The 116,205-nt window shown below is 41.0% G+C and overlaps 4 protein-coding genes across 7 annotated transcripts; 2 read left to right on the plus strand and 2 right to left on the minus strand.

Annotated features, from left to right (window-relative positions):
• Positions 1 to 604: 604 nt before the first annotated feature.
• ACBD5 (acyl-CoA binding domain containing 5) lies at positions 605 to 33,803 on the plus strand. 3 transcript variants are annotated; one of them, XM_074157667.1, is made up of 14 exons: positions 620 to 686; positions 904 to 1,079; positions 2,310 to 2,430; positions 3,969 to 4,041; positions 7,819 to 7,930; positions 8,061 to 8,093; positions 19,984 to 20,121; positions 20,895 to 21,095; positions 21,786 to 21,892; positions 24,434 to 24,710; positions 26,037 to 26,236; positions 27,800 to 27,850; positions 28,146 to 28,255; positions 31,798 to 33,803. In XM_074157667.1, exons 2-14 carry the CDS (start codon positions 1,004 to 1,006, stop codon positions 31,808 to 31,810), a joined length of 1,512 nt encoding a protein of 503 aa, XP_074013768.1. In that variant the 5' UTR covers positions 620 to 686; positions 904 to 1,003; the 3' UTR covers positions 31,811 to 33,803. The 3 variants fall into 3 exon arrangements, with proteins under 3 accessions (XP_074013770.1, XP_074013768.1, XP_074013769.1); XM_074157669.1 differs by lacking the exon at positions 8,061 to 8,093 and having other exon boundaries at positions 605 to 686; XM_074157668.1 differs by lacking the exon at positions 8,061 to 8,093 and having other exon boundaries at positions 31,734 to 32,026.
• A 4,007-nt stretch (positions 33,804 to 37,810) lies between these two features.
• MASTL (microtubule associated serine/threonine kinase like) lies at positions 37,811 to 55,381 on the minus strand. Of its 2 annotated transcripts, XM_074157351.1 has the most exons (13): positions 55,181 to 55,309; positions 52,985 to 53,122; positions 51,436 to 51,575; positions 50,555 to 50,643; positions 48,967 to 49,073; positions 48,519 to 48,651; positions 47,781 to 47,953; positions 45,385 to 46,632; positions 43,777 to 43,915; positions 42,362 to 42,376; positions 40,661 to 40,774; positions 40,469 to 40,570; positions 37,811 to 37,968 (listed from the first exon to the last, which is right to left on the minus strand). In XM_074157351.1, the coding sequence occupies exons 2-13, from the start codon at positions 53,117 to 53,119 to the stop codon at positions 37,811 to 37,813; spliced, it is 2,553 nt and encodes an 850-aa protein (XP_074013452.1). In that variant the 5' UTR covers positions 53,120 to 53,122; positions 55,181 to 55,309. The 2 variants fall into 2 exon arrangements, with proteins under 2 accessions (XP_074013452.1, XP_074013451.1); XM_074157350.1 differs by lacking the exon at positions 42,362 to 42,376 and having other exon boundaries at positions 55,181 to 55,381.
• Positions 55,382 to 60,365: 4,984 nt separating this feature from the next.
• On the plus strand, positions 60,366 to 84,058 carry YME1L1 (YME1 like 1 ATPase). The gene is made up of 19 exons (XM_074156971.1): positions 60,366 to 60,584; positions 63,351 to 63,482; positions 65,282 to 65,444; positions 67,521 to 67,619; positions 69,528 to 69,637; positions 70,810 to 70,960; positions 71,052 to 71,159; positions 71,967 to 72,049; positions 72,905 to 72,995; positions 74,965 to 75,117; positions 76,465 to 76,597; positions 77,091 to 77,153; positions 77,660 to 77,772; positions 78,148 to 78,303; positions 79,001 to 79,152; positions 80,003 to 80,129; positions 80,229 to 80,302; positions 80,939 to 81,025; positions 82,111 to 84,058. The coding sequence occupies exons 1-19, from the start codon at positions 60,555 to 60,557 to the stop codon at positions 82,252 to 82,254; spliced, it is 2,169 nt and encodes a 722-aa protein (XP_074013072.1). The 5' UTR covers positions 60,366 to 60,554; the 3' UTR covers positions 82,255 to 84,058.
• Positions 84,059 to 88,764: 4,706 nt separating this feature from the next.
• On the minus strand, positions 88,765 to 93,478 carry LOC141471206 (patched domain-containing protein 3-like). The gene is made up of 4 exons (XM_074157627.1): positions 92,774 to 93,478; positions 92,409 to 92,530; positions 90,756 to 90,901; positions 88,765 to 90,365 (listed from the first exon to the last, which is right to left on the minus strand). Exons 1-4 carry the CDS (start codon positions 93,476 to 93,478, stop codon positions 88,765 to 88,767), a joined length of 2,574 nt encoding a protein of 857 aa, XP_074013728.1.
• Positions 93,479 to 116,205: the final 22,727 nt, after the last annotated feature.

The raw sequence follows: 116,205 nt of genomic DNA on the forward strand, positions 1-116,205 counted from the left end.
AATTTAGGTGAATGAGCTTCGGTGTGGGTAGGGGGACGGCAGCGAGGAGGAGAGGAAGCAGCAAAGCAGGTGGGTGGCCGGGGGGGGGGGGGGGGGGGGGGAGAAATCTCCTGGGGATAACCGAGGCCCATAAGACGGGTGGAATGTGGCATGTTTTAAAACGTTCATTACCACGTAATCGTAGGTGTACAAGCAGGGAAGAGAAAGGGTAGGATGAGGAGGGGAGCAGAAAAAAAGACCCAAGGGGGGAAAAAACCTGACAAACATAAAGCAGGTAAGCGTGTCCTCACTCCGCGCAGAGAGGCTCCCCGGGATCTGCACCTCAGCGGCTGCTCGGGCCCCAGGGCGGAACCTGCCACCACCCGGAGCAGCTCTAGGAGGCCCCCGGGACCAGGCCGGACCAGGCCTTCTCCTCGGCCTCAGCCTTGCCTCCGGGGCCGACCGGCCGCCTCCGCCCTTCGCTGCCAGGGGCTGGCGGGGGGTCAGCGGCCCACGGCGGCGGCGGGAGGAAGGGAAGGCGCTGAGGGGGGCGGGCGGCGGGGGACAGCGGTGGACAGCGGTGCGGCGCCCGGACTACATTTCCCGGCGTGCCCCTGGCGGCCTCGGGGCGGTGCCAGGGGAGGGGAAGGGCAGGGCAGGGCGCCGCGGTGGGAGACATAACATGGGGGCCTGAAGCTGGGGCGAAGGTAGGGGCGGGCTGTGGGGTGGGTTGGGGGGGGTGTTTCGGGTCGTGCTCGGTTTGCGGGGCGAGGTGCAGGGCGGGCCGTGCCCGGCCCTGCTGGAGGGCAAGGGCCCGGAGATCGGGGCGGGGGCCGGGCGCGGCTGGGGCCGGGCACCCCGCCCCGCCGCTGCCGGGGGGTGGCTGCCTGTGGCCCGGCGCCTCTCAGCCCCTCTCCCGCGCAGTCGGCTGCAGGCGCCGCGCCGAGGGAAGCTGAGCTGAGACCGCCCCGCCGGACGCGGCCCGGCAGCCGAGCAGCAGGCGGTGAGGGGACGGGACGGGGACATGGCGGAGACCGGCTCCGTGCACGCCACCAGGTTCGAGGCAGCCGTGAAGGTGATCCAGAGCCTGCCCAAAAATGGTGAGTGCGGCCTGGGGAGGGGGCGAGGGGGGAAGCTCGGTGGCATCGGCGCGGGGCCTGGCCGGTACCTGCGGCCCGTCGGTGGCTCGGGCCGGGGCAGAAGGGCCGCCCGCTCTCAGCCGCCCCGGGCCGGCGCCCGTCAGCAGCCGGCGGCTGGAGAACCGCTTGAAAACCTCGGTTGTCTTGGTGCTGCCGTCCGCTTCTCCTTGAAGACACGGTGGTTCGGGGGCTTCCGGGATTCCTCAGCCCGGCGCCGGGAGGAGGGGTCCGGCCGGCTCCCCCCGGCCCGCGGCTCCCTGCAGGGAAGGGCCTCGGCCGCCCCGCAGTCCCGGAGCTGGTGTGACGGCTGCGGGGCTGTTACCGTGAGTTCCCTCTGCTGAAACAGCTAATGAAAAAGCAAAAAAAAACCCAAAAACCAAAACAAAAAACCACAAAAAAAAACCCAACCCAGAATGTATCTTTTTGGTAAAAGTAATGAAAGCAAGAAAGTTGGTTATTAACGTACATCGTTATTTCTGGTGTAAGTAAAACTGGGTTTGTTGAGGGACTAAGATAAAGGTCACTGCCAATTCTTCCTAATAACTAGAATCGAACCTCGAACTGTTTGATTTGACAGGTTGGTTATGAGTCTTCCCTGCCAGCTGTTACAGTTTTGTAAACATTTCCTACCTCTGTAAAAGTGTGTTCCACAAGGAAGAAGAGAAAAGAAAAACAGGAGAAACAGTGAAACTGCTATTGAAAGTACTGTCAAATACCCAAAGTAAACAAAAACACTGCTGAAGGGCTGTGTTTTGGGTTTGTTGTGTTTGTTTTGGGGTTGTTTTTTTTGTGTGTAATTCTGGACTCTTTCAATAAGTTACTGTTTGTAACAGTAAAGTGACTTCCAGGATATTTTGTTTACTAGGAGCTAAAGCTGTCCCTTTAAACTGAGTGAAAGGACACTCACTTTGTTACTTATTATTTTTTTTTTTTTTTAATTCAAATTGTGGATTCTGACCTTAGTAGTTGCAAAGGTTATAGTCCCTTTAAACTCCATCTAAAGTAAATATTGTCAGTGGTGCTGGTTCATGGTAGATGAAGTGAAAATGTTCTCCATTGACTTAAATTGTACTGCTGTGAATCGGGCTGTAACAAACTGCAGGCTATTTTCTCACAGAAGTACTAAGCTTGTAAAATACTCATTAATATTCTCAATTATAATTTAATTGTATTTTAAAATGCTTTCACTAGGTTCATTCCAGCCAACGAATGAAATGATGCTCAAGTTCTATAGCTTTTATAAGCAAGCAACCCAAGGACCCTGTAACATTCCACGACCTGGATTTTGGGATCCAATTGGTAGATATAAATGGTAACTTTTAATGACTTGTTGGTTTGGGTTTTTTTGTTTGCTTGTTTGTTTTTTTTATGCTTGGAGGGAAGATGTTTAGAAGAGTGGCACTCGCAGAAAGAGTTTAGTGAGTTTAGTTCTCTTTTTTAAAATGAACATTCATAGCCTTTGATGCTTGAATTTGTTTTCAGTCTTGTGTTCCACCTTTCTATCTCAGATAATCTGTAACTTCTCAGAGTTGCGGGTGAAAACATTCCCTTGGGTTTTGCAGGTGGGCAGGTTTTTCTTGGGCAAGCACCATCATGGTATCTCTGCAGTGTTTATCCATGTTATACGATGAAATTGTAGGTGCTTTGCAGAATGAGTGATGTGGATGAGTGTCTGGAATTCTTCCATATCAAGTTTTCAGGTATGATGTGAGCCTGAAGTAAGTAAGCACTCACTGACAGCCGTTGATACAGCTTCAAGCTCTTGGAGAGAGGTCTGGTTTATGTGTCTTTCTGGTTTGTCTGCTCAGTGGCAGAACTTCCCACTGTCTGTATTTTCCTTGTGCTGGGAAGATTTCTGATTCACCAAATTGCTAAGATCTGTTTGAGAAACCATGTGAAATGCTTTGCTTAATATATTTTAATAATGTCTTGTCCTGAAGAACAAGTATTATTTCTGTCTTTTTGGTCATGGCCTTCTTGGGATCTGTGAAATTATTCCTTTGACTTTTTTTTTTTTTTTTTTTTTTTTTCCCTTCCTCCCCAGTCTCCCCAAGTCAGGGTGAAGGCAGTATCTTTGCAGAGGACTAGGGCAGTAAGCTTCCACCCACCTGGCTGGTTGTAGCTGAAACGTGAGCCACCAGCCTTGGGGTTTTGCTGTAAGTGGGACAAATACTCTGGCAAGGGACAGGGTCGAATCAAGTGCAAGACTGTGTAAGGAAATTTTTTATTACACTCTGTGCTCTGACAGATTCCTTGTGCAATGCTGAGAAATTTCATTGGACTTTTCTGTCTTGCGGAGTTGGAGTGGGGGAGATTTTTTTTAGGTCAGAAGTGGCTGCTGTAGGAGCTGGGGATGACGACTGAACTATTGGCCTACCAGACTGATATGTCTTTCCCCAGTTGCTAAACTTGAAAAGGACAGATTTTTCTTGTAGCCTGTTCTAACTTGCTGAAAACTGTTTGTAAGTGCTGGCTGAAGTGCCAGTGCCTGCTCTTTTTCTGCAGCGGAGGGTCATTAAAAAAATCAGCCTAATCAAAAGGGAAATGTGTGTGTCTCATATCTGGGCTTGTTAACAACTTACCAGGTACAAGATCATAGCTGGTCAGTGAGGAACTCTTCAGGCCTCAGGCTATCCAGTTCATTGCTTCTTTGTTGATGTACCACTATGTGATTATCCTAGCAAATTATATATTTGGACTTAAAAATGTTGTGAACAGTTGTTGCATTTTATTTGTATCGGAGAAACTTTGGTCATTACATAACTGACCTACTTAAGGCCAGGCTGAAAAAAATCAAGTAGGCCTTGAAGATACTGAAAACATATGAATGTATGTGACTTTCTTTCCTAGGGATGCTTGGAGTGCCTTGGGAGACATGTCCAAAGAAGAAGCTATGATAGCCTATGTTGAAGAAATGAAGAAGGTAAGTTTACTAATGAGTGGAGGGTATCTTCTAGAACAACTGTTCCAGAAATAAATTAAGGAACCTGAGGAGGTTCTTGCTGACTACTGCTGTTAAAGCTCCAAAGGAGTTATTCCATATGTGAACTGTTAGTTTTCAGTACTATGCCATTTGGCCCGTGGGGAGAAGGAAATTGTGTAGTTTCTTACAAAGCTATAGAATTTGAATTGTTTTAAGAGAAACATGGGGGCTCTAGCTGATATGAAGCTTAAATGACAGAGCTAAAGAGAGCAAAGTATTGAAATCATGGTAAAGGGGGCAGTGGGGAAAACAGTGGAACTTAACAGCAAGAGAAAAGCTGACTTACTTCAAACTGCCTCAGTTCTCAGAGTTCAGAGAGGTAAGTGATCCTTATCTTGGAAAGGGGAAAAACCCAACTTCCCAGAAGGGCTTCAGGAGCAAGAGTCTCACTCTCATGATGAGAGACATGAGTATAATCAAATATATAAACTTAATTATCTTTGATTTTTCAAGAAGAACTCAGCAACCTGAATTTTCTATACTTGTCATTAAAATATTCCTTGTACATTACAGTTGCAGTCAAACAGTTAGAATTGAGTCATTTGATCTGTCTTTTTTTGGAATAGATGTGTAACTTGTAAACAATCATAGTTGCTGCAATTCCTACTTAATACAGTATTAACTAAAGTAAGCATTCAAAATTAAAGTTTCTTGTCTTTTATTAACTAAGCCTTTTCACTGCAGTCTTTTCACTGAAGCCTTCCTAGGTGGCCTTTCCTTTTAAAAGATTATTTATTGTCAATCCAGATAAAAGTATAATTGTAATCTATAATAAGGTTAGCATCAAGGAGGAGAAAATATAAGTTTACTCCAAATACACTCGCTTTTTTCCTAGGTCACTATCTTGACATTGAACTCTTAACAAGTTTAATGATTGGTACAACAAAAACTTTTACTAGGCAAGGAGCTGGAGTCTGACTACTGTTCTTTTTCCTATCTGCAATTTTGGTAATTTAGTTTCTGCTGGTATTGCTGTAGCTGCTTTAAAATGAAAAATAAACAACTCCAGAAGCCACAGGAGGCCAAATATTCATTTGGTCAAAAATCCCACTAAATTTTAAAATTCTTTTTGAGTGCATACCACAAAATTTAGCGCTTCATCTCAAGTCTCAGATTCAAAATGTGTTAATACTTCAGTAGTACTTTATTTTTTTTTTCAATGCAGTAATTGGTTTGGTCAGGACACTAAAACTAAGTGAAACTGCAATGTTTGTTCTAAAAAAACTCTAGTAAGTCTCCTGTGAGGAAGTCTAATTACTTGACCCTAATGAAGCAAAATGTTCGGCCTCTGTACAGATTATATGTATGGATTGTAGAGCAAAAGACTTTCCTCTTTCAGCTTTGAAACTGGGGAGTCTGTTTACCCTGCTTTGGTGCTGTTTCAGTTCTCACATTTGGAATACCACCTTCAGCTTTTCCAACCCAATTGAGTCTACTTGAAATGTCAATTGGAAGTGCATTTCAAATGGCTCCACTGGGTTGTTCTATCAGCACATACTGAGCTAATCCTTGTGGTGTTACTGTGGGCATTCTGCTGTTGCTGCATAGGTGTCCATGACTAAGGGGAAAAAGAAACCCACTTGTATATTGATACCACAGGACTGTGTTTAAGGGTGTTTAAGACTGCCATATTCCCACCCCTGCCCTTGGGGCATGTCCCTAGCATTTGCTTATTATGTTTGGGCTGTGCATGCATCAAATGACCCTATCACAGGATACTTTTACTGTGAACTTGTTTGGTGGTTTTTTCCCTTTGTGTGGAAGCCTTGAAAATCACGGCTGTTGAGGAACGTGTCTGGATGAGGATTTGAGGTGCTGGTGGGAGATGACCAAAGGTGTTTTAGCTAAGATGAATCTGAGCTCGGGTGCATTTTGTAAAGGTTAATTTATCTTCCAAGTAGCCTTTCTGAATTGTTATGTTGCAATACTGTTTAAACTATTTTATTTGCACTTCAGATGTATTGTGTTCTTATGTATTAGAAATAAGTGATATTCTTAGCATAAAGAGTTGTTAACACTACGTGGTGTTTCTAATTTAAGATTAGAGTCTTCATGTATGAATTGTCTGATAGCCGAAATAAAAAAGGTAATTCAGGATACATAGTAACTTACTTTGCACTTCCAAACTTTAAGACTGCATATTGTGCCTTGTGTATAAGTAAGCATTTGATTTTGTTTGTGGAAGTATTTGCTCTTTCTTGCTCACCTGAAAGCTAGTTAGAAAAAAAACTAGTTAGAAAACTCTTCCTTTAACAGAAACTGCAGTAAGATTGTAAGAATTGCTTCAAGTTGCAGAGAGTACGTTGAGGTCTGTTTAGAACAGGGGAAGAGCAGTTATGTGCAGACATCATACAAATGGACGTATGAAACACTTTCCAGTGTAGACTATAGAAGTAAATACATAGCTAATGCAAGTGTTATTCTGGAATAGGATTCTTGCTTCTCTCAATGCTATGGAAGTTAAAAAACAAAAAAGAAAAAAAAGACACAACTGTCCTGTTTCTGGTTCATATCCAGCTCCGTATCTGAGCACTGAGCATTGCTCTCTAACAAATGAATTATATACACTAATACATCAGAGAAGTGGCAATGAAACTGCAGTTTGATAGGATTGTTGTCTCTTGGTATCCTTGATTGGTTTGTAAGTGTTGTAAGCTGTCTGGAGCTCCTGCTTTGTGAAGTAATGCTGTAGCTTTTGTTTCTACTGCGTAGTGACATGTTTGGGGCTTTTTTAGCAGCATGTTCTGTGGCAACTTGTACCTCCCATCTGTTGCTTTCTTGGCGGTCTTCTGGCAGAGGAGGTGTACTGTAGCTATTAGTTTGCTTCTACCTGAATCTTTTCCTATAGCTATTGCCTCCTTTAAAAAAATAATAATAAATAAATAAAGGATGAAAGAGGAACAAAACCATCAACAAAAAGCTTGACTGAAAGGACTTAAACTAGAACGGGACAATAATATTGTGTGCTTTTAAAGTAATATTCAATTATTGAAGTTCTTCTGTTCAATCTATTTTAGGCTTAAGATTTTGCATTCCTATCAGATGATCAAGAGTATTGGTTTTGTAACTTAAAATGAAGACATTTTTATCAGTGGAAGAGCTCTAAATGACTTCAAGACCAGAATTTGGTTCTAGTTTGCTCTGCAAAGTATGTCTTTGCACTGTCCCAGTTTTGCTGTATTCTGTCCACTTTGTGCTTGGGTTTAGACGGACCCAGTAGGGCACTCCTGATCTGTTCCTTACATTCCATTGAAGATGACAGGGTTTGACAAATATACACAGAATCCTCTAAGAAAAAAAGTCTTTCAGTTTCATTTTCTCTGTGGGAAGACTTGTCTATAAAATAAATTGCATCAGATAACAGCAGCCTGTTGAACTTTGAGTTGGTTTAGTTTGAAATTGCTGAAATAATGGAATCCAAGTCTATTAATACTGTACTGAGGCGGTCCTTTAGTGGTGGCAAATGCATTAGCTCTCCCATCTTCTCTTCACCTAAAAAAAAGTTAACACAGCTAGTTAAGAAACTTGTGTGGTACATGAAGTTTGCTGTTTTCATTTAATTAAAAAAAAAAAAAGGCAACAAAGCAGAATAACGTGTGAAGTGACTTAGTGAAATGTTACTGGGTTTTACAATGACCAGCAACTTCTAATCATTTGAAATGAATGAATTGTTGAAATGCTGTTTCATAAGATGCTTCATATTTTGGACTTGTGCAGATTCTTGAGAGTATGCCAATGACGGACAAAGTTGAAGAATTACTACAAGTAATAGGCCCGTTCTATGAAATAGTAGAAGATAAAAAGAACAGAGGATCTGACCTAACTTCAGGTTCGGACAAATAACTTACTTTATACTACTAATAATCACAACTCTAGAGGCTTTGGGGGCTTGTCGTCTGTAAATGATTTTTAAAGCTAAATGTTGCATCTTTCTGTTCATTTTCTTTACCGTATGGCAGTTCGAATGGAGAAAGTCTCTAAGTATTTGGAAGGTAGGAATAATAAATTATGTGTAAGTCCATCTTTTCCATTTTGTTGGTGCTGTAGTTACTTCCACTTCTGGGCTTGCCACCTCATTAGTCTGGATTTTGGGGTTTTTTTGCTTTTGAGGTACAAAACAAAGTTAGGCCCAGGACGCTGCATGTTTAGTCCTTGTCTACAGGCTTTTTGAGCTGGTTAAGGAAGCCTCTTCCTGAAAAAAGGAGAATATTTGAAACAAACAACTCTCCCAACCAGACCTAGTTTCTGCCGTTCTGTTAATAAAAGGAACAACTATTTGAAATGCATACTGCTACATCCTGGTAGCAGTATGCTGCCAAACTGCATGCAGAGCTGGTAGTCCAGCTCTGTCACCTGGTCTAAAATAAAATTTAAAAAAAAAATTCTATGGGTTTTTAATTGTGGTTTCTCTAAATCATATGGAATGTAAGATGGGTTTGTGAAACTTCCAAATTCAGTTTTCTGAGGCTCAAGTTTATCACAGGAATATCTATTTAAATATTTTAAATCTCTGGCAAGTGGCAAACCTAGTGGTGTCATAGCTGCATAAAAATCAATGTGGTGATTTTGATTTAGCAATACCATTGTGAGAATGTTTTGATAATAACAGTTATTATGTTACAGGTAACGTGTTACAACATTAGGTTGTAATATAAAGCTTACAGTTGTTTAAATCTGACTTAAAATTACAGTTAAGTTTTGCCCTATTGCATTTCAATTTTTGAAACCATTTAAAAAAAGTAAGCCATTGCACAAATTAATTGGTTTAATGTGTTTAAGAAATAGAAGTCAGCTGTATAAGTTGCCTTTTGTGTGTGGCTCCCTCTGCCGCCCCCTTCTCCTCCCCCTCCCCATCCTTAAAGGATCATAGTTTTGATTTTGGTTTTTGTTTCAACTGTCAGAGAAATAGTTTTTCATTCCTTTTGAGGAAAGGTAATGGTAGAAGTTTTTAAATGGCCATTTTGAAAGCTGCATGACTTTTTTTCTTGACTAAAACAGTGTATGCTTCATATCTGGGATTAATGAGCTTGCCTGGCAGCTGGATTGAAGGGCAAGATTGTAAGAGTATCAGTAGATTCAGGTCAGTGATCTGTGTAATACAGATTTACTTGGACTTGGTGTCTATGGCACAGTGCCAAAAGCCACTTCTTAAAGTAAGTGACTTATCTAGGCAAACAGAGAATCATGGAAGTTAAACTGTACCTATTTCAATAATGAATTTAGGGTATTTGTTTTAAAGAGGCAGCTTAAACATAAGGCAGTAAATAAAACAGAATATCAGATTTCAGCTTTATGTTGTTCTGTCAGTGTTGCAATAAATCTGGTGATATGTTGTCATTTGTGTGGTTTAAAGCTGCAACATCTAATTATGCCACAATGGATTAAGACATAATTTTCGCCAAGTCTATTGTATGTTACAACTTTACCATTGCATTTAAGACTTTGAAACCCTTTCTTCAGTTCTCTTACCACTTCTCCAATTAAAAGTGAAGCTGGAAATAGTTATTATTGTTTACAGTACAGGTCTCAAAATATTTCACAGAAGTATGGAAGCATGAGTACCTTTGGTTTTCTAGATACATGCTAATGAATAGAACCAGTCTGCCCAAGTCTGTGTTTGAGATGGTGTAGACACTGGTGACAATACTGTCAAAAATTGATATGTGGTTATGTTTTGATTGCATTAGTTCCTCCAGTCCTATTTCTTCCCTTGCCCCCAAGTCCCTACTCTGTAGTTTCTGTTGCAGAAGTTGTTTTTTCATGGGCAGGCAATTGGTATGTTCTGGAAACTGGGACCCTTCTCTTGAGTCTCTTACTTCATGCTGTACTCCCCTCATCTCACCCATTCCATATTGAATTTGCCTTCCATCAGATTTTAATCTGTATGAAAATAACTATCTAGTTGTGTAAGAGTTGCATGCCAGTTCTTCAAAATCAACAGTATTCTTGAATTAGTCAAAGAGATTGTCTGGACTTTTGGTGTACATCAGCTATGGCTGGTGTATTGTCTCTAGCAGATTGACCTCAACAGAAAAGTGTAACCTTTTAAAATGGAATTTCTACTCCTTGCGGTTTCATTGAAAATGTTAAATACAAACAATTGAAATACCGTCTTCCTGAATCAATAGAGCTTGTTCAGTCAGAAGTCTTTCTGACAGGTATGAAGTACTTCTTGATAGAGAAAATTGATGGGTTATTTTCGGGTACATAAAATGCTAGACATCAAAGAAGAAAGTGGGCTCTTGGCTGTGATAGTGCTGCAGAACAGGTAACTGTGGCAGTATTACAGAAGGACCTTTCTGTTTACAGCTGCTGGAAGAGTAGAGGGAGGACTTTTGGGTAGGGTGGAGGTGCCTTAGAAGAGCAACCTTTTAACTTTTTCCACTTGTTAATAAATATGCAAGAAATCTGATGTCCAAGCCAACACTACAAAAACCAAAAAAGCTTCAAAATTCTATTGCTCAGTGAATTTTACATTTTCAGAATGGGCATTCAAGCTTTCTTGTTATGTTATACCTGAAGAAAGCAAAGGTGGGCTAGAATTGGCACCCTACTGATTTGATTCTGGGTGAACTCATCCTTCTGAATGTTTCCTTGAGGATGCTTGTGGATGTCGTCTTCTTTTCGAATGTGAGTAAATCCAAAGAGGGGAAAGAAAATTCTTACCGGACAGGCCCACACTAAGTTATCTCAACAACTAAGCAAAGTATCTGGAAATTATTCACAAGTTCTTCAGTAGAATTTTCCTGTGTGTTCCTTCTGCTTTGTGACAAGGCATTTAATATGTTTTAAAATCCTACTAAATAAAGGTGGCCCTTTGCCTTTATGCTGAGCAGCAGCACTCTTTGTGTGGACTAAATGTTGCCTCCAGTAGTGACAAGCTAGGCATTGTAGAGGCTATGGAAAGCTTCAGTATTGTAATACTCCTAAATTTTGTCATCCTAATGGGTGTTTCTCTCCTGAAAACCTTGCTCCCAGCTGTATTGCAGTTGTACCAGGTGAAGCCCTATCGAAGCAAGGTGACTCATGTTGCTGTGCATGCTGGCTTTGGGCAGCGCTGATTGCAGTGCAGCATGTCGGCTCTAGGAGCCCACACAGGGCACCGCCTCAGTAGCAGCTTGTGTGAATGGCAGAAGCTGGCCTGGCTCACAGGCAGATACAGCTATTTAACAGTGTCTTCCTGCATTGGATATGGGAGATAAGTTTAAAAGACAATATCAGTATGAGAAGATCAGGTTTGAGACCTGTTAAGGAACCTGAAGGTGCATAAGTCCATGGGACCTGATGAAATCCACCCAGTGTTTCTGAGGGAGCTGGCGGACGAAGTTGCTAAGCCACTTTCCATCATATTTGAGAAATCGTGGCAATCTGGCAAAGTTCCTGCTGACTGGAAAAAGGGGAACATAACCCCAGTATTCAAAAAAGGAAAAAAGAAAGACCCAGGCAACTATAGGCCAGTCAGCCTCACCTCTGTGCCTGGCAAGATCATGGAGCAGATCCTTCTGGAATCTCTGCTAAGGCACATGGAAAATAAGGAGGTGATTGGAGACAGCCAGCATAGCTTCACCAAGGGCAAATCATGCCTGACAAATTTGGTGGCCTTTTATAATACTGCCACAGGCTTGGTGGACAAGGGCAGAGCAACAGACGTCATCTACCTGGGCTTATGCAAAGCATTTGACACTGTCCCGCACGACATCCTGGTCTCAAAATTGGAAAGTCATGAGTCCGATGGATGGACCACTCGGTGGATAAGGAACTGGCTGGGTGGCCACACTCAAAGGGTTATGGTCAATGATTCAATGTCCAATTGGCAGCCAGTGACAAGTGGAGTTCCTCAGGGGTCGGTACTGGGACCATTGCTGTTCAACATCTTTGTCGGAGACATGGACAGTGGGATAGAGTGCACCCTCAGCAAGTTTGCCGACAACACCAAGCTCGGTGGTGCGGTCGACACGCTGGAGGGAAGGGATGCCATCCAGAGGGACCTGGACAGGCTTGATAGATGGGCTCATGCAAATCGCATGAAGTTCAGCCAGGCCAAGTGCAGGGTCCTGCAGCTGGGACGTGGCAATCCCAGGCACAAATACAGGTTGGGTGGAGAATGGCTGGAGAGCAGCCCTGAGAAGAGGGACTTGGGGGTGTTGGTGGATGAGAAGCTCAACATGAGCCGCCAATGTGTGCTGGCAGCCCAGAAAGCCAACCGCATCCTGGGCTGCATCAAGAGAAGTGTGGTCAGCAGGTCGTGGGAGGTGATTCTACCCCTCTGCGCTTGTGAGACCCCACCTGGAATACTGTGTCCAGCTTTGGAGTCCTCAACACAGGAAGGACATGGACCTCTTGGAACGGGTCCAGCGAAGGGCCATGAAAATGATCAGAGGGATGGAGCACTTCCCCTATGAAGACAGGCTGAGGGAGCTGGGGTTGTCCAGCCCGGAGAAGAGAAGGCTCCGGGGAGACCTCATAGCAGCCTTCCAATATCTGAGGGGAGCCTACAGGAGAGCCGGAGAGGGGCTCTTTGTCAGGAAGGGTAGTGACAGGACAAGGGGTAATGGTTTTAAATTGGAAGAGGGGAGATTTAGATTAGATCTTAGGAGAAAATTCTTTACAGTGAGGGTGGTGAAGCACTGGAACAGGTTGCCCAGGCAAGTTGTGGATGCTTCGTCCCTGGAAGTGTTCAAGACGAGGCTGGATGGGGCTTTGAGCAACCTGCTCTAGTGGGAGGTGTCCCTGCCCATGGCAGGGGGGTTGGAACTCGATGATCTTTAAGGTCCCTTTCAACTCTAACCATTCTATGATTCTATGAATGTTCACTGAGGTCTGTGTGCTTTTAGAACAAGCAAATACATGTAAACTTTTCTATTTCAAAGGCAGTAGTTAGGACAGGACATAGGTAAGCTTGGAGTGGATTGCATTTAAAAGAAAAACAAAACCAACCAGTGAGTCTGTTCTTAATTATTACTTTCCTGGTAGAAACATTTATCGTTGCCCTTAAAATGTAGTATATTTTCTAACTGTGCTTCTGTAGATTGCGTATGATTAGCTTCTCTTTTCAAATAGTTTTATTTTCTCAAAGAGCTTATGTTACTTTCAGCACTTTTGCTTTGTAATGGAGCATTTGGTGGCACGCTCTTTCTGCTTGTGTGTGGGCCTTTTCTGTGAAATACCCTCTGTTTCCTTGATAAGCTCACTTTTTTCATTTTGGTTTCAAATGTACTTGCTAAACTCATTTCCTTCCTTCCTAGGATTTTTAAGGAATTCAATGGCTGTGAATTTTCATAATTTATTTTGTAAGAAGAGGGAAAAGAGCTAAAATCCCTATTATTCTGGATGATGTGCTTTAGTAGGTTATGTTGAATGGGTGGCAGCACCACAGCTAGGAGGTGCATTAAGGCAGAGCACACATGGGGAAGAGGAGCTGGTGGGTGGGTGAGAGAAGTTTTGAAAATTCCATCCTTTAAATGTTTTCTCCTCTTCTAGTTTCCAAGGATAAGCTAATAGCCATAATCAAGGTTACAGATTATATTCAGGGAGGTTAGTGTGAAACTTGCTATACAAAGATTTTTGTTAGTATCTCAGTAGTTTAACAGCTTACCTTCAGAAGCATCTAGAATGTTCTCTGCAGCATTTGCTGCAGGATGGGATTGTTATAGGATTAAGGGCTGGGCCAGCAAGTGCCAAAGTCAGTGGAGAGTCTCAATGAGATGTGGATCAGTGTCTCAACAAGCTGTGGCTTGTTCTGTTGCAATATATACCTGCTTCAGGCTTTCCAGTTCCAATCTGAGCCTACTTTGTGAATCCATTTCAAACGGATGGTTTTATGCCAGTGCTGTCTAGCAATCTTGGAAATTAGGGCAGAGCGTCAGTATAGCTCAAGCCTGAGGATCTCAACAGCTCCTCTGTCATATAGAGTGGCAGAGAGTATATCACCACAGGGTGAGCAGCAGAGTATCAAAATGTGAAAATAAAAAAAAAATAAAAAATTGTTTCTTTCAAAGTGAGAGAGCTAAGAGGAGCTTTCTTCCATGAAAAGAAAAGCCTGTCTGTATTCCATTTCATGCTGGATTGAGTCAACAGTAAGTGTTTGTGCATAACTGGTTGCGCAACCTGGATATTGTTCTTCCAGCCAGTCATCAGTTCCCTGCAAAAGGGAAAATAAGGTGTCAAAAGCTCTTCAGATTTTGAGAATCTAGCAGATGTACCTGCTTGCTATAAAGTGTTGGTGTCTTATATTTTAGAGGGCTCACTTGTAGTTAAGATCTTGTGATGAAAGAACTGAAATCCAGATTTCTCTCAGATCTCTTCTACAAAGTAGTAGTAGTAGACAGAGGTATGGGAGTCTGGGGAAGAACAGATGTTGGTAGTTGTACCTTGATTGCTCTCAGAAAAGTGCCTAGTGGGTATGGGCTGGTGTTTCATGTATCATAACTGTTATAGCAAAAATAAATACTTTAATCATAGTCTCTAAGATGTATGGAGAAGCCATCTGTGTTGTCTGTGAGGCTGTGTTTAATATGGGCATTGTAAAAGGCTGTTCAACTGGTAGGTTTGGAGTAGGTGGCAGGAGAATATGATCTTAATGTTATTTCCTGGTTGTTTTTTTCTTGTACAGGGCAAAACAATTTTTTGATTCGGGCTACAATATTATAGACCAGAGTTTCTGGACTACAGATGACTCAGCAATATGGTGTTCTGTTGCTTTCAAGCATAATTCAGTTTTCTTTATGGGGTTCTGAGTTTACTATGTTCATGTCTTGTATTTTCTGGGACAAATCTCAAGACTCTAATGCTCCTTTCTACTTGCCACACAAAATAAAAGTTCTAAATGTTGATTATCTCTTCCACACAGAAGAGACCTTAGCAAGTCCTGCTCATTCTCCCAGAGGGAAGTAGTACCAGACACGGGGACATCCTGGATCCTGGAATGACCTTACTGTTCTTGCAAGTTACTATAAATATCTAAGAAGCAGCTATTCTTCATGTTCATTTTCACACATGATCATTGGCTAAGGTGTTGACAGTAAGTTGGCAAAGCCTGGATCCATTGGTCTCACAGCACACACACCATGTAACTGAGCTGCGTGTGCTTGGCCCTGTACTCTGGATGTCCAGTGTCCTTCATGGAACTACCTGCCAGTGCCAGGAATGCCCATGGGGCAGCTGCTGTTCTCCCTGGGCTGCTCTCTGTCAGGAAATCCCAGGCAGGTTGTTGCTACTGGCAGAAAGCTGAGGGGTGACAGGGAAGGGGGAAATGTACCCAAGTCAACCCAAAAACTTGGTAACCTTATTTATATGGAAAGTATTTTGAAAGTTCAAGGAACAGGTGCTGATGATATGGATGGAGATGAGAAGCTCCATAGATATTGAAAAGTGTAAAGGTCCAGGATGACTAATCCTAAATAACATACTTGCAAGTTAATATAATGTCTGAGAAGATGCTGTTGTTTATGTTCTTATCCACAAACTATTGTTTTGATGTTTATAAATGGTAAATAAAGACATAAATATTGTTGATTAATGTTGTATGAAATACAGTGTTATCTCTTCAAGAATAACAGCTTGAAAAGCGCATAAGCAGAGAGAGGAATGCTGACAAAACAAGGCTGTAGTCTTTTGGAGTACATTAAAAGAAAAATAAAAAGGAGGACAGTCTTTTTCTGCTATAGTAAAGTTTAGGAAGACTAAACAACAAAAAAGGAAAACTGTATAGAGGAAGATCTGGCTGCCACAATCTGTGTGCTTGTTCTTAGGGAATACATTTTTCAGAGAACTTAATGCACTTAAAATTAAAAGTGATGAAACAGTGGTGAAATAAGGAATTTTATATTTTGTCTCTATTTTTGACAGACCTTTCTAAAAATCTCTTTTTATTTGTGATGGCAGTTCATTTGAGTATTGTAGAACAGATGTTGCAGAGCAGCCTGGGCCCCTGGAAATTTTCTTTGTAGTGTGCTATATTAAAAGGAATGGAAGGAAATGAGGGTTATAGAAACCCTTGCTCTTCTAGCTGAAGAGCTTATTGCTCCCAGATGCTTGCATCTATCCCTCCTTTCTCACTGCAATTGCTCCTTGCAATTCACTAATTCCTTGCAGTATTGGGTACATCAGTTTCAAAAAGGAGTTGGAGATTTGTGTAACTAAGCGTGTTGGAAACGGCAGGATGTGGTTGCATAAGCTTGGAATTGAAGCAGGGAGCCTACTTGGGTCCATAACAAGCATGAAACATCAGGTAGTGAGGGCAAGAAAAGAATTCTAGTTATCTGATTATCAAAACAATTTTGTACAGCATAAAGGTCTGAGACATAATAAAAATTTTGACAAAGCTTGAGTCTACTTGCATGTAGGAGTGCAAAGAGATCTCTATATAAGGTGATATAAGTGTAAGTCATGGAAATAATCTTTCAGTGGCTAAGATTTTGCTGCTATTGAGCAGATAGTAAAGTTACGGTATTTTACAGAAGCACATAATTTTTATTAAATGATGAGGGCCTACACAGCTAGTTAAATGTTTTATGATGTTTCACCTGCTGCTGTAGGCTGTCTCCTGATCACTGGTATTTGTGAAGAATGAAAGAGGCTGTAAGACTTCGTTGAGGATGCTGTGTTGTGCTGAGCCAACCATCACTACAGCTCCAGCAGTGCTTTTTAATTTTGTATAAGAATTATGTGCCTGTTCAGAAAACCAAAAATACAAGGCATTTGGGAAAAACACGCAAGGCTAGCTTTTCTTTGTAAAATGACCCTTGAGTAGGGGCAGATCCACAGAGGTATTTAAGTTCCTAACTCCCGCCTGGGTAACCAATTTCCTTGAAATATGTGGGGAGTTAGAAATCAAATACTTATTTTTGAGAAACTTGGCCCCATTATACAGGTCACTGAGAAGGATTGTAGTGCTGCCTTTAACGAAATATACTTAGAATTGCTCTTAGGAAATCTCTTAATAGAGCTGACACAAGAAAACACATCTAGTGAGAGCTTGTAGAGGGCTGCGTGTCTGTTCTTCACATCCTTTCCATCTTGCCATTTTCTTTTGTTAAATCTTTCTTCCCTCTGTTTGCGTGTTGTTACTGTTAAACAGCTCTCACTATATAACATTAAAACAAACAAACAAAAAAAAAACCCACCAAAAACAATCCAGGTTTTTACAGAATATAACTCCTTGTATGGCTACAGAGCAGTACAGCTTTGATTGAGAAAACTCTGTCACAAATCTCACAGTTCGGTGTTGTAGGCAGTGAGATGAAAATAATAAACCAAGAGGGATTCTATAGTATCTAAACCAGGGCAACAGAAAAAACTGCTACCATTTTGCCTGCAGCTGAAGTGGGTAAACAGAAAGAATAAAGGGGTGGGTGAAGCAATTAAGTTTTTAAAAGCTTGCTCGACTTGTCTCATTGGTATTAGAAGATGCATTCCTCAGGGAGTAGCCATTAACCTGCCACCAGGGACTGTAGAAGTCACTACCAGTTGGCTTTTTAACTCTATCACCCCCAGTATTAGTCATCATCACTGGATTCTTAGCAGACACTCAGAGTAACAAGCAGGATGGCAGCAAACTGGTTGTACCATGTAGTAAAAGCAATTGGGGATGGGCCTGAGGAGGATAGCAGTTTTAGGGTTCTGAGGAGAGGTACACAATTAAACATAGGATTTAAAGTGGCCAAAACTCTGTACAGTGCTGTGTTCTTCAGTCTGCATCAAAGCGGTGCCTCTGTATGGTCTTTAGGAGTGCTGTTGCTAAGAGTGACTTTGTGGAAGAAATACAATCCTGATGGATTTCAGTTTTTCAGGTGTTTCCCATGGCATGGTACCATAAATCTGCTACCCTTGATACTTTCTCTCAGTTCCACCTCTTTAAGTGTATACAATGTATCGCTTAGAAGTTTCCCCAAATTAGTACTCTTCTTACTGAAATTAAGTGAAGAGAGAACGTGCTTGAATGTTCCAAGACCTTCCCTTCAAAAAGAAAATAAGTAAATCTTGAGAGGGAAAAAAAGCTTATAGTCTAGCTGGAGCTTTTTCCAATATCCTTGGTAAGGTGAGGAGGTTTACAGTTTGAATTTGCCTGCCCCCACAGCTAAATGTTCCTCCTAGTCTTGTCTTTCCTGTTTACTCCCACGACTGGGTAGGACACATGGATGATTGTGCCCCCGCTCCCTTTTTGTTTCGAAGGGAAGGGTGATGCCTGCCTCACCGTGCCAAGGGAGCTGTGTCTGTGCTTAATGCTCACGCTGTGAGGACTCAACTGCTGCCTAATCCTCCTCACACTGCTGCTTCTCAGAAAAACATCTTGAGAATTGGGTTTCCCAGTAAATGAAACGTGCTTATGAGAAATAAACTCTGAATATGCTGGAATTTTTCTTTTGTGAAACAAATTTTCTTGCAAATAAGGAGTGTTATTCAGTGAGGAGAAAATGAGCATGTGATTGTTTATATTCTTGTAGTCTACAAGACAGAAAATAGCTTTTCCAGTTGTCTTTTTACAATGGATAAGCATATTTTATTTTAATCTTCAGATAAAAGTTAAAATTAAATCAATCCAAAACAGTGATGCAGGGTGCTCACAGAAACCTGACCTTGTAGTAAAACTAAGGTGGGTAGGATATTTAACATATTCATTATTTCTATACAAGAAGTTAAGTTATTTTGCCTTTTTTTTTTTTAAGCACTATGGATAAACTTTGAAACTAGAGGAATGTGGGAAGGCTCTTCATTGCCAGATTAAAACAGAAACCCCTTAGCTCTAAATTACCATGCAGCAAAGAAAGTAGTGGAGCTGGTTTGTCAGCTCCAGTTAATTGGATATTATTTTGATGATTAATGTTAAGCCTAAATGTAAGAATTAATCTTTCAAGGTTCTGACAAGGGAACATAGAAATTATGCAAATGGAATACTGTGGTGACAACAGTCAGAATTCAGCCTTGGAGTTAACATGTAAACTGTGCCATTGTCTCACAGAAACTGTCCCCCCTTTTTACCTGAATCACTCTGTCCTAACGGTGGAGGCTTAAATGATCATCAGGATGTATTTAACTATATATTTTTTACAGTAGGTGATAGAACTGTCCCTTAAATTCTCCATATTTTCTAAGAATCTTTACCTTTCAATTCTTTGTACAGTTAGAGTAAATTGTGATCCTTGGAGTGATCAAATATGTGGAAAACAAGGATTTATTGTTTTATCTATTTCAAGATATGGGGGTTTTTTTCAGTATTTATGTAATTAGACATGCAAACAAATGCTCAGTGTATTTATTTCATCATCTTTTTCACTGCAATCAGAGAATTTATGCCCATATGCGCTTTGCTAGATAAAGACCTGTGTAAACTTGAGTCTTCTTACCGCATTTTGCATCTGCCTAAGTTGCTGCAGAAGATACATGGGATATCGTATTTACAATATATTCAGAATCCTGTTGCTCACATAATTGAATAGAATGTTCTGAAATTTGCCTTTGAATTGAGAGCAGTTTTGAAGCATTTCGGCCAAAAGGGGAACTTCTATAAAAATGCTGACTTCTGGGTTTAAAAGAATGTGGCCACATCAGTTTAAGATAAAAGGTTACTGCAGCTATACCATAAATATGGGTAACAGCCTTGGTCTGACGCTGGGTAGTGAAAGTGGCCTGCTGTCTCTTTCCAGTAGCTTTCTCAAAATCACAGAATCTCCTCACCAGCAGTCAGGCACCCTGTGGTGAGCCACAACAGAGAAACATTAAACCAATTAAGGAAGAGCTTACAGAAATAAAACTGGCGTTATTTTGTACATCTTCTAATGTGGAGATACTTTCCTAGAACTGTGCCTAATAGTTTGAGGGGGGGACGGTTGTATGTTTGTTTCTTTTAAAATACATCTGTTTTTCCTCTTTGAATTTTTTTAGACCTTAGTAATGTCATGAATTCCACTCCAAATATAAAGGCTGTGAATGGAAAAGCTGAAAGTAGTGACAGCGGAGCAGAATCAGAAGAAGAAGGGCTTCGTGAAGAGGAGGAAAAAGAACTGCAGCTAAATGGAAAGGGTACGTTTTCCCCCACTTGCACCATTGTCTCTTCCAAAGTTATTCTTGACCACCTAAGTGACAGAAAATCTCAAAGGATGATGAATGCTGTACTTCTTCAGGAAAATTAGATGCAAATACATGTGGATATGCTTGTTAAAAATGGCAGTTTCTCAACCTGGGTTATCAGATTTAGAACTACTACAAATCTGTGAGCTATGCCACACAATTTCTGACTGGGCTAGAAAGTTCTGTCAGTAGGTTAGCTAAAAGTCTATACCCTGTATTGTTTTGGGGTTTTGTTGCCAGTGCTGTTTGTAAGAGCTGTGAATGGCTATGGGGGCTGTAACAGTAGAATTGAAAATCACTTTTTTTCTCTTCAGAGAAAATAAAACAGAACTTTCAGTGAGATTCGTTTAGGGGTTCCGTAAAGAGTTTTGAGAAATACCAGCTTCAAGTGAAAACAAAATGAAATTAGATATTTAGAATTCTATACAGGTTTTTTCCTCCAAGGACTTTATGATAATTATTTAATTTATCAGAGAGACCTACTTTGGATTTGCTTACTTATGTTTTAAATATCATCTGTTCTTTATGGAAATTACATTTTATATATACACTTTTTACAAGAACAGAACAATCCCTGCAAATGTGAATCCAGGAGCATTTATATATTTTGTTCTGCAGACGCATTATACGTATAGTCCATTAGAAAGTTAGCTACTTGAAGAAATGTGTTTTGAGCTATTAGGTGCGTAGCTTTCTATTTTCAAAGTTTTCTTGTTCTTTTACAGACTATAAGAATGTGAAACCGGAATCAGCAGCTGCTAAGGATTTGGAAGGTATTGTTGCTAATGGCTGTTACACGGACGGCCTTACCCCGGATATGCAGAATGGCATCCAGACCAAATCTGCCCTGAATGGCTTGAACCCAGAGGACGAAGTAAAGAAAACAGAGCCCAGCATAGAAACAGCTAATAACAATGCTCACCAAGGTATTGTCCTTGCAAGACCATGTTTTCATTTGCACGTTTTTCATGGAAAATATTTCTTTTCTTGAAAGCTTAATCCTGGGATTCAGAGACTAGCAACGGTGTCTTTCAGTTGTAGAAACCCGAAGAAAGAATACTCAAAAATTCCAGTTTAAAGTAAGGCTTTCTTTTAGGATCTTCTACAGAAAGAGAGATGAATTCAGAGTCAGAGAAGCCCAAAACCACAGAAAAACAATTGTTTTCTTTTAAAATCATTATACTACCTATGCAAATACTATTTGCCTTTGAAAGTTAATTCATAGTGAAGTGAAAACTGCTAATATCTTGTCATTCTCAAAGGCTGAATATATTATAGATACCAGTTTGTTGAAACTGATGTCTAAATATATAATTTTAAAACTAATAGATAACTTTGAGCTTTGAAAGGAGAGTGGAATGAACAAGGTAAAATCAAAATTAACAACTTCTAATGCAGAAATGTCAATATAACGCATGGTTATCTCATTAGTAAAAGTTTTATATAATTCCTATATTAATATAACCTCTTTATTCAGAATCTAACTTTAGGATGACAATTGTAGATAAAAGGGGCATGAGTTGAGGCTCACCTAGACATTTTAACTCATTGCTTTACCCTTTGCCGGGATTGGCTCACATTTAAAAAACCTGTGTGCGTGTCTCCTTTCCGTACAGGTGCAAATGAAGAGAATACTGAGGAGTTATCAGCAACTCAGCACTTAACCAGTGATTCAGACAGTGAAGTTTATTGTGACTCTATGGAGCAACTTGGACTAGAAGAGGTAGAGGCTTAGTATTCCTTGGTGTATTTTGAAACTGGTAGGCTTATTTTTAAGTAGGTTCCTATCTGTCAGGTGAACCTGGACATGCAGAGGTGAATGGAGTAACTCATGCGTACCTTTCTCCTGTTTGGACTACTGGTTTTTGTTCTTCTTGTTGTCAGTCTTTCACAACTTGGTTACTAGTGATCTAGAAGCCTTGAAATTTTTGCCTCCAGAGAATTTATGTGAAGGGAAGGTATCAACAACAACATTGCAAAGAAACAGCTGTCAAAAACAACGGTACAAAGAAACTAAAGGCTGTGTCCACAAATGAATTTAGGGTCTCTCTCTCGTGTAGGGACCAGAATCCAGCTATCTCTAAGAAGCTTCTGAGACACCTCTAAGAGGGTGTCTTTGTAGCAATGAGCTTTTTGTGTGCTCTTTTTCTGGCTTGATGAATCCTGCTTATGTTTCTTAAAAAAAAATTCAGAGTAAGCCTTGGCAGGTGGCCTGTAGGCCAGTGCCTGAAAGTGGCTTAGGTCTAAAAAAGTGGGAGATGACAATGAATTCTGGCTTCTTTTGTACTCTGTTCAGCTGTAATGTACATCTCTGACTTTCATATAAAAGGTGGGCACTAACTGTGCCGGCTTAGTTTTGACTGAATTTGTACTCCTGCTCATTGTATTAACTGTAGTCTTAGTTTACTTACCAGCTTGGACCTCCTTCAGAGATCCAGTTAGGTGTGGACTTTGTAGATTGTGCTCAAACACCTAGTTTCCTGATTCCAGGGAAGAATATATGAATGATGCATGGGATCAGAAAGACTAGTAAGCACTCTAATATTGCACCATTCTCTTGACTAGTTGTTTCTTGAAGATCCTAGAGAATTCCTTTTAGCAAATCAAAATTTTACCCAGTAATGAAGTGTGTTGGGAAAGGTGATTTGGTAGAAGTGCTGCAAGCTCTCTTATCTACGTGATTTCCCAATCATCTTGTGTATTGTTCAAGCTTGTTTGAGATTGTTTAATTGAAGTGGGTGGATAAGTTATCAGAATTTCCCAACCTGCATGAGAAAAGTTCTAGTTTTGAACAAAATAACAAATGTTCAGGTATATGTAAATACATATACAAGTAGAACTACAGATGGATCAATTAAAACTAGAAGAGGTTCGTTTAAAGAATTAAATACAGCTTTTTATTGGGAAAGATGTAACAGACACTGTCTTCAGTTCTGATGATACGGGTTTATGAACTGGTATATGACGAACAGCGTTTTGGCAGCAGTTTCCATTTCTTTAACCGCTCCTTTTGGTTATTTTGGCTTTTTCGTGGAGTTATTTTTCAGCTACCTGAGGTCCCCAGTCGGCTTCAGCATACACTTGTGCAAGTGTTTGTCCTTGCACTGAAAAAAGGGTTGCTTGAACCATCTTAAGGCAGTCCTGTTGCAGGACACCTAATTGTGACCTGATCAATACGTATGTCGTCCGTTTTTATTATCTTCCTACAGCACCACCAATTTTGAGTGAGAGGTTGATAGAATACTATGCCTTTATTTTGTTTGGTGAGAGGTACAGGGTGCAGCCAAGCTGTTTGGAACAGGTTGATAATAAACAATGTGATCTCTTTGCCATGAGCGTAAATGCTGCCTACTCAAGGGTGCTACTGGCACCTGACTTTTGACAGCATGGCTCTCGAATCCAAGTTAGGATACCACTTCGCTGTCTAGGAAGCAAAGCCAATTTTACAAGGGAAAAGTGAACATTTTCAGATCTTAATGTTCTATTTTAGAGATTACTGAGTATTACTGTATGTTGGAAATGCCTAAAGTAATTCCAAGTGGTATTGCAGTTTTGAGAATATTTGCGTCAAATGCATTTTCAATTTGAAAAGGACATTTAGACAATAGTATGCACATTCTACATGAAAACAGGGGCCTACAGGAGACATGGGAAGGGACTCTTTATCAGGGGGTGTAATGATAGGACGAGGGGTAATGGTTTTAAGTTGAAAGTGGGGAGATTTGACAGGCTGAGAGAGCTGGGGTTGTCCAGCCTGGAGAAGAGAAGGCTCCGGGGAGACCTCATAGCAGCCTTCCAATATCTGAGGGGAGCCTACAGGAGAGCCGGAGAGGGACTCTTTGTCAGGAAGGGTAGTGACAGGACAAGGGGTAATGGTTTTAAATTGGAAGAGGGGAGATTTAGATTAGATCTTAGGAGGAAATTCTTTACTGTGAGGGTGGTGAAGCACTGGAACAGGTTTGCCCAGAGAAGCTGTGGATGCCCCATCCCTGGAAGTGTTTAAGGCCAGGCTGGATGGGGCTTTGAGCAACCTGCTCTAGTGGGAGGTGTCCCTGCCCATGGCAGGGGGGTTGGAACTCGATGATCTTTTAAGGTCCCTTCCAACTCTAACCGTTCTATGATTCTATGGTTCCTGTTAAAAGAAAAGTCTTAATTCTGGGCAAACTATTTTCTTAAAGTGAAAGTAGAGATGATGCTTCTTCCTTTTTATTGGTTAACTGTCACATTTTACAGAATTTAATTACTTGCTAATGTTAATTTGTAGCCCTTGGAGATCATCACATCAGCTAAAGGATCTTTAAAGCATTCATCCCATTTCTTGGATGTAGATCACAGTCTTCTGTTAGAAAATACGGATTTTCCAAGGAACACTTGCATGACTTATAGGAATCTCCAACCTGGAAATACAGTAGAGGGAGCAGCTCAAGAGCAAGGCGAAGTCAAGTGTGGAGGAGAAGATGGCAAAGCCAGTAACGGAGGCCCTCACAAGGAGAAGAAAAGTGGAGAAAAAGCAGATTTCTACAATGTCAGAAGAGGGAGAGGTACTGTGCATGCTGCTTTTGTTTTCCCCACTCTCCTGACTGCCATAAGTTACTGGTGCCCGAGAAGCACTTGTCAACATTGTCCAGTAAGATAGTCATGCCATATAGCGCTTCTGTCCTTCACAATAAAAACAGATAATAAAATTATAGTTACAGTGGATAGCAATCAGTTTTGTCTTCAGAGTATTTATTTCATTAATAATAAGTATTACAAAAGGATTTTCTTGTGCTATGGAGGTCTTGTATAAGTGTATTGGCTTCTTCTGTTTTGGCTTACCTTAAATTCCAGCTGCTGTTTATGGCACGAGTCCTTTTAGAAATGTAATCTTCAAAACCTGTCTATGCATGAGAAGAGTGTATTTACGAGTTATTTGTTTTTAAATGCATGTGCATTTATACCTCTGTGGTGTCTTATTTGAAACCATGGAGCGTCTTGGGAAGGTATCGGTGACGTATTGTTTTCTATATAATTGGAGTATTAGCCACACCTTGGAGTGATTCTGACACTACCTATTATGATTCTTAATCACACGTTAGTCCAGATGTTCAATTTATGTTGGACCTCTGCTCTTTTTAATTCCATAATACTTCTAATACTGTCACCTAGGAGCAGCACTATATTCCGGTGGTATGATCTGTAATGTCAAGGATAAAGTTTATTTTTCTTGTACTAAAAAAAGTATCAGAAAGTACTTATTTACATATAGCATGCCTTTTTATATGGCACCTAGATGTGATCAGATGCAAAAATTAAAAAGAAAATCCAAATATAACATTTATGTCAAAAACTATTATGAAGAACATAGTATAGTTTAACCATCTCCCCTTCTCTTCTTGTTTTACTTATGTTTGCTGCTTGCAGGTGGGAACATGATAGGCTGGCTGTAGACAGTTTAAAAGAATAGTATAGATTTCAAACATTATCTTTTCTTATCACTCTATTCCAGTGTTCTTTGTTTTCCAGCTGGAGACTGCACCGAACTTAAAACACACTTACCCTTGGTAATAAGGCAGATCTTACTTTCTTTTTGCTAGGGCAGCCTTTACTGCTGAACTTGACTGGATGTGAATTAATGATTTTTTGCTAAATGTTTATGCAGTTCTAGGACCTTGAATGATATTGTCACACTGAGGCTGTAGGGAAACAAACATCTCAAATGATGTTGCGGTGACCTCTCAGTGCTTTTCAACTGCCTGAATATAACCTGTGACGAGGAGTGAAACAGTTCGGGAGGGAGAGAAGTGAACAGCTAAAATCAATCATTTTCAGTAGAGTTGGTGGCCCATTCTGTGTTTTATGTATCTATTTTTTCTTCCTCAACATAGGGCATAGACTTCAGCCTCTGGGAGATGGTTCTCAAGGTGGACAGATGGGTAGTGGAGGGGACGGAGAGCGCTGGGGATCAGACAGAGGACCCAGGGGTAGCCTCAATGAACAGATTGCGGTAGTGCTGATGCGGTTGCAAGAAGACATGCAGAACGTCCTTCAGAGGTTGCATATGCTGGAGGCGGTTACAGCATCACAGGTATTATTCATTGAAGTTACCTGATTACTCCTTAAAAATTTCCTTGGATATTTATATGCTTCTGAGATTAAAAAATCAGACAATATTTTCTTAAACTGTAAAGACATTTCAGTTATATTCTGTAGTTTATTCCAACTTAAAATTTCTTATTGGTACGTACACTCAGGAACACAACTCAGGACTCTTGTACATGTGAGCCAAAACATGCATTTTTGACCTAGAAATTAACCATATGTTATTTTACTGATTTGTGATCAGATTAATTTTAGCCATCGTTACGGATACACATTACATGGTCGCTATACAGAGATTCCATAGTTAATGTTAGTAATACACGGTCCCGGATGATTTCTTCATCAGTAGGTCTCAAAGGATTTTCAAAGGAAGTTAGAAATTATCTTAATCTTCCAGATTGGTAAAAGTTTGCAGGCAGAACTTCCCATTCCATTTTTCAGTTAGCAGAAGACTGATTCTTCATAGCATTCTTTCCCCATTAAGTAAGCCAGCTCTCTTGGATTTTCACATCACGTATACAAGAAAGGCAAAAGAAGTCGTAAGCAAGTGTAGATATTTATTGATGTAGTGTTTCTTTTTCCTTCTGTTTCAATAGAAATACCATATATTTGGGAGAATAGAATATGCTGTGAATATGGTTGAACCTAAAAATGTTTGGTTTTGTTTGTGTTGCTGATGTATTTTGATCTACCTGAGAATGAGAACTGTACAAGTAGTATCCTACGGGATGCACGTACTCCAAATCTAAGGCAGCCAGGGAAAAGGATTTATTAAAACCATGATTTCACTCCATCACAGCTACTCAAGAATCTGATGTTTGGGTACAGATTGATTTTCTTTTTTTGCCTGAGCAATATATGAAGAAATAATAAAAGATTCTTCCCCAGCAGTTCATGCTGTGCTTGCTACCCTCACCTGAAGAGAAACAGAAATTTCTGTTTCACACGTACATAAATTAAGAAGGACCTAGAAAACTGACTGCTTTGTTCTTGTGGAAGCACAACAGTGTATGGGAATAGTCTTGAAAAGTTTCTGGTACTTCTCATTTTCTGGATTGCCTGAAAGGCTTGGAACAGAGTATTCTCTTTACTTTATGCTGTTAGACATGCCTGTAGCTATAGCTCAGGGCAGCATAAAACAGGGCTTTTTGCCTTTGTATAGACTACTGTCATGTAATCATGCAAATTAAGCTGCTGGGATTTCTACTCTGTGTTGCAACTGCTGGGACTGGAGCAGAGTTGAGTAAGTTCTTTGATAAGCTGGGCAGTGAGGCCTCGTAAAGAGATCCAGTAAGTAATACTGATTAATTTTTTAACACGGAGATGTGATAAAAATGCTATAAAGAGTAATGGAAACATGAGAGGCAAGTTGAAAACTAAGTGGTGAAAGGGGGTTGCGTGGGGATGATTCTGTTCCTTGAATTTCATATATACAGATCGCAAAGCCTTCACAAGATGGAAAAACTCCATATTCTTATTTCGTGAAGTAGAAAAATTTTAATTGCAGTTCCCTTTTTTTGTACTCACCAGCTTTTGTTTGTATTTAAAGGCAAAATCTGCAACACTACAGTCAAATTATCAGCCTGCCTCCTCTGACAAGGTAAAATATTTTTCTTTTCTATTTGTAAAAAGCAGTGTGAATAGTGAAAGCAAATGAGATGAATATTTTATATCTAGCTCTTAGTATGTGCTTTTCATGTCACCTCTCACTTGACTAGGAGATAAAAAATAATTTGTCTGAAGAAGTTATTTGATAGATTAATCTTTTTTTTTTTGTTTTACCAGTATTTTCTACTTTGATACTGTAGCATTTGAAGCGATTGAGAAGTACACGTGGTATTCTATATGTGCACACAGATTGCTGACTAGATTTTGTTTTGGTTTGTTTTCCTTAGAAACCGTCATGGTGGCCCTTCGAAATTTCTCCTGGTGTTTTAGCGTTTGCTATTGTATGGCCATTTATTGCCCAGTGGTTGGTACATGTGTATCTTCAAAGAAAGCGAAGGTAAAGACATGCATTCAATAGGGTGTATGTACTGCATTTCATCTGTTTAAAGCAATAGGTAGTACATCTTGTTATTTAGACAGGAGGTAAAATACTGCCTTCATGCATAAGAAGAATCCAAGGCTACGCTCTTGATAAGGCTTTGACAGTGTATCTGAAACATCAGGTCATTATCAAGGAGCTTGATAATAATTGCTTTGGTAAATCCTGTTTCCTTGAGTTCTTTGTTTCAAGGCCTCTTGCTCAATGTTCCATTGTATGTATCAGTGCCTCAGGGCTCTGAAGATACCAGGCTAAATCGGATCCTACAGCAGAGCCCTTGGTATGGTTATGATGGGAAGGTGCGAGTTTCAGTCCCAAGAACTCAAGCCAAATGTGCAACAAGAAATTCTGGAAGCTAAGAAGTGCTTTCCGTTAGCTGGGAATTCTAGGAAGAGACATATAGTTTTCTTTGCCTTGAAAGTTTGTCAGCATAACAAAGTATCGATTAATTTGACTTTATATGTGGTATGCTTTGTATGTGGCATTTTAAGTTAAACCCATGAAATCTGTTGCAGGATAAATAATTTCAGTTGAGCATACACAAGTGGGTGAGGCTGGATAGCTTGGAAGTGTCTCCACAGAATTCTTTGACCCTCTTGCTCTCAATATCCTCTTGAGCCGTTTTCACCGCTTCCAGACTCCCTAGTCCCCTTATGCCTTGAGAAAATTTTTTCCCATCAAATCCTTTGAAGAGTCCCATCTGTCACCTGTTTCTTATTTAATGTTTACTAGCACCTTACTGTGATATTTTTGTAATGTCTACCTTGACTTCCTTCAGCTGAAGGACAGTTGTACTCTCATTTTACCCTTTTTCAACCCTCTAAGCATCAGAAGATCAAGTGAATGTTCTCTAGTTGCTATCTACTTCAGCCTCACACTTGACTTTGTTACCTTAGTATGCTCTTAAGTTTTTTGCTCTCTTGTCAAGTCTGCAGAGGGTTTGCATGCGTGTAGATCTTTCTAGAATTAGCTTGAATTGTTCTAGCTTTTTAATGTTTGACAGTTTTCATGGTGTAGTTATCTCTCATACAGTAAATCACAGAAACACAGTGGTTGAGGTTGGAAGGCACCTCTGGAGACCATCTGGTCCAAGCCCCCAGCTCAGGCAGGGACACCTAGAGCTGTTTGCCCAGGACTGTGTCCAGATGGCTTTTGAGTATCTCCAAGGAGAACCTCTCTGGGCAACCTGTGCCAATGTTAATCTCTCCTTATAGGAGAGATGCTCCAGTCCCTTAATCATCTTCATGGCCCTTTGTTGGACTGTCTCTAGTATGTCCATGTCTCTCTTGTACCCAGAACTGGACACAGCACTCCAGTTGTGGCCTCTCCAGTGCTGAGAAGGGAAGGATCACCTCCCTCAACCTGCTGGGAGGGATAACACAGCCCCCAATACCATTGGCCTTCTTTGCTGCAAGGGCATGTTGCTGGATTATGTTCAACTTGGTGTCCACCAGGACCCCCAGGTCCTTTTCTGCCAAACTGCTTCCCAGCTGGGCAGGCCCCAGCATGTACTGGTGTCTGGGGTTGTTCCTCCCGAGGTGCTGGTCTTGGCACTTCCCCTTGTTGTGCTTCATGAGTTCCTGTCAGACAATTTTTCCATCCTGTTGAGATCCCTCCGGATGGCAGCACCACCCTCTGGCATATCGACCGCTCCTCCCAGCTTTGTGTAATCTGCAAACTTGCACAGGATGTACTCTGCCCCATCATCTGGATTATTAATAAAGATTCGTTAAACAGGGCTGGACCCAGTACTGGCCGCTGGCATGCACTGCTAACTACTGGCCTCCAACCTGACTCCTGTCGCTGATCAGCCCACCCCTGGTGCTGTAAGCAGTGCCGTGCCCACAAGAGCTTCCAGCCTGCAGGGACCTGCCCTCTCGGAGCTGTCGTTACTGTCGTTAGCAGCACTGGTGTTACGTGCAGGGTCTGATGAAACCAGAGGTTTCACTGCTGAAGCTTGTAGGCAGTTACACACGTTTTCTGCACTAGTAAATGGAGATTTCCATTTCATCAGCAAGGACAAGGTTTTTTAATATCAATACTTTTTTTTTTTAGTATCTTATGTGAAGCTCCTATGAAGTTTAGTGTTGTTTAGCCAATAGCTCTTGAATGGCCATGTTCTCTCTCTCTGAAGAGTGTGCCGTTCTTGTCAACCTTTTTTGATCATCTGTTCTGACCTCCGTAGCACCCTCAGTCAATTCACAGGTTCAGTAAGAAAGCAGTTTTTAGAAAAGCACCCTGTCCAGCATTTTTTATAATATGTTGTTCTAATGATACAGAGCTTTAAATGAGTAAACAAATGGTACATTGTTTTTATTTTGGATTTGTCTAGCTTCAGTTTTTCATCCATTGGATTTTCCTAGATCTTTATCTACTTGACAAAGGGCCCGTGATGTGTTTTCCATGGGGACTTCATTGCTATCACCAGGTCATCTCTTAATCTCTTGCTTAAATAAAACAGATGGAGCAACTGGAATCTCATTTTAAAGTTGTTTTCCAATCTTGGGATGGTTCTGGTGGCTCTTTCGTGAATCCTCCACAGTTTATCAACGTTCTTTTTCAGTTCTGGACACCAGGATTTGTCTCCTAACGGTAATACCAGTGTCTTTGTGAGACACAGAGATAGCAAAGCCCTTGATAGTCCTTGTTTTGTTTACTCATTCACGGATTGTATTCAGATGAGATGAGAACAGAAACAACTAAAGATATTTCTGTGCTCTTCAGCTTTCCTCTTTGTTTCTAAAATCTACCCTGTAGCAGAAACCAGGGGCCTGTGCTACTGCGTGAGGTTTTCTCATCCCGAAGCTGTGGAGCCATGAGTCCTGAACTCATTTGCACAGTGGAGCAAATCCCATGGAACTGGTGGAGAGAAAGCCTTCTGTGGCCCACAGCCTTGTGTTCAGCTCATGTCACTGGGAAGGGGTAGCTCGGCTCACTGGCTGGCGTAGGTCGTCTTCTGAGCCTCTTAACCTCTCTCGTTCTGTTATAGGCAACTTAATGTTGAAAATCTGGGTACTCATATTGGAGCCTTCACTTGAAAATGTGAATCCTAAGAGCTCTAAAACCAAATCACAGATAGAAATGTATTTTTAATAATTGAGAGCTGTTTACATTCAGCTCACGATTTTAGAACATTCTGATTGCGCGTTTTCTGGAGTCATTGGAAAACCAGCTCGTTAGTGTTGATCTGCTGAGCCAGCAAACCCTGACTGACGCGGTCAGGGACCGCTCTGAGGAACTTCATCTGCAGTTCAGAATTCTTAGTGATATTTCGTACTGCTCGGTGCGAGTTGTGCCAGCTCTGTAAACTTGCAGCTTGTTTTGTAAGTTAAGTGGGCAAGTTTCCAGGTGTCTTGAAGCAGCGTTGTATTTTAATGCATTGGGAATCATTCACATCACACATCACTTTAAGTGATTTTTTTTTTTTTTTATTTAGAGGAATGAAAAATCATCTCACACGTGAAGGTAAGTTAAACTAATTTATTTGGTTCCTCTTCTAGAAAACTGAATTGAGAAGTCATGACTTTGCTTAAAGACTGCTAGAAGATGGCCCTGGAAAGCGATGGAATTCTGAATTCTCATAGAATCTCAGGATCTGGGATGACGTTCTTTCTGTTATAGTAATATTTTGTACTGCCTTTGAGCTCAACATTTAAGGACTAATGTTATTGAAACTTGAATGATTCACGGCTCCTAGGTTACAAATAAAATAAATTTACTAATTCCATCCTCAAACCCATATGAACATTAATTATTTTGGAATGTGCTTGCGGATGGGCCTTCAGTAATTACTGGTCTTGCTGATGTCAAACGATGAAGAGAATATCATCTTTGTAAAAGAGTAAGTGAAAATATGTAAAACTGTCACTTTAATAGAGAAAAAATTTTAGTCACAACATCCCTGCCTGTTTTTTCATGGGGTTACATATTCTCAGATGAAAGCACTAATAAACTATGAATTTAATACATTGTAAGCTGTTGGAAAAATGCAATATAGCTCTGAGGAATTCAACTGGTTAGTTTTGCTGCTAAACCAGCGTGGGGCAAATTTCCATGTAAATTGGTCAGAAAAGAAGTTGAATCTTTCATTTATCCTTTACGGTCGTAAAGGAGATTTGGGAATTGATAGATGTCTGTGAGTTAGAGCCATTAATAGCAGAGGGACTGTCAAATACAGGTTTGGAAACCACGTGCGGTACAAAGGATCCATCTAAGGAGGCTGCACCTTATGTTTTTAACTTGGATAATTGTATTCTTGTCAGCAACAGCTTGTTTTCACTGAAAAACATAGTTTAGGCACAAGGTGCTTTAGAATGAGCTGAAAGCAGCTCTGTAACTCTCTCTAAGATTTTAAAAAGCTCAGTGCACTGTAAGTTTTTTGTTGTCAGTTTATGTCAAATTAAAATAAGATTTAATCTAGCCCTAGTCTATTGTGGACTTTGCCCAACTCACATTAGGAACAATATCCATTCTGGTATTTCTTTCTCTCTTATCCTTCTACTTCCTTTCAAAACAAAACTTTTCAGCTAATCTTGGTGCTGATTCTTTTTTTGTTTTTCACGGAGTATTTATTAACCAACATACAGACGGAGTTACAACCTGTGAAGTTTGCTTGATTAAAGCATGCTTTACACTTAGTTTTAAAATGAATTAATATATAAATTGTCTAAATCTCTGGAAAATGGAAATGCACTAACATTAGATTTGACAGAAAACTAAAACATTCATTTGCTATGAAGAGTTACATCATAACATAACCCGTGTTTAAGAGCTGAATCTTCAGAAATGTCACCACGCTATAGATGTGCTTTCATTCTCCACCTGGACTACATATTACAAATAATTCTTGAGGAAAGTTATTTTTTTGTCCTTCCTGAAAATCTTTTATAGTTTGGAAAACATTTTTCATACAAGCTATACTGTATAAAAATGTAATCACAGAATTTAATGTTTGTTTTACCAGAGCAATTTTAATCTTGTATTTAGTTAAGTACAGCGGTTTTTTTAAGTTACTTTTCTCCCTCTTCTGATTTTCTTATTGTAAAGCCGAATTAAAAAATAAAATGATCAGAACCTCTTTGAAGACTGCTCTAACACTCGGAGGGTGAGCTTTGGCATGAGATGTACTGAAAACTAAGGTTTGAGCAAAGCTTGTGCTGGAAGGGAAGTTCTGCTGTGACCTGAAGCCGTTGTGCCTGTAGCTTGAAGGTCCCAGAGTGATTTACTTCTTATCATAAAATGATAGAAATGATTATACAGGAAGGACACTCGAGCTTGAAGGTCACTTTAAAAAAACCACCTCCCGAAGCAGCACGTCTTCCGACAGGATGAAGCACCCTGGAGTGCCTGCTCCCCAGTTCATAACCGTGTCACATGTAGGTGTCTCGCTTTTGGAGATGGTACAGACAGGCTTAAAGGTACTTAACTGTTAACTTCCCGCTGAAATAAATGTAGGCATGTGCCATCCTTGTTATTTATTCATGTTTCAATAAATCAATCCCTTTATATTTTGTAGTTTAACTTTCTTAACATTTCATAAATGCTGTACATTGGATGCTTTGGCTGTACGGAGGAGCCAGCTGGTTACATTATGAAGCAGCAGCCTCAAGCGTAAAGTTGTAATACACACCACCACTTTTATAACCTGCAACTCAGAACTGGGGGTATCTCAAACTCACCATAATTTGGGCACTTTTCTGGTTAGCTGGTATTCCATCTTAAAGGTAAGGGCAAATGATTAATTTTTATAACTTGCCCAATAGAAAGATACAGAGCTTTAACTTGGAGAAGGCAGCATAAGCAGCTCATTAGTGCTCAGAACCAGGATCTGCTGTTCTGGCTGGTGCTCTCCTCGGGAGGGCTGGCAGCCACAACACTTCTGCGTAGCACCAGAGACATCTAGACCCAGCTCAGAATTGCACTTCTGAAACACATGTCCATAGGTGTTCTCTGGCTGAAACCAGATAGAAGATGTTCTGCCTACTAATGGGTGTTCAGCAGGGGAACCAGAACAGAGCCAGGTACAAGTGTGCATAGGGGGCAGCTGTTCCAGGCTCAGGGCCCTGTCTCCTCCTCTGGTCCTGGGGCAGCACAGTAGGTGCTGGTGGAGATGGAGCCCCTGTCTTTGACTCTTTCTAGTTACCACAGAAGAGCGGACTCCCAGCAGGGGTTAGAGACCACCTAAGGACTCTTTGCTCTCCTGCCACTAAATACACTAGTGTAGCTTGGGACAAGGATTGCAGGAAGGTGTAACAAGTTCTGAAGTGAAGGGCATTAGGTATTTCCCTAATCATTGTCTTTGCAGGGGTAGGGGAAACAGTCAGTGTTTCTTTGTGTAAAAATCCTCCTCCCACCCCCCCAGCAGGGTCAAAAGTAGAGGCCAGTTTAAAGACAATAAATGAAGAAGCAAGAGCAGGGTTACAGTATTTTATATACTTACACAGAAGTGTGCAAAGTTTTTTTTTTTTTTTTTGAGAACATAGTGGAGAGCTAAACAATACATTTTACTGTCAGAGTAACCCCAGGTGAAACCTGATCGTGCTGAAACTGGAACTCAGTAGCTCAGGAACACCCGGCAGCATTCCGGTGTTGGGCAGTGCACAGTGGAGCCTAACGACAAGCGAGGGGTAGTAAGAGCTGTCCACGACTGCTGTTTCTCTATAAGCAAGTGTGGCAGTTACTGACCTCTAACTGGACAGAAGTGTGCTAAAAACTGTAATAAACTGTCTCCCAAGGTAACCTGGGAGCTACAGAGTTTTTATGTAGGTTACGCACATAAAGAAAGCTTAGGCTTTCAAGAAACACCATGCAACAGCTCAAGTGCTTGCCTAGTGGTATTGCACAGCTTCTAAGGACCAAAAACTTTTGCAGCTTACACAAATATTTGTAATTGATTACTAATAAGATGACACTTTAAATCTCTTTCAGCTACTACACTATAGCTTTTTGTATGTTTCCCTGTAGCATTTCAAGTCTAGCAATAAGCGGAGCAAAATCATTGGGATTAAGAGTTGACAAGAAATTCCATGTTGAAGAAAAAACCCACCACAACCCCCCAACAATCATCTTGTTAAATTCAACTCTGCATTATCTATGATCAGGAAAAATGCAAGACACTGAAGAGAAGAGGGTATTGCAAGTCTTCAGTGTTAACTGTGCAGAACGTAACAGTTCTAGACAGCAGGGTAGTGATAACTGTTTACATTATACATTGCGATTTGTCATTTGGCCTATTTATTGTTCTGTAGAATTTATGGTTTGGTATTGCATTATAGAACTATAGTAGAAAGAACCATAATTTTCTTTAAGGTTTTTATAAGAAAGTACAAGGTTTTTATGAGACACTAAGTTAACAAGATTCTTTACACCTAATATTTTGGTGCACTATCATCTCTAGCTCTATATCCACTAGCATTCAATAACCCAAAAGACTTTTAAGCATTTCTGTAGTTCATTGTGATTGGTCAAGAAAAAGTTTAGATAGAAGCTTGCTTGACCATTGCAGCTGATTAAGACTTATTTCAAGGGGTCTGAGGTGATCTTTACAATGTCGTATCACCGTAACTCATTTTTTCTGCCTTGAAGGGAATGTGGGGACAGGTTGTAACCATTTGTAAAGTACTGAAGACAAAGAGCTGTTGTGGTGTTCAGTTTACATTATTTCCTAACACGTTTTTAGAGGATTTTCCTCAGCATGAAACTCGGATTCATCCTTGTAGGACTAGTTTCTTAAGCCAGATTACTAGAAATGGAAGAATAAGTTGTATAAAATACCAGCAATTACTTAAATTAAGGTATTCCTTCTCCTCCCCATTTTATACGTTCTAACTATATACAAGAAAAATGCTTAAGAACTTCTTATCATATTCAGAGAATGTTTTCTGTGGATACTGTTTCAGTAATGTATCACATTTGATTGCTTACATCTTTTTCACACAACCTTCATTTCAGTAAGATTCAGTAATTTAGTGAATTCTGTAGCAAAGGGAGTGAGCATCACCGTATGTTTTGCAACTTGCCAAGATTCTGTTTCAGTACATTGGAGTTATCACACCTAGAGCTAGGATTTGTCACTCTGAGCTGTTAAGAATTAGCTTTCTTTTGGTCCTTCTAGGAAAACTTCCATTTTCTCCACCATTCCCGTTCCTTTCCCAGCTACCTGAGGGGACAGCAGGAAGCCCAGCAGACACTGCACGCTCTGAATTCCATCAATAAATCTTGTTTTCCAGGAAGCAAGCCAATGAAGGGACAACTCGCTCCCCCTGCAAGAAGGGTCAAGTTCATGAGACTCTAAAGTCACTAGCAAAATGCTTGACTTCTGGCACGTAGCCACTGGCTGCCACCACCATCTAGCACAAGTGATCTTTATCTAGCAAGTACAAACCTAAAAATTTTCAGTAAGTCACCTGAGAAAGATACCTACGCAAGAAAAATATTAATTACCTACAAATAAACCTCTCAAACCGAGCAGATGCAACTTGTGTTGCATTTGAAAAGAGATTTAAATATACTTCCCCCTAATTAGGATTCATAATACTGAATATATACTTGTAACTTAAGTTCTAGTAAAATCTAAGATCTGGTTGTGAGTTTACAGAACAACAGTCTGTTAATTTGCAATGCACTATATTCTTTAATATACAGCAGCTTCAGTATGAATAATACTTCACTTGTTAGATAATACTCAGGTGATTTTTTTGTTTTCTATTGTCTGACATGAGAGAACACAATCACACATACTCAGCATTTTCTATTTAAAACAAGTAATTGCTAAAATGTACGCTGTACAGTCCATCTGCCTATAGCGTAAGTGGTCACAATGCAACAATTTAAACAGAGTTGCCCCAAGTACCCTTTCCCTGCCCCTTTTGTCTAGGGAAGGGTAATAACCAGTGGAACTACTGTCATCTCACATGCCACATCCAGCCGAGTCACCTTTGCACAGCACTGTCTCTTTTAACCCTTTTTGGGATAAGATAAACAGAAGTAACATGTTCCAATGCTGCATTAACATTTCAGTTTTCCACCTTGAATAAAACCATCAGTTTTGCCCAGTGGATATATATTCAAACTGGTCAGAAAGGACTACTCCCAGACAAGACTGCCATTACACTGAACCACCAACAGGTAACTTCTAATTAGATACTAGTAGTGTGCAATTATGTCCTTTCCCTATTATGTTTAACTGGGAAATAACTTCACACATCCTAACTGGAGTTACTCATTGCTGTTAAAAAAAGCCCCATCGCTGCCAAGTGGCTCCAAGAAACACAGCGCTCCAGCCTCTTAGTTAAGGTGCAGTAAGTGAGATAAAAAGTAGCATGGAGGCACTTAACACCAGTCGAGTTTCATACAGTAGTTTCACTTTAGAATAAAGGATACAATAATAAAAACAGACCGATAACTTAAAACACACTCTAAATATGGCAAGGAAACTTAGTTAAGACCAAACTAGTGTTATAGAGCCACCTGTTAAGTGTGCACAGACATGGAAAAAGTTCACTTATCTTGATGCTATAAGCTAAATCCAGACACAGTCAGGTGCTGAGCATTATTCCTTGCTTCAAAGTAAGAGGTATCAGTTTCATCATCCGGCTGAGGTATAAACGGCATGGTTTGGTTCTGTAGATTATCCCAGTCCACACCATGAAAGAGTGGGTGATGTTTCAGTTCTGAAACAGAAGTTCATATAAGCATTATAAACTCCCTTTTGTCCAGGCCCCACAGTCACTTTGTTCCCTTGATGCACAGCTGTCAGTAGATTCGCTTTATTTTGCTATTTGTTTTGGAAACTCACAAAAGTGCAAATTGCAATTGGGTTTTGATTACCCCCAGCCTCAGTGGGATCAAACTATTGTCATGCCAACTCACTGTCTTCCCCAGCTGAGGAACCTATTCTACACAGCAGAGTGGGTCAGAGGTGCCCTAGGGGCATTTTTCATGCCAGGGCACCACAGAAATTTTAAGCATCACTTCAAAGTCTAATTTTGCCAAAGTTCTGTGCCGAGTAGACACGCAGGAGTCGCTCCAACCCTCCTCCATTCCAGGCCACCTGTCTTTTGCCAGCCCATGGAGCAGCCCTCCTCTGCTTCCTACAGTCCCCTCTGGCCTACCACCAGACACAGAAGTCTAAACACCCTCATGGTGAAGTTGCCGCAGACCACCAGATTTCTCTTTCCCAGCCTGAAGGTGGGATAATGAACCAAGCTGCAAGACTTTCTGATTCAAGAACTGCCCTGCCTTGTCTGCTGTCACCAGTAGGTGACTTCCTGGCACACAGGATCTCATGTGTCTTTTTCATAACCTGGAAACACCACTCCCTGAAGAAAGTGCTTTTGAAACTTTGATTCAACCCAAGAAAGCACCTTTTCAGCTGAGTGGGATAAAAAAACCCACATTGTTATTATCTGTACTGTAAAAATAATTCAAAAATAGAAAAAAAAAAAAAGGACAAGTAAAAAAAAAAAAAATCACATTTAGAAGGAGGTGGAAGTTCAGCCAGAACAAACACTCACTACAAGTTTTTAATTCTAACACATACCACAGGCTTTTTTTAGCTGATAAACAAGTGTTAATGTCTTACTGTCTATTTCCACATTTCCTGATCAAATAATATAACACAATACTAAAGCTTATTTTAGACAAAAGGCAGTAAATCGGAGAATTGATCTTCTAAAAGCGTCAGCAATCATACACGTAGCAGGACATTGCACAGATCCACTGCCTCAGAACTGTATGTAGTTCTGCTCTTAAAGTGCTCACGTACTGAAAGCTGTCTGCAGCAGAGAAGCTGAGCAGACTGCACTGTCTTTGCCAAAGAAGTATTAAAGTGTACCACAGCTGGCAGTCAGCTTCTGCCCACCTCTCTGAAGAGGCGGGGGGTAAAAAACAAACCCAAAAACTTTAGATACCAGCGTTCTCCGCCACATGCTGCTTTAAAGCTTTTCTTCTCTGGAAAGACTGAACTTGTAGAAGCACAGCACTACAACATGACATAACTGGGATTTCTCAGTAAGTCAGGCTTCACACCGGACGAATAGAGAGAGAGAGGCAGAGCATGCGTGTTGGGGAGAGGGGGAGAAGATGATAGACCATGATGGAAACTCAATTACAATGAGGAAAACTTGATGGTTGTCCTGAAAGCTACTCATCCAACTTCACTTCAGCAGCCTATAGTTTGGCTAAAGAGATCAGATACAGTTAAAGGTCCTGACAAAGAGCTTCCAAGAGCTTCAGACTGGAAGAAACCTTTCTGTCATCTAGTTTAAATTCCTCTGCACGACAGGCAATTAGATTTCCCCCTAATATCCAGGAATAAAGACAATGATTTGTGTCTAACTAAAACATCTTCAAATTAAGACATTAGATGCTTTTTGGGAGACATTAAAGAGCTACAGAATTCCCCACTGACATCATGATCTTCATTTATAACTGTTTTCCCTCACTCATTGGATTTGGCCTGGTTTTAGCTTCTAGCCTTTGGTCTCTTTACAAGTAAGAATTTCCAAAATAATTTCCTTTACACTAGAAATCTATTGACTTCTTGGGCAGTTCTCATAAGATTTCTTCATCTTTTTCCAAAACATCTCACTCTAAGCTTCCTTCGTGTTATCAATTTATTATTTTTTTTTTTATAAGTTATAGTCACAATAGCAAATGTTTAAGTCCTTCTACCAGGGGCAACAAATTATATAGACTTTGTATAGTACATACTATCTAACTGTGTTCCCCTATACATGCAGTAAAGACAGGCTGATTCTTAAGAAAAAGCTCCTTTGAAATAACTTTTGTAGGAGCCCAAACCATAGGCTTTTAATCAAGGTTCCTAAAAATCACTTAGGTCAGAAAACCTCAAATACCTGTTACTGAGTTAGATGAGTGGACTTTGGTATGTCAGATGTCAAACGCTAAACACCCATAGCAAAACTACATTAAAGCAAAACAAAAGTTCAATTAAAAAACCCAAAAACATTCTAGCCCCAAAAATTTCCCAATTCAAAAGGGCAAAACCCACAAGAAATACAGAAAATACCACACCTTGTTAAGCGTGCAGGCACTATACATGGAACCTAAATAGACATTAAAGTTTTAGTCTAAGTTTCAGGAGGAGGACATGACCACTTTGAAATTTTTAAGTAGTTACAAAGAACATAAGATAATTTCAATACTAACCCTTCAGTCCAGCTCTCTTAGTACTGTCAATTGTCAGAAGAATATCTATGGCATTTTGGGCATTATCAGACAGCTTTTCTTCACCCTCAGGCCAAGGAATATCTACAGACAAGGACACAGATGAGTCAGTAACTCAAACTAGAAAACAAGTGTTGGAAATACATACTTTCCCTGATTACTGAAGCAGATTACCTCTTTTCAAAATATTCTGGAAGACTTGTGCTGGTGTTTCATCATTAAAAGGTGGAATTCCAGTTAGAAACTCAAACAGACAAACTCCAAGGGCCCACCAGTCTACAGCAGAACCTGATAAGAGAAATCCAGGTCATTACACTAACAAAGGTTTAATGATATTTGCGAAGATTTGAAGATTAGCCATGGCAGAAGCTGAAGAGTGTTTAAATCCTGCAAAATTTCTTGGAAGTGAAGGAAGACAAAGTAAGTTGTACTTAATAATCAAGCAGGAGATTAAAAATATATGAAAGGGCTTTTTAAATCCAGTCTGCTCCTCAATTCATTATAGATAGGACTGGGGTATAAAAGCAAGGGGACTCTTAAGAACAATCTGCTTATCAACTCCCATCACAGAGAATCCAGGAGCCAACTTCTCCAAGAGATTGTTTTGTGATAAGAAACAGTTAACAACTGCTCTAGAGCCTAGATGAATGGTCCATGTTATAACATTCATGTTGTATCTTTCTCTTGATTCTTTGAGAAAACTCCAAGAATTCAAACTTGGAGTCTGAACTTAGTTTTCATTTGTCTAAATTTAGATCAAAATATTGAAAGACAGCTTGCAGAGATGAACCGGCACACAAGAAGCTGGAATTACTTTCCATTACACTAAAAGTTGATTAGGGCAATGTGTAGTTACTAGCTATCTCTCCTTTGCTATTAAGTAATTTGGTTTTCCATGTTCCAGGGTCTTTTTGTTTTGGTGGTGTTTTTTTTTTTTCCAAACTCATCTTATTAACCCACTTAAACAAGCAGGCAAAGCAATCCCAGACACCACTGCATGCATTCTAAGCTTTCTGCATCTTTAAGCCATGCCCACTCCACTGTATAAAGAACAGACACCACACTTGCTGGAAAAAAAGAATTTCAAAAGAGAGTAAGTGTAATTTTCCTTGGCTTTTTTGGCATATAAAAAAAATTAAGACACCCCCAAGTTAAGAAAACAGATGTTTTCAGCTATTTCAAAAGGACTATTGACTGAGTTCAGAAGTGCTGAATACTGAAATGTTTAACTAGTAATCTAATGAACTTTTAGCAACTTTTAACAGCAGTAAGAGTGCCCCACCAAGCTAAGCATATCATAGCAGTGAGATCACATCCACTGTTGTTAGAGGTACTTGGATGTTCAGCTAAAATATTCCCAGCTTCAGCCAAAGTCTAATAAGATCACAGCTCTGAAGAATGTAGTAACACAAGCAGCAATCTTCAGTTTCAGCAGAAACTTTTCACACCCAAAAGTTTAACTACAGATTAGATTAACTCCCACCATATCCCTGCTAAATCATGCCTATCGCTATTTGAAGCAAGAAACAGAAATATCAGGTCTTGAGCATCTGAGCCTTCTTCACCCATACACAGAATAGTTCAGACTGACCACATGAAGTGAAAGGAAGCAATAATAAAAAGTATCTCTGGTTTATTTCCCATCACACAATTTCTTTAAGAATGCTGACTTTATTCCTGAAGTATAGGCTTATGCGTGCAAATTTCAACTACCTAGTCACAGTGATACTGTGTGGAGTGCATATTGGACATATCTTTCTATATAGAAGCATTGTTCACCCTAACAATTTTCTTGGAAATTGTGATCTAGTTATACTTTGACTGGTTACAGTTATGCTGAACACTCCATTTCTGCACAGTATACAGCAAACTCACCAGAGATCAGAGTCCCTGCATATAAAAAGACAATGAAGCAAGAACATTACAATTATTGCAAAAAGCCATAACAAATACAAACATCAAATATTAAGTATGATTCTCTGATGGTACAAGAATGCAAATTTTTCTTGAGGTAGTAACTCAACAATAAAGAAAGATGGCAATGTTAAAGCTAAGTTACAAACTATTTTTTATTTGTTTCTAACATGTTATCGTTTAGGATTACAGCTACTTTTACAAGCAAGTTAACAACAACAGAAATAATCAGTGAGGGAAAGTTTTGGGTTCCAAAGCCAGAAAACCCTGGCTTCACTGAAGGTAATGGAGATTTAACATTTCCTGACATAAATCCTAGGCTCTTCGCAAGTTATCACTGAAGTCCTGAAAACACTCAATAATTGCATGGAAGTCACTTTGCAACCAAGTTTCACATTGTCTAAATAGCATTGATTACATTTCCAAACTATTATCCATTTTTAATGCCTGCCAAATAACCAGGATTCCTAAATGGAAGCACAAAACAACAACCACATATGTTTAGTAATTTTAGTTACGGTTAAATTATTAAATTTCTTAATGCAGTTTTAGTTAATGTATATTGGCTGCACACAGCAGAATTTTACTGTTCCACAGATTAGTAATCACTATTTCTCAATTAAGATCTCATATAATTTTTCTAAGACTATTAGCTATACAAAATAAAATATACTTTTGAGATGGAAATAAAACATAATTACAAATACAACAAATACATCAGGGATACGTTGCACTTCTTTCTTGTTAGTGGTTCTTGCAAGTTAGCAGGAAAATATTTCAAATGTTTTGTTGATCTCAGTGGCACTCAGGATTTGAGCCAAAGAAATTCAGGCACTTCCAAGTTGTGCTATCGTATTTTCTTACAGCATTTTGCAGAAAGAGTATTTGATGGCTACTACTGTCCACTTAAGGTTTCTGGCAGGATCTTCCACTTAAGTGTTTGATGAGGTCAGTCAACTCAAGAGCTAATTATAATGCAACTTCATGAATTTGTCTGGATGCACATAACACTTTAATATAAACAAACATGGAATACATTCTAAGAATGATTGGAGGCTTAATCCTTTCATACTAAATTTCACTAGTTTCATATATCTCCCCTCTCTTCTGCCTCCCTCAAAATCTTTAAGGACACTCAGGATGACCAAGTTGTAATTCCTAAGGCACACACAAGTCTTGGTCTGCCTAAGCACAGCTTCCAAAGTATTAGATTAGCAGCAGGCAAGACCATGCTAGACAGTCAAAACCTCTGGTCACGGGGGAAAAAAAAAAAGTAAATGGAAGGAGCAGCTTAGAAGTGTAGATATGTAGATATTTAGAAGTGTAAATATGTCACCTTTCAAGTATTTACAAACTCCATGGTTGGTTTGTCTTACCATGAGGCTTTGTCAAAAGCAGCTCAGGTGCCAGGTAGTCTGGGGTTCCTAGGATGCGTTCACCTTCTACTGGGGCAGCTCCTCTTCTCACACTCTTTGGAGTCCTATACGGTGTGCCAGCATCTCCCTGATGAGGCGTCTTAAGAGATGCAACAAGGATTTCAGATGTCAAACAAAACCAGCAGAGAAACTCCTATCTCCGGTTTTAGTAATGGGTGTAACAGTAGATACTGAAGTTTAAGTCAAGAACATGTCACAAAATGCACATTCCCTTAAAAAGTATGTGTGAAACATGCTTCCATTTCTTTATATCAATCATATTGAAATGTAAACAGTTAATCTATGCCTACTCTTTAAGACACTTTTCCCGAAGTTCCTCCTCTAGTGTCAGATCCACAAGTAATGTCTCCAAAAAAACCAACCCAACCAATCTTAAAACTCCTTTCAAATCGGAAGATAACCTACTAAACAGAATGTCAAAATAGCCTTCAATTTTAGCACTGAGTTCTTAATATTAACGAGTGAATAAGTACGCATGTATGTCAGATACCTGTAAAATAAAAAGGAGAATCCTGAATTTTCTCACGTATTGCATACCAGATGTACTAAAAATATATTAAATGAGCCCTTTATTATTTAACCTGTATCCTATGGGTTGCATAATGTCTGCAGATAAAGTTCTGCTCAGGTTAAATTTAGTGACAGCTACACAAACCTTCTGAAAGTAATTTGGGACATTATTTGAAGATACAATATGCAGGCTTGCAAAGAGATCAATAAATTCTCATAGCCAATAGGCTGACTGCAATGAAAGATTTTCTGTTATGACCTGGACATACTACTACATTATCTTGCAGACACTCTCATTCTTTATTTTGCAATATACCCTTAATTCCCATATATCTTGTATAATTTGTTTCCAACTTCACCTTCAGTGCAGCAGAGATCAACTCACTATCACTATGCCATAAAGGCTATAGAATCCACTATTAAAATAGAACAGGTAATCGGGTCGCAATGATGAGACTTTAAAAAATCACAAAAGTATACAAGAAAGGTATACTCCTGTTCAAATCTAAGTTACAAAAACATATAATGCCATCAGTCATTTATTTCTCAGGAGATGAAGTGCATACTACTCTGACTCCATTTCAGCTGAATACAAGCTAAGTTTCATAGCCAATTAAAGTTTTATGCAGATGAAGCAGAAGCTAGCAGTTCAAAGACATCAGAAAAAAGGCTTTCCCCCCCAAAAAACCAACATTTTTAAAATGCCTCCCTTTTGGTACACCAAATTATTCAACACACTGCCAGTTCCATCAGAAAGCATTAAATCTAAAACTAGAGCCTAAGTAGGATGAACCAGTTCACTGTAAGAGCCAAGGACTTCCCAGGGAGGTGGTCAGACAATGCATGTTGAGCCAGAGGCAAACCAGTGGACGTTCAGCTATTGTTAAGCTCTTACAGAAATTATAATTTTGGCCACACAAGTGCAATAAGAGAAAGCCTGTCAACAAAAGTCACTTTGACAGGTTACCTCAAGCTACTTCAGTTTTCCCTAAATTAACAACTGAAATCATTTCAGATCACTAATGTCTCCTTACATACCTGATAGACCCTATAAGGTCTTCCTTTCTGTAATGGAGTAATAGCTGTTGGGTAAGAGCCACTACAAGCAGGTGAAAGATCCATTATATCTAAGGAAGCCATGCTACATGGCTCAGATACATTGGATATATTAATTGGACTATTATAACTCCGAAAAACAACAGCATTTTTTTTAAAGAGATTCAGCGCTTCCATCATCTTTTCTGAAGGAGAAGATACTGTGTCAAGATAAGTTTCTTTCACATGTTTTTGGTCATTATCCTTTTCAGGATGTAATGGCGTGTTGTCCTGGGCAGTGTGTGCTTCCCCTCCATTTTGTGAGGCATCTCGGGACTCTGGTGATGTCATAAACATGCCTTCTGGTTTTGGCTCCTCAAAGGAGAGGTCTTTAACACTTTTGTCCAAATCCAAAAGCTGCTTTTCTAAATGGCTTTCTGTACCAGACATCTCAGGAAACGATAAGTCAGAATCTGCACTGAGGATTCCTAAAGGTTTTTCATCATCAGTGCCTAGAAAACTTGAGTTCATATACTCCTTTTTATCATCCTTTTCATAGTCTACATCCAGATAACACATAAGATTTTTGGCTATAATGGGAGTAAGTGATTTTTCTACTGTTTGCTGGTTACCAATAGAACTCTTAACTTCTTCCTTGCTTTTACAGGTGTCACCTAGGCATCCATCATCACAAAGCATTAAAGATTGAATTTCTGTTGTCAAACCTGTCCTTTTGTTTGCTGGAAACTCTGAGATCTGACAGCCACGTTTATATTCAGCGTTGGTTTTTTTAACATAGTTAAGTTCCTGACAAGGACTAGTGTCAACTAATTCAAAGCTTCTTTTTACACCTGGCTTTTCAAAAATTTCCTCCTCTTTGATAGGCCTGACAGGTTCATTCTGCCTTGAAGGTGAGTGTTGTTGATTGGAGGCTTCTGCTGTTTCATTAATCATGTCTCTTTTATTTGTGAAGAGTTTTTCTTCCCAAATCTTATTTTCCGAAAGACATTTTCTGACTAAACCTTTCACATCCAATGTGGTCACAGGAGTATCTGTTATATCAGGATGTTCACTTCCCAACTTCTGCCTACTGCCAGAATCATTGCTGCTGATGGGAGAAATGGCAGACTCCAGTTCTTTTCTCTTTAAAACTTCAATACCTTTGCTATTCAGCAATTCTACGTTCGAAAGGAGAGCTGACCCACTGTTACTTGGTTTGCCTGTGGTAGAACATAGTTCCTCTTCACTTTGCTGCAAATGAGCACATTAAGTTTTGAGTATCAAGAAAAATAGGATTACAGCATTATAGAAATGTGTCCTTTAAAATACCTTGTTTCTACTTCCATAAAAAACCCCACAAATTGGCAAGCATTACTTATTCTTTATAACCACTAGTAGTGATAAACCTGACATAATACATTAAAAAAATCAAAACTAAATTAGGGATAATTTGACTTTAAGAACATAAAATAAGCTTGCTAGAATACAATAGGAAATGCAGTATTTTAAAATCCTTAAGGAAGAAGAAATACAGCAATTAAAGTTGTATTTGTGATTTTATGTTAAGAAGTTAAGCTACAACAGTTCTCAGTTTCCAAGAAACCCCAAACCAAAGAACCTCATCATAGTACCCTGTGGCATATTATACTTCAGAGATACCAAAAGGAAAATCTAATATTGCTACTACCTTGGTAACACAATACAAAAACCAAGACGTTGGGAAATGGACAGATAAAGAATTATAAGTTATTTTAAACATAAGGCTTTGTGTGAGATCCAAATAGGAATTGTGGCAATGCAGTATTTTCTTTTAGGTCTGTATTTGTACAGAATTTCATTAACGGTTTAAAACAGGAGAAAGTATTTTGTATCAGCTATAATTACTGGTATGAGGTTAGTTTATACAAAACCCTTCAGAAACATAAACCTTAAACATTTGCAATTTTTATTAGCTAGTAGAGGTTTGAAGGGTATTTTGTTTATTATTTCCCCTCAAGTTCTGCCTTTTAAAGAAATTCTTTTGTCTGTATGTTGAGCTAATAAAACAATAGGGACAAAGTCAGCTTCCGAAAAGCCAGCGTTCCCAGCATTGCCCACCTGGTGAAGAATAGGGCTAAATCAGTGCTATTCAGTACAGGCCTTCTCTTTCACTCCTGTGCTGCAGGCTAAATGCATTTGCTTTTCCTGCTATGTTGCACAGGACCACTATTTGTTTGAAGAAAAAACAATACCAGTTTGAACCTCCTCAGCAAGGATTACAAACCCAGCTCCCTCTCCTGTAGGAAGGCATCTCTATCCCATCCAAGGACTGGGGGAAATAAGTAGAGGAGATCTGCAACAGTGCATATACGAGTACAAGCCAATTTTAGTTTACAGCAGGAAGATGAAACAGTCCTGACCTCTACATCTTTCTCCCACCTGGGGCTGCTGCAGCATTCTGATTCCATACTGGACAAGTATGTGTTCAACTGACTACTGGCACTGGAGGTACCAAACCTTTTTCTTGACTGAAGTACGGTAGGAGTTAAATTTCTCACTGGCATCACAGGAGTTAACTGAGAAGTATCAAGATCTTGAGAGGAAAAAAAAGTGTTGATACATATAGGCAACATACATCAACCAGCTTCACATTGTCAAGTTTTCACATCGAAGGAAGTTATGGAAAGCTATACATGACATCATAATTTCTCGTCATCTTTTCTATATAGTCAATTGACTCATTTTTTTAACTAGGGAATTTAAAGAACTTAAAAGCAATATGAACATTAGCACCATAATAACCTTCTTTCTCATTTCAGGTTAGAAATAAGAAAGCAGCAAGATAAGACAATTTAAATGAAAGCACACATAAGATAATTTTCAATGGATATATGCCAAAAACTGACACTATTTCTGTAAAGCCTTAAAGGGTGATCTTGAAATCAGCCATTGTGCACTTTGAAAAAAAAATAAATTAAAAGATGACATAAGTAGCATAGGTGAAAAAGTGTCAGACCTTAAGTACTAGAGGAATGGTAGACATCAAGACACTGGTGAAATCACACCTTTTATCAAGTGTGTCCAAGCTACTACATAAAATTAAAAGACCTCAGCCTTACAGCCATGGTATTACTTAGTACAAGCTTTGGTATACTCACATGTTTTAAATAATTTAGCTGAAAGAGGGGTATTTTCCTTTTGGACCATAGGTAAAGGAGAAGCCATTCCATGCAGACTGTCAGATGATTGACTTGAATTGCGCTCTGGCATTTTCATTCCAACAGGAGTATACTACCGAGCAGGAAGAAGCATAGTTAGAAGTTAGAGACTGAACAAAGCATCCAGGATTGAGAGCATGACTTCACACATTCTTTATTATGTTTACATTGGACCTTAGCCATGCCCGTTTACCAAGTTTCTTGAAGCACAACTGATAGTCAGCCATTTGAAATATAGTCCAAGGTAATCACTTCAGAACTTGAAGGTACTGGAAACATACAAGTCATTCTACCAGTTGGTAGCAATGATAGCCTTATAAACTCCCCATTTAAGATAGTAAGTAAACTGAAATAATGAAGTACTTCAAAGACAGCAAAAATTACTTACAAAGCCCAGTGAACTAATGAGGGACAACAATTGTCCTGGAGTACGTGAGTAGTCTTGTTTTGGCTTTGCCATTGATGGTGTAGTAAGGATATCTATCATATTTATCTCTACAAACAGACAAAAAAAATGAAGCAGGTCAGGTTTTCCTTTTGCTATTCAAATAAGCAAGATTACAGGCTTAAGTAAACTTAAATAACACTTAAGTTTATCAAGAGGGAAAAAAATATTATTTAGTCACATACTGAACAAATATACAAAAGAAGCTACCAAATCCAAGTGAAGACATACCTATACATTCTTATTCAACACAAGCTGTTTCTTCCTGGACATCCATCATAAAATTTCAGTTTATAAATACAGAAACTAAGAGTCCAATTTCTTTTCCAACACACTATGTTGGAAGCGTTACATTTTCTAACTTGATACCAGCTTTAATTTTTAGGTAGCAATTCCAGCCTATGGCCTGTGAGCGAAGATGTTAAGTTTGATTCAAAACCTACTTTTTCTCCCAAAGACATCTCAAAAAAAAAAAAAGCTACAGACAAATTTTTCATAGCTGAAAATTTAACCTTAGATGCCATCTTTTGCTCACTAGATGTAAGCAGGCTTATAGCTTACATATGTTCAACTACACACAATAATCTGTCTCACTGGAACCTACCAATTAAAGCAGTATATTATAGAAAATACAGTATACTTTGGATTTTCTTCTATACTCTTAAAACCATGAATCAGAAACTCCATAGACAGCTCTGATTTTATAAATTCCTTTAACTATATAAAAAGGAAGTACCCACCAGCAGCTGTCTCAAAAAACTAAACTGATGCTGTGCAGCATTATTTTGGCTGCTACAGTTAAAGGGTTGGAGGCACAAACTAGTTCAGGAACTGACTATTCACCTTAAGACCTGCAGCTTATTGTTTGTGCCAGACAGTCATTTGACTATTCAGGTGTCTTTTCGGCTACTTGAAAACAGTATGTTCACATGCTAAAGTACTGATTTATAATCTTCCGTTAGGGACTCGCCACCTCCCCCTGTCTCTCACATTAATGTCTGGAGCGTCCAGGTTCAAAACAGTATGTTCACATGCTAAAGTACTGATTTATAATCTTCCGTTAGGGACTCGCCACCTCCCCCTGTCTCTCACATTAATGTCTGGAGCGTCCAGGTTCAAATCAGAAATTAGTATCTACAAGGACAGACAAACATGAACTGAAGGACAGAAATAGCCAGAGGTATACCGAGAAAAAGCCCGAGTTACTCATTCACCCTTTGAGTTCTCTTAGTGGACCTCATAGAAAACTTTGAGATCCATAGTCCTCAAGAGAAATGGCTCTAGATCGTATTTCATACGTCCTTGTCTCAAAGAATAAATATTTTAGCTTCTGAAGTGCAATGCATAGAGCAGACCCTTTTTTAGCATGTACTTTATCAGTACTTACCTATTAGAAATCAGGTACTATTGCAACATTTGGGCTTATTTGATCGAAAGCTGCCCTCTACGGGTACATAGAGCATTCAAGAATATGTATACGTGACACAAAAATACATTCTAATACAACCAAAAAGATACAGACAACTCTTACCTCTGTTCAGAGTAACTCTGGAAAGCCCAAAGTCTGTCAACTTTATATGGCCCTGATTAGAAATTAGCATGTTGTCTGGCTTCAGATCCCTGAAGACATGAATATAGTTGAAGTCAGCAAAAAGACAACTGAGCAATATTTTAAAAGTTACCTGATCAGAAACATTAAATAGAAAACATGGATTATAGCTGTTTCTCAATAACATCTTAGCCAGAAGATTCCAGTTGGAGGAATATACCAAAACAATTAAACATATCTAGCACTAAATATTGTAAAACATCTCAGACCTTGTAAAACCACCATACATGTCACAAGAGTTGCACATTTTATGTTTCAGCAGGTTTAACAAGTGCTCTTGATAAGTACTACCATCACATTGACTAATATGTAGCTCCTACTCATGACAGTACACATGACAAAGCAAACCTCTAGTGTAAGTTCTCTCGTTAGTTCTCTGTAGCACTACTGAATGTAGCAAAGAACTCTCACTACAGGGAGAGCATTAGAGTAGTCAATGTCCCTTTGTCCTATCGTTACAGGCTTGCAGTATCCAGAGAGTTCCTGAACTAACAGTCATTATTTAAAAGCCACAGGGAGAGAAGACCTAGAAGGCAGCATAGCTGCTAATACACCACTGTACTGGGTGAGAGCAGGCAGGGGAAAGCAGTGTCTATTTGTCTGCTTAATATATACATACAGATTCCATTTTTGGTATTGTTTCATGACATTGCTGCAGTATACACATGGAAAAAGAGCGTCCAGAAGCTCTAGCAAATGACATAGCTGTTACTATGAAATGACTAGTTATATGTTTGAATGAAAAATTAAAAAAAACAAACTACCAAATATTTATTTGTAAGAAAAAAAAAAGTAGGTTTTACCTGTGGATTATCCCATGCCTGTGAAGGTAGTCAAGAGCCAATGCTGCTTCAGAAATGTACTTAACAGCCATTTCTTCATCAAAATATCCATAAATATGAAGAAGAGACTTGACATCTCCACCAATAAGGTACTCCATCACCTGCCATTCAATTGTTTTAAATTTAACGTTTTAAAACACATTTCAAATTTGCAAATAAAATATAAGATAGCTTTCACCCCTATCATTTCAAAAAGTATCATTTCAAAGAGCAGAAGTTGATAGAAGCTTCCTTGTGCAAACTTCATTTCCCACACAACACTTTTCACTTGGATAAAATAGAGCTTCAGATAACAGAGGACATCAAACATTTTCTTTTAATAGACCATTTACTTATGTTATATTATTTGCCTAGCCTACTTTCTGTAGTCAGCTCTCAAATAACTACTGTAGTCAGCTTTTTAATTAAATTCTGAAGGATTTCTATCTTATAGAAAATAAATTCAAAGCATTTCTGTGAAATTCCAGGCTTGAAGCCAACAGCCACTGATATCTGTTCTGTACTGATCAAAGTATCTCAATTATTTTATTTTGCACGTGTTTATACACAATATTAAATTCACACCCAAGTGAAATGAGTGCAAATTTCCAGAAACATATGCAGTGAGAGTTACTATGCACTAAAAACATGAAAAAGAATGTTTAAAAAAGCCACACACATCCAAAAGTATATGCAAACCCACACATTATCATGGCCCACGTCATATGCAAGAAAAAAATGACAAGTCAGCAGAGCTTCACAAACTCACTCTTGAGTGAAAAGAATTAATTTAAGGGGTTTTGGTCAAGAAATCTCACCTGGACTAAGATTCCGATATATAATACTATTCCATAGTGGCAGCAGTTAACCACAATTTCAGAAAAAGAAGCCTTCATTTACACTCAAAATGCATTGTAGGAGAGCACAGCAACCTCACCTCAGAATTTAATCAAGCTGTTCACTGTGTGTGCTTACAGCAGAACAGGCAAATATTGTTAGACCCTTTGTAGACAGTCTTAATCCATACCAGTTTTACATGGAGGCAGTATATAAGACCATATTCAAATCTTACTGTACTCCACAGGGCTCCACATGCACTAGCACTTAGTCTTGCCACTCGGTTAGCCTCTTGTCATCTAGGCCAACTACCGTAATGAATTTTGAGCATGGATAAAAAGTAAAACAGATTTCCTTCTAAGTGACCCACAGGGTATCTCTCAGTCACTTGGATTCTGCTTGAACAGAACGGTTTCTTGTTTTGCTTCCTAGAAGGCTTACATATTCCTAAAACAGATTAGCTGTTCAAAAAGATTCTGTTGTAATAAAAAGGAACACGGGTGGAAAGATATCAAAGATACCACGGGCAGAGTTCAACCGTTTCAATTGCTCAACCATTCTGAGAAAGAAGAAAGTATAAGTGGCTAAGAAATACCCACTCAGTACCATTAAAAATATGTTTTCAGGCATGAATATAGTTCTGCACTCCATTTTCAATGCTATCATAAAACACCACAGCCATTTATTTACTCACTAAGTAGATGTTATTAGCTGACTGAAGCGAGTAGTATAAGTGCACAATGAAAGGACTTTTACTGAGAGCCAATGCATCCCTCTCTGCCTGGACCTGGTGAACCATGTTTTTGTTGATCATGTCTGCTTTTTTCATCACCTGAAAAAACAAAACAAAATCAAGTAGATAAACATTATTTTCTTTGCTCAACCCACAGTTCTTTAGTCAATCCAGTTATCTCTATACTTCAAAATTGCATACATATAAAACAGAGCTGTAACTTCATATGCAGACAGAATTTTAAACCACAGGTTATTAGAGAACCTTTTCCATTGCTCTCCTCCTAATGCAGTCCTGAATGGAAGTCACACTACCAATATTTACTGCAATTGCACACACTGCAAAATGAGTGTTTAGGCTGTATCTGAAATTAAGCTGCCCTGAGTTAATCCTCTTACCCACAGTACATAACTCAGAACGACGAAAAAGTGTTTAATGTTTAGACAGACACTTGCTGACCAGGTCTTTCAATCTCTTTGGAGGCTGAAATATACAGCCTGAGAATTGAAAAACAGAGTGCAGCAGTAAGCTCTCCCATCTTAGTGTCCTCAAGTACAAGAGTGCAAGTATTCCAGCATCTAATTCTTAACTTTGCAGAGAAAACAAGTGAATTTTTGCTTAAAATTTACAATCAAGTCACCCAACAAATATCAGTGTTCTTGGGAAGAAGTCTCAAAGGCATGCAACTCACAATGAAGAAATAACAAGCTTAACTGTGAATTAGGCTCCAATTCCCATATTGAATTACTCCACTATCTGTTGATGCCCACTCAGTATTAATCTTGAACAGAAGATGCATAGTAACACAGCTAATATGTATTTAGACAAGCATTACATACGCATTGGAAGTTCACCCATGTTCAACTCCTTTTTGTCCATATGTGTATGGTGATATTAAGACAAGTTTAATGTATCCATTCTTTATGCAACACAACGGTAAAAAGTTGAGTCTACAGCTACGACCATCATTCAATAACAGAATTCAATAACATAAAAAAAGACAGAAGAAGTGTAATTTGATACTTTCTATGTAAGTGTCAACCTTAACTGTAAACTTATTTTGCATATGTTAAATTTGGTAGTTTGAATAAGTCTCACTGCAATAGGGATGAAGGATTTACCCAAAAGCTTTTTGGTCACAATACTTCCAATAAACTTGCGTAAGATACTAAAATAACACAACTGAACCACTTTATTTGCAGCACTTAAACTGTAGAAAATTAGTCTCCATGGCTACCATTGCTATTATCAAAGGTGATACAAAAAAATTCCAAGACATACACAGAATGTTTAGAACACTTAATAAGTGTTGGCCTTAACTGCACAAATATTCAGCACATTTTAAGCACTGTAGCTGTGAACAATTCATAAACTTCACTGCAATAGAGTATTTGCACAAAAACTTTTCTCTCAAATTATTTTATAATAAAATCGTGTAAATAGCATACAGCTCTGAACAGCAATGTCACTTTTGCATGACTTTTTTCACACTTCCTTTTGCTTGTGTACTATGCAGCTCGTTATAATCCTTTTAATTGCAAAGCAAGCTTGCACAAACCACCAGTGATGTTTTTACCACTGACAAGCCTAGTTTTTAGTCTTTGTGTACCAACATTGAAAGTGCAGCTTGTTTTTTAACAAAAAAAGTATAGTCAGCAAAAATCCTTTTTATAGTTTGCTCTGTATACGTCTCAGAGGCAGACTATTCATTCATGAACAAATGCAAAAACGCCCTCCCAGTGGCACGACAGCTGAAGGGATTCAATTATAACAAGTATTTACAGGCACGAAGCAAATTGCGCACTGACGCTTTGGAAGGCTTTTGGCGCCGTTCCCGCAACATTTAAGGCGCTTCTAAAAGCGGTTGCCGCTGCCCGATGCCTCCTGACCAAAGCCTCCAGGCAATCAGGAACGTGAAGAAGCAGCTAAACGCAGCCGTGCGGACAACGTGCACCACAGACTCCCGCCAGGAGGCCAGCGGCCCTCCCCAAAATCCCAAGTGCAACCCACGGGCCCACCCGGCCCGGCCTACGCGAGGGGGGTGTGTGTGTCCCTTTCCCACACGGGGTTAAACCAAAGCGGAGGGCGGCAGCGCCGCGACCCCCAGCAGGGAGGAGGCCCTGAGGGCCGCGGCCTTGGCTCCCCGCGGCCCCTCACCTTCACGGCGTAGAGCCTGCCCGCCTTACGGCCCAGGTACACCTTCCCGAAGGCGCCACGGCTGATGGGCTTCACGATGGTGAACTCCTCGATGGAGGGGGGCCGGGGAACCTCGATGCGCCGGGGGCCGGCAGCCGGGGCGGCGGTGCCCTGCTCGTCCTCCCCCAGCCGCCCCTCAGCCGCCGGCTCCATCGTCCCCATCTCACGCCCCGGCTCCGCCGCCCCGCGCTCGGTTCAAAGCGGCGCCCGCCCCGCCCGGCCGCGTCACCGGCCAACGGGCGGGCGCGGGACAAGAGGGCGGGGCTCTCGCGAGACCCCGCGAGCGGCGGCCGTTGGGGCGGCGGGGAGGCGCCCGTCATGGCGGCCGGGGCTTTGAGGCGGTGAGTGGCCCATCGCAGCCCCGCCTCGCCGTGCGGCAGGCCCGGCTGCGGGCAGCTCCCTCCTTCCCTCCCGCTGCTGAGCAACGCCGGGGCCCTTCATCGGCCCGCTATGGAGAGCGCCCGCCGCCGTTAGAGACGCCATCACTGCGCAGGCCTCCGTGTGGGGGCAGGTGCCCTGGTGCCCGCCCTGCGGTCTCACTCCAATGCTCTCTGGTGAGGTGAGGAGTGGCCGCAGTTTTGCTCACAGTCAGAAGGAGTTATATGTTTATTATTGGCACAGACAAGCTGAATAAAGCTGGTGGCAATGTTACTGTCAAGGTTTGTGAGCGTTGCTCTAGTGCTGGTATTTCTGATGGGCTCTTATCGCTATGTCTGGCTGAACCACTTCATCTCATTACAGCCTTCCCAGCTTCACCAGAACTCCTTAAAAATGTCCTTATTCTCTTTATTGTATACAGCAATTTAAAAAACCCTACAGTGTTCATTCCGTGGTGTTTTGTGTGTTGTGGTGGGGTTTTTGTTTTTGTTTTTAGAACACTCATGACAAACTGTCAAACTACTCAAATTGTCATCAAGGTTTCTAGTGGTGCAGTAGGTTGTAACTTGCTAGGAGCAGGTAGACTGTCCTCTCATTTCCGTGGCATGCTTGAAGGCATAGAAATTGAACAGAACTCGGTGTGAGACATTAATGAACTGAAAGGTATTTAGAAAGAACTGCTTGTGGTCCCACATACTCATTTTCTCATGTGTTTGACATTTTCTCACACTTAGCAGTTGTGCCTCCACATGGCGTAGCCGGGATGCCTTGTGTGCAGGAGAACCCTACCTACCCAGTCCTTACTGTCGCTGCTGAGCCCTTACTGTCTCTTGGCGTCCCTGGGATTGGTGATGACAAACTGCTTTCTGGGCAAATTTTTTATCATCAGGAGCTAGAATAATGCGATCTGTTGCTTCCCTCCAATTCTTGGTTACTTCAGCCTCCATTAATCCTAGGCAGGGTGGCTCCCAGTTTTGTTTCCTTATTTTGGATATTTCCGTGGCTACATTCTGCCTTCCTGTTGAGACAGCAGGGAGAGGGGTGGCATTTACAGCGTGCTGTGACCCCGTGTCCATCCTCCTGTTCCCAGATTGCAGGCCTGCTGACAAATCACCCGTGACAGCCTTATCAGAGCCCAGGCCGCCTGATCTCAGTTTGCACAGCAGTCCTCTGTGTTTGCCAGTTTTACTGCTCCCAGTTGTGCTCTTGGTCCTTCTTTTAACCCTGGCTGTACTGTTTTGATGTTGTTTTCACATATATATTGTTGTTTGTAATTCATTATCACCAATCTTAACTGTTGTGTCACAGTCTCTACATCAGCAAAGAGCCAGCTTCTCTTCAGAGGTCAGTGCAGAACTATGGGTCTCTAGCAGTCTCATCAGGGCCTTGTTTTGCTTTAAGACACAACCACTTATTTGATACTGCACAGGGAGGCCTTGCATGTACTTGGGAGGGAGGGCTGCTGTCCCACACATCCCAGCCATAGATGCGTTTTGATGAGCAAATGCAGAAAACATGTTTTAAATTAGCTTTCTGTAATGGTATTAAATACAATTTATCATTGGCTGTATTTGCGATTTAACTGCAGCATTAGTTTAGCTGTGTCTTGTTCATGGCGATTTCAGCAGAGGAGCCCAGCCGAGAGCAGGAGCGATGGCTCCTTCTGGTGGCATCACACACCTGCATCGGGTTATGCCAGTTGTGGAACTCCACCATGGGGCAGCCCGTGTTCCGCTTCAGCCTGAGCCCAGCCAAGAGAGGACCCAAGCCTTCCCTCCAGGCAGCACGAGCCCTTCTACAGCTGCATGGAAAACTGCTTCCCGGGGTGGATCCAGATAAATACTCATCACCTTTTAGGATTTGTTGGGTTTTTCTGTGGTTGTTGGGCGAGGTTTCTGCCAAATGAGCTACCTGAGCCACTTGACTCTTGATCATGAGAGTACCGGGGGAGGCAGCACTGTGGCTGCACTGACCCAAATCCGTGGAAGTTGGTGTGGGGTGGCACTTCCAGAGAGGAAAGGAAGAACAGTGGTCAGGTAAAAGAGAACTATAATAAAACTCCCAAATAATTGGAGACCACATGGAAAAATAGCACGAGGGATGAATGAAAAGGGATGACTATCAAAGATGAAATTCTGCCATATGTAGAAACACGTGCCCGTAATGTCTTCATTTAGATTACGTTTTATCTGAATAACAGTATTTAGGTTATTGATACATATTTTAATTTGTAAAAGTTTCTTTCTATATGTGGCATACTCTAACTCCATGCAAAATATTTTCAGTACTTCAGGAAGCCACCTTGAGTAGTGATGGTAAAGGATGTGACCTAAATGACACATGTTCATAGAATCACAGAATGGTCAGAGTTGGAAAGGACCTTAAAGATCGTCTAATTCCAACCCCCTGCCACCTCTACCCTAGCCCCAACCCTCAAAGCCCCATCCAGCCTGGCCTTGGACACCTCCAGGGACGGGGCAGCCACAGCTCCCTTGGGCAACCTATGCCACTGTCTCGCCACCCTCACAGTAAAGGATTTCTTCCTAGTATCTATTCTAAAAGTACTCTCTCTCGGTTTAAAACAGTTACCCCTCGTCCTATCATAGAATCATAGAATCATCCAGGTTGGAAGAGACCCTTGGGATCATCGAGTCCAACCATCTACCCTACACTACAAAGTTTTTCCCTATATCATATCCCCCAACACCACATCTAAACGTCTCTTAAACACATCCAGGGATGGTGACTCAACCACCTCCCATGGCAGCCTATTCCAATGCCCGACCACTCTTTCTGTGAAAAATTCTTTCCTAATGTTCAGTCTAAACCTACCCTGCTGGAGCTTGAAGCCATTCCCTCTCGTTCTGTCATTAATTACCTGTGCGAAGAGACCAGCACCAACCTCTCTACAGTGTCCTTTCAAGTAGTTGTAGAGAGTGATGAGGTCTCCCCTCAGCCTCCTCTTCCTCATACTAAACAGTCCCAGCTCCTTCAACCGCTCTTCATAGGATTTGTTTTCCAGGCCCTTCACCAGCTTCGTTGCCCTCCTCTGCACCCGCTCCAGCACCTCGATATCTCTCTTGTATTGAGGTGCCGAAAACTGGACACAATACTCCAGGTGTGGCCTCACCAGTGCTGAGTACAGGGGCACAATCACCTTCCTACTTCTGCTGCTCACGCTATTTCTAATACAAGCCAGGATGCCGTTGGCTTTCTTGGCCACCTGGGCACACTGCCAGCTCATATTCAGCCGCTTGTCAATTAGAACCCCCAGGTCTCTCTTCCAGGCAGCTTTCCAACCACGCTTCCCCAAGCCTGTAGCAATGCACGGGGCTGTTGTGGCCCAAGTGCAGAACCTGGCACTTGCCCTTGTTGAAACTCATGCCATTGATTTTGGCCCAATGATCCAATCTATCTAGGTCTCTCTGTAGAGCTTCCCTATCCTCCTGGGAATCAACACTCCTGCTTAACTTGGTGTCATCTGCGAACTTGCTGATGATACACCCTATGTCCTTGTCGAGATCATCAATAAAGACATTAAACAGAAATGGTCCTAACACTGAGCCCTGAGGCACACCACTTGTGACCGGCCGCCAGCTGGATTTAAATCCATTGAGCACCACTCTTTGGGACCTTCCAGTCAGCCATTGCTTGACCCAGCAGATCATATGCTTATCCAGGCCGTGTGAAGCCAGTTTTTCCACAAGAATTGTATGGGGGACAGTATCGAATGCTTTTCGAAAGTCCAGGTATACAATATCAACAGCCTTTCCCTCGTCCAATAATCTGGTTATCTTGTCATAGAAGGAGATCAGGTTCGTCTGGCAGGACCTGCCTTCTATAAACCCATGCTGACTAGGCCTGATCCCCTGGTTGCCCATTATGTGGGTTTTGATGGCACTCAAGATGACCTGCTCCATGACCTTCCCTGGTATCGAGGTTAGACTGACAGGTCTATAGTTTCCTGGATCCTCCTTTTTGCCTTTCTTGTAGATGGGTGTTACATTTGCCACCCTCCAGTCCATTGGGACCTCCCCAGTTAGCCATGAGTTAGCCATGAGGATGTATCACTACACCCCCTGATAAAGGGTCCCTCCCATCTCTCCTGTAGGCCTTCTAGGTACTGGAAGGCTGTTACAAGGTCTCCCCGGGGCCTCCACTTCTCCAGGCTGAACAACCCCAACTCTCTCAGCCTGTCCTCACAGGAGAGGTGCTCCAGCCCTCGGACCGTGTCCGTGGCCCTCCTCTGGACCCGCTCCAACAGGTCCATGTCCTTCTCTGTTGTTATTCCGGCGGTTTGTTCCCGGTGCAGTGGTCACGCTGACGGCGATCCTCCTGCCCCACCGCCACCCCGCGGGGCGGGGGCTGCACCGCACAGCGCGTGACCTGGGCGTCTTGCTCTGGGGAGCGTGTGGCCGTCCCGTTTCCCACCCCCACAGCTCCCCTTCCCCCCAGGAATTCCTCCCCGGAGCACCCCCGGCACCGGGGTACCGATTTCGAGGAAGCCCTCGGTCTCCAAGCGCCTCTCCTCCCTGCCCGCCCCGCCCCGGGGGGTGGTTTGCCCCTCGCCCTCTCCTCCCCCGGTGACCGATGGTTTGATCCCGCGCGCGGCGTAGCCGGGGAAGGCGGGAAAACAAGGGTTGCTAAGCGACCTGGTTGCGGGGCGGTGGCTGCGCGCGGGGCGGGAGGGAAGCCATTAGGGAGAGGCGACCCGGAAGCTCTACCATCTCCAGCCGCTTCCGGGACAGCTTCCGGCCCGGTCACAGCCGGTGGTGGGGCGCGGCCATTTTCCCGAAGAGCGGAGCCGTGGGGCCCTCCCGCTGGTGGCGGCGGCGGCGGCTGCCACAGCGACCGAGCGGCGCAGGCTGACAGGCGGGCACGGCGTCTGCGTCTGGGTCTGGGCGGGCAAGCGGAAGAGGCGCCTGTGGTCGCCGCCGCCGCCGTCCCCGCCGGGAGGATGTTTTCCTTCTCTACCGTGCAGCCTCAGGTGAGGGGGGGCGCCGTCCCGGCCTATCGGCGGTTGGGCGGCTGGCCGCGCTCGGGGCCCCCCTCTCCAGTGGGCTGTGGTCGGGAGCCCGTTCCGTGTGCGGGTAGAGGCAATGGGGCCGGGCGGAGGCAGTAGGGAGGCCGGGGAGGGGGGGGGTGCGAGCCTCGGCGGGAGGAGCTGAGATCCCGGCTGCCACGTTTTCGGGGCTTTGGCGAGTGTCGGGCGGGCCTGAGCTATCGAGGTGCGGGCGGCGGCCGGCTGGGCGGCCCCGGGGGAGAGGGGCGGGTGGGGGCTGCAGCGACCCTGGGGTTCTGTCTGGGGAAAAAGCGCGTAAACGGAGCGAAGGAGAAGGTACAAAAGCTTATACAACCTGAAATCCAGAAGTAACCTGGAGATGGCGCTTTTTAGAAACTGTTTTTAAAGTAGAAGCAAGGAGGGAGGGTGTGTTATTACAGCTGAAGTTAAACTGCTGTTAATTGCCACGGGTTGTTGTGAAAACCGAAAATGGCTTAGAAGCTATAAGGTAGCGGAGGAAACGTTCCTCAATTATTTGTTATGTAGAACAGTCTGGCTGCAATTAGGAGGGCATCTTTTATTAGCGAGTAGGATGGGACTAGTGGGTTTTATAGACTTTATGGTAAACCATTGGTTTTATTTTCATGTTTTCTGTGTGTCCACCTCCCCATCTGTCCCCCCCCACCTCGTTTCTGGGGGGTTAGTATGGGGTAGTCTTATCCCACAGTGGGATTTGATTGTTCTTCCCAGATGTGGAGAATGTGTTAATTGCTTTTGTTAGTATAGTGAAATGGCTGAACTTGTGGTGATATTTTTAGGAATGTGTCATCCCACCTTTTCATAGTGAGAAATGCAGGAGGAAAGCTTGGTTAGCGGTTGGGATGCCTGCTTTGACCTGGTTTTACCACAGACTACCAGAGGTTAATTATAACTTTGGACAATTAATTCTGAGGCAGTTTTCATATCTCACAGCATTCTGTCTCTTGATCTTCTAGTCAACACAGAGATGGAAGTTCTTGTGGAATGACATTCATAGGCAGAGGATTAATCAGGAATTGCAGTCAGGTATCGTTCTAGCAGCAAGAGTTGCACCCCAGCTCTCTTCCCTAGTGACGTGTAATGAGACTGAGGTGTTTTGGAAGTGTTGGAATTATTTGTACCATATATTACTGTTAGAGGAGGAGCCCTGATGTGTTGCGCCCAGGCTTTTCTACTGATTCACGAGGTGGTGTAACTGAGCTGACTTGAGTGCTGCTGAACTGCAGAACTGACTGTGATATATGTATAGGCTTTGTTTAGGTTAGTTTGATACTTAGGTATGCTGCTAAAGTGAGATCCCAAGGAAGAAAACATAAAGGAAACTTTTGGGAATAACTTGTGTTATGCAGGAAAAAATATAAATATTTCAAGTTAGAAAAGCATTACTTTATAGATGAAAATAGGTGTTATTTGGAAAATAATACAGGAGTCAGTGGTACTTAGGAACAGTGATCTCTGAATTAGTAAGATGTTGATAAATCCTCATGATTCAATGCTATTCAAAAGCAGTCACTGAGCTTTCTGTTCAAGTTGGTTCCAGGAGAACCAGCTTGATGGGATCTGTTGCTTGAGTAATTGTCCAGGGATAATCAAGAATTTACTATGCTATAATATTTCATATTAAGGCCTGAAATTCAGACCTACCACTGAATAGATGGAGTACCTCATTTACCATTCTTTTTCTGTTTATGTTGTTTAAAGAACATTATATCTCTACTGTGGCTGTGTTGTGAAGTCTTATCAGAATGGTGATCTTAGTTTTGCCTTGGCGAACACCAGGACAGGCTCAGGATTATTTAAGTGAACACGTATTCCAAAGAAGAGAAAGTACCTGAATGAGAGTAACAGGCTTTAAAGGTTTCAAGAGGTGGTGTCAGCTTGCAGACTTCTCAGTGTTGAAGTCGTTTGCTGTTGCTTTTCCTCTCTTTTTCTCCCTGTGCTGATTGTGTTCCCTTTTTTGGTTTTTATTGCTATGTGGGGGAAAAAACACCTATTTGGACTGTAAGTTAATTGACTCTGATAGGGGCTTGTGACTACAGGGGGAAAACATTTCGCACAGCTTTGTATTTTATGTGCATGAAGCGACTGTTAAGTTTGTAGTACTTGTCAGCAGACAGCAGTAATCCTTATTGTTCTGTCATCTGGTTGCAACAGCACATCTCTAACGCAGCAAACAAGTCATACATTAAAAAAAAAAAAGAAAAAATATTGAAAAAATATTCTGAAGGAAGTGTTAAGTGTAATAGCATTTTTTTTCCCTGCTGTTTCAGGGAACAGGGAATTTTTTTTCCCTGCTGTTCCCTGCTGTGTCTATTATTTTTTTTGTAATTAAACATTGTCTTAAGTGCAAACTGGGGGGGCAGTCTTTGCATCTCCTAAGTGTTGGTGATCTGTACCTACTTCTGTATTTGCAAATCTGGTGATTATTTTCTTTAAACCATGCTTATATTTGAAAAGCAGGAAATGTAGCCTCTTTCTCCCCCCCCCCGCCCCGACTTTGTGAGTTTCTAGTCTGTCATGTATACTTAAACTTTCTTTTATCTAACACTGTGATATTGAAGAAAGTAAGTTCATGTGGTTTATTATGAAGGCCTCAGTTAAAAGGCAGTGTACAAGATATGCAATTATAAGTCAGGGTTTGGAATAGAGGTATGTTTAAATAGTTTAAACAAGCTTAAATCATTACCTGATTTTTTTCATTTTTTTTGCCAGGCTACTGTTCCTCTGAGTCACCTTATCAATGCCTTTCATTCACCGAAAAGCTCCACTGCTACCACCAGCACAGCATCTGTACAGCCTGTCCAGAGAGATGCCTCCCCGGAGCATGATCCTCAGAAGAGTGAGGTACTGAAAAACTTTGGAAAAAGTGGTATCTTGTTTTTAAGTGAAACAAATCTGAATAGTATAATTTAATATTTGACTTGTTTTATAAATAATGTGATGTGACAAAATGAAACAGAATGTTAACACATAGAATGTAACTTTGTAAGACAACGTCAGTCAGTGCTTTGCAGTAAGGATTCTATGAAAAAACAGTATTTCGTTAATAAGAAGAAAAGCTACTACTTGTCTCAGTAGTAATTTGCAAATGAGGAGGGGATTTGTTTTCACTTTCAACTTAATGTTTCTTGCTCCAAAGTAACAATAACTTTTCTGTTAATAAACCTCTAATTATCTTTTCACTCTGAGTTCTAACAAAGTTTGTTTCATTATAGCTTATGAGAAAACAGACTGTAACTTAAAATATAGTGAGGGTTTTTGAGAAATTAAATAACATATTTGCTTGTTTTCTTATATTTCTGTGTAAGTACCTTTTGTTATCATTAGGTATTTTTTGTTCACATTGAAAATCAAAATACAGGAAGTGCAGAGTAGTATCAGATCTTGTCACTTCTTTCAACTCATTTCTTACAATAAATTTTATAATTAAGAAATTGTTTGGGACGAAAAACATGGAGCCTGTCACTAGCTACAGAATTGTGGAAATCAGCATGGATTGTACTAACCATCTCTGTTGTTGGGTGGGTTTTTTTTGTGATTCTGTATTTGCTTCTGGTGGTAAAAATTTATTTCAGTGGGACACCTGGATTATTTATTCAGTTCTGTATTTGTCTTTCTACTCAGCAAGAGAATCCTCTAAATACAAAGGGTTTTTCCCATTTGATACTTTCTCTCATATGTTCATCATACACCTGTTTGCTTCCTCCTAGTATGATAAAAGTATAAAAATAATAATTAAAAAAGTATCTCTGAATTATTTTTAAAGTTCTTAAAGCAAGTGTATTAGACTACAGTAAAGCTAAATAAACTTAAAGGTTAAGCTCAAATTTATAATCAGCAAATACTGACATAGTACATGCAGTTCTAATAATTAATAAAGTTGAACTATTAGGCAAAAATAATTATTTGAAATGTGAAGCCTCTCTGCTGTGAACTTGAAACAGTATTTGGAAGAACTAGCCTTTTCTGAAGGGTCACAGAAAATGTTACTACTTAAAATTTGTTTCTTTTAACCTCTTCTCCCCCCTTCCCTATTTCAGAAATTTTCTAAGCATTTATTAAGCTAAAGTAGGAAAGCTTGATCTACTCCTTTAAACTATTTGTAAAAGTCAGATGATGTTTAAAAATGTATTTGTACTTATTTTGAGTATAAGTGGACCAGAAGCAATCTACCCTAGCCTTTAAAACAGAATACTTTGTTTATTTAAGAAATCCCAAGGGGGATTTTGCTGTTTGCTCATTTGGGTGAAATATCACGGGTGGATATTGCCATACATCCTTCTCCCTCGCGCTCTCCGTTTGCTCTATCTTGAAGAGTAGAAAGTTTTGGAAAACTGCATTTTCTTCTGCGCCTACTTCAATCAGGGAGCAGGAGGGTGTTAAAAAGACTGAGTTGAAGAAAATATACTTGTCATAAATGTATTGTGACAATGAAAATATCAGTGTGTGCAAATAGAAAAGTTATCTGCATTGACAGTAGCAAATATTTTTTCTTTAATCATGTGTCCATTCATTCTTCATTTAGAAATGTATTTGTCTGAACTGTGAAATATATGTGCTGTATTGTGCCAGAATTCTTGATTTTTTTTTTTTTCTTTAAGGTAATCTTAAGTAAATTGTGAATATTTATTTCTATTTTGCAGTCTGTACTTAATTTAAGAGATCTGGGGCTGTCTGATTTGAAAGCTAACCACTTCAAAGAATTGGTGAACAGGTTGCTTCCTGGCTACTGCACAGAAAACAAAGTCTCTTCGCAGTGGCATACATCGTACATCTCTGCCGAGTCCTTCTTTGAAAATAAGTATGGTATGTTTCAGAGTAGTGCTTATGAGAATTTATAAGACTTAGGTTGTAAAGGTGAGCACAGTTATTCTTTAGTTTAATCTCTTGTGCTGTAGATAACTCATAGTTTTAAAAAAAATTTTCAATAAAAAGAATATTAATGTATTTTTAGTTGTATACAAATTGTCTCTGGAGTGGTGCTTTTAATCTTGGGAATTCTAGAAAATTCAACCCAGACTTTGGAATTGTTTCTTCAAATTTGGATTTGAAGTTGGCTGCTATTAAACTTGTCTGAACTCAACTGTAGTACAAGTTCATTGTCTCTTAAGAATGAACCTGAATGAAAATATGAATTTTTTCACCAGTTTGTCTCACCAAATAGAAGAAATTAGATTTTGCTAATCTACAAATACAACAGTCATGAACACTTCCAGTTTGCATTAAGTTAGTCCTTTTTTGCTTGAAGCAACATTACATGAGGCCATTAATCAGAAAGGAATTCAGGGTGGCAAACTGCTAACAGTCCATGTAGGGTATTTCGTTGCCGAAATACACCAGGAGTGGTTCCTTACAGTTAAAGATGTTTTGATGGGATTAGTCTAAAATGCAGGAAGCAAGGCCATTGTAGATGCTCAAGAATGTGTTGGAAAAGAAAGCATATAGCTGACATGTGAGGTGCTGCCTATATAGTATTGCAGTTGGGAGAAAGAGCATAAGAATACTATCTCAGCGCTACTACTGGAGAAAAAGTATTAAATTGCATTGTGATGTGGGATATAAAAAAAAAAAAAAATTAGCCCAGAGGGAGTTTCCTGAATGTGAAGAGAGAAGTTACAAATGCTTCAAAGCTTTGATAGATGAACATGAAAGCTCACCAGACTGCCTTTTCAGCTGTGACTGAAACAACCAAAGTTACAGGTGGAAAACTGCCAGAGGCAAGGGAGATCCTAGATCTTCAAGAAATAATTTTGGTGTAGGTGACACTGCATGCCGTTGATGCCTATTGATATGTGTATGTTGTGCATAAAGTGAGAAGAGTATTTATGTTTTTTTAAACTGTATTCGTAATTATGTTGTATTAGATTATCCAGTATGCAGTATTGTAGAAGATTGTGGAATATCCAGCATTGTAGAATTAATATTTAATCTTTTTTTCTCCTTTCCATAGTTGCTCAGTATTTCAGTTGTTAACTTGTCAGCTGTTACTACAATTGTATAAATGAAAAAAAAAAAACATAATAGGAATGTTGAGAGTTCTTTTTTGCTTTCCTAGATGTATCTAACTGATGTAATAACTTCCTCAGAATATGTAAAATAAACAAAAAACCCCCACCCTTTTTGTGATTACATTAGCTTCTGAATTATTATGGAACAGAGCACATGTAGGCTTGGCCTCAGTTTTTTCCCTCCTCCCTCTGCAGGTCTCTGATGTTTCGTAAGTAACTCTTACCTGGTAAATGAGGATGAGCTCTTTAAGCTTTTGGTAACTAAACAACAGATAAATGACAGTCCTCTTGTCTTGCAGTCTATACTGTGCTTGAAATAGTATCTGCTAATAACTTTTTCACTTTGCTCTTTTATTTATTCTTGTTTCTGTGTTGCACGAAGACTGTACAATTACAGAGACTTAGTACAGTTTAAAATGTTTTCATCATGTTATACAGTCTGTTTTAAAATGCCCTTGAGCAATCTCTTGTCTGAAGCCTTTGAAACTGAATGATTGTTTGAATGGTGGTCCTTCAGCTTCATGAAAGTCTTTGGGTTCCTGTCCAGTCTAGATACATTTATTCATCTCTGTACAGATGTGCGGAGTTTTCCTTCCCAGATACAGCTTCATATGCAAGATTCTGGGTACTAATTTTTTTTTTTGGAAATTCTAATTAGAAAAAATCCTCGTATACTGCAAAGTGCCTGACATAGGTTAATGCAAATAAGTTCACTATGTACTAGTAATGGTTAATTTGTTTAATTACAGATCCCTGAAGGACCATAGTAAAATAGAATTAATATTTAAGAAAGAAAAAACAAGCTATGTGTGAAGTAAGATTTAGTTGCTGTTTAATATAGGGTGTATTTACGCTTTATTGTATCTTTTTACAGGCTTTGTGGATGTTTTCAGTGTTTTACGCTCATCTTGTTTGTACAGACAGCATCCTAATCCCCTCCAAAGTTTCTGCTCAGATGTTCGGTGTTGGCCAGGTATGAAACAATAAACTACACTGTTTTTAATCTCTATAGTATCTTTTTATTCTGGGAAAGTATTTTTATTTTTGCTTTAGAGATGTCAATCACGAAAGACCGGTAAACTTCCAGGAGGAACTTTACATTGATACTAACACCTGAAATCATAGTTACTTTTGCATTTGAGTAGTATGTTTCCAGAATTAAGTTAGTAAACACGGTGTAACTGTAGAATCTTGTTCAAAGATGTCAGTATTTGTGGATTGTAGTCTTAAAAGGTGATAGATGAGCTGACCGCATTTGAAGCGGTAAATATGTTGAATCTGGTATTCATCCTGATGAACTAAGGTGTTTGGTGTCTGGTTTAAACTACTCCTGGATGTACGATGGGTTGCATTAGCAAGAACATAATCAGGAGCTCAGGGACTTCAGGTGTTGTCCTCTCTTCAGGTCTTCTGATGCTGCATTGGGATACTGTGTCTGGTTTTGTGTCCCATTGTTGAGAGAGAGTTGCTGACTAAATGGAGATTTGTAGCCCATCACTGGGCCACTAAGGCAGGGTGCAGATTTTCAAGCATTTAATGTATGGGGGAAGCTGAAGGATCGGGGGTTTTAAAGGTAGCAGAAGAGAAGGCAAGGAGTGATCTAATTGCTGTTGGAGTCATATTAGTTACCCTTCTCTTGCACACCTTACAGAAGAGGCAACAATTGACAAGTAAAAGCAAAAGAAATTCCTGTTGGAAAATTTTTGCGGTGAGGATGGCTATGTTCTGAAATGGATTGTCTGGAGAGGTTGTGTTATCTTAATCATAGAATGGTTTAGGTTGGAAGGGACCTTAAAGATCATTCAGTTCCCACCTCCCTGCCGTGGGAAGGGACACATCCCTCTAGAGCAGGTTGCTCAAAGCCCCATCCAACCTGGCCTTGAACACCTCCAGGAATGGGGCATCCACAACTTCTCTGGGCAACTGCCTCAGCACTCAGAGTTAAAAATTTCTTCTGATATCTAATCTCAATCTACTCTCCTCCGGTTTGACCTCCTCAGGAGGAGGTCTAGAGCTACCTGATTGGTTTGACTAGATCACCTCCAGAAGTTCCTTTTATCTGGTGCTATTCTGTGATAACAGAAGGCTTAATTAAAACTATATGATTGACCGATACTGGTGATTATTTTATAACGTATTAAAAGTTGACTTTTCTGATTTATGTGATAAAAATCTCTATCCCCAGGTTTCTGATGTGGTAGAAGATGACATATGGTGCTATAAGCTCACTGTGTTTAAATGGTCTCATTTCTTCTGTCAGTATGTAAGCTAATAGCACACCTAAGCCATTCCAGATCTCTTCAGGGCACCTTATCAGCTGAGCTTTTAGACAAAGCTTATCTTAAAGCAGGAACCTTCATTCCCATCCTTCTGGATTAGCTTCCGAATGTTTCATGTTTATCAGCCTGCCTGGATTTAATTGGGCTGTATGTCTCTTCTGTTCCCTGAGGGGTTGATGGGGTTGGCCAATTACCTGTCATTCACAACAGCAGCTCCTGATTATTTTAACAAAAAGTTTTATGGGGAAAATACCTTGCAGAACAGTAAGCAGTGTGCCTGCAAGGTGAGATCACAAATGTGATTCATGATCACCTAACTAGCCATTTACAGTACTGAAATCTATTGGCTTATTTATCCAGTTTATTACTATTAGAAGTGTCTTTCATACAGTTCTCTGGTTTTTACTTTTTTGTTCTGTCATCTTAAACAGATTGCTGTTTGCAGTTCTCTTCACTGTCTACTGTGGATGTTTTGGGAAGATTATATTCACTCACATGATAGTCTTTTTCATGTAATAGTGTCTGAAATCTCTTAGGCCTTTTTTTTTAGTGGTAGTAATGGATAGGTTTTTAACTTTTTTATTTATTATTACTATTTTAAGTTTACATACAGTCACGGTCCTTTAAGACTTTGAGATCAAGAGCAAGACGTCTGCAGTCAACATCTGAACAATTCCCAGAAACAAAAAGTTCTCTTTCTTCAGTTTTGAAGGTAAATATGATTAGCATTATGAAGTTGTTTTGGGCTTATTCAGACCATCTTTTTCTCTTGAATGAACCTTAACAATTTACCATGGGTGTTTTGTTTCACTAGTATGAAATTTCTTAAATCAATACTTGAGCTAATGAAAACATACTGTTTTTCTTACTAATACACAGATTTGCTTTATATATCATCAATATAAAGATTTTTATTTTTTTAGGATGCTAGTTTCAGGGTTTTAAACTCTAGAAATAAAATTCTTTGTATCCTGTTTTGTGGTTTTGTTACAAAGAGCTTGGACTCTAAGTATTTGTTTTCAACAGAAATACAGGTAGTTTAACATACAAGAAGGTATATATATTTTTTTAAGCAGTTCAGTGTGTGATTGATGCTTTAAGAATGGACTTACTTGCTGCTAGTATATTTTTAAGATACAAAAATTTTAAACTCGGTGTTTTTATGGGTTACAAACTCGCTTATATTCTTTTAATTCAGCAGGTAACTAACTAGGCTTGGAGTAGCCAAGCACTTAACAAAACCGAGTTAACCTAGGTACTCTTTGCTTCTAATTGGTTGTACAGAAGTCAGGCTAATTAAAGTATTTGATCTTAACTGTGTGTGTAAATTAGCTTTGAACTCTCTGCTTCTTCTAGGTATATGTAGTTTATTTCATCTGTGGAGTAGGTATACCATGGATGAAGATAAACCAAAGCTAGCTCCATGCGGTGCTGCTCTTAAATTTGGTAGGGTGTATGAGATGCATCATGCTCTATCAAAAGATCGAGCTGCATCAAACCTATATTTAGGAAGGTATTTCACATTTGGTAATAATTTCAGTTGATTTTATGAAGCAAAAAGCTTAAGCTAGTAACTCCCACTGAATCCAGTGTACAAAGCTAGCTCTGTACAAATCTGCCTTAGGCTGCATTTTCTGTTTGGGACTGGAGTCCAGGAGGGCTCTGAACCTGACCCATTCAGCAAAAATCAGGGTGCCCCTGCTTGAAGCCATTGTGATTCCACACTCAAGCTACTGCCCTGTGTCATCTAATTAAGCCCATAGCACCTGAATTATATGCTCTTTTAATTATTTTTTTTTATCCTTCACCAATGCTAGCCAGGTAGTAAGTTAACTATGTATCAAAACCTAGTGTTTACTAATGCTGCTGTGGAAAATATTTTAGGGCTTTATCCTGAGAAAGCGAAGAATTGATGTTGAAAACTTAGATACGCTAATGAAAACAAAAAACATCCCAGAGGCACATCAGGATGCTTTTAAAACTGGTTTTGCAGAAGGCTTTTTGAAAGCACAGGTATTCCTGCAAAAAACACTTGGTAAGTTGTTTTAGTTCATGTATCTTGTCTTTGCATTCAGGAAGTAGTTTATTTCAGCCTATTTTAAAACTTTATTTGTTTTCTTTTACAGATTCCTTAAGAAGATCACGTTTGCTGTCTTTCTTTCTCTTTGTTCTTTGTTTTTATCTTGCCATATATTCGTCATTTTTACCTGGAAAAGGCTCCTTTTCTGATGCTGGTTAGTTAACTTATTTTTTTCCCCACTGTTTCACTTGTGTTGTTTCTTCCTTCAAGTTTAGCACAAATTAAATGTGTTTTGACATTATGATTGTTTTAGGATAATATTTCAACGTACTAATGAAAGAGAAGTATTTCCTGCTTTTGGCTACAGCCTTTAGACGATAGTGTGACAAAATGTCTGTAGAGACAAAGTTGTCTGTTAGTATAATTGTTTTAATTCTTGTGGTGAAAAAATCACATGGAACTAAGCAGAGAAGTAGTCAGATTGTTCACCAATTATGTATTTGTCTTTGAATTTAGATGATGCATTTTCTAGGTCACCAGTAGGCAAAATAGTTCGATTTTTATTTGTAATCACAGCCTAGTTTATAGCAACTAGGTACCTGCATGGCCAAATTGTCATTTTGAGAAATCTGGTGGAAATAGCAGGATGATCAAAGTCTGAGCTAATGTAAATGCAGAATTTCAGTTTCATGCTAAGTTGTCACCTGGGCCTCAAGAAAGTTAGGGTGTGCACAGAAACTCTGAAGAACAACTTCTGGCTTTGTGTACCCGCTTTTGGATGCAGCACTTTCTGTACTTCAAATGACTAAAAAGCACATTACTGAATTTACTGCAAATATCTTAAATATTTTTTTAATGAATTTTATTCTTGCTGGACACTTGTAAATGGAAACATGCCCTTTTAAAAGGGCAGATGTAAAGCTAGTGGCTTAATGGTATGCATTCAAGTGCGAAGTTCAGTCTTGGAATGAAATGACTTCGTATGTAAATTTGTTGTTCATCATCTGCTGTTTGCTATTAGTACGCTTTCGAACATCGAGTATCTTTGATGCAGCAGTTGATCCAATCCAGTTGAAAAATGTCACCTTTGAGCATGTAAAAGGGGTAAGTTCAAAAGTGAAGTGTGTATGAGTTCTTGCTTAACTAATCATTGTGAGCCTGAAGAATGTCTTACTTCCTTCAAGAAATTTCTTTGTATGAACCAAAGCCTTAAATGTATTGACCACTCCAAGATAAAGGAGGTTTCTCACCACTCTTGTTCTATTTTATACCTTTGTGGCATTTAGTACCTTATAAAAGGTGCACTCTTGACTTGTTGAATCACATTTTTAAAGGCTAGAATAGCAAAAGGCAGGCCATAAGTACCATGTCAATCTATTTTTTTTTTTTGTAGAAGTTGACCAATACAAGAAGATGGTAATGCCACTTGATCATTTCTCTCTTGGTACCACCTCTTTCAAATAGCTGATATGAGGACAGGAGATACAGAGATTCCCAGAAAGAAGCGGGCATGTCACTGCTAATGGGATAGCTTTTTTTTTTTTCTATTCAGCTATTGTTTGCTGTCAGTGGCAAAATGAGGACCTCCCACTCTCCTTCCCCTTGGACAAATAGATAAATTAATCTCTTTTTAACTAATTAGACTAATATCTCAATGTAGAATTTTTGATTCTGTATTTGTCTTGTAGGTCAGATCTGATCTTGACCTGTTTGGTTATTCCTTCAATATTATTAACTGCAGTGTTTACAAATTCCGATGAACAGTTTCAGGAAATAGGTTGAATTAAACTCACGGACACTTAGTATCCACACAAATTCTCCTCTTTCTGTTGTGTTTTTGATCAATACAAAATTGGAAACGTAGACTTGTCTAAGTCTCTAATACAAATTCACTTTAAAAAAATATGCAAAATTTTGTAAATGCTTAGTTATATTTTGTGGTATGTTTTTAATATGTAGGTTGAAGAAGCTAAACAGGAATTGCAAGAAGTTGTGGAATTCCTGAAAAATCCACATAAATTTACTGTATTAGGAGGCAAACTTCCAAAAGGTAAGAATCACTGCTCAGCAGAAGTGAAAATCATATGTAGCCGTCGCTGTCTCTGTAGGTTTGTTCTATACTGAATAACTAATTTGAAGCCTAGCTTGTAAATATTTTTTCCTTTAGTTAAGGAATCAAAATATTTAACTAAAATGGGCCTAAATACTACTGTTGTATTTAGGGAAAAATAATGAAATAATGTTAGACCTAGGTAGTGGATTTCCCTGTTTGTTTAAAATATTTGAGGCACAAATGAATCTTCAAAGAGTGGTGAAAGCTTCTTCATTAAAGGATACTCAAATGAAGTACTTGGGGGCGGGGGAGCAGAAGTTAAGGTAGTTCTTTTGTGTGTTTCCTGTCTTGCCTTCAGTTCCCCATATGTAGAAATTGGTCATTACTGCCTGCCCCCATAGAGAATAGGAGGTATCTGAGATACTTGGATAGAAGAAGCAAAGATGCCTGGATATATCTTACACATGGTAGAAGTTTGATAAAAACATGAGGGGTAATAAGCTGTGACAGTGCAAAGCAATGGACTGTAGATTCCAGGCAAAAAGCCTTTCAAAAATCAAACCTGTCTTTCTCATGGTTAGCAGCCTTCCTTACAGGGTGAAGAATCGATATTTCTTTGAAGTCCCAAGTGAACCTTTTAGAGATGATGTACTGAACTACAAAAATTCTAATTTGTCACTGAACATAGTGACATAACAGTGTAAAAAAAGAAAAAAATATTTACTGATAAAGTTATGCATGTGGTGTTAATGCCTCTTTGAGTAGAACTTTATGTAGCCCAGAGGTTTTTAGGTATATATTTTTCCCCTTCCTATAAATGTCTCTATGATGTTATCTTTTTTTTAAAGTTAATATCTTCCTGTTACATTACGTATCTTTCTCAGATGAGAAAAGATACAACAGAGTTAAGAATTTTTGTAAGTTCAGACCTTATTGCAGCCTTTCAGTACTGAAAGATGGGGACAAACTTTTTAGCAGGGCCTGTTGTGATAAGACAAGGGGTGTCATGGGTTTAAACTAAAAGAGGGTAGATTCAGACTAGATAGAAGGAAGAAATTTTTTTTATAATGCAGGTGGTGAAACAGTGGAACAGGTTGCCCAGAGAGGTGGTAGATGCCCCATCTCTGGAAACTAATATTCAAGGTCAGGTTGGATGGGGTTCTGAGTAACCTGATCTAGTTGAAGATGTCCCTGCTCATCGCAGGGGGCTTGGACTAGGTGACCTTTGAAGGTCCCATCAGACCCAAACGAGTCTACAAATCTATGATAATGAAAAATGTCCAACAAAACCATGTATTGCAAATGAATATGTTGGGGTTAGACAAAACCTACCGTGCCTTCTTCAATTAGTAAACTAATATACAGTAGTCCTTTATCTTGAAAACAGGGGTTTTATGTAACTGAATTGTTAGAAGGCCTTTATTTCTTCTGTCAGGACTTTTAGTGCTCGCTAACTGCTTTAGACAGTTCAGAAACAAATGTTTTCATTTAACAGGATGATTAAGCTTGATCATAGTAGAAGGCCAAGCAAATCTGAAATACGTAAACCTGATAAATCTGTTTCCTGTTAATGCCCTATACTGTTTGAAGTCAGTTACATGGAATGATTTAATTTTAAAAAAAAAAGTTCCGCTAGGAAAATGTCAGTTTGAAGAAGACACTCTTAGGGATTCAGCTGCTAAACTTCTCAGTAACTTTGTAGAATACTTCAGGCTTCTGTTTTTATTTGATAGTCTTACAAGTCTTTATTGTTGTTTCAATATGGATCAGAGTATATCTCGAACTGTTACAGGAAGCTTCCTCAGACAGCAAGTAATAAGCAGTATGTGAAATGGAATATTAATGGCTTTTTGAAGCCAAATGGAAAGTATTTCTTCTAATGCATGGAAGAATCAGTACTGGTATAATAAGACTGTGAATTTGGTGGTTTTGTTGTTTGGGGTTTTTTTTATGTTTATCTTTTCAGGTATTCTGTTAGTTGGACCACCTGGTACTGGCAAAACTCTTCTCGCACGGGCTGTAGCTGGTGAAGCTGATGTTCCATTTTATTATGCATCTGGATCTGAGTTTGATGAGATGTTTGTTGGTGTAGGAGCTAGTCGCATCCGAAGCCTATTCAGTAAGTTAAATGTCTGTGGGTTTGAAATCTTCTAATATGCAAGACTATGTATTCAGTGCTATTTACAACGTTTGATTAGGTACAGTTCTGGTTATTGGGAAGTAGTAGTGTATGAGGCTAATAAATAAAACTTTAATTGTGTAGGTAAATCTCAGAATTGGGAGTATCCATTAACTGTAGAATCTTGTTAGTTGTCAGATGAAATTGTAGCAAAAATTATAACTGATGTTACAAGACTCCTAGAGAGAATAGAAGTAACTTAATTAGAAATGTAATGTCCTGTAAACTAAATAGAATATTTTAAATTGTAATTTAATTAGTCATATGTAAATTATTGTAAATTTTAATTAAATTGTAAACTTAAGATAAAAAATAGTGTTAGCCTTCTCAATTACTTCCCTTATATTTTTATATTGTCTTTTTTCTTTCTCTGAATTACAGCTTTATGGGATCACAGTGATCCCATAAGATGAAATATCACTAAGCTGAGATTTCCTTCCTCATGCCCATCAACAGGCCCAGAATAAACAGCATTATAATGAAACTTTAAAAGTTAATGTTTAGGTAGATAACTTCCACACAAGAGGCTTTCTATTTGAGGTATGCAGATAAATATTATCAGGGAGAGGGGAATTCAACTTGTCTCTTTAAATGGAAGAATGATAGTGCCAGGCACATACAATGTAGAAAGTAGCTTGTATTTGTAGAAGAGATGTGACCTGCTTCACATGGAAGGGATGTAAAATGTTACATGTATTGTACCTCAAAACATGCATTTCTTTCTGTTGACTATAGAAGTTTAGATTACTGTCAATGTTACAGATATGTCCAGCTGGGTGAGATGAGTTGCATCCTGGTCCACATGTACCAGTTGATGGTCTTAAAGTTTATTACTGCATTTATATTTTGTAGGTTTAATACCTGTAAACTTGAGGGTGAGGCCTTCATTGCAAAGTAACAAGCAGGTTCTATTAAAATGTTAGTGATTAGACGCATCACATTTCATATTATTTTTATCTAATAGATCAATGTTTTCTACCTAAGTCTATGAAATAAACTTCTGTAGGGAATTGATACAAAATACAATGAATTTCTTAATCTGTTTTACTAATTATTTCTTGTAGCATGATAAGAATAAGCTGATGTGGAGATGAAGAACCTTGCTTCTTTGTGTCACTTCATTTCAAAAATACATTTCTTTTTTTTTTAGACTAAAGACAATTTTGGTGATGTTTAATAGAACGCTTTATAATCCAAGAGTAATAGAAATGTTAGAATCCTAAATTACATGATACACTGCCTGTTCTTTTGTGTAGTTGAAATGTCCTGTTATTTTTCTTTTGTCAGGGGAAGCAAAAGCAAATGCACCATGCGTTATATTTATTGATGAGTTGGACTCTGTTGGTGGGAAGAGAATTGAATCTCCAATGCATCCCTATTCAAGACAGACCATTAATCAACTTCTTGCTGAAATGGATGGGTAAATATATGGATTCTGAGGGTATAGAAGGCACTTGACTGACTGGTGTTTTGAATACTTGGGTGAATTTTTCTTCCTTGACAGCTTGATGTTTTTCGTATTTTTTTTTTTTTTGCAATGCTTTTAAGGGTATCAATTTAAAATACTCTTCTGACCACTTTCTAGTACTGCCAACAGTAGCCTCACTGTAAAGAATATAGAAGCTTCTGAGTGGTAGTAATACAATAGCAGCAATTACTTTAAATAATGTCTCCTTTTTTTTAGACTGGCTATATATCTAAAGGAATATGTTCAACTCTTGAGAATCAGGGCATGTTTTTAACCAGTTGCTGGGTTTAAGGTTCATTTTTGGATCACGTTGTGGTTTGACGGTGTGTTTTTGACTGGCCAGTTGAGCTCAGCTGAAATAAGAAGTAATTATTGACAAAAAAGGTGCAAATCCTGTCTCCAAAAGAAAATCGCCAACATTCTCACCCTTTTTTTTTCTATACAGGTTTAAACCTAATGAAGGTGTTGTTATTATTGGTGCAACAAACTTCCCTGAAGCATTAGATAAGTGAGTATAATGCATTGATCATTTCTACAGAGCACGTATTAAAAAAAAAACAAACAAAAAACCAAAGTTGTTTGTGATAAGTATTAAGTGTTATAGCTTCAAGTACTAAGTGTTATAGCTGGGTTTTTTCCTTCTTAAAAAGGAAGTTTATTGACCAGTTTTTGGCATTTAGAAGGTTGTTGAGTTAAATATGGAGAAATAAGTAACATGCTTCTAAGCATCTAAAACTTCTGGAAGTTTTTTCACTTAAATTGAACTAGCTGCATCCCCTGTTCGCAATGCAAAATTTTCAAATGCAAAAAAAAACCCTTTTAAAATGGGTTGGTAACTAAACATCTTTCATCTGTCTTTTTAGAAACAGATAGGAAAACTGAATTCTTTGCAATAGACATAGTCTATGTAGATGTCTTTAGAAATATCAGATGGTCTTTTATTCCTTGTATACATTAGTAACAGTTTACTGCAGCATTTTTTAAGTCAATATATTAAATTGTCTTTTCCCTTAGTGCTTTAATACGCCCTGGTCGCTTTGATATGCAAGTTACTGTTCCGAAGCCTGATGTAAGAGGTCGTACAGAAATTCTCAAGTGGTACCTTAATAAAATAAAGTATGATCCATGTAAGTACTTTACTGTAATATCTTGGTATGTAACAATTTTTTTATACTGGATCAGCCCACTCATGTAATAGTCCTTTATTCCATCAGCAATTGTGGTTTACCATGTGTCTCAGTAAAGAACACAAAAATTGTCTAGTACGTAGTCTTACGACAGTTTTGTGAGGGCCGTGTTTCTTTCTAGTCCTCAGCAGTTCAGTGTCTTAAGAATTAGGCTTTATTTCTTTTAAAAGTGAAAATGTTTTGTTTAATGCGTTATTTTTAATAGAACGTGATGCTTGCTTATAATACGATCATTTCTTGTTATTTCTTCATGATACAAGCTTTTTCAGGAGCAATATGGACCCTAACGACAAGTTTGTTTGTTTTTCCCCACAGCTGTTGATCCAGAAATAATTGCACGAGGCACGGTAGGATTTTCTGGAGCAGAACTTGAGAATCTTGTAAATCAAGCTGCCTTAAAGGCAGCTGTTGATGGAAAAGATATGGTAACCATGAAAGAACTAGAATTCTCCAAGGACAAAATTCTAATGGGTAGGATTTTATACAGAAGGCATACATATGTTGCAGTACACAAGGGGTTTTTTTTTATTAAGATTTCTTGAATTTTTTCGTGATTAAGACTTCTCCAGAGAGACAATTTTTTTATGCTGTTGTTTTTGGGTTTGGGTTTTTTTTTTTTTAGACAAGTAAGTTCGGTGTTAGTTTATTCTGAATAGAACCTTTTGAGATGAGAGAGTAGTATGTAAAATCTAGAATGGAATACATTAAGACTTGATGTTTTTTTAATGAGAAGCACTGCATGTTGCATTTGAGCCTAGAGGAAGACACAGGGTTGATTTCTTACCCTTTCTCTACTTATTCCCAGAGGAAAGGAGAGAATTAAGACCAGAAACCCGAACTTCCGTTTAACTAACTTGTCTCATCATGACACAAAACTTAAACATCTGAGACATATACACTAAAAATCTGGTCTGTTTATATTTGAGAGAAGAAACGGAATTTTCTCAGATACTCAGACTGCATATTAAATCTATTCCTTTAAAAGCAATTTGTAGAGTATATCGAGGTCCACTCTAGACATGAAAATACTACTTGGAAACATTTTGCCCTTAATGAGTGTTAGTTTTCCTTGCGTGCTTTTCCTCAGCTACTTTGTGCTCTGAGTATGTGTAGTGTGTGGATTGTGGTAGCCAGCTGTACAAAAAAGTTTAATGTTCCTCCATTTAAGGACCTGAGCGTAGAAGTGTAGAAATTGATGAGAAAAACAAAACCATCACCGCTTACCATGAATCTGGACATGCCATCATTGCATATTACACTAAGGATGCGATGCCGATCAACAAGGCTACAATCATGACGCGAGGAACAACACTTGGACACGTGAGTATTTCTAGACTTTTATGTTGGTTTAGTGTTGTTGAGGAATTTGCCAACAATGCTATTTGTTGTAATTACGTTAATGCATATTGTAATGTTAAAATACTCAGTTATAAGCAATCTCTTGGAAAACTCACTGACTGCCTTTTCCGTGTGATAGAAAGGTGTCTGTCTTCATGTTGAAATAAAGCAGCATTTGCTAGTGTAGAAGTCCACGTATACAGGGAGAGAAAAGTTAGTATGATTCTGCTGCAGTTAAACTAGCACCCAACAGAGAAACTTTGAAGAACGTCTAAAGTACTGGAAAGTAGAAACGCTGCTCAACTGTACTTCTAACACAAGCATCCTTTATCAAGTTGTTCTTTATCCCATGTGGCTCTTCCTAAACCTAATTGGTTACCTACCTTGTTTCTAGCGTACTTCTACCCTATTTTTTTCTATTCTGCCTTCTGCTGCCAAGCATTTGAACAGAAAAATATTTCTGTTAAGTCTGTTTCTGTTGAACTCTACCTGAGGTAATGCATTCAGTTAAAGAAAATCATTGACCTGAATCCTCCAAGCAAGTTGATTTGTGCTCAGTTCAGGTATAGGGAATAAGGAGATCGTTCTGTTTCTTCTGGTGATAGGTTTAAGTTGCTTAACTTTATGTGGCGCTCATGGCCTGTAGGGAGGCAATTTCAGCTTGGAGGGAAGCACCTCTAAGCAAACCTGGTGAGTGCATAGACTAAGAGGAGGCCCAGAGCTTTCAAATTGTTGCATAAAAGCAAGAAAAAATATAAACAGGAATATTTTTCAGGTTATTTCAGCATTTCTTATGTTTATTGTTACCTGACCACAGTTCTGTATCTTACAGGTATCTTTGCTGCCAGAAAATGACAGATGGAGTGAAACCAGATCCCAGTTGCTTGCACAGATGGATGTCTGTATGGGAGGAAGAGTAGCGGAAGAGCTCATATTTGGAAGTGATCACATCACAACAGGTCAGCTGACTGGTAGTTAAAAGAGCTTTTGATTGGAGCCTGTGGACTGGCATGTTTAACTTGGTTTCAATAACCAATGTCAATCTGTTTGCTATGTAGGTGCTTCCAGCGATTTTGACAACGCTACTAAAATTGCAAAACTGATGGTGACTAGATTTGGAATGAGTGAGAAGGTAGTATCATCAATCCTTAAGTATTTATATGGCACAAATAAAATGTTCTGTAACTAAATGCCTATTTGGCTGTCAGTGATCACAGAGACTACATAGTTCTGGCAAAAAAAGAAGGTAATCCTTATGACTGGCCCTGCTATAGAGAACTCAAGTGAAAAACCTATATATTTGACAGTTTAAAAATTAACTTGCAAGATCTTCACCTCAAAATTACCTTAAGTTACTAATGTCTGCAGAAATTGTTTATAATAAAACTAAACATTTTGGAAGTGAGGATTATCTTGGTGTTGGGGGAGGAGGGGTGACAACATTTAGTATTCTAGACTTAGAAAGAACCTTCTTTAGTCATCTTTATTGCCCCATCAAGTGTTAGTAGTCTAGGAATTTTGGGGTTTTTTTAAATAAGAAAATGCTTAATCAGGAACAGTACTGTGACCTGTTGAAATAGAACTCTGCAGTGACTACATTGTTGATGAATAGGCTTCTTGTTTTGCTTCTGTTGCAAGCACTTCAGTAAGCATTTGATTAATGTTTTTATTTGTTTGTACGTAGAAGCAATAGGTAATGAAGCTCTTACTGTGTTTTATGTATATTACTGCAACAGTGGCAGGATAAAGAGATGTTTTTGTTGTTTAGCTTGGTGTCATGACCTATACTGACACGGGGAAAGTTAGCCCTGAAACCCAGTCGGCGATTGAACAGGAAGTAAGAACACTTCTACGGGTAAGATTCTCTCCCCCTCCACTCTGATACGTTTATTTTGAGATGAGTTGAGCATCAGCTTACCTGATTATTCAGTTTGGTAATGTATACTGGTGAAAATACACAGGTGGGTGGAAGTATTCCCAAGTATTTAATGCAGCTGCAACTTGGAGTCTCAGCATATCAAAACTTTTTGGTGATTGTCATGTGCAAGTAGTGAGAAACAAGTTGGTGGTGTTAGGTCAGGATTTGTATTTTGCCTATTCCATTGATAGGAGAAAAAGTATGGTTATAAATTGTTTTAGAATGGATGTGAATGTTTTGTGTTAGTCCCACACTTCATGACTTGCAGCTAAATCATTTTGTACAGAATCACAGGGATGGCTGTATCAGATCTGAGAGTTGCCTTTTCAGTGTTCTGTTCCTCACAGTGATCAGTATCAGATGCTTAAGGAAATTTGTGACATTCAATAATCACAGAACTTGCAGATCGCTGTTCTGGTAACCTGAACTCGTTTGGTACAGGCAGGAGAATTAGTTATAACGTTTAAACGATTAACACTTTTGCTGTAGCTGTTTTTGAACTGACTTGATCACGTAAGAGCTATTTACATACAACTAAAAGTTAAAGTTGAAGCTGGTAATGCTGGCAACGTGCATCTACTCGGAGCAACTGGTCAGCTTTCTAAAAGTGCATAGAACTTTGGGATTTTTATAAGCTTTTAAAAACTTCAGTCTTTGAGGAACATTCCTTGAATGCTTATAAAGTAAAATCAAATATTAATTTAATCAGCAACTTTTCAAATGTAGTAAGTCTCTTCTAAGTCATATGTAAAAATCCTAAGGTTTGTCTCCGGATTTTATTTTTAGTACTACTTTGCAAAATGCAAAGGTGGCATAAAGTTCGGTGGTTTGTTATTTGTTTATTAATTATGCCAGCTAGATTTTAAATCTTTGGGAGACGGGAGCTGTGCTAGCTATGAAATGTAAGGCACAACTTCCACTGTTTGTTTCAAGCTGTATTTACCTGAAATGTTTTTTTTAAGTGGAATCTTGCTGTTTTGTTTCAAAGTCTTAAAATCTTCCACTTTTTTTTTTAATATTAGGACTCCTATGAGCGAGCAAAAAACATCCTGAAGACTCATGCAAAAGAACACAAGAATTTAGCAGAAGCTTTATTGAAATATGAGACTTTGGATGCCAAAGAAATCCAAATTGTTCTAGAGGGAAAAAAGCTAGAAGTAAGATGATAACTTCTGGGTTACAGCAACTGATCATTTGAAGAATGTACATCTAGCAATGCAGTAGTCTTACGCAGCATAGCCTTTTCTTCCCTTCCTGATGTGTGTATGGCATTAGTGACACTTTAATATTAATCCTGTCTCTTGTGGGCTTCTGTTACTCATCTGTTCGTTGTGTCTCATCAGAATAAGACACACAAAATAAAGCAAGTTCCTCATCCTCTGCTCCCTATGCTCTTCACACAAGAAGTTATTAGAAGGTTAAATCTCAGGGTTGAATACAGCATTTTGGTTTAGAGAAATGTGTTGAAGCTGAGAAGAAAAACATGCAGGCATCCTGGTGTGTTTTGGCATAGCTTCCTGGGGCCTGCTGCATGTGCGTTTGAAGTGATACCCCACAATACATGCTATGGGATGTTTTATGGGTAGTGACAGATTGATTTGTAAAACAGTAGTATGTATTCTAACTCATGCTCATACTCTGTTTGAGACTAGAGATCACTCTTAAACAAGACTTCTTATTTAAAAATGTAAGAAAACATCTCTAAGAATGAAGCGGCTACACAGTGCATCTCTGTTCAAAGAACTTGTGGGAGCTCCATGTTAGAAAAAAACATTAGTGATTGCCTTTTCAGTGCTTTTGGGGTTAAAATACACACATGTATGGCTGGGAGAGAAACTTTAATGCAAAAACAAGAGGCTTAACATGTCTAAGCCTCTTTGGACCATGTTTTGGGCAGAAACGTGGCAGGAATAAGAGAAATACCTGTGACCTCTGATGTGCTGCTGACAAGATTCTTAGATAAATTTTTTTTTTCATTACTGCAGTAGCTGGATAACAGTGCTTTGACAGTGCTTTTACACTGCTGGAGATTCTACAGAACTAGTTTCTACTAATACTATGTATGGGCGTTTGATAATCCAACAGGTAATTTCTTCAAAGAGGGTAATACTGCTCACTGAAGAGTAGTTCAGAAAATGTTTGAAGCACGTGTTGTTTCAAATAACATTCCCAATTCTGTTCTACAGTAGAAGTAGCGAAATAAAACCTTTTCTTTTAGGCCTTACAGAAACCTCTGGAAATTCTAAGATAAAAACATTTTTGAAAACAAAAGCAGAAAAACAAAATCAAATGGAAGTGATTGCTAGCAGTTACATGCCAGTGTTCTTCTGATCTCACGGAACTGGTTTTTAGGAATACCACATCTTGATCATAATCTTCCTGCACAATTGATTGTAGACTTTTGGGACTATAAACTTCTGTTGCAGAGAGGGCCTTTATTAGCATATTAATGTTGAAGGTTACCATACTTGGACATCAGAATAGTTGGGCTGGTGCCAATAGATATGAATGGAAATTGGTAGTTACACTTAAAACTAGAAGGTAACATAGTATTTTAGAATTTTCTGAGTGTAATGTGTGATTATAACCTAGTTTTTTAGTAAAAGCACACGCATATTTTTTTTTCTTTCAAAACCAGGATAATTTTCTATTTGCCTATTTTTGTCAGCTTACTATAGTGACATCCCAGTGCAGTGTGGGAGAACTTCCAAATGTTATAAACCAGTATACCAAATGTCTAGGCTGACTAGTTACAGTTGTACATGTATTTTAGAAATATGCCAACAGAAACAGATATATACTGCATACTTGGCATCTTGTTTTGGAGTAATAAAGGTTAATTTTAATTATGCATATTGGTTTTCTTTTTATTCACTGTAAATTGTTATAAAATGTAATACCAAGTTCCCTACGATGTAAATTGAGGTGTATAAAACATTTAAACTTGTAAATAAATTTAAGAATGATGGCAAAATTGCACTCTCTCTAATTAGATTTGTAGGGAATGTTCTTCCTAGAAATTGTGACCTTTTTTCAATTTCTGCTTCAGTAGTGGGACTTGGATGGAAACTTTTCCAGCTAAATAATGCGAGTCTGCATTTAGAAACAAAAGCAAAAAAACTTTTCACTTTTTAAGTCACTAAAATTGCTATTGAATGATCTGGTTTGGAAAGTAAGTCCTTAAGTCTTTAATTCAAAAGCTTCTTGCTTTATGCAAAGAAATGAGCACAGTCTCAGAAAAGAGTGATATTGAGTTGTGAAAGAAGACTGTTAGAGATTACCCATTGAGTGTAAAAGCTGTCTCTGCTTTCTGGCCAACTTCCCAGCAGAGGTGTTACTGAAGAGTTTGCTGTTGCTCCTAGATGGTTGTGTGTATTGCAGTTTCGGTGGGGTTTCAAAGAAACTTGGCCTATTTAGGCACTGAGTTTGACCTCTGGTGTTCTCGGGTGCATCTAGGAGCTGAAACTCCTCCTCGCAAAATCATTGGACAGAGGTAGGAGACCACAAAGGCAACTTCCAAATGTCAGTCAGTGAGAATAACCCGGGTTCCCTTTCAGTACCCAGCCTCGTGTTGTTGAAAACAGGGCAGAGCGAGGTGCTTTGATAGACTGTTTGATTTTTTTTTTTTTTTTTTTTTTTTTTTTAAATAGCCCGTCACAAGCACGGTGGCACATAAAATAAGAACTTCAGACTAGGGCTTGATTCTGAATTTCCTGCACTCCCAAGACTGACTCATGCCAGAATTCTGCCATCTAAGCATAATAAAAAGAAAATGGAAACTTGTAGTGTGAGATGTGGCCTGCTGTTTCTGGCTGGCTACTGCTGTGTCATGAGCTGAATCAGCTGAAATGTCACAATGATTTTTTTAAATCTGGATCCCTTAAATTGGCTGTGAAAATAGAGCAATCACGCCTCTGGGATCTGTGTGCTCTCTTGATCTGCTCAGATACATCTCCTAGAAGCAAGGAGAGCTATTTTTGCTTCTGAAACATGGCCAAAGAAGAGGGTGAGAGTACTCACTAAGTAGGTTGCTTGCTCTGCTTCCCTCAGAAGTGGATTTCCATTCTTTTTCCAGGAGCATGATCCCCCTTCCCTCTCTTTAGTATTTATTATGACACTTTCCTCTGGTGTTGGCCAATGTAAATGCATCATCTGCTCCTCTGGCAGCTTCATCGGTGCAGAAAACGGCTGTATCGTTTGCCATAATAAAAGCACAAATATGGACACTGAAACATTTAATCATAGAATCATCTAAGTTGGAAGGGATGTTCAAGATTGAGTCCAACTATCAACCTAACACCACTAAACCATGTCCCTCAGCACCATGTCTACATGCCTCTGAAATACCTCCAGGGATGGTGACTCAACCACTTCCCTGGGCAGCCTGTCCCAGTGCTTGACAACCCTTTCAGTTTAAAAATTTTTCCTAACATCCAATCTGAACCTCCACTGGTGCAACTTGTGGCCATTTCCTCTTGTCCTGTCATTTGTTATATGGGAGAAGAGACCGATCCCTACCTCGCTACAACCTCCTTTCAGGTAATTGTAGAGACCCATAAGGTCTCCCCTCAGCCTTCTTTTCTCCAGGCTAAACAACTCCAGTTCCCTCAGCCGCTCCTCAGAAGACTTGTGCTCCAGACCCCTCGCCAGCTTCGTTGCTCTTCTCTGGACATACTCCAGCACCTCCATGTCTTACTTGTAGGGAAGGGCCCAAAACTGAACACAGTATTCGAGGCGGGGCCTCACCAGTGCTGAGTACAGGGGGACCATCACTTCCCTAGTCCTGCTGGCCACACTATTTCTGATACAGGCCAGGATGCTATTGGCCTTCTTGGCCACCCATGCACCCTGCTGGCTCATTCAGCCGGCTGTTGACCAACACCTCCACGTCCTTTTCTGCCAGGCAGATTTCCAGCCACTTTTCCCCAAGCCTGTAGCGTTGCATGGGGTTGTTGTGACCCAAGTGCAGGACCTCATCCCATTGGCCTTGGCCCATCGATCCATCCTGTCCAGGTCCCTCTGCAAAACCTTTCTACCCTCAAGCAAGTCGACACTCCCACCCAACTTGGTGTCATCTGCAAACTTTCCAAGGGTGCACTTCATCCCCTTGTCCAGATCATTGATAATATTAAACAGAACTATACCCAATACTGACCCCTGGGGAACACCGCTTTTGAGTGGCCACCAACTGGATTTAACTCCATTCACCCCAAGTCTTTGGGCCTGGCCATCCAGCCAGTTTTTTACCCAGCAAAGAATACACCTGTCCAAGCCATGAGCAGCCAGTTCCTCCAGGAGAATGCTGTGGGAAATGGTGTCAAAGGTGTTACTAAACTCCAGGTAGACAACATCCACAGCCTTTCCCTTATCCACTTAGTGGGTCACCTTGTCATAGAAGGTGATTAAGTTAGTTGAGCAGGACCTGCCTTTCATAAACCCATGCTGACTGGGACTAATCACGTGGTTGCACTGTACATGCTGTGTAATGTCACTCAGAACGATCCGCTCCATAACCTTCACCAGGACCGAGGTCAGACCGACAGGCCTCTACTTCCCCAGATCCTCCTTCTGGCCTTTCTTGTGGATGGAATTTTGCATCTGCTAACCTCCAGTCAACCAGGACCTCCCCAGTTTGCCAGGACTGCTGATAAATGATGGAAAGTGGCTTGGTGAGCACTTCTGCCAGCTCTCAGTATCCTTGGGTGGACCCCATCTGGCCCCATAGACTTGTGTGTGACTGGCGTAAAAGGTCCCTCACCATTTCTCTTTGGATTATGGGGGCTTCATTCTGCTCCTTATCCCTGTCTAATAGCTCAGGGAGCTGGATTCTCAGGGAACAACTGGTCCTACTACGAAAGACTGAGGCAAAGAAGGCATTAAGTACCTCAGCCTTTTCGTCATTCTTTTTCACTATGTTTCTGCCCCTGTCTAATAAAGAATGGATATTATCCTTAGTCCTCCTTTTATTGCTAACGTATTTATAGAAATGTTTTTTGTTGTCCTTAACATCAGAAGCCAGATTAAGTTCTAGTTGGGCTTTCGCCCTTCTAATTTTCTCCCTAAACAGCCTCACAACATCTTTGTAGTCCTCACGAGTCGCCTGCCCTTTCTTCCAAAGACCATAAATTCTTTTTTCCCCAAGTTGCATCCATGGCTCTCTCTTCAGACAGGCCGGTCTTTTTCTCCTGATGGCTCATTTTTCAGCACATGGGGATGGCCTGCTCCTGGGCGTATAAGACTTGTTTCTTCAAAAACATCCAGCCTTCCTGGACTCCTTTCCCCTTCAGGAATGCCTCCCTGAGACAGGACAAGTGAGGACTCTGGTGCATGTTGTTGGGTTTTTTTTGGTTTTGTTTCGTTTTGTTTTTTCTTAGATCTAGCTTTGTGGCTAGTGCTCTGTCCTGGATAACGCTGCTGGCTAGAATACTGAGATTCAGTGAGGTACCACGTGGGCTGACGTAGCACTGGGTTTTGACTTCCACCTCAGGAGCAGATTTCTTCTAAGACTGATGCTATTTTACAGTCTTTGACTACCATTTCAAGAACTGCTTCTCCTTCTATGAACAAAACTTGCTCTTCAACTCCGGAGTGTTGAGAGACTTTTTTATAAACATTTACCCATTCACAGTAGAATATTCAGCCGCCTTAGTAATGAAACAACACACCCAGATTTGATTTGACTACCTTTCCAGGTAGGAAGATTCCACAGAAAAACTGGAATGAGAAGGAAACATAATATTCTTTGGACATAGAAATTTGCAGGAAAGTTTAGGATACCTTTTGCAAAGAATTTCATGTAAGAAGTCTCAGGCTGTCATAGGCAGAGGGGTGAGTGGTAGTGCGATTGGTGGTGGTGGTTGTTTTGTTTTAATCTCCACAAAGCATAAAAGTCTATTGCTAAAGGACCTAGGGATAAAAGTAGGTATGGAAAGACACATCAGCTGAAGGGCACTTCTACACACATTAAGCACCCCTCCAAAAATCAGCTTCATGCTTGATTTCATTTTGCTTTTACAAAAGGAGACAGGATGTGTCTTAACAATGACTGCAGTTGTTACTCTTCAGAGCATTTCCCCAAAGGTTTTATTTTCATCCATCACTTCAGTATCTGAGCAACTAACATAAAGTAGTATTCATATATTCATAGTAAAGTTTCAGGTAAACTCCATGTGGTCTCTGGCACTTTTTTCCCCCTCCAATTTGAGAGGGTGTGCTCAGAATCAAATTTTTTTTGAGAAGTTCTGGGGTTTGATTGTAATTTCCTTTCTTTTGGTAACTTGGTTGTTAACAGCTTTTTGGACAGAAAGTTGCCAGTGTTCTTTGGTAAATGCTTTTGTCGCATTCCAGGTTCAGTCAATATTGAGTAACTGGTCACATAATTTCTTTAAACTGATGCAGTGGTCAGTGTTTATAATAATTTTAATACATTTAGTAAAAAAGTCACAAAAAAGGGTTTAACAACATTGAAGTGTTAGTCAAGCACAAACAAAAATGAGCAATGCAAATCCATTCTGTACGTTTTCATTTCTTCTTCTGTTATTTGTCTTGTCTGGCTTTACGGAAGCTTTTGCTTCCCTGTTGTATTTATTTTTCTGTCCTTCATTTTCTTCATTTCTTATATTCCCAGAAAGTCACTGCATTCTAATCTACATATAATAAATAAACATTTAACTTGGTCACAGACAATCTTTAGAATTTCTAGACATAAGCTCTAGCTTCTTAGATTTGGTATTGTGGGTTGATCTGCCAAAGTTTCCAAAAAAGGTTAAAAACACCGGAATAAAAACAAGACCGTGAAGACCCCCAAACAAAATAACAAGGAACATGATCTTGAAAAATGTCCTAAAGATGTAGGTTTTTGCTGCAGCCAGCACAACTACTCCTAATATAGTAGAAACCGCACCTTGTAACACTGGGTAACCTAGCACGGACAGAGCTTCGATCGCCCTTTTATTGGCTGATGACTCTCCACTCGTAACAAAGGCATAGGAAATATGAGCAGAAAAATCTACTGAAAACCCTATAGAGATGACCAGGTTGATCATGGATATGGAATCAAGGTTGATGTTCCAAAAGGTCATGAAACCAGCAACACCAACTATAACAGAAGCTATAGCAAAAGTCACCCACACGCAACACAACGGGTTGGGAATAAGCAAAAGGGAGATGACGAGCATTGCCCCAGCAGCAATGATGATGTTTTGAATGGTGTTCTGCACTATTACCAGGAACTGATCGTAGTAGATGAATGCTGGGTGATAGACCATTAATGGGATACTGCACTGCTTGGCTGTCTCTCTTAATTGATTGAGAAGATTCTTCTCATCAACGGCTGAGGTCACATTCACCGTCTGGATGAAGAAACGTGAAGCTTCTATTTTATCCTCAGTCTTGTTAATGTCCCACTCAAAACTGGGAACAATTCCGAACAGCACAGCTAAGTTCTTAATGAAAAGAGTCTTATTGCTTATATTTATCAAACCACTTTTGGAAAGATTTGTGTATACTCTCAGCCATGACTCTGAGAGGCTCTTATCAACATAGGAAATGCCCTCTAAATTCTGTGTGCAGTTCTCAATGCCAAGACGAACAGTCTCATTCCAGTAATCTACGCTTTCAGTAATGACAACCATGACCCTGGGTCCGTATGTTGAGAAGTATTTGTAGTTGTCATCATAGAATGGAATAACATAGGAGTCATCACTGGCCAGATTTCGAAGATCGATGCCTTCTCTGATCTGAGTACATCCATAAATGCTTCCACCCAAATATGCTCCATACAGCAACACCACAAGTAGCTTGATCCATCTATTGGTGAAGAAAGGGCCATAATACTTTTTAAAGAATATGCTCATTGGATGTTCACTTTCTGGCAAAGATGACTCCCCAGAACAGTTGCCGATACAGCAAGCATTGTACAAGCAGGACTTCTCAGCCTGACCTTTACCTACTTGCACAGGCATACAAGTTAGCCAGTGTCGGTTTCCTTGCTCCCTTCTATGATTCAATACAATAATTGCCCCAAAGAAGGTCAGGGTATAGATATAGCAGAAGACAAAAGCAGTGCCTGTATAGAGGCAAAATGATCTCACGGATGGAAAGGCAGTCCAGGTGCCAATGAAGAAGGCCAAAACATCAGTGAGAGTGGTGATGGTCACAGAAAGTGCTGCTTCTGCATAAGTCTCGGCCAACCGAGACTTAACATCGGATTTATCTTTTTTTCTTGAACTTTGTTCCCAAGCAGCAATCAGGATGAACATGTCATCAATACCAACTCCTGCAAGAGGGGAAAAAGTTAATGCTGCATTGCAAATGGCAGCTTCCACAGCATGGCTAAATGACAAGGAACGCTAGAACAATGCCAGAAGTGCTAACCGCACCACCCTCTCGTTTACAGTTTTCATGCCATATCAGTCAAACTAAAGCAGGCATCATTTTTTGGGTTTGCCAGGGCCCAGCTCCAGTCCCAGCATGGGCACACTGAGCTGAGCGGCTCCCCCACCTGTAGGAGTTCAGAGGAGCCTGCGCCTCCAGGTGTCTCCTCCACTCACTGCAGGATAGAACTGCCTATGGTCTGATGCTCGTATCATAAAAGAGTAACACCATCAGGTTGTTTTAACGCCACTTTAGTCTTTGTATCTGAATTCGACTACCTTTTTCTACTTACCTAGAATAAGAAACGGTGCACTTAGTACAGTGATCACAAACGGCACTCCACAGAAGAGCAGCAATCCAAAGCTGCTTAATACAGCTAACCCGGCAGAAACCACGCCACAGCATGCAAGCCAGACATTATTTCTTATGCAGCTGAGCCTGAAAATATTGTAAGGAATTTCTCAGTTACACCTCAAATATTTCACCAAGGCGTTTGGCATGATAAGTACAGAGATACCAACGATACCCTGCCTGTGAAAAGAAATCTTGATGAAAGCTACTAGGAGAGCTCCCTGGTGCGAGTAGTGGATAGGACTAATTTCTACTAAATACATTATTATTGCTGGACAGTTATATACCTAGGAGTAAAGATGTGTGCTGATCTTTGTATCAATAACAAGACAGCTGGCAAAATGAAGATACATAAACTATACCAGTGGGCATGTATATTTAGGGTGAGCCAAAAAAGGATGAATTTTAGGAAGCTCTTTCCTTTTTACACAGGTTCTTGGTGTAGCGTATCAGTGCAGTATGGAAGCACCTCCCAGGCAGTAAGTGCTGTGTAGAGAAGCTTTCTCAGCAGACAGATTGGCTACCGGCCATTTGCCAAGATGCCCCCGAGGGCTGGCTCAAGGATTCCCTAAGAAACAGGAGACTCTGCACTACACCGAGGGGGCAGAGAGTTGCCTCTTGCCTGAGTAGAAATCTTTTCCAGGCTGTAGACCATTTCCGAACTTTAAGAGAATCTCTCGTTTCCAAGGCAAGAAGGGGGCATTGCTGGAACCCCCCATGCTCTGTCTGCGCTCACAAATGACCGGATGTGAGACAGCTGAAATCCAGAAATTGTACAGCTTAATGGGCATGATGCTTGATGCAGGCGCTAAACCAATAACCTCCCCCTCCAAGCAGAACTTTATTTCTCAAGCACAGCACACAAACACTGCTGTACAGTTGTCAAAGGTACAATGGTTCAATGGTTCACCTTCCACCAGCACAAAGAAAGGGCAGGATAAGTTCTCTGTGGACAGCAGGTAAAGCTCAGGCCCTACTAACAAGCAGAATGCCTTAAGTTGTAGCAAGACTTGCAGCAGTCTATGAAGCTAGTGCTCATTCATCTCTATCTTAACTGCCCAAGTGGCAGAAAAAAGGTGCAAATAGATCTTACCATGGTATACTTCCACCTCCCTCCCCTGCTTCCTTCCCCTTTTTAACTTCTCTTTACAAAGGGTTAGTATCTTGTGGGCTGGATGTGGATAGAAGCTATGAATTAAGCAAGAAAGCAGCAGAATAACCTTAGCAATAGCACCACTTACTGCTTCCCTCCCCCCCAAGGACGACTTTCTTGTTTGAATTTTATGCATCTTTGTGGTGATTGTCTCCACTGGTTATGCCAAGTTGATATGATCAGTTTTATTCAAGCACTTGTGCAGAATTCCGCTGCTGCCAGGGTGGCTAGATCACGCTTCTGGTGCCCTTTAAGCAGTTGGGAAATATGCACAAGGAAGAGAGAAACAGCAAAGAAATACATTTTGCCCATTATTACATGAAGTCTGCAGGCTCACGAATGACTTCACCCAACAAGAGCAGAAACCAATTTAGGCAAAGCAGAGTGGAGCTCACTTCTCTCTGAGCCATAGCTTAGAGGACATTTTAGAGGACATTCTACCTTAGGCAAGAGACGACTGAAAAGGTTATTGTCAAGAAATACGTTATGGAGAAGAGTGGGATCACGCTGTTGGTGTTTCCTTCAAACTCCTGTTGTCTGGACAGTGAGGTAAAGTAAGTCACCTGTTGTTAAAAGAACAAGGAAAGAAAAGATGAAGCACTTTTACTCTTTTTCTCAGGTCTTTATACACCTGCACTGGCAACGCTAAACAACAAGTTGGCACTAACGCATCTTCGCGGCCCTCGCAACCTGCCAGGAGGTCCCCGCCGTTTCCCCCACCATCTCCTTTCTTTTCAGGCGATGGGGCAGACCGGGCATTTCGGTTCTCGGCGGCCCCCCCGCGGCTGTACCCACCCCCGCGTTACCTGAATGGCCCTCCACGCCGCCAGCTTCGACGGGATGTCCTGCAGGAACCCTTCCAGCCACCGCCGGCTGTCTGCCGCCGCGGAGCCGTCCTGCCGCAGGTAATACACCAGCTTCAGGGCCCGCGCCGACAGCACCCGCCCGTCGGCGCCCGTCCGCACGCCGCCCAGCGTGGCCCCCAGGAAGCTGCCGTTGCTGACGGGAAAGTAGAGGTTCTCCAGGGCAGCGGCCGCCCCCGCATCGTCCACCGGCTCGGGGCAGGGGCGGGCGCAAACCTGCTCGAAACCGCGGGTGCGCACCGCCGCGTCCAGCCGCTGCAGGTCGCGGAGCGCCGCCCGGTCCAGGACCGAGCCCCCCCCCGCCGCCACGGCGATGAGGGCAGCGTAGGCGCCCTCGGTGGGCAGCCGCTGGGCGGAGAAGCGCTCCGAGTCGTTGGTGGGGAAGTACCGCTGCACAAAGTCGCGGTCGGCCTTGGCGGGGCCCCACGTCGGCGTGAACTGCTCCTCGATGTCGTTCGCCTCGCGCTGCGGCAGGAAGAAGAAGCCGGCGCCCAGCCCGCCGGACAGCAGCAGCGGCACCAGCACGAAGGGCCAGGGGCAGGCGGCCACGCCGCTGCCCAGCCCCTTGAAGAGCCGCTTCAGCGGCCGCTCCAGACAGTCGGTGTTGCGGTAGGAGCAGCCCTCCGCGGGGCGCCGCGGCTCCGCCATGGGCGAGGCGGGGGCAGGGGCTGCCGGCCTCTCACTGCACCGGAGGAGAGCCGCCTGCTCCCCGCAGGTGCCGCGGAGGGAATGAGGGGTTTTTCAGGGGCGTGGCCGCGCCCTTCCCCGCTCTGACTCACCGGGGCTTCCACCGCCTTCCCGGGACAGGCAGGCGGGGACATGAGGCTCCCCCCGCCGCGCAGCGCCCCGGGTTCGGGTCTCCCGCCGCCCGCCCGCTCATCCCCGTCTCACCTTGGCCGTCTGCCCGGCGAGGAGGCCGGTCCTGCCGAGGCTTCGGTGCTGTCACAGGGCTCGTCGTGCTTAGCGCTGGCTGGGGCTTCGCTCTGCCGTGCACGGCCCCGCGCCCACTCTTCATCCGACGGACTTCGTCGTCATCTGCGCTGTTTTTCCCGAATCTGCGGCAGTCGCTACTTCATTACTAAGGATTATTCTTCTGGCTGGCAGCAAAACATAGAAAGTGGTGATGGACAGCTTGCCGTGCTTGCTGTCTCGGTAAACAGCTTTACAAAACGGGAGTGAGAGCTGGAGAAATGAAAGACACTGAAACAAGGTTTAGTGATTGCAATGGGCAAGCCACAGAAATCTCAGCAGTGCGGTACACCAGAGCTTTGTGCAGTAACAGCAATAGAAAGCATCTTCCCAAGTCCAAAAAACACCCTGCAGCCTGGTGTTCTTGACACTGGTGACAGTGACTTGAGTGCCTTCTGTCTGAGGAGAAGATTAAGCTCAGATGGGACACTTCTGGAGAGGTGTCTGGCCAGTTAGGTAATCTGTTACAGACAGGCACTCCTTTGAAAGAAGGAGCTCCCTCCTCTCCTGCCAGTACTTGCAAAGAAAAGTTGTAGATATTTCTTCTCTCTCATCCTAAGGAGAAAGGCTTGCCAGTTGTGTTATGCTTGCAAGCATAAGACAGGCAGCCAGGCTCTGAGTAGTGTTACAGATATCCCTCTGTGCCCAGCTTTAGCGCAGGTTGGGTCCTGGTGATTAACTTTTCTGTGCGACGGTGTTCTGAGGAAGGTACGTCAGCTCTGAAATTCTCTGTGGGAGACAGGCACTTGGAAGGTATTTTCTGTAGCTCCTAACTTGTCAAAGTTTTTTTAATGAATCTTAACTCCAAACTGGTAGCGTCTCCCACATTCTGTTCTCAGTTTCCCCAAATGGATTTGCATCATGGTAAGAACAAGGGCTCTTCACATAGGAGGAGCCTGTCCTCAGAAAAAAAGGGGTAAGCCATTTGATGTTAGGCAGACACTTGGTGAATTCTTGTCATAGAGTTACCCATCTGGAGAAGATAGCCTCTCTTACCTGGAGATAACTCCAGAGAAAAACAGACCTGTGTCTGGGAATAAACTACAGAGACACACCTATCCCTAAAGCCAGCCACCAAGAAGACTTCTAGGATAACCTGACAGTGGACCAGGTTATGGACAATCCACTGACATTGCAGCAGACATGAAGAGATGGTGTCCAGCTAAATGCTTTCACCGTAAAAAACAGCCATAAAGGGTTACTGACTTTTATAAGCTCAACAAGGCAGAAAATAAAAATTGATCACCCCTCATAGCCAGTTTCTGTCTGGCCTCTCAGGAGCTGGAGACAAGCTCAGGATGGTAGCAATGATCAGGAGGTGGAAAATGGCCTGGTGGCAAGAGCTACCCAATCAGGGTACCCAGTACATTGGGCACACGTAGATGCCTCTAGGTTAACTCTTTTTGAGGCTTGGGGGTCTGACTTAAGGCATGGGAAGATTGAACCAACTCTCAATTCTGAGTGGTCTTCAAGCAGGAGGAATGTGCCAGGAATCTCTTGAAGAATCTGGATTCTTTTCCTCATTCCCTGGCCTATTCATGCATTTTATATTAACTTCTAATAGGATAAAATCTGAAATACTTCTTGGGGCAGGGTCAGGAACTGGACTGCAGGACTTCCAGCAAGTCAAGCTTTCCTGTATTTTTGGATGACGGCACAACCTCTCTCCCGATGGTTACGTTGCATTTGCTGGAAGTTTCAAAATGAGGTTCCAGTGAATTACTGTTCAGAAATATTGCCACATAGGTAATTTTTCACATTTCTTTGTGTTTCCCAATGCTAATGAAATGGTGACAAGCAAAGCGGATACATACCTGGCATGCCAAGAAAAGAGCTGAGAGAGATAGTTGGTGCTCCACATTTAAGCAGCTTGTACTTGAGTCTTTGCAAGATCTGTGGGGACCCAGAAATCCAAACAGTTCCTTTCCAATATCCCCAATGGCCTCATCTCAAGCTGGTGTCAGAATGTGGCTAACACAGGTACATTGTCCACTTCAAGCCCACGTAAACCAGTAAAGAACAGCTGTAAAAATTCAACGAACCAACAAGTAGGTACTGTTCAGGTGGCTGAGTTGCCTCCCTGTTCCACAGCACCCCTGGTCAGACCATTCCCAGGAGGGGAGGAGACCTGGGTTCAACCCCCCCTCAGAACCTTCTCTCTTCCACAGTGGGGTCCATCAACCAGAACTGGGGTGTTTGTACCCTGCAAGAAGCAAGGAGAAAGAAGAATTCAGCCCAGATCTCCCTCAGCTACAGCCCAGGAAGGCTCGCAGACACAGACAAGGCTTTCTTTGGTCATGGCTCGAATGTTGTGATGGCTCCAGGGCTGAACCAGCTCCTGGCTGAAGAGACAGCAGGGTAGGGAGAGCGTATGTAGTTTCTAGCTTGTGTGACTTTCAAGCACAGTGCTTTGAAATTAAGGAACAACATCTGCCTGGCTGGCGAGACTCCCTGTTTCACAACCTTTTTCGTTTGAAAGCTCTTTTTCCGTTTGCTGCCTCAGCCTCCATTTCCCTCTACTTAGAAGAGGATCCATCTCCTGCCTGTCTTTTTTGCTCACAAACTCTGTGAGAACATTTGTTTATTTTGAAGGGCAGGCTGTCCTCAGTGATGCAGAGACAAACATGTTCTGGCCTGTCTCTGTATTCCTGTGTCTTCCAAACATTTGCTGAAAATGGAAGTGATTAAAACATTTTGTAGAATCACAGAATAGTTTGGGTTTGAAAGGCCCTCTGGCACCCATCTCATCTGGCTCCCCTCAGAGAAGGGCTGGCCTGGGTGTTAGGCCAGGCTGCTCAGGGCTTTTTCCAGCTGAGTTTGGGCTACCTCCAAGGCTGGGGACTCCAGAGCCTCAGGGCAACCTGTTCCAGCCTTTGACTACCTTCATTGTGATTTTTTCCCCCTCGTAACTGGCAAGGTTTTGACAGCGGGGCTGCAGGGTGGCCTCTGTGAGGAGAGGCCAGGGGCTGCCCTGAGCCAGTGACAGCCGGTTTCAGCTGGGTCCAACCGACCCACCACAGGGCAGGGCTGAGCCCATCCTGTGGCACCTCTGTGAAAGTGTCCCAAGGTAAGGATGGTAAACACGGAGCAGAAGGAGGAACAAAGCCAGAGCAGGAGGAGAATCGGGAAAAAAGACCAGGTTGGAGCGGGAGGGAGGAAAGAGAGAAGACCATGCCTGGGCTGGGGCTGGAGCGAAGGGCCTGCTTGGCAGGAGCTGAGAGGTGCAGCCCAAAAGGGGCTGCAGCAGGTGACAGAACCACCATGGACAACCTGGCCCCAGTCTCCTGCACCACCCGCTGCCCCACCAAAGGGGCTGAGCACGGCATGTGGCGAGGGAACTGAAGAGCAAAAAGGGCAGGAGAAGAGGTGTCTGGAGGGAAGCAGAGCTATTTTTCTTAAGGGTTGGTGGATTGTTTTCAGTCTTCCTTGATCCCAGCATCAGTAATTAATAGATTGTTAACTGGAAAATAAATTAGATTCATGGAAATTCCCTGAATCGGTAAACAGTTTTTGCCCATCACAGTATTTCACTGGAATTTCTTTTGATAAAGCTTCTGACAGTTGGTCCTTGTCCTTTCCCAGCACATCTCTGAGAACAGTCTGTCTCTGTCTTCTCTGCACCTTCGTCACACAGCTGAAGACAGAAGAAGATCCTCCCCACCCTTGCTCTTCGCCAGACTGAATCTAAGTCTCTTGGCCTGGTACATTGTGTGCTCCAGGAACCAACCATCATGGTGGCCCTTCACTGCTCTCACTCCAGTAAGCTGGTATCTCTTTTGTATTGGGGATCCTAACCTCGGGCACAGTACTGCCGATGAGGACTGATGTGCTGCATGGAGGAAGATAATCACTTCCCTTTAAGTGCTGGCTACGCTTTTGCTAATTCAGCCCACTATGTGGTCGGCTATTTCCACAAGGTTGTGTTGTTGACGCATGTTCATACACTGCAGACTCACGCTTGGTTGTCTGAGCGGTGAGTATAAACTTAAAATAAAATTAACGTGCAAATTCTTACAAAATAAGGAAGAGGAGACTTAGTCATTTAGTTGGCATTTTTTATTTTCTCAGTTCTATGAGTATTTGTTTCCAAGCATGCATTAATGAAAATCCCTATCTGCTCTGTGTTTCATAGGCAGAATATATCTCTGTGATTTCTGTCCTTTCAAGAAATCTGTGTAGCCTGAAGTAATTTCCATATACAACTGCAAAGATCTTTCAGAATCATGTTCGCTCTACCACCAACCTGACCTTTATCTCCTGTGATCCTGCCCATCCATGGTGGTTGTAATTGGTACATCTAGTCGTGATGGCTGCATCCAGCTCAGCATGGTTTCAGGGAGACAGATAACACCACAATAGCCAAGGGCTAACTTGAGCAATGCACTCACCTAACCACAATACTGGTACTGTGGTTGATATGCAAATATGATTATAAATCAATCATCTTACCACCATAAATAGTGAACAGCCCAATAACCTTTTGAGCTCTCCTGCACGGCGGTGGACTGCACACCAGGATCCTCCCTTGAGTAGGGATGCCTTTCAAGGTTACTTCTTGAGATTTGGAGATTTCTTGCTCCAACAGATCCTCAGTAAGTGACTAATACCATGGTAAACTTTGAAATCTTAGATAAGTAATATAAAGGATTGATTGTGCACATATAATCCTTTAGACATAAACTGTTGACCGCATCTGGGAGTAGGATTGGATCCAGCTGCACCTAGACTCTTCTCTGAGAAGGAGTTTAGAAAGCGAGGGGTCCTTTCTGAACCTTGACTCAGCAGGGGGGTCTCCCTGACAGTTCTGTCTGAGGCCCGCAATTGGGCCTCCCTGTCCAGAAAGTGGAGGCTTATCAGTAAAGAAGTGATAATGACCCATGCATTTTGATTCCATTTGATCCTCAGGGATAATTGGTGAGGTTTTTAATAGATACAGGAGCACAAATTTCAATACTAACGCAACGAGATGCCAAGAAGCTGGGCATGCAGTCTGAATGGCAAAGAGTTAAAATTAGCACTATGAATGGAGCAACTATTGTCATGCCAAACTGCCACGGTCAATTTATGGCTTCTGGGTGAGAAGCACTTTGCAATTAAAGATCATGATGAAATAATTTTAGGGTTTGATGTTTTAAGCAGATGAACCTGGCACCTGCTGAATGGCAGTGTGTGGTCCTTCAGCTCAAACATTGACCCCAACCCTGGTAGAAATCGGGAGGTAGCAGCGCGTGTATTTCATGCAGCCCCTGTGGTCTCTGATTCAAACATTACTAATGTACCACAATACTCAATTTCTGCTGCGGCACGAAATGGAATTTCTGAATTCATAGCTGATTTGGGGAAGTGAAACCCAGAGTCTCCAGAGCCCACTTCCCCGTGTATCTCCCCTGTCTGGCTGGTTTGGAAACCACTTGGGAGGTGGCATTTAACAGTTGATGATGGGCACCTACATGCTAATACAGCCCTGCTAACAGCTGCTGTACCAAACATTGCAAGGTTGACAGCTACCCTGCAAGCAGCTGCACATCCATGGATGGGCTAGATGTAAAAGATACGTTCTTTATGGTTGCCTTGAAGGAAGAGGATAAAAAGGAGTTTGCTTTCACTTGGGAGGGAATACAATACACCTTTAACGGTCTCCCATAGGGGTATAAACATTCATCCATGATCACTCATGCTGCACTTGCTGAACTTTTATAGACAGTCTTCACTCCCCCAAGCTGTGAAACTGTACCAATATGTATAGGTGATATTCTGATTGGAGGAATTTCCCCTGAGATGGTGGGGGAAGCGGCAACAGTGATGTGGCAAGCACTGAATACAGTAGAAATTGAGATTCCACACGGAAAATGTCAGGGACCAAGTAAAGATGTAAAATTTGTAGGTAGTTTTTGGAAGGTAGGCAGTGCTGTGATGCCTTCAGATACTTTAGGAAAAAATCAAAGAGCTGCAAATGCCCCAATCAAGGAAGGAGTTTCAACAATTAATGGGAACTTGAGGATATTGGAGGAAGCATGTGCCTGGATTTTCTATCATTCCCTGTCCAGTACACTCACTCTTACGGAAATGCAAATCCTGGGAGTGGAAATTAGAACATAACGAGGCAGTGAAAACTCTAATTGAAGAATTAAAAACGTACCGGTCACTGAGACCAGTGCACCCCTGTGACCCTATTATAGACAAATCGGTTTTCACAGAACATGCTGCCTGCTGTAACGTGGTCCAAACTGGCCCTGATGGGGGAGGAGGGGGGAAGAGGGGAGAGGGCAGTTCTGACAGTTCTGTCTTACCCTGTCCTCTATGCAATAAATAACCAAGTGTGCCTTGCCATCGAATCTTGTTAAACCACTGTCACATTTACTACCAAACTTTGTTAAATTCCTGTTTTATATCAACAAATGGATTGCTGCCGCTCTACGGGCGAAGTGCATCACTCCATCCGTGACACCTGCTTTCGTGAAAACTTTGCCAGAAATTCTAGCTTATTTGTTCCATTGTTTGGAACGTTTAGCTTACAAATGAGAAATTATATTTTTTATTTGCCTTCCTTTATTTTATGTTATGTTAATATTGTTCTCTTTTTATTTCTCAGCAGTCTGCTTTCATAAAAAAATGGGGAAATTGAAAGGTCATAATTCATTGTAAAGTAAAAGAAATTTCACAGAATAGTTCATGTTGGAGAAGCTTCTGGAGATCTAGTCTAACCTGCCCTGGTGAAGGTCAACTAGACCCTGTGCCAACAGGACATTAGCGAAGCTATCTCCTTCTCAGGTCAATCCAGGCTCTCCTGGTATTTATTTATTATGGATATGTGTATCAGATGCTGATGTAAACATGGAATTGTATGACGTCTTCTTTGTGGATCTATCTGTGCCTATATGCCTTTATTGACATGTCATTTAAAATTTTTTTGAGGTGCCGGAATGTTTGCAGAAATGTCGGAACCAGGGTAACCTGCTTTACATGCAATATACCAGAAACCTGTAGAGATTTGCAGCTTCTTGAAGTCCTGTCAGCTTTGGAATGCATTCCCTAGAACGTTGACATGTCATACAGAAACTGCGAGTCCTTGGGAAAAGACCTCATTGGTCCCTGAGTAGTGAAAGCCATGTTAGATATTTTCACAGATGAGCCAGAGTGCATCCTGATACCACCTTGTTCTTCCCCTGGTAGCTTCATTTTTCTTCAGCCTTCTCTTTTTCTTCACTGGTCACCTACTGGAATATTGTTCAGGGAAATCATTGCTGTTCGCTTAGCAAGCTTTTCAGACTACTAATTGTAAGACACAAATGTAATCCTGGTCTTCTTCCTTTCCATTTCCCTTTCTTGGATAGGAATTATCCTCTAACTGAAAGAGTCCTTTGCCTTCCTTTCCCAGGCCATTCCTCAAGAGCTTGTTGCTTCCGCTTGGAGTGGGAGTGCCGTGACCACCTGCATTGGTCAAACGGCCAACTCTCTGCAGCACGCCACTGCCCTTGCTGACCAGACCTCCATAAACTGTAAGAGGCACGTAGACGCTCATCTCCAGTGTAAGTAGATGCTGACGCTGTCACCATCTAGAGTGGGTGGGCAATTCTAGGTAAAGATTTATGTGCTACATTTAGCATTTAAATCTGCAGCAGACTCCCCCCTCACGGTTCATATGCCTGTCTGCCATTTCCATAAAGTCTGTTTAGAGGAATAATTTCTTATAAAGGACTGTTCTGACAGCAAAGCAAAAGTTAGGCTGTCCACATTCTTCCGGCTCGTTTTAAGATTAGAGGATTACAGAAACAAGTTTTGAGGAAGAGACAAATCGCCACATCCGGTGAGCAGTGGTCAACAGTTCAATGGATGGAGATCAGTGACCAGTGCTGTTTGTCAGGTTCCATACTAGGACCAGGTACTGTTTAATGTCTTCTTCAGTGACATAGGCAGTGGGATCGAGTGCACCCTCAGCAAATTTGCAGATGACACCAAGCTAAGTGGTGCAGTTGACACGCCTGAAGGACAGGATGCCATCCAGAGGGACCTGGACAAACTCGAGAAGTGGGCTTATGTGAACCTGATAATGTTCAGTAAGGCGAAGTGCAGGGTCTTTCACCTGGATCGGGGCAATCCCCAGTATCAATAAAGGCTGGGGGATGAAGGGATTGGCAGTAACCCTGCGGAGAAGGCCTTGGGGGTACTGGTGGATGAAAACCAACGTGAGCCAGCAATGTGTGTTTGCAACCCAGAAAGCCAACCATATCCTGGGCTGAGTCAAAAGCAGAGTGGCCTGCAGGTTGAGGGAGGTGATTCTGCCCCTCTGCTCCCACCTGGAGCACTGCATCCAGCTCCAGAGTCCTTAGCACAGGAAGGACATGGACATGTTGGGATGGGTCCAGCGGAGGGCCACAAAGATGATCAGAAGGCACCTCTCCTGTGAGGACGGGCTGAGAGAGTTGGGGTTGTTCAGCCTGGAGAAGAGAAGGCTCCAGGGAGACCTTATTGCAGCCTTCTAGTACCTGAAAGGGGCATACAGGAGAGATGGGGAGGGACTCTGTCAGGGAGTGTAATGATAGGATGAGGGGTAATGGTTTTAAACAGAAAGAGGGGAGATTCAGACTAGGTATAAGGAAGAAATTCTTTACTGTGAGGGTGGTGAGGCACTGGAACAAGTCGCCCAGAGAAGTTGTCGATGACCCATCCTTGGAAGTGTTCAAGTGTTCAAGGGGACAGGATTTTTAGCAGGGACTGTTGTGATAGTACAAGGGGTAATGGTTTTATACTGAAAGAGGGTAGATTTAGACTAGGTATAAGGAAGAACTTCTTTACGATGAGGGTGGTGAAACAGTGGAACAGGTTGCCCAGAGAGGTGGCAGATGTGCCATTCCTGGAAACATTCAAAGTCAGGTTGGATGGGGTTCTGAGTAACCTGATCTAGTTGAAGATGTCCCTGCTCATTGCAGGGGGGTTGGACTAGGTGACCTTTAAAGATTCCTTCCAACCCAAACCATTCTATGCTTTTATGATTCTATTTCTAATCCCTTTGAGGTCTCGTGCATTATCGTGAATGGAGTGAGTTTAAAAAATAAATAAACAAAAGACCTACAACCCATTCTTTACTGGGGAGAACTGTATATTGGTGTGGAAGAGAACCTCATCAGGCAGGCAGACCAAAGGAGTGATTAGTTTTGGCACAGCAGTATGTTATTGTTCCTTTCCCAAAGTCTCCTTGAAGGTCTGTAATTACCTGTCTTCCTTTCTCAGCTTGGTGATTGCCCTCTCAGAGACTTCTTGTCACGCAAGATATGTAAGATAACATAACTCTCGTGGGGAGTGCCCTTCCTTACGGGAAAACAGGGTAGGAAAATATGTGGGTGCTGAAAATTAGATCATGATACTTTTTCGGCTAATTTTCTATGCCACAAATTGTTAAGAAATGCCATTTCACTTGACACTTTGAATGTTTTCTGCAGCTTTCAGAAGAAATAATAAATTGTTTGAACTTTGCTCAATATTTAAGTGTAATAAGGGGAAATCAACAACTATCTTTTTGGGAAGCTCTTTTATTTTATGTGACTGCTATCAAATCTGTAATTATGGTTATGGGCAATTGTAAGTTTATGATATTTTGCTCTTTAAAACTAGCTGTATCAACACTGAATGTTATGCATGTTTTGGAAGGGTATGCCCCATAGAATTTGTAAACTGAAGTATGGTATAACTTTATTTTACCTTCAAAGAGAAACTTTTTTACATAGGGCAGACCCAGATTTTCAAGGCAGCATGTGATTTCTTAGTGTTTTATGAATGCAGCAGAGAGAGTCCTTGTCTTCAGTCCAGACTGTCACATCCATAATCATACCTTGGCCCAGAAAGGTATGGGGAGAGAAATTTGCCGGTGAATTTTTGACACTATGGAAGCCACAGGCTCTTTTTTTATATGATATACTATACAGAAAAACTTTGGTAGCAGCTGAGGTCTGAGCTCTAAGAGGATTCGTATTTACAAGAAACACCAAAAGTCGAACTTGCAGAATGGCTGCGTCTTTTGCCTGAGACCCCTTGACCACCTGCTTCAGGGTGACTGAGGAGCCACAAGTACAAACAGGGAGGCACTTGGGTCTTCCCCTTTGCTATTTATCTCAAGGATGGATGCAGCCTTTGGCTTACTTACCTTTCTTCCATCCAAAGGTCCTTATGCTTTGTGGCGCACCTCGGTGCTGTGCTGATGCATGTCACTGTCAGGCTGTATTGTGGGTTTTACCACTCATAAAGAAAAATGACTGTCTAGGTTTGCCATGGCAGCAGGAATTGAGCTCTGCAATTTCAGATTATGGTGAGCACGGCTGGGCCATTTCTGTTCTATTGCCCACTCTGGGAATTTAACACAGAGAGATATTTCTTTATTGTGGTCCACTCCTGAAAAGCATTGAGTTTGACTATTGTCAGACCATCGTAGCATCAGAAGGGACTGATCAGTAGTCCATTCCTCTGCCAAAGGGTGGGATGAACCATGCCTACAGAATTTCTGAAGAAATCAGAAGTTACTACTACTAGCCTTTTCTTAAAAACTTCATTGAGGGAGACTGGCACTTCTCTTTTGGATTCTCTCCCTGGTGGGTGTTGTAGTTTAACCCTGACCAGCAACTAAGCACCACACAGCTGCTCACTTACTCTCCCATAGTGGGATGGCGGAGGGAATCAGAAAGGTAAAAGTGAGAAAGAAACTCATGGGTTGAGATAAAAACAGTTTAATAATTAAAAAGACATTAAAAAAAAATTATAAGGAAAAGAAAAAAAATCCACCAAACCACAACAAAGAGAGAGGAAAATAAAACCCACGAAAAAAACCCAATGCAAATGAAAATAATTGCTCAACCAACAACTCACTGATGCCCTGCCAGTCCCTGAACAGTGGTCACCCCCAAACCTCCTCCCCAGTTTTATTGCTGAGCATGACATCATATGGTATGGGGTATCCCTTTGCTCAGTTGGGGTCAGCAGTCCCAGCTTTGTCCCCTCCCAACTTTTTATGCACCCCCAGCCTGCTCCCTGGCAGGGCAGTGTGAGGAGCAGAACACACCTTAATGCTGCTCAGCAGTAACTAAAACATCAGTATCAGCACTATTTTCAGTACAAATCCAAAACATAGCCCCTCACAAGCTTATATGAAGAGATATAACTCTATCCCAGCCAGAAGCAGTTCAGTGAACTGGGAATTTTTGGAGGAATTGCTGATCCTGTACCTGATTCTCATCTGTACCTGATCAGAATCCTCTGTCAGTTTGCATATAGCTTCTGTGTGTATGGGGCAGAAAAACATAATCATGCCTTGCGCTTTGGGCCCCAGCACAGGAGAATTTTTGTCCCCCCAGCACAGCAGAAATTTCCAAATATTGCCAGCACTGTCTGAATTCTGTTGGTAGACCTCTGCTGAGTCTACTGGGAGAAGGGAGGGGTAAATCAAAACCTTTGGGACCTGTGTCATTTTCACCTTGCTTGCTGAAAAGAACTGTGGATTTATAAGGAAGACTGTAGCCAGAAAGAGGTATAAAGTGTCATTTGGTGACTAGGTCCATTTAAGACTTTGCTGGTGGACACTCACCTAGCTGATAGGTTCATGGCCTCCAGCAGTGAATGCAGAAGCTAAAGGTAGGTGGCTATAGTCTCCCAGCACGATGAGGAGACAGGAGCCTCAGAAGGCTGAACAACAACAAATGCAGAGATTAAGGAGTGGGAAGAAGTCCTACCTACCAGTAAACAAGAGGAAATGACAACTCTGGGTGGCACCGATCATTTCATGTTTTACATACCTAACTTCAGGCTGCAGATGGGTACTTCTGTGTATCTGGAATTAAAAAGAAGGGAATAGCAACCAGGTAAAGAGGTGCCACCTTCTTGGTGGCACCTCTTATTGGTTACAGCCCCTATCCAGGAAGGGTAGAGCATGGGTACAAGTCCCTTTAGCTGAGAGACTGCATAAGGAGAATGAAGAGGACACCAAGAGGGCAAACACAAATGAGCTTGGCTTTGCAGCCTAGAGGCTAGGGTGTTCATTTGGGAGGTGGAAATGATTGATTCTGGTTCCCAGTCAAGACTAAGAGTTTTATCTGAAACAGTTGCTGACTCAAATAGCAAAATAATTCATGGTAGAAGGTGCAGAACCTTCCTAGTGCTTCCCTGGTGCCTAGAGGAGCATTGTAGGACAGATGAGTTGGAACATCATTGTGGTGAACAATTTATTAGCTCTGGCTGGTGGCTGAAAATGGGTGTCACCATCTTCTGTGCCAACCAGAACAAAGCTAAAGGAATGTCATCAGTGCTATGTTTTGAAATGGCCCTCTCATGTTGGTTGAGATAGGTGTGATCTGGGCCTGCCAAACCAGATTGAATTCACGGGAATGTCTAGTGTGCCTGTCTAGAACCTTCTTGGCTTGCCTAAAACGTGTTGCTTACATTTTCAGCCCATAGCACTTTTGGGTGTGAACAGGATAGCAACACCAGGAGCTCAGGGATCTTTTAAGTTAAAGAAGTTGAAGATAGAGGAATCTTGTCAGTTCACCTCCTGGATCAGATGACTGCTGGGTTAGCAAGTTTGGGTTTGTTGTTTTTTTTAAAATTAATTTTGTCTTTTAAGTACCTAACATTCATTGAAATCCTGAGGTAGCTCTTGAAATCTATATTTGGATCCAGTTTGTGTTGTCTTCCTGTTAACAGTGGTAGACAAACTCATGCTTTGTAAGATGTTTTTAATCAGAAACCAAAAATTATCTTTGTTGGAGTTTCAGTGTGGAGTATAGAAAATAAAAGGGTAATTGCATGCAGGTATCTATACCGTGGAATGTCTTTTGTAGGTAAGTCAAATTTGTTCTGCTCTTATTACTAATGGGTTTTGGAGGCTCAGTTCAACTTTCCTGTTTTCACAGAACTCTGCTGACTAGCTTTAACTTTAGGTGTCCCTGCTTGAGCAGGGGAGTGGAACCAGATTATCTCCAGAGGTCCTGAACCATTCTGTGATTCTATGAAAACTTGCATTTCCCACATCTTTTGTTGACATGCCACTTAGTCGTGCTTTCAAGGAAGCAAGAAATCAGGGAGGCAAGACTGGAGGTGAGCAGAAGAGTCATCAATAGTCTTTATCCTGTGCTGGTGTTCACCTGTTTGTTCCTTGTGTTGGAGATAGTGCTGTTAAGAACTATAAATAAACGCTGGAAATGTACCCTGACCTGCAAAAGTCTGAGGTGGATCTTAGTTTACTTTGCTAGGAGCCTATAACACATAATACATCTTAGGAATTCTTTTATGAGTGAGAAGGTCTGTCTCAGCCTGCCTCTGCAGAGGTATCTCTACAGTGGAGTATTTATCTACATGTTTAGTTACATGTTCGTTGACTGCTTTTTTTTTTAAACTGTAAATATGAATGTGTGTACTTGGTGTATCTGAGGTCCTGCAAGTGGATTATTTCATTCCTTTGACTTTAGTTATCTCTCTGTTGGCTAACATTAGCCATTTGCACTTAATGAGCTGGTGTACATTTGGGGGGCTGTACACATTTTATGTGTGAATGTATATGAAGTTTCTTAAAATAGTGAAATATGATATTGCTGCCTACAAGACTGACAAAGCAACCTGTACATTTGGCCAGTTAGAAGCTCCCTTCAGTAATACACATGTATATTTAAACAGAGTTAAATCGTTGTCTCATCACTTGCACAAGACCCTTATGAATTGCCAGAAGATGCAATTTCTGGGAAAGCTTGTTTGCTGTCTGTAAACCTGTAACAGCCTGCCAATCTGCAAAGGCTGATACATGCTCTTGAGCTGGGTGTTGTTAATAGGTCTATAGGAACCAGGAAGAAAAACAGATTTTCTTAAAGAAACAGTTTTGAGTTGATTGAGCTGTTAGTTGAGGCCTCAGACTACAATTTGTTAACTGTCAAATAAAGAGATTATGTTGTACTTATGTTATTATTTTTTTTGGTTACAGGCTAGATTTAAAATTACACAATTATTTTTGCATTAAAAATTGTAATTGTTCAATAGTTTAATGCTGGGAAAAAGTATAAATTATCTGCTCTTGAATATTAAGGAAATTCGGCGAGGCATGCAGCTGCAGTGGCAGTAAATCCTGTGGCTGAGTGCTGGATCGAGGTGTGCAGCAGGGTTCCTGAAGCCAGGGAGACCTGAGGAGGAGCAGAGAGTCCTTACCAGGAGCTGGTGGCTCTGACGAGAGAGGCTGATGTGGCTTGGGCCTTGCCAGGAGCAACCATGGGAGATTTAAACAGCCTTATGGAGTGCTAGCAACCAGGAGCGCTGCAAACAGGGATCGAGAAGGCACGGTTTGCAGTTCACACAGAAAGGCAAGTGAGAAAGGCCATGCACCCTGCTTGTAGACCCACAGCCCAGGGAAGTGCTTGAGGTCTCTGCCATAATGCTGGGCACGCGCCTCAGGTGTAAAACCAGTGTTTCTGCAGAGAAAGCTGCCGAAATGTCTGATGCCTCCACCCAGATGGAACTGGTAAGGAAGGTGACCTCAGTACAGACGGTAGGTTGCAATGAGTGCCCAGACCCTTCTCCTGGAGAAAAGGTAAGCACCTGCAAAAGATGTGCACAGGTTGATGATATGTTGTGTCAGATGGCTGAGTTGCAGGAAACAGTTAAAAGGCTGTGCATTATTAGAGGGGCTGAGACAGAGAGACATAATTGGTTTCAGAACCATGCTGCTGTGAATGAGGCACCTTGGACCCTGGTGACCCATAAAAGCAGGACTCTGCTTGAGTCCCCACCCTCCAGCATTACAACCAAAACTAGATGTGAAGCTTTAACAGCTGTAGACACCCACAAGCAAGGTCTGCATGAGGAAACTGTAGCAGCAGCAGAGAGTGGATACCTCAAAAAGAAATTATGAGTGCTTGTAATGGGCGACTCTCTGTTAAGGGGCACTGAGGCACCCATCTGCCAGCCTGACAGAATCACGAGAGATATGCTGCCTTCCAGGAGCTAAGGCCCAGGATGTTGAAAGGGTGCCACAACTTGTCAAGAGAACAGAATATTATCCATTGCTAGTCTTTTGTGCAGGCATGGATGACACCGCAAGCCAGAACCTGGGCAGAATCAAGGAATACTACAAAGTGTTAAAAGAAGTTCCTTCATCCTACGTTTCCCACAGCGGAGTCTTGGATGTAAAATCCCATTAAGCAGTTTATTTGAATGGTACAGCAGCATGGACAGCTCAAGCTTTGTGCCTCTGTGGAGGGACCCTGAACAAAGAAATTCCCCAGGGAACTATACCCTTACAATCTAAGTTCCCACCCCTCATGCAACAGTTCAGACCAATAGTAATATTTAGGTCTGGGGTCTTCTTGTTCCTCATTGGATCCTTTCTCTGTCTCTCTGAGGGCTGTTCCTTCTCTTATTTCAATGGTTGCTGATGGTTGCCACTTCCTTATCTTCTGGCTTAAAAAGGCTCTGGTGCCTTTTTTTACTTAACTAGGTAAAAGTTCAAAATATCTAGGTGAAAATTCACAGCTTGTGGTCTGAAGCTTCATCAAAATGCTCATGTAAGCTCAATTGTGCAAACACCACAATTCAGTTATAGTTCACTCTAAATGCTAAATGACTAGGCTAAAGTCTTATCTGGTCATAGACCAGTTTGTTAATATTCCTTAACAAAAGCCCTGCGGGTGGAAGTGAAAGGTATTTATGCCCAAGTTATCTTTTCTTCCATTTTACCTGTTAGAGGAAAGAGTGCAGCCAGGAATAGACATATAATGCAAATCAACTTACGGCTTCATGGCTGGTGCTGTCATGAGGGTTTTGGCTTTTATGACAGATGGACATTCTTTGATGACTGTAGCCTATTAGGGAGGGATGGGATCCACCTGTCTAGAAAAGGCAAGGCAATCTTTGGCAGCAGGCTCACCAACTTGGTGAGGTGGGCTTTAAACTGAAGGACTCAGGGGCAGGGTCCAAAGTGGCAATGCTCACACCACTGCAACCAACTGGGAAATAAGCAAGGCCAACCACAGCAGCAACAGATGTTCCTTAGTTATCTCCCAAGATGAGGACCAGGAGACCAACCAGCTCAAGTGTATGTGTACCAATACACACAGCCTGAGGAACAAACAGGAGGAACTGGACCTCTGTGCCTGGTCAGAAAGTTATGATATCATAGGAATAACTGAAGCATGGTGGGACAACTCAGGACTGGGGTATCACGATGGATGGCTATAGGCTATTTTGTTAAGACAGACAGGGAAGAAGAGGAGGAAGAGTTACACTCTATGTTGAGGAGAACCTTGAATGTATAGAGTCAACTATGGCGATTGCGGAAGCCCTATTGAATGCTTCTGGGTGAAGATCAGAGGGGCCATCTCCAAGGGGAATCTTACCGTAGGCGTCTGCTACCAACCTCCAAACCAAGCCAATAAGGCCAATGAAGCAATATTTAGGTCACTTAAGCAAGCTCTGGGTCAACAGAACCTGGTTCTTATGGGTGACTTCAACTACCCAGGCATTTGTTGGATGAACAACACAGCAGCTCACGTCATCCATCAGGTTCCTGGAATGTGTAGAGGACTGCTTCCTCGTACAAATGTTAGATGTGCCAATCAGGAATGAGGCATTGCTGAACTTGCTACTGACAAACCAAGAAAACATGCATTGTAATATCTCAGTTAGTGGTAGCCTTGGCTGCAGTGATCACAATATTGTGGAGTTTGTGATCCTGAGATTAGTATTAAGACAAAGGCTTCAGATTTTAGAAGAGCAAACTTCAGCTCGCTCAGAGCACAGTTGGAGGGATTCTGTGGGAAGCTTCCATGGAGGATAAAAGAGACAACGAGTGCTGGGAGTTTTTCAAGAATGCTCTCCTGGAAGCACAAAAACAGTTCATCCCCTTTAAAGGTAAGGGAAGCAGGAGGAGCAAGAAGCCACCTTGGCTTAACTGTGAGCTTCTGAGTCTGCTCAAAACCAAAAGAGAAGTGTACCAGAGATGGAAAAGTGAATGAATACCCATTGAGAACTACAAGGGCATTGCCAGGGTGTTCTGAGATGCAGGTAGAAAAGCAAAAGCTCAGCTCAAATTGAAATTGGCCAGAGGTGTCAAAAACTGCAAGAAAGGGTTCATCAAGTACATAAACAAGAAGCAGAAACAGAAGGAAAATACTGGCCTGCTGTTAAACAGGAGAGGTGAATTAGTCACCAACAATGCTGAAAAGGCAGAGGTTCTCACCACTTTCTTCACCTCTGTCTTTACCAGCCCTGTTGGGCCCCAGGCCTTGGGAACAGCAATACAGGTTGATGCAAACACAGACCCACCGTCAGTGAAGGAAGAGTTGGTATGTGAACTATTACAGGACCTTGACCCCTTACAAATCAATGGGCCCTGACTGAACACAAGAGAACAATTTTTCACAATGAGAACAATCAGCTACTGGAATATCTACCCAGGGAATCGGTGAATTCCCCAGCACTAGACACTTAAAAGATTCAGCTGGACAGGGTGCTGGGCCATCTTGTCTAGATCGGGCTTTTGCCAAGAAAGCTTGAACCAGATGATCCTTGAGATCCCTTCCAAGCTGGTATTCTATGATTCTGTGAAAATGCTTGTTTGTATTTACTGTAAAGGCTGCATATGCCTTTTCCCAATGATGCAAGGCTGGTTTTATTTCTTTTTTTGGTTTTACTTATGTGTACCTGCTTATGCACACTTATGTTCTATTAAAAAAAAAAAAAAAAAAAGAACAGTTTAAACACCTCAATTTAAGCCTTGATACCAGTTGCTATTACTCAATAGTAGAATTGTCAGGGAAACATTTTGAAATAGCTAAAAGCAACATCATGAATCAGGGATAGAGAAAGTTGGGGATTTTGATAGGATGTGGTATTTCATTCCGAGAAGTCACGATTCTGAAGAGGAAACTGGTAGTGTTATTACATAACCAGCTTGATTCATATCTCAGATTAAGTGTGTGATAAAAAGAACTAATGGCATCCCTGCATATATAAAAAATAATATTGAGCAGGTATAGGAAAATTATTCTTCTACTGCATTCATCAGTGAGAGTGGATGTATCTAACTTTAACAATCTAAATTGATCTGATTTTCCCGCTGCAGGCTTTTTGTCTGTTGTCTTTGAAGAAGAAACCTAGATAGCTAGCATAGACTACATGCCTAACGTTTAGGTAGGTCAGGTTAAATGAGATGAACCCTATTTATGAGCCGCCAATGTGCTCTTACAGCAAAGACGTCCAATGGTATCTTGGGCTGCATTAGACAAAGTATTACTAGCAGGTTGTGGGAGGTGATCCTTCCCCTCAGCACTGGTGAGCTACACCTGGAATGCTGTGTCCAGTTCTGGGCTTCTCAGTACGAGAAGTACACGGACATTCTGTAGAGTCCAGCAGGGCCATGAAGATGACTAAGGGTCGGGAGCATCTCTTAAAGAGGGGGAAATTGAGAGAGCTGAGACTGGTCAGCCTGAAGAAGAGAAGGCTCAAGGGGAAATCTTATCAGTGCATATGAATACCTGAAGGGTGGTTGTGGAGTCTCCCTCCTCAGAGATAGTAAAAAGCCATGTAGACATGGTCCTGGCAAAGGAGCTCTAGGTGTCCCTGCTTGAGCAAAGGGGTTGGACCAGAGGATCTCCAGAGGTCCTGTGCAACCTCAACCATTCTGTGATTCCCTTTGACAGCCTTGGAATAATGTCTTCAGTTTCAGTATCCTTAGTTCAGGGAAGATCCTAATCCTGCTTTTCCAAGACTTGGGGAACATAAAAGGTAAACATTACCTAACTTTTTTCCTGCTCATTTTTTAGTGCTTCATATTCACATTCCCTATGATTATCACTATTAATAGTGATATCGTTTTCATATGGTTGGGGAAAGTATATATAATACAGGACTGTTACTGTGACCTGGAGCAACAGAGTTCATTTGATGCACAAAACCTGTGTTAATTTAAGGGCCATTTTTTGTTCCAGTGTGACTGTTTTTATTGATATAAGCCAGTGACCTTCAGAGGCTCAGAGCTGATGCAATGCATATAGCTTCCAGAGTCCACCTCTAGGAAATTAAGAGGAATCCTCTTTATGTTCCATCCTTTCCTTATCATCCACATTTTAGGAAAATTAGGCAAACATCTTCATACTATGATCTCAAGTCTTCTCTTCTACCTGTTGATTATTGGGAATATAGTTGTTTTTGTCTTTATTCAAGCTATCAGCAATGGCACTGAACTCTCCACAGTTATATTGAAAAGGGCAGGGCCTGGAGACGTTATTGTTTGCTCTCAGCAAGTTTACGCAGACGGCTTTGCAGCATTTGCTGTTATATAGAAGGCTTGTTTTTGAAATCATACATGAGATTATTATTAAAGTGGGAAAAAAAATAAAATACAAGACAATTTTGAGCCTAGACACTGCTCTTCCTTTTCCTTCTGTTCCTCCACACTAGCTCCATAGTGCAGAGCACTGGAAATTAATATGACAACTAGAGGTTGTCACACACATTACTCTTTGTGGTGAGGCACTTTGTCTCCCTATGGATTAGTACAGCTCCTGGCATAGCAGAGCCCTGCTGTGCTTTGTGTCATTATCGATGCTATAACATAACAGTGATAATAATAATGTACTGGAAAACTTTATAGATGTAGAATGAAAAAGGCAAATATTGCTCCCTCATTCAATGACACATAAATATCCATTAATTACCATTAGGTACAAAGCTAATTTTTGAGATTTGACTTATTAAAAAATGATTTGTCGAAGAGCCAGTGCCTTTTCTTACTAGATTTTCATGATAATGCAGAATGAGATCTTTGTGTTGCCACCTCCTAGCTGGTCACACCACTGCTCCAGTGAAGAACAACTTCTAGTGATTTTCATAGTAATCCTTCTTGTGTCCTGATGGCAGCAGGGAATCCACAGGTATTTTTGTCCTAATATCTACTTTCAAAAGACTTTCTTTTTTGCTTTTTCTCTGTGCTGTGTCTGAAATAAATCCAGTCCCATGGGAACTTTGCTTATACATGTTTTCCCACCAAAAGACAGGAAAAACTTGGTTGAAATAATGAAGACTAAGCAAATGAATAGCTATTTTCCTGTATCTGAGACTTGGCAGGATGTAATCGTTGATTTTTGAAAACCTGGGGAAATACATATTTTATTTGTTCTCCTGGAATTATCAGACATAGATTTGGTGAGAACAAACCAGAGGTTTCGTTCAGAGGTAGGCATGGTGATGACACGGGAGACAAAACAAATGTAGTGCCTCCCACTGTGCCTCCCACATGACAGGGCTTTATTGTTTCTATTTTAAACCTTGAACTTTGAAATTTAGATGAGATGTGTAATAAATGATGACAAACCAACTTCTTAAAATTCGGTTATAATTAGGCTGCCTATGTCAACAGTAGTAGACTCAATCCGTTATTGCTACATGTGCTTCCATACTTAGTTTTTCTGTTACTGACGTTGCTCAGAAGGATTGGGCAATCATTGCTTTACTTTGAGTTTGTGAATATACTCCAGCTGTGATGAGACTAGTGCAAGTCACCCACATCCAGGCAACACACTGATAACTGCAAACCAGTCTTACATTTTGAACCGAGGACATTAACAGCACTTTCTTAGTACTTCACTAGTGTTCGTATTGTTCAGGTCATGTTTGGGTCACTGGTGTTCAGATTATTTTAAGTTGTGTTTAAATTAATGGCCACAGTTGTGCAGGATTTATTTCAATATTCTTTCCAATACTGGACCAATACCTTGAAATATGGCTTAGTATTTATGGCTTTCAGATGGTAATTGTGAAAATGTAACGGAATGCATTCCTAGTTCACCTGATGAACCCACATTCTACTCTGCCAAGGACGGATGTTAAAGGTACCAGCACTGACAAGAGTGCTCATTAGACATGTATAAAATATGGGGATTCTCAAGTCAGCTTCAGACTTGTGCATCAGCCTAGTAATGACATCAGGGAAATGGGTTAATTTAGTTAAAGAAATAATTAAATAAATCCCAATAACCTCAGAATTTGGAAAACTGAGTGACAGATTTACAGCTATGAAATGAGAGCAGAATTTGAGCTTTTCAGAGCAGGTTACAAAGCTATTCCGTGGCAGTATAAATTGTTTCCTTTCAGCACAGTGGTTTTTTGCTGTCTTTTTGGAAAGAGTTATAGAATCATAGAATTGTCTAGGTTGGAAGGGATCTTTAAGACCATCTAGTCCAACCATCAACCTAACTCTGATAAAAACCATCACTAAACCATGTCTTTAAGCACAATGTCTGCCCTCTTTTAAATACCTCCAGGGATGGTGCCTCAACCACTTCCCTGGGCAGCCCATTCCAATGCTTAATAACCCTTCCAGTGTAAAAATTTTTCCTAATATCCAATCTGAACCTCCCCTGGCGCAACTTGAGGCTCTTTCCTCTAGTCCTGTCACCTGTAAGTTGGAAGAAGAGACCAACCTCTGCCTCTCTGCAACCTCCTTTCAGGGAGTTGTAGAGAGTGAGAAGGTCTCCCCTCAGCCTCCTTTTCTCCAGGCTGAACACCCCCAGCTCCCTCAGCCTTTCCTCATAAGACTTATTCTCCAGACCCCTCGCCAGTTTTGTTGCCCTTCTCTGGACCCACTCCAGCACCTCAACATCTTTTTTGTGGTAAGGGGCCCAAAACTGGACACAGTACTCAAGGTGGGGCCTCACCAGTGCCTAGTACAGGGGGACGATCACCTCCCGAGTCCTACTCACCACACTGTAACCATGCATGAACTCACCTGGCTTATGCAACAATGTGTTTCCATTACAAAATCAGAAGAAAAGAAAGATGAGTTTGGGTGGTTAGTGTGAAATCAGATGAGGGAGAGTTAAAAAGGTATTTAGCAGAGACTACTAAACTTGATTCCTTCAGAGGTTACTTCTGGATGTTCTATTGTTTGCTTTGCTTTTAAGAAGACATCAGTTTTTAGAAAGAAAATTCAATATTGCTTCTAATGTCTGGGTGGACTTAGAAATATTTTTGGACCGTTTGTATTTTGACAAGGTTTTTTGTGCTTGCATATTTAAATGCTCCTGCTCGGTAAAAGAATCAAACATGAAACTCAGGTTTTTAGAGAGTTTGTGCTTAATTTTCACAAATGGTGCCTCCAAGAAATAGATGGGGCTTTAAACACTATTTCAGACTTGTTAATATTAAGAACAAACAAAATTCAGTTGTTACTTTTAAGACAGAGTCTTTTAAATCATATTCATAAAATCACAAAAATGTTATGAGCTATTTCATGGCAAGATATCTCCAATTTATTGCTTTGCTAACTGATCAGACAGCGATTTTACTCTTGTCCTGGTGTAAAATCTGATTTCATCAAGAATTTACTACTTCAGGGAAGTAGTTCTGAACTTTAGCCGGGGTCACTGACTAATCACATGACTCAT

This window comes from Numenius arquata, chromosome 12 (assembly GCF_964106895.1).
Source record: "Numenius arquata chromosome 12, bNumArq3.hap1.1, whole genome shotgun sequence".
NCBI classification, from domain to species: Eukaryota; Metazoa; Chordata; class Aves; order Charadriiformes; family Scolopacidae; genus Numenius; species Numenius arquata.

Coding starts and splice junctions, on each gene's coding strand:
- YME1L1 (XM_074156971.1), top strand. CDS start 60,555: ATGTTTTCCTTCTCTACCGTGCAGCCTCAG. Junction 77,773..78,147: donor TAAAATAAAGTATGATCCAT/GTAAGTACTTTA, acceptor TTTTCCCCACAG/CTGTTGATCCAGAAATAATT. Junction 80,303..80,938: donor GATTTGGAATGAGTGAGAAG/GTAGTATCATCA, acceptor TTTGTTGTTTAG/CTTGGTGTCATGACCTATAC.
- ACBD5 (XM_074157667.1), top strand. CDS start 1,004: ATGGCGGAGACCGGCTCCGTGCACGCCACCAGGTTCGAGGCAGCCGTG. Junction 21,096..21,785: donor TAATAACAATGCTCACCAAG/GTATTGTCCTTG, acceptor CTTTCCGTACAG/GTGCAAATGAAGAGAATACT. Junction 27,851..28,145: donor AGCCTGCCTCCTCTGACAAG/GTAAAATATTTT, acceptor TGTTTTCCTTAG/AAACCGTCATGGTGGCCCTT.
- MASTL (XM_074157350.1), bottom strand. CDS start 55,381: ATGGGGACGATGGAGCCGGCGGCTGAGGGGCGGCTGGGGGAGGACGAG. Junction 53,123..55,180: donor GCAGGCTCTACGCCGTGAAG/GTGAGGGGCCGC, acceptor TTGTTTTTTCAG/GTGATGAAAAAAGCAGACAT. Junction 51,576..52,984: donor CAGCTAATAACATCTACTTA/GTGAGTAAATAA, acceptor ATTGAATGGCAG/GTGATGGAGTACCTTATTGG.
- LOC141471206 (XM_074157627.1), bottom strand. CDS start 93,478: ATGGCGGAGCCGCGGCGCCCCGCGGAGGGCTGCTCCTACCGCAACACC. Junction 92,531..92,773: donor CGGCGTGGAGGGCCATTCAG/GTAACGCGGGGG, acceptor TTTTAACAACAG/GTGACTTACTTTACCTCACT. Junction 90,366..90,755: donor TGCACCGTTTCTTATTCTAG/GTAAGTAGAAAA, acceptor CCCCTCTTGCAG/GAGTTGGTATTGATGACATG.